This window comes from Choloepus didactylus, chromosome 7, assembly GCF_015220235.1.
Source record: "Choloepus didactylus isolate mChoDid1 chromosome 7, mChoDid1.pri, whole genome shotgun sequence".
NCBI lineage: Eukaryota > Metazoa > Chordata > Mammalia > Pilosa > Megalonychidae > Choloepus > Choloepus didactylus.
Genome location: NC_051313.1, coordinates 119,504,225 through 119,648,403, shown reverse-complemented (window position 1 = coordinate 119,648,403; position 144,179 = coordinate 119,504,225). Strand labels below are relative to the sequence as shown.

General features: G+C 37.7%; 1 protein-coding gene across 1 annotated transcript; it reads right to left on the bottom strand.

Annotated features, from left to right (window-relative positions):
- Positions 1 to 45,344: 45,344 nt before the first annotated feature.
- On the bottom strand, positions 45,345 to 104,292 carry LOC119539878 (spore wall protein 2-like). Its single transcript, XM_037843724.1, has 20 exons — positions 104,278 to 104,292; positions 92,617 to 92,637; positions 91,518 to 91,538; positions 88,708 to 88,728; positions 88,060 to 88,080; positions 85,154 to 85,174; positions 81,121 to 81,138; positions 80,335 to 80,355; positions 78,966 to 78,986; positions 78,320 to 78,337; positions 76,811 to 76,831; positions 76,209 to 76,226; positions 75,570 to 75,587; positions 74,530 to 74,547; positions 73,735 to 73,755; positions 69,669 to 69,689; positions 54,959 to 54,979; positions 48,575 to 48,592; positions 47,582 to 47,602; positions 45,345 to 46,988 (listed from the first exon to the last, which is right to left on the bottom strand). The coding sequence occupies exons 3-20, from the start codon at positions 91,534 to 91,536 to the stop codon at positions 45,571 to 45,573; spliced, it is 1,755 nt and encodes a 584-aa protein (XP_037699652.1). The 5' UTR covers positions 91,537 to 91,538; positions 92,617 to 92,637; positions 104,278 to 104,292; the 3' UTR covers positions 45,345 to 45,570.
- Positions 104,293 to 144,179: the final 39,887 nt, after the last annotated feature.

Here is a 144,179-nt window from a genome sequence, read left to right as displayed (position 1 = left end):
TAAATTAGAAATCAGCAACACAAGGAAATTTGGGAAATTCACAAATATGTGAAAATTAAACAACATACTTCTGAATAACCAATGCGTCAAAGAAGAAATCACAAGGAAAATTAGAAAATTAGAGGGAAATTTACTGCTGTTAATGCCTATATTAGAAAATAAGAATGATCTCAAATCAATAACCCAAACTTCCATCTTAGGAGACTAGAAAAAGAAGACCAAATTAAATCTAAAGCAAGCAGAAGGAAGAAAAAAGATTGGAGTGTGTGCCGGTTTGAATGTATTATGTCCCCCAGAAAAAGCCATATTCTTTGATGCAGTCTTGTGGGGCAGACATAATAGTGGGGATTAAGTTGGAATGTTTGGATTAGGTTGTTTGCATGGAGATGCGCCCCACCCAACTGTAGATGATAACTGATGGGATATTGCCATGGAGGCGTGGCCCCACCCATTCAGGGTGGGCCTTGATCAGTGGAGCCATATAAACTTGCTGACTCAAAGAGATGGGACTGAGTGCAGCTGTGAGTGACGTTTTGAAGAGGAGCAAGCTTGCTAGAGAGGAACGTCCTGGGAGAAAGCCATTTTGAAACCAGAACTTTGGAGCAGACGCCAGCCACGTGCCTTCCCAGCTAACAGAGGTTTTCCGGACACCATCAGCCATCCTCCAGTGAAGGTACCCGATTACTGATGTGTTACCTTGGACACTTTATGGCCTTAAGACTGTAACTGTGTAGCCAAATAAAATCCCTTTTTATAAAAGCCAATCCATCTCTGGTGTTTTGCATTCTGCAGCATTAGTAAACTAGAACAGATTTTGGTACCAGAGAAGTGGGGTGCTTTTGCTGCTGAGTTTGCAAATACCAAACATGTTGGAACGGCTTTTTAAATGGATAAGGGGAAGATTCTGGAATAATTGTGAGGAGTTTGATAGAAAAGGCCTAAACTGCTTTGAAGAGACTGTTTGTGGAAATATGGACTCTAAAGATACTTCTGATGAGGCCTTGAACAGAAATGGTGAATGTGTTGTAAACTGAAAGAAAGGCGATCCTTGTTTTAAAGTGGCAGAGAATTTGGCAAAATTGAGTCCTGGTGTCAGATGGAAGGAAGAATTTGAAAGTGACAACCTGGAATACTTAGCTGAGGAGATCTCCAGACTACATGTGGAGGAGGTACCCTGGCTTCTTCTTGCAGCTTATAGTAAAATGCGAGTGGAGAGAGATAAACTTAGAACTGAACTCTTGGGTTCAAAGAAACCAGAAGCTGATGGCTTGGAAAATTACAAGCTTCCAGGGGGTGGAATCCCAGAAGCTACAGCCCAACGTGAGGATGTTACCAAACATGGAGCCCGGCTGCCATTTCAGTAGAAGCCAAGATTGGAGATGGAATTATCCAGAAAGGATTTGTGGAAAGTCCTATTGTCTGACGGCTTTGACCCCTGTGTGCTTCATGCGAAGCCAACAGAATTTTTGCGAGATCTTTACAGACAGAGCCATTGCTGGTCTGGACTGAGGGAGACAGACAAGGAACAAACTGAAGGAAAAATTTCTTCAAAGACAGAGCCATGGAGGTTGAAGTCTGGAGTTAAGAGGTCTTGGGCTGGGAGAGTGGAGTGGCCCACATGCATGGCAAGGGTGAGTTTGCCCTGGAGGTCGAGGGTGAGCCTTCTGCCTCAATGTTCCAGAAGAGTTTTGCCACCCCAGGACCCAAAGAGGGTGGAGCACATTCCCAGGGAATTGGGGAGAGCCTGGCTGCCACCACACTGTTCTGAAGGGATTGAGCATGTGCCCCGGAGATGGAAGGGAATCCGGGTGCTGCCCCGATGTTTGAGGAGGGTGGGGCCAAGAAGGTGGTCTCCCCAATGTGTGGATATGTTGGAGCACTCACCCAAGTGTTTGGAGAGGAAAGGGCTGCCAGAAAGGCCCTTAGGAAGGGTTAGATTCCCGCTGTCTCAAGCCCCAAGGATGCAACGTTGTTCTGTTAATGACTCTCAGACTTTGGAATCTAATGGAGTTTGTCCTGCAGGTTTTAGGAACTGTTTTGGTCCTGTTAACCCTGTTTTCCTTACTCTTTCTCTTTATGGCAATGGGAATGTTTATCCTATAAATGTCTCTCCTTTGTATACTGGAAGCATATAACTTGTTCTAAGTCCACAGATCCAAAGCTAAAGGAAAAGTATGCCTTAGGACTGACCACGCCTATATTTGATTTTGATGGGATCTTGTACTTAACTATTGTTACTGAAATGATTTAAGTTTCTGTGGTATTGTGGGATGAATGCTTTTTGTATTTGGAAAGAATACGTTTTTCTGGGGTCCAGGGAGTGGAATGTGCCGGTTTGAATGTATTATGTCCCCCAGAAAAAGCCATATTCTTTGATGCGGTCTTGTGGGGCAGACATAATAGTGGGGATTAAGTTGGAACGTTTGGATTAGGTTGTTTGCATGGAGATGTGTCCCACCCAACTGTAGATGATAACTGATGGGATATTTCCATGGAGGTGTGGCTCCACCCATTCAGGGTGGGCCTTGATCAGTGGAGCCATATAAACTTGCTGACTCAAAGAGGTGAGACTGAGTGCAGCTGTGAGTGACGTTTTGAAGAGGAGCAAGCTTGCTAGAGAGGAACGTCCTGGGAGAAAGCCATTTTGAAACCAGAACTTTGGAGCAGACACCAGCCATGTGCCTTCCCAGCTAACAGAAGTTTTCCGGACGCCATCAGCCATCCTCCAGTGAAGGTATCCAATTACTGATGTGTTACCGTGGACACTTTATGGCCTTAAGACTGTAACTGTGTAGCCAAATAAAACCCCTTTTTATAAAAGCCAATCCATCTCTGATGTTTTGCATTCTGCAGCATTAGCAAACTAGAACAGAGTGGAAATTAATAAAATAGAAATAAGGAAATGAAAGATAAAATTAATGAAACAAAAAGTTGGTTCTTTGAATACATCAACACATTTGATAAACCTTAGCTAGACTACCCAAGAAAAGAGAAGACTTAAATTACCAATATCAGGAATGAGAGTTCATTATTACTGATGGGATATAAGGAATACTATCAGTTACTATATGCCAACAAATTAGACAACTTAGATGAAATGGATAAATTCCTAGAATGACATAGCTACTGAAACTGACTCAAGAAAAAATAGAAAGTCTGAATGGAATACAAGATATAAAAAGATCCAGTTAGTAATTAACATGTAAAAATCAATTAATGTAATACACAGCATTAGTAGAATAAAGGACAAAAATAATATGATAATCTTTATAGACACAGACAAAGCATTTGACAAAATCCAATATCCATTCATGATAAAAACTCTCAACAAACTAGAAATAGAAGGGAATTTCTTCAACCTGGGAAAGAGCATTTATGAAAAATCTACAACTAACACCATACTTAATGGTGAAGGACTTAATACTTTACCCTAAAATCATGCATAAAACCCTTACCACTTTCATTCCACATTGTATTGATGATTCTAGCCAGAGCAATTAGCAAGAAAAAGAAATCAAAGGCATCCAGATTGGAAAGGAAGAAGTAAAACTGTATTTATTGGCAGATGACATGATTTCATATGCAGAAAATTCTAAGGAATCCCCGCAAATACTACTAGAACTAATAAGTGATGTTAGCAAGGTCCTAGGATACAAGGTAAATGTACAAAAATCAAGTGTATTTCTACGTTCCAGCAGTGAACAATTCAAAAATAAAATTAAGAAAACAATTCCATTCTCATATTAAAAAAATAAAAATTTCAAGAATGAATTTAATAAAAGATATGCAAAGCATATACACTGAAACTTACAGAACACTGCTGAAAGAAATTTAAAAAGCATCTAAATAAATAAGAGAACTCTCATGTTCCTGGATCAGAAGACACAATATTGTTAAGATGGCAATACACCCCAAATTGATCTATAGATTCAATACATTCTCTATCAGAATCCTAGTTAGCTTGTTTTCCCCAGAAATTGTTAAGCAGAACTTAGAATTCATATGAAACTGCTTAGGACCTAGAATAGCCAAAACAATTTTGAAAAAGAAAAACAAAACGGACGCTTTAGACTTCCCAATTTCAAAATTTACTACAAAGCTACAGTGATCAATGTTGGACATATAGAACAATAAAATATTATGTTTATCAATTGATAAAAATCAAATCAATTGATTTTCAACAAAGGTGATAAAGCAATTCAAGGGAGAAAGAATAGTCTTTTCAACAAATACTACTGGGATAATTGGTTCTCCACATGCAAATGACTGAATTTCAATCTTTACCTCACACCATACACAAAAATTAACTTAAAACTGATCATAGATCTATATGTAAATATAAAACTAAAAATATAAAACTATTAGAAGAAAACCAAGAAGTGAATCTTAATAAGGTTGCATTAGGCAATGATTTCTTAGATATGACATCAAATGCACAAGCAGTACAAGAAAATATTGATAAATTGGACTTCATCGAAATAAAAAAAATATGTTGCACCTCGAAAGGCACTGTGGTAGTTTGAAGCTGTTTGTACCCCAGAAAAGAGCATGTGCTTTTAACCCATTCCTGTGGGTGTAGGCCTACTGTAGGTGGGACCTTTTGATCAGGTTATTTCAATCCAGATGTGACCCACCTCATTCAAGATGGGTTTTACTCCTGTTGCTGGATAAAAGACAGAAAAAAGCTTCAGGGAATTTTAGAGAAAAGTACACGAGAAGCTGAGAGAGGACCCACAGAAAACATAGAGGAAGCCACTGAAGACTGAAGCCAAAGGCAATGAAACCTGGGAGAGATGGATTAGCAGACATTGACCAGTGTCTTCCCAAGTGACAGAGGTGTCCTGGATGCCAGCAGCCTGTCCAGGTATCATCCTGTTGATGCCTTGAGTTGGACATATTCATGGCCTAAGTACTGTAAATCTGTAAGCTAAATCCCCATTATAAAAGCCAATCCATTTCTGGTATATTACGTTTCATTAGCTTTAGCAAACCAAAAACAGGCACTATCAAGAAAGGAAAAATAGAAGCAAAAGGCTGGGAGCAAATATTTGAAAATCATATACCATTTAAGGGACTTGTATCCAGAATATATAGCAAACTCTTAGCTCAGTAATGATAATTAAAAATTGCACGAGATTTAAATAGACATTTCACCAAAGAAGATACACAAATGACCAATAAATGCATGAAAATATGCTCAACATCATCAGTCATTAGGAAAATCAAATCAAAACTGAAATGAGATACTGCTTCACACCCACTAGAATGGTTGTGATAAAAAAAAGACAGACAACAAATGTTGGAGAGGATATGGACAAAGTGGAAACTAAGACATTGCTGGTGGGGATGTAGAATGGTGCAGCTACTTTGGAAGACAATTTGGCAACTTTTTGAACACTTTTTACAGTACAATTTTGGTTTATCTAAGAGGTTTTAGTGTATCTCTTTGTATATATTTTTTAGTGATTGCCTAGGTATTACATATACATAACTAATCACAATCTACTGATAGTGGCATTTTACCAGTTTGAGTGAAATGCATGAACCTTACCTTACTTTAAGTGTCTTTACTCTTCCTCATTTACAATATAATTTTCTTAAATATTTCCTCTACATACATTGAGAACCACATCAGATAAGATATAATGTTTGCCTCAACCTTCAATCATAATTTTGAACACAAGAGGAGAAGGAAGGTCTATTGTATTCAACTATATTTTTACTCTTTTCATTGTTCTTTCTTCCTTCCTGATGTTCCAAGGTTTCTTATTTTATAATTTCCTTTCTGTTTCAAGGATTTCTTTTAGCCATTCTTTTAGGGCAGATCTGTTAATAACAAATTCTCTTAGTTTTCCTTTATCTGAGAATGTCTTGGTTTCCCCTTCATTCTTGAAGGGTATTTTTGCTTGATATAGGATTCTGGGTTGACAGTCATTTTCTTTCAGCCACTTTCTTCTGGACTTAATGTTTTTTTATGAAATCAGCTCTCATTTGAATTGTTTTTCTTTATAAGTAAGGTCTGATTTATCTCTCACTGTTTTCAAGACTTTTTTTTGTCTTTAGTTTTCGAAAGTTTGATTATGATGTGTCCTGGCATGGATTTCTTTTGTTTTTTTTCTGTTTGAGGTTCACTCAACTTCTTGAATTTGTAGGTATATATTCTTTGCCAAATTTGCTAACTTTTCTGTCATTATTTTTTTCAAATATTTTTTTCAGCCCTGCCCTCTTTCTCTTCTCCTTCTGGGATTCTGAAGAAGTGAAGACATAGATCTGTTGTAATAGTTCCGTAGATCTCTGGACCTCTGATCATTTTTTTTCCCAGCCTATTTTCTCTGTTCAGATTGCATGCTTTTCTATCTTTGAGTTCACTGAATTTCCTCTTCCTCTCCATTCAGCTGTTAAACCCATCCATAAAATTTTAAATTTTGATTATTGCATTTTTTCAGTTCTAAAATGTCCATTTGGTTCTTCTTTATATCTTCTATTCCTTTGCTAAGACTATTTATTTTTTCATTCGTTTCAAGAGAGTTTGTAATTGCTTATTGAAGCATTTTTATCATGACAGCTTTAAAATACTTGTCAAATAATTCAATATGTGCGTAATCTCAATTTTTGATTTTCCTGGTTCTTGGTATGGTAAATGATTTTTGATTGTATCTTGGACATTTTGAGTGTTATGTTGTGAGACTCTGGATCTTATTTAAATCTGTTTAAGCAGGTATCCTCTGTGCTCTACTAGTGGGGAAAGAGGGTGCCTCCTCATTGCTGTCGGGTGGAGGTAGAAATCCAGTTCCTCTCAGGGATCTGTTGATCCCTGAGGGGTGGAACCTCATTACTGCTGATTGGGAGTTCAGGCTCCCCTGATGACACATACTGGCTGATAGGGTAAAGGTCACCTCTTTACTGCTCTCCGTTTGGTCTCCAATGACACTGTGACAAGGAAAACTCATTATCACCAGGCAGGGCTGAAAGTCCTGGCTTCCCACTTGACAATCTCTGACGCCAGGAGTTGGGAGGGGCACGTTACAGCTGGTGAGGATGGACATCTAGTCTCCCCACTTGGCCTTGGCTGGTGGGTGGTAGGGGTGGGGACACTATGTTGTTGTTTGGCTAGAGTAGCTCAGTATTTGTCTAAAAGTTTTCTGTCTTGCCAGGCTGTTTCTTTCCTGGTCCTTTGAGTAGAGAGACTTTTTTTTAGGGCCTTTCTTTCCCTGTGCTTACTGGAGTTTCCAGGTTGCTAGCTTCTCAAGCACCAGTCCAGTGCATATGAGGCCAAAAGAGAACCCCAGAGAACAACCCCCCATGCTATTCTTTGAGTCTTGAGATTCCTAGCCAGTCTGCCTTCTTCTCTCCAACTTTCAGAGCCTTCTTATGTTTGTTTTATTTATAATGTCTGGAGTTTTAGCTGTATTTAGCAGGATGAATCAAGAGAAATGCATTTACTTCATCTTGTCCTGGAACTGGAAGCCAATTTGCCAATTTCTTAAAATGTTGAACATAGATTAGCTTTATGACATAACAATTCCATTCCTATGCGTCTATCTAAGAGATGAAAGCATATAAATACTCAAAAACTTGTATGAGAATCTTCAAAGCAGTATTATTCATGTTAGAAAAAGAATGGAAACAATTCAAATGTCCATCAACTGGTGAATGGATAAATAAAATGTGGTTTTTATTCAGCAAAAAAAGGAATGGCATACTGATACATACTACAACATGAATGAATCTCAAAAACATCATTCTAGGTGAAAGCAGCCAGACTCAAAAGGCCACATATTGCATGCTTTGATGCTTATGAAATGTCCAGAAGAGGCAAATCTGTAGAGAAATGAAAATTAGTGGTTGCTTTTTACTGAAAGTCAGAATGGGGAATAAATGCAAATTAACATGAAATTTATTTTTGGAACGATGGAAATTTTCTAAAATTAGATTGTGGTGGTGGTTGCACAACTCTGTAAATATTCTAAAATCATTGAATTTTTTTCTTAAAATGGGTGAGTTTTATGACTTGTAAATTATATACCTTAACAGATATGTTTAAAAGAGAGAGCGAGAGAAGAGGAGGCAGAAACATTTTGTGTTGTAAACTTTTTCAAAGAATTTTGCTGTAAAGAGTTGCAGGGAAAAGAGTTATGGCAGGAGGGCATGTGAGATTAGGAAAAAAAAATTAGCTTATTATTATAGAAAATTTCAAACAAACACATAAGTAGAGGTAAAGGAACAAAGAACACCCGTGTACCCAGCACCCAGATGCAACAAACCTCTACTCAAATTATTTTAGAACAAATTGTAGATATCATATCATTTGTTATAAATATTTCAGTACCTCTGAAAGATAAGGGCTCAAAAAACTTAACCATGATATCAGCACACCCCAAATTTGCAATAATTCCAGTATGAAGTCAATGTTTAAATTTCCCAAATTGTCTAATAAATATATATACAGTTTGTCTGAATGAGGATAAAAACAAGATCATTACATTCAGTTGATGTCTCTTAAGACTTCTTTCTCTCTCTGCCTTTAAATAGACTTTACTTTTTAGAACAGTTTTAGATTTATAGAGAAATTGAGATGATAGTACAGAGCTTTCCCATATACCCTGTGCTCCAGGTCCTACATCCTACGTAAACATCTGGCATGAGTATGGGACATTTGTTACAATTAACGAATCACAATTGATAAATCATCATTAAAACCCATATTTTATTCAGATTGTCTTAATGTCCTTTTCCTGTTCCAGGATCCCATCCAGGACAGCACGTTACATGCAGCCATCATGTCTCCTCCATCTCCTTTTGGCTGTGAGAGCTTCTCAGACTCTCCTTGTTTTTGGATGACTTGATAATTTTAGGAAGAACTGGTCAGGTACTTTGTAAGAATGACCCTCTTTTGGGATTTATCTGGTGTTTTTTCTCATAGTTAGACTGGGGGCTTACATTTCTTTTAATCTTTCTTTTTCCCTTTTGACACCATTTGTTGAAGAAATGGTTTGTTTCCTATAGAAGTTTCCACATTCAGAATTTTGCTAATTGCATCCCTTTGCTGTTTAACATGTTCCTCTGCCTTTCCCTCCTCCTTTTTCTGTAAACTGGTAGTTAGATTTAAAGGCTTGATGATTCAGGTTCTATTTTTTGTCAAGGATCTGTCATAGGTGGTGTTGTGCTATGTTCTTTCATCGGGAGAAATATAATTCCAGTTGAAAACCATTGATGAGCATCTCCTAGATCTATTATTTAATAGAGGTTGTAAAAGGGTGACATCCTAATTCTATCATTTTTTCTTCATTTATTTCATTATTACAGAGAAACCTTGCCTTATCTACTATTTTGGTATTTTTTAATTTAGGAAGGGCACATTGATGCCTTTCTTTTCCCTCTAATTACCAGTTTTCAGGATAATGAGTTGGCTCTCTAGCATTCTCCAAAGGTAACCAATGAGTTTTTATCTAGTATCACTATGACTCAATAAATTTTTAATGCATTTTAATATCTTTAGTTATTATTTTTATTGATGCTCAAGTTGTCCTATATTTAGCCAGTATGAACCTCAAGTTGGCATGATTCTAATATGTTTGGTGGCTTCCTTGCTTTCTGATATGATAAAATGTGCAGGCTCTTCTTGTCCATTTACTGCTACATCCCTTACTCCTTTTAGTGGAAATGGTACTTAGGGACTTCATTTTTGGTGCTAGGGAAGGTTTTTACTTATTTATTCTTTATTTTATACAAACATGTTTGTTTGCTTACTGATGGAGTGATCCATTGCAGAGGGAAAAGTGGTATTGCGGAAGAGAGAAGGGGAGATTGCTGGAAGGATGTTCAGGAGGAGGTGAGAGGGGATGGGGTACAGTGCCGAAGTGGAGGGTTTGGTCATCAGTTTAACTGAAGAGGAGGGAGGGTCTGTAATAATGGAGAAGAAAGTGTGAAACAGCTGCCTTGAGAGTGTGTGAGTGAATAGCCAAGAACTGCTGGGTACTTCTAAGGTCCAACTTGAGTTTTCTGATCATACATTTTTATCCAACCACTCTAGCTCCTTGGTATAGGCATATAGTAGGTGGGAAGTTGAATTTATCCAGGGCTGGGCTTTTGCCAGGCTGGGATGATGGAAGGAATGAAGGAAATGGGAAATGAGCATGCAAGGGAGCTATTATCACAATGGGTCATGAAATCTAAGTGTGGTAAGGTTGAAAGGGAGCAAGATCTCATACCAGAAGGGTCAAATGGGTTGAAGATTTTAGAGAATGGGAAATTTGTTGGGGAGTGTTCTAGTTAGCTATTGCTGCCAGACTGCAAAACACCAGAAATGGGTTGGCTTTTATAAAAGGAGGTTTATTTGGTTACATAGTTACCATCTTAAGGCCATAAAATGTCAATCAACAAAGGGTACCTTCACTGGAGAAAGGCCATTGGCATCCGGAAAACCTCTGTTAGCTGGGAAGGCACGTGGCTGGCATCTGCTTGTTCCCAGGTTGTGTTTCAAAATGGCGTTCTCCAAAATGTCTGCATCACCTTCCAACAGCCATCTTCAAAATGTCTGTTTTAGCTCCAGCACACTATGCGTTTCTTCTGTCTGAGCTTATATAGTGCTCCAGTAAACTAAACGAGGCCCACACTGAATGGGTGGGGCCACACCTCCATGGAAATTATCCAGAGTTATCACCTACAGTTGGGTGGGTCACATCTCCATGGACACTGAATCAATAGGTTCCAACCCAATCCACATGTAATACGTCTGCCCCCACAAGAATGCATTAAAGAATATGCCTTTTTCTGGGGGACATAAATATACAAACCAGCACAGGGAGGAAAGTACAAGAAGGAGTGTCCTGCAAAACAGGAGGTGGTGAGCAATGCATGGGTTACTTAACATTGAGATTACGGAGAGGTTGAAGGTATAGATAGCTAATGACAAGTCAAGGTATGATTGTAGAGTGGGTGGCTGCAGTAGAGGGAGCACAAGACCATTTGTGGTGAGGAGGTCAAAGAACTGAGAGACCAGGGTGTTGGGTGGATTGTCTATGTCTGTAAAGAAGCCACCAAGAGTGGCAGTAGGAGTGGGACAAAGAGAAAGACAGTGAGTGACCCAGGGGCTGAACTCATCAAAGAATGGTGGGGGGCAGGGGTGACTGAAAGTCTGATAAATTCTGGCAACAAAGCAGCTGATGGTGATGGATGGCTGCATGTGGTTCAAAGCAGCCAAGGCCCTGCAGCACCCTTGATCCCCAGAGAAAAACCCCATGTTTTCATTCATTCATTTGGTCAACAAAAATTGGCTGTCTACACTGTATTAAGCAAAAACCCTCTGCCCTAGTGGAACTTACAGGTATTCATCACGAAGCTGTCCTTATAAGGTCAGGACATCCTCAGGACCCCTTCAGTCAGTCACATACTCAAAATCTGTGGAGTCATAGAGCTTCTGAGCTTTTCAAATATAGATGAGCCTCAGTCCTTGGGCCCTCACTGAAAGGCTTGGGCCTCTTTCATTAATATTTCTAACTCTGGGAACAAAACTTTTTTGCAACAAAGGGCCTGATGGGGAATTTTTAGGGGGTTGGGGGGAGTGTACTGTAGTGGAAGAAACATGGCTTTGGAGTTAGGCACACTTGGATTTAAATCTGACCTTCACCACCACTAAACAGCTGTGTGACTTTGGTCAGACTAGCTAACCTCTCTGAGCCTTTCTCAGTTCCCCCATCTGTAAAGAAAAGATAATCTAATGCAGAAGAATTTTATGAAAATTATATGAGATAATGTTTATATAGTGTCTGGGCCACAATAAGAATCAAGAAATGGCAGTCTTTTTAAATATTATTGGAATTTGTCCTTTTTATTAGTAGAAAATGACTGTATTCCCTTTAGTATTTCTAAATGACCTTCGTCTGGCTTCAGAAAAGCTTTTCTATTTCCTGTGTCCTGGGGTTTGGTAAGTCAGGCTTTTTCCCTGCCCCATCCCCATCAGAGAGCGACTTAAGTCAGTGAGCTGTGCTCTGCTTTAACCATCATATACCCGGCCCTGGCTCCCAGGCCTCAGATGCAGACTTAGCCTGGGAGGGCGGGGGCTGGCGTGGGTCAGTGAGTGGGTGCTGGATGGGGAGGGTAGGAGATGGACAAGGGATGCTGAGGGACTTGTCGAGGGTCAGGTATCGTCCCAGGAGACCCTAGGCTGGAGCTGCTGGGCTGAACAGCATTACGGGCTATTCCTTTCCCAGAAAGACAGACAACTCTGAAAATAGACTTTTAAACTTTTACTGGACATACATGGTCATTGGTTGAATCAGACAAACCTCCATTTTAAATTTAGAGACTAATAATTGCAAAATGAGGCAAAAGTTAAAAATATCACAAATGAGGGTTTTTCCTCTTCCTAGAGGAGAGAATGATCATGGGCTGGGTCTAGTATGAGGAAGGAATCCATTAAAAGATAATTAAAAAAAAATCCATAAGTACAAGAATGAGTCATTTGCCTTTTAGTAAATGTCCCAAAGACCCATGTCCCAGGGATCCAGAGGGCTTGTGCCTCTGATGTTCTCTGTTTTTCTGTCTCTCTTGTCACACTTTCACCTAATTCTTGCTGAGGACAGAGGAGAGTTGGGTACGTTTTCAGTGGGATCCTAGTATTTTCTCAGAATTTAGGAGGAAGCTCTGAGCAGCCGAGGGTGGTTCTGACTGGGAAGGGAAGTGGCTGCTGGAGCAGAAGTTGGGGCTCCAAGGGCCTGGGAGGGGTGGCGATGGGAAGGTAATGGAGGTGGGGTTGTGACATTGGGCTGGGGATAGCAGGGATCTGGTCAGAGGCTACAGGACCTGTCTGGGGGCTGCCCTCAGTGGGTGGGTGATGAGGCAGCCTCCGGGAGGATCAGAGATGTGGGTGTGGGGTGGGTAGGTGGGAGAACGGGGCAGGCTGCAGGGCGGGGTAAAGGCATGCACTGAGCATCCACCTGGGCTGTCCTGATCTATTCACAACCCACCCTCCCCTGGATGCTTGGTATAAGAGGCGAGGCAGGGACTGACCCCTCTGGTTACTGTCAGCTTGGTCTCTCCTCCCAGGGCAAGTGCTGTAAGGGAGAGGGGAGGGTGAGGAGATGAGATACGAGAGATGAAGCTGAGGAGGCTGACAGACCCCCAGGGTAAATCAAGGGCAGTGTAAGGAGCCAAAGATTGACTCCTTGAGGGCTTGGCTTTGCCTGGGGTTGTTTGGGCTCCCTGTTACTTCCTCTTTAGAGCAAACATCTCCAAATCTGTCCCTCAGGGTTGGCTCCTGGAGCTGGTTGTATGTGACGGTGTCCCAGGGATCCCGGTCTATTAGCCTTTGTTGGGTTTGCAGGTGGCCAGTCCTTTGTTCTGACCAGAGAAATGAGTGAACCAGCAGATATGAGCTCTGGCTGCTCTCCAGGGAAGGATACAGCAAGGCCTGAGAGCCCAAGAGTCAGACTAGAGGCAGCTGATGAAGATGGTCTTGAAGGACAAGCAGGTGAGAGTAAGTCCAGGTGTCAGAGCCAGAGTCAGGGAGAGGGTCTAGGGTTGAACCGTCTGCTCTCACCACTGTGGGTCCTGAACCTGGGGACTGTGGGGCTGGCTGGCCGTCCCCATCTTCAGGGGAGGAGGTAGGATGTGAACAGGACTGTGGTGAGTTTAGGGATCTCCACTCCCGATCTGCCAGGAAGGAGAAGAGCTCCTCCCCCCGCCAAGTGAAGGTTTATAGGGTACAAGTGAGAAATCTCAGGGCGCTGGCACTTGTTCCAATTTCCTTAGTTACTGGTTTAAACCTAAGCCCCTGACTCCATGTCCAGGGCTCATTCCCTCTGCATATACTTCTTATCTACTGGATTCAATTATTTGCTATCCTCCATATCCTAGTTCTAGTTTCAAGGGTTGCAGGATGAGGGTTCATATGCCTGGGGATCTTAGGGTTTTTTTTTTTTTTTTCCATTTAATTTATTTTATTTTATTATTTTAGATTATAATATTAGGTGATATATAATTCTCAGTAAGTAAAATCTTTATCTTCATCTCTGAACTGGTCTATTCTCTTGTTTTATTAGAATATTTTTGTATATTTCAATGGATACTGTGATGGTTAGTTTCATGCGTCAACTTGGCCAGGTGATGGCGCACAGGTGTCTGGTCAAGCAAGCACTGGCCTAACCATTACTGCAAGGACATTTCATGGCTGGTTAATAGACAGAGTTTCTAAAATCAGCAGTCAATAGATTGCACCTGTGGCTGATTACATCTACAATCAGCTAAGGGAGCGTCTTCTACAATGAGAGAATCCAGTCAGTTGGATTTAACCAATCAGTTGAAGACACTTTCACTTCTTCTTCAGCCAGCCAGCATCTCCTGGGGCATTCATCAAAGACCTTCATTGGATTGCCAGCTTGCAGCCTGTCCTATGGAATTCCGACTCGTGCATCCTGCCCTATGGAATTTGGACTTGTGCATCTCCATAGTTGCATGAGACAGTTTTATAAATCTCACATTTACACTTGTCTCCTGTTGATTCTGTTTCCCTACAGCAATACAGCTACATGCTTAGGTAAAAAACACTTTTACTTATGACTGTTGGGGATACATTCTGGCAAATGAATATGGCTGTTGACTTTTAAAAGTCAATTGTTGGTAAACTGAATATACTTTCAAATTACAATAATATATATAATATATAAAGAACAATAAAAGAGAAAAAATTCATTTATAAGATTAACATATAAATAACAAACATCTTGAGAAACATAGTTTGATCATGTAGTCTTTTGAGTGGCAGCAGTTTTTCATGCTGAGTGATATTTCAAAGTTTCTGTGAAGAGACAGTTCCACATTGCTAGGTGTGTTTCCTGAAGTCCACAGTCTGTTGGACTGAAGAGGAATTGGCCGTGGCGGTCACTTCTGTGTCATGGGTGTGAAAGTGCAAGAACTCCTGCCCCTGCAGGGTCCCCTTGGATCCACTGGCTGCGGTGACACCTCTCTCTGTTGGTAGGTGAAGGCAGCCTGGCAGCTCGGGAGGGGTGGGAACAGCTCTGCTTCAAGACCCAGGCTTAGGTTTTATTTTTAAACAAGTCTGGTTCTTTCTGTCCACCTTTCCTATCATAGTTCTTTCCAGGACCTTTCCACAGACAAGGTTGGCCTCTTTCAGGAGGGCGACATGCCTGAGGAAGGGGCTTTTCCTGGGTTTGGGTACATGGGTCTCCCAGGTCCTGGCCTTCCTCAGCTCACCCGCCCGTCCATGGTGGGGTTTAGGGCCTCCCGCTCTGTGCGGTGGTTGATTAACTGGGAGGAGTGGCACTAAGGCGTTCCCACAGGGAGCTTCCATCACAGGTGTAATGGGCAGACCTTCCTCACCCGGTTCCTAGATCCGGCTGGCTGGTGGAGAGCTGGATGGGGCATGGGCCAAGCTCTTCCTGGAAAAGGAGCATCCTGAGGGGCTTTGGAGAACCAGGATGCTGGCTGGACAAGGACTGCTCTGGGTCCTCTCTACTCTCCATCCCACCTGTCAGGAACTGAGTCATTTTTCTTCTTTCCTCTTGCTTCCCTCTTTCCACTCTCCTTTCCCTAAAGTTTTCCCTGTTGTTTTCTCCTAGGCTCTGCCCCCACCTCCCTTTTCCATTTCTCCATTTTAGATGACTTTTTGTTATGGACACCTCTCTCTGGGGTACTGACCCCCCCCTTAGAGGAGATGGGGGTGAAGACTCCCCTCCTCCCGGTGAAGGGAATTCTCTGGGCTGGATGGGCAGAGGCTCTCACGTGCCTGCCCCTCTGGGCACAGGGGCCTCTTGGGTGCCACAGAGGCCTGAGGACTCTTCCTTTCTGTGACCTGGGAGATTGGAGAGATGGGGAGACACTTAGGAAGGTTCTGGAATAGAAGAAAGAGGACTCTTGCCACCACTACCTCCCCTTCTCGAAGCATCTCCTTTGGTGAATGTGACCTGTCACCCACTTCCTGGAAAAAAGGCCTCCTTGACTTGATGGACACTTGACTTCTACCCACATCTCTTGGCTGTAGAAAGGGGAGAAGCATGTCAGCCCCTATTTTCCAGGAGGTGGAGATGAGGCTTGAATGAGCAGGGCCTTTCAAAAGCCACTGGCCAGGGTGGTTCAACACACAAGAATCAGTCAATACAATAAAGCACATTAATAGAATGAATGGAGAAAACCCATGATCATCTCAACTGATGCAGAAAATAACATTTGTCAGATACTCTTTCATGATAAAAACACTCAAAAACTAGGAATAGAAGGAAATTACTCGACACGATAAAAGACATTTATACAAAACCCACAGCTAACATCATGCTACCCAATGGTGAAAGACTGAATGCCTTCCACTAAGATTAGGAACAGGACAAGATTGCTATCACTTTTGCCACTTCTATATAACATTGCATTGGAGGTTCTAGCCAGAACAATTAGGCAAGAAAAAGAAATAAAAGACATCCAAACAGGAAAGGAAGAAATAAAGCTATCTATATTCACAGATGACATGATCTTGTATATTGAAAATCTTCAAGAACCCACACAAAAAATTATTTGAGCTAATAAATGAATTCAGCAAGGTTGCAGGGTACAAGATCAATGCACAAAAATCAGTTGTATTTCTACACACTAGCAATGAACAATGTGAAAAGGAATTATGAAATGAATTCCATTTATAATAACATCAGAAATAATGAAACACTTAGGATAGATTTAACTTAAGGAGGTGCAAGACTTTTACACTGAAAACCACAAAACACTGCTGAAAGAAATTAAAGAAGTCCTAAATAGATGGAAAGACATCCTGTGTTCATAGAATGGAAGATTTAAAGTTGGTGTGATGACAATACTCCCCAAAGTGATCTACAGATTCAGTGCAACCCTTAGTAAAATCCCAATGGCCCTTTATTCAGAAATGGGAAAGCTGAAATTAAAATTCATGTGGAATTGCAAGAGACCCTGAAAAGCCAAAACAATCTTGAAGAAAGGACTCACACTTTCTGATTTCAAAACTTACTAAAAAGCTATAGTAATAAAAACATTGGGGTCAAGTATAAGGGTAGACAAATAGACAATTGGGATAGAACTGAAAGCTCAGAAAAAAACCCGTACATCTAGGACAATTCATTTTCACCCACAATGCCAAGTCCATTCAATGGGAGAAAGAACAGTCTCTTCAACACATGGAGCTGGGACAGCTGGATAGTGACATGCAGAAGAATGAAAGTGGACCTTTTCCTCACACCATAGGCCAAAATGAAATTGAAATGGATTAAAGATCTAAATATAAGAACCAAAGCTGAAATGGATCAAAGATCTAAATATAAGAACCAAAGCTATAAAACTCTTAGAAGAAATCATGGAGGCAAATTTTCATGTCTGTGGATTTGGCCACGGTTTCTTATATATGACATAAAAGACACAAGACACAAAAGGGAAAATAAATAAATTGGACTTGGTCAATAAAAGATATGTGTGCATCAAAGGACACTATCAAGAGAGTGAAAAGGCAATACAGAATGAGAGAAAACATTTGAAAATCAAATATCTGACAAGGGTCTAGATATTTACATTTTCTGGAAATGTAAAGAACTCGAAACTCAATAACAAAAAGATTAATAACCCAAATAAAAAATGAGTGAAGATTTTGAATAGACAGTTATCCAAAAAAGATATAAAATGGCAAGAAGCATCTGAAAAGATTCTTGACAGCATTAGGGAAATGCAAATCAAAACCACAATGAGATGCCACTTCATACTCACTAGGATGGCTGTAGTAGAACACCGATGACAAAAAAGGTAAATAGCAAGTATTGGCAAGGATGTGGTGAAATTGGGACTCTTGTACATTGCTGGTGGGAACGTAAAATGGTGGGAAACAGTTTGGTGGTTCCTCAAAAAGTTAAACAGAGTTACCATATGAACTGACAACTCTACTGCTAATTATATACTCCAAAGAATGGGACGTAGGGACCCAAACAAAAACTTGTACATGACCATTCATAGCAGAACTATTCAAAATAGCCAAAGATAGAAACAACCCAGATGCCCATCAACTTATGAATAAACAAATATGGTAGAGTTACACAATGGACAAGTATTCAGCCATAAAGAGAAAGCAGAACTGAAACATGCTACAACTCGGATGAACCTTGAAAACTTATGCTAACCGAAAGAAGCCAGACACAGAAAGGCCACATATTGTATGATTTCATTTATATGAAATATCCAGAATAGGCAAATCTATAGAGACAGAGAACAGATTAGTGGTTGTCAGCGACTGGGGGCTGGAGGGGGAGGAGGGGACAGGGAGAAACTTCTGAATTTCTGAATAGGTTTCCTTTTGAGGTTGATGAAAATGTTCTAGCACTAGATAGAGGTGATGGCCAAATAACATTGTTAATGTACTAAATGTCACTGAATTGTACACTTAACATGTTTAACATGATAATATTTGTTATATATTTTATCACAATTAAAAAAATCCATAGGTGGCATGCTTGTCCCCGGGGAGAGGAGCTGTGACACATGTGCTGGGCAGGCCCTCACCGTGCAACTGGCTAAGCAATGGTCTAGCCTGGGTGCAGGAGGGCCAGGTTGCCCTGGGGAGGAGCAGCCTGTCTTAAGTCATGGTATACCACTCCCTCTGACCCCTTGCATTTTTAACCAAGGGAGAAGGTATCACTTAGAGGAAGCGGATGGTGTGGGGTGTGATGAGTAGGGTCAGCTGACAACCTGAACCTGTGGGTGTGAATTACAAGTCTCCGGTGCCCCTTTGGGGCAAGGGTGGTGCAAAGAAGGATTGAGCAGAAATCATCAGCACGAAAAAGATTTGGAAAGGCTGGTCAAAGGGAAACTGAGAATGCTTCTTGCACACAGGAAGTAGTTTTCTGTGGGTGGTGGGGAGGTCAGGAGCAATGCATGAGAACCGTACAGGCAGGGGCAGGTGGGGGCAGGTGGAGAGAGAGCTGGGAACCAGGGAAAGCACTGGGTTTTCTCTGAGAAGGCAGGGTCAGGGCAGGAGAAGTTCAGAGCGGGCAGAGGGACATTTGCAGAGTAAAGGGCTACATGGCTTGATCCAGGGGGATGGGGGAAAGAGCCTGGGAGCTCCCCAGGATGAGAGGTTTGGGCAAAGGAGTGCAGGTCCTGGAGTGGCCTGAGGTGGAGCCCACCCAGCCACGGTGCTTGGGCAGTCAGACTAATTACCACTGGTTTTCAGAATGCCACTGGCTAAAGAGCTCACAGCATTTTCCTCTGAAAAAACCCTTTCTTACCACCTGTGTTCCCTTTTACATTTCTTAGGAAACATTCTTACAAACAATCTCTTTTGAGTCTGTGCTTAAGAGGGCCATTTCTCCTGTGCTGAAGAGGTGGCGGTGGTGGCAGAGGTGGATGGGGGATGCCCCTGGGGCTGCCGGGAGGGCAGCAAGGGTTTAGCTCCAGAGCTGGAGGGGAAGCTCCTAGGGGTAAACAGGTATAGGATCCGTAGCTGCAGCTCTGTTTTCGCACCTGCAGGACAGCCACACCTCTCCCAGTCAAGGAGCTTTTTCTGTTTCCTGGCGGCTCAGGCAGTAGCAAGATGTGGAGCACAGAGAAAGGGGCTCTGTGGCCTCGCAGGGTGGGTTGGGCTGTGGCTTTGGGCCTGGAGGTATCAGGGGTTCTGCTCTGGGGACAGAGCCCAGCCTTCTCCTGTCCCACTCCAGAGCTGCCCCTGGACTGCTGGTCGACCTCTCCCACCCCCATGTCCACTGGGATTTCCCACTCACTGGGCTTGCCGCCAGGTAGGTCATTGGTGTCATCAACTTTGTGACCTGGGGATGGGGAGGAGAAGCGATCACCTGGGAGAAGCAATAGTTGGGCCAGGTGGGAGGTGTCAGCCCAGGCCCTGACTTTGTCCTTTTTTGTGTTGACTAATCTTTGCACCCCCAACCCCCCTCCATTCCCCACTCTGCTCTGTGACCTGGGAGGCGGACTTCCAGGGACTGACCACCAGGCCCCTTTGGTAGGCTCCTCATTGGTCTGGCCAACAGGAGGCACTAGCAGGAGCCCTGAGGTGAAGGAGAGGGGATGGGGTGGGTGCTTCTCCCACGCTCCCTCCCTGTGTTGCCCGAGGCTCCTCCTCCCTTCCTTTCTAGGCCCAAGGGAGGTCACGTCTCCCTGCTGCCTCGAGTTTCTTGCTGTTCCTGTCACTCTTCCTTCTGCTTTGGAACTCTGTAGGGAATCACCTCTGTGGAATTCTGCTTCTAGCTGGGACCCTCCCGTCTCTTACTCTTCTCTTTTCACCCAGGTGCTCACGACGGGTAAACAAGGGCTCAATTTCTGTGGGCTGGGGACCGTTCTCCCCTCACTCAGGATGGTGCTGTTTCTCAGCAGACACTACAGGGCAGAGTCCTTAGCTCTGGTTTCATCTCCCACCCTCCAGGGATTTAGGATTTAGCCTTTAACCCCCATCCTCGCCATCTTGGGAGTCTTTGAGCCTCTGGTTCCAGCTCTTTGTCTGAGCAAACGAGTGCAGGAATTGTGTCCTATACTCTGTCATCACAGATACAGTTGGGGTGTAAGGGGAGATGGCTGGGAGGAGAAGAGCTTTGGTTGTTGGGAGGGGATGGAGCAGCCAAGTTCTGGCCCCTGCCTTCTGTGGGTGGCGGGGTGAAGAAGAGAGGAGCAGGGGAGTGGTTCTCACCCTCTCGGTCCTCAGGGGAGTGGTGAGGTTGGGAAGCAATGTGAGTCAGCTTTGTGGGGAGGCTCGTTTTGGGCAAGATGCTGACATTGTCCCATCACTTCCCTCTGTGAAGAGTCAGTTCTCTTGTTGTTTAATGAACAGAAATAGCAACTTCAATAAATGAATAATTAAGTCATTTAAGTGCACAACAGCTGTATGACTTCAACTCACAGTGGGGAACAAGGCACAGAGCACGTAAGGAATGCGCCCAGGTCACATGATAAGAAGCAGGGTTTGGACCCGGAACTCCCAGCCCAGGGTCTGACCACTGTGACTTCCTTTAATGGTTTCTCTTTTGTGGTATAACTTATATACAATAAAGTGCATTAACCTTCAGGGTCCAGCCTGCTGCATTTTTGCATCTGCATACACCCGTGAAACCAAGTCCCAGATCAAGACAGAGCAATTCCAGGGCCTCCCTTGTGTCCCTTCCAGTCCTAACCATGCCCTTCAGCCTGCCAAATAATTGCTGTTTTGATCCCCGTCACCACAGATTCATTTTGCCTGTTCTTTAGCTTCATATATCTGGAATCCTATGGCATGCGATCTTTTGTGTCTGGTTTCCCTGGCTGGGTTTCACCTTCCCCTTCCTCTCTCCCTCCTCTCCCTCTTGCGCTGCTGAGTCATGGCCACAAGAGAGCAGCAGAGGCCGAGGGAAGTCTGGTGAGCCGGCAGGCGGTCTTTCCACTAGCCCTTGGGTTACACCCTTTCCCTCCCCCAGCGTGGATGTGCGCGCCTCCCAGGCGGCTTGTGGATCTGCTTAGCTACCTGTGACCCACTACTTTAGAGAGGATTTCTGGAACGGAGGTTTGGAGCAAGGTTTCCAAACTCATGATCATGCACTCCTTTCGGTAGAATATTTTGAGCATGCAGCTTCCAGTATGTACCAACATTATATAGATTTTAAAAGTGAACACAAATGACAAAAGGGGGTAAGATTAAATCTTACATAAATAGAAATTCCAATGTTTTCTGTAACCAACCCTGCTCGCTCCCCCTGGAACCCCTGGAGCACGCATGGAGCAGATCGGGCTCGGCTGGGCAGGTTCCCTCATACCGTTGAGCCTCTACTTCTCAGCTGTGAAATGAGGTAAGGAAGCCCTCACAGGTCTATACTAAAACATTTCTTGAGATAAAGTATGTCATGTTCAGAGTAAAATGCTACTTGGTAAACAGCGGTCTGATTATTTGGTAGTGGTCACTGGGGGTGGGGGGTGGAGGCAGGGTCTCTGGTCTCAGGGCTTCAGCTTGCAGCTCTGCCCGTGGAGGTTGAGCTCCTTGAGGGGACAGGAAAAGGGTAGCTGGCATCCCAGGACGGTTAGACTCTGCCTCTCAGCGCTGGACAGAAGTCTCCCACCTCTAGTGGCCCAGGCCTCTCTCCCTCTGATCCCCTCAGGGACAGATGGCTAAAGTGTGAGGCCTCTAGGCCTTTCCCCATAATGGGGTTCTCAACCGGGCCTTCCTGTCCCACCCTCGACCATAGCTGGGACTGACCTAATGGGATTTGGAGGGTCAGTAAGTTCTTCCCGGGTCACTGACTGGATCACACGCCCCCGATCTCTGACATCCGGTGACTGGGGAACATGCTTGGGACCCCTGGCCAGACAGAAATCCATACAGCCCCCCATCCCCGGCATATCGGGGCTTAAAGCCGGGAGGAACCCGACCCCCTTCCTTATTTTCCTCTTCCTCTCGTCTTCTTTCCTTCCATCCATCTTCCTCTCTTTCCTCTCTTACACCATCTTCTGTCCTCTTTTTTTTTTGCTTATGTGTTAGTCTAAGCAAATTTATTAATTTTCTATAGGAAGGATCCTTTTCCCTCCAGCTTCACTCCTTACCTCCACATATCTCAGGGGTTGGGTGTAAGTGATGCCTTCTCACCTCCCCTGGAGCCTCAGACTTTAGAACCAGGGTTGATTGGCTGTTTGGAGGGGGCGGAGCAGGTGCCACGGGCCAGGTGGGCGCTGCAGCTGGGCTCTGGTGGAGCTGGGGCAGGCCCTGGCCCAGGGAGTGAGTGAGGAGCAAAGGGAAGTCACGGAGCCACCTTTGGATGGATATTTCCATTACGGAGGTGACAGCCTCCACGGGGAGGGGCTCCATCACCGGAGAGGTGAAAGGGTTGCCCCAGGGAAGGTGACAGTCCTGTGGGTCCGCTGGGGCTCGCTCCACAGGCTGCCAGGTGAAAGCAAAGCCCTCTAGCCAGGGCCATGCCGGTCAGAAAGAGGAAGGAGAAAATTTAAAGTAGAAACAAAAGCCATCACATTGTGGGTGTTTCTTTTTCTTTTTCTTTTCTTTTCTTCTCTTTTTTCCCAGAGAATAAGCTGTCAGAAAATAGTTCTTCAAAATTTTACCTTCAGTAGACTATTACCCAGTGAATTCTTCATCTTAACGATGTCAAGATAAATGAAGTTTTTCAGGTTTTGACTAAAATGAAATGTTAAGAAAAGGCGTTGAATCCTTTCTATCAACTGTCTCATTTTAAAATCACAGTACATTTTATATTTACTATTGTTTCATGGCTTCAGTATTTATTTAAAACTATTTTCAAAGCACTTGAAATAACTAAAATATAAGACATCTCACAAGTCTGTTAAAAAGAAAGCAAAATGTTAACCTCATTAGCATTAGGATAGATTGTATTTTCAGTGAGAAATTCATGTGTGGTTTCGTGAACAGTGGTTATTGTTAAATAAGTTAAGAACGTGACCCCGATGGGCTGTGTTAGGGCAGTGAAGTTTGCTCTTTGATGTCGTTTCTACTAGTCCCAAGTGCTTTTAAGGAAAACCTCATGTATGCTCTGCTCTTGGTTCCTACTGCCTTCTTCCCCGCCTCCTGATTTTGGCACGCAATGGGCTAGGATTCAGTGTGAGAGAAGCTCTCTGTCCATATCAGAATCAGGACATTTCAGAGCCCAAGGTCTCCTTGGGAGCTAAGTAGTTAAAGTGGTGGACTGTGCCTATTACAGATTTATTGCCTGTCATTTCCAAATCCACTCCATCTTTGCCCTGCTTTGAATACTGGGGTCGGACTCTAAATATTTCTTCTCTGCCAGTTGGCACAAATGTTTGACTGTCAGAAGGCTACCCTGAAGTGACATTGCAAGACATAGCAGAGGATAGGACTTCTCTTAGTTCTGGTGCTTTCTTCTTCTTCTTTTTTTTATAGAGAAGTTGTAGGTTTACAGATAAATCTTGCAGAAAATACAGAGTTCCATATACTCCCCCAATTATTAACACCTTGCATTAGTGTGGTATATTTGTTACAAATGATGAAAGAATGTTATTATAATTGTACTATTAACCATTGTTTACATTAAGTTTCCCTGTTTGTGTTGTGCAGTCCCGTTATAATTTCACACCATGAAATGGGTCAACTTAAACAATGAGAATTTATTAGCCTACAGTTTGGAGGCTAAAAGAAAGTCCAAATCCAAGGTGATGCTTTCTCCCCAAAGACTGGTTTTCTAGGGCTGGCTGCTGGTGATCCTTGGCTCCTCTGTCCCCATGGCAAGACACATGGCAGCATCTCCTGGTCTCTCCCTTCTCTTCTGTGTTCCACTGAATTTCAGCTTCTTGCTTCTGTGGCTTTCTCTCTCTCTGTCTGAATTTCATTTCGCTTATAAAGGACTCCAGTAATAAGATTAGGACCCATCCTGATTGAGGTGGGTCACATCTTAACTCCTTAACTGAAGTAGCCTTATTAAAAGGTCTTATTTAAAATGGGTTCAGACCTACAAGAATGGATTAACTTCAAGAACATGTTTTCCTGGGGAACATACAGTTTCAAAGCACCACATGTCCTATGTTTGGTTTTTCGTTTTAAATTTTTATTCTAGTAATATATATACAACCTAAAATTTCCCCTTTTAATTGCATTCAACCATATAATCCAGGGCTGTTAATTACATTCACAATGTTGTGCTACCATCATCATCATCATCCATTACCAAATTGTTTCCATCACCCCAAATAGAAACTGTACAATTTATGGTTCTTTCTTCTTGATTTTATGGTGTGAACAGCCCATGACATGCAGAAGGTCCAGTTTCATTCATCTTTTGGTGAATTTGGCTGGCATCATAGCAAGTTGCTTTCCAGGGAGTCTTACCAGCACCCAAAGGGTGTTTGCCAGTACCCAAGTGGGAGGTGTCCTGCCCATTGGACCTGGCCTGTGGCATGTCAGTGAACTTCTTCTCTATCCAGTGGCCCCACAGTTCCACCTCATCAATGAGCTCTGAATCTCAGTCTTGTTGGGGGCACTCTCCCAAATTTCTTCCTTCATTGGTGTTCCAGTTTGTTAATGCTGCCGTTATGCAAAATACCTGAGATGGATTGGCTTTTATAAAAGGGGTTTATTTGGTTGCAGAGTTACAGTCTTAAGGCCATAAAGTGTCCCAGGTAAGGCATCAATAATAGGATACCTTCACTGGAGAAAGGCCATTGGTATCCGGAAAACCTCTATTAGCTGGGAAGGCACTTGGCTGGTGTCTGCTGATCCCGGGGTTATGTTCCATGTCCTCTCTAAGCTTCTCTGGAGCAAACTCTAGGTTAGCATAAGTCTGCTTTCAATGGCAGTCTCCAAAATGTCTCTCTCAGTTGCTCTCCAAAATGTCACTCACAGCTGCTCTGAGTTCCTTCTGTTCGTCAGCTCATTTATATGGCTCTAGTGATTTAATTCAGACCCACCCTAAATGGGTGGGGTAACACCTCCATGGAAATTATCCAATCAAAGGTCTAGCCCACAGTTGATTGAATCACATCTTCATGGAAACAATCAAAGGAGTCCAACCTAATCAACACTAATACGTCTGCCCTCACAAGATTGCATCAAAGAACATGGCTTTTTGGGGGACATAATACATCCAAACTGGCACAATTGGGTACCCTGTCTCAGCCCTAGAGATAGTGGCTGCTTGCTTTATCTGCTGCTTCCATCTTCTTTATACTTCTCTTTTATGTTTTAGTCGCTAACCCTCTTTTACTAGTTTATAATTCTTTAAATTTTCTGTAATCACATGACTGAATGACTGCATGGTATGTGAATATATAGCAATAAAATTGAATTAAAAAAAATGACTGATGCATTTTCTGTCTCCTGACTGGACTCTGAGGAGAGCACTGAACTCACATTTTGTGGGAAAGGGAACTTGAGGCATTTACAAATTTATTAAATGGTATAACCCTGCAATAGCATCACAGGCCATATACTCCTCAGTCTTTGTGAGATTTTAATTACTCTTTATGTGTTAACATTTTGCCTGTCTTATTTATCCCCCCTACAATTTAGCTTGTACTTTTGTGACTTTAGCTGCAGTCATATTTTCTTTCCACTAGAGAGAAGGGGAAGGTATGCATGATCTAATTTTACTGACACAAAATAGGAATGATCTTCTTTGACAAGTGAACCAGATGCCTAATTAGCTGTAGAAAGATTGATAAGAGTCATCACTATTGGTAGAGCTTTGTCAGAAATAACCAACTTATATATTACCTTGGTGTACATTTTGCAATGAGTTTATCTTGGAAATTATACAGTTCTAGGTTGCAAAGTGCTTTTGTGAACTTTTTATTATTGCTGTTGTTTACACATAAAGTAAACTTTTTTTCCAGGCATCTTTCCTTGTATCTACTCTCTGAGGTGGAGACCCTCGGAGCCTTAATCTCCTGTTGATCTCTGTGTTAGGGCAGAGCTCACGTTAACTTCCTCAAGACCTCCTTGGCTTCTCTCTTCAGGTGCAGAGTCTGTGAACCCCTGGAATTTCATGAGAGGGGGAAACTATCCCCACAGCTTGTGGACCCAGCTCACTTCCTCACAGAATGGCTGCTGTCTAGATCCTTGTGAGAGCAGTATTTCCCTCTCAGTGGTCATTTTCATGTTATTATTAATTTTTACCATATTTTAGTACCGCCTCACCTATCATCCATTAAATCTTTTCTTAATTTTATGAGAATCTATTTAAAACCTGGAAATTGGCAAAAGTTGGATGTTGCATCTGTCAGTGTCCTAATTGCATGTTAGTAGACTCATACAAAGATCATGTAAATTTGGGGGAATGCACCTGCTTATGACTCTGCTATTTAATATTAAATAAAGGCTTGTTTCCTGTGAAGTTACATGTTATCTGTTTAATAAAAAAGATAACTCCAGAGGTTACGGTTGTATTGCCCTCTTCCACATTAACCACTTTTGTCTCTAACTCAGCATACTTACCTCAAACTACTTTTCCTGGTGGACAATAAATACCATGTTCCTCAAAATGCTCTTTGAACCAGCTTTAGAAGTGTAGCAGTTCCCTCATTGATTAGCTGACTATATTCTTTGATTTCTATATGTGTTGTGTTTTAAAATTAATGAAAATTATACTTTCACAAAATTTACTTTTTAAAAAAACATATTTTATAAAAAATACCTTGTTTTCTCTGTAAGTGGGAAAGATTTTATATTGGTTATATTAATTTTAAATATAAACACATTGGAAAGATCCCATTTTATTAACAAAAAATAGGAAACAATGAAATAAAAGTAATAAGATCCCTGAGTATTCTCCACTTCCCCCCATCCCCTTGGATCTGAAAAGAAACCTAAAGTGAGGAAAAGACTCTAGATCACCCAGATAAGGCTGAAGTTTAGATCCTTTTATTCTCAATTAAGGGTGTCCTAATTTATATCCATGGATCCCTGACTTATTTCATTAGCATACTAGTCTGCATAGCTGAGTACCCTCCAGCTTCCGTTTTATCTAAAAGTCCTTGACTGGCATCTCCACCGCCTCACAGTCTCTGTGAACCTTTGAATGTTGTTCATCACTTTCCACTCATCTTTTCTTTCTCTTTCTGGTTTCAGTGGGGGAGTACATAAGAAGGAGCCTAGAGTTCTTTAGCTGGAAGGAGAGGGGCCCCCAAAGGGAAGTTCAGGGGAGTGTATTGTGTTTCCCCAGGAGTCTTCCTCCTCAAATGGTGTTTGCTTTCCCCTCCCAGCACACAGGGCTCCCTGAAGAAGAAACCATGTCTCTCGGGTCAAGCTCAGGCTAGGCATCTTTTAGAGCCCCGGGAGAGTTCCCTAGCTTATCTTTCACTTCTGCAGGTCCCATTGTCTTATTTCCCCTATTTCCACCCCCCCTCCTAATTTTCCCACCTCTGATGAGCTACATGGCCTTCCCAGTAGAGGTGGAAGGATTCTGTAAGAATCTTGTGTGATTAACCTGATTATCCATGTTCCACCAGAGACAGGAATTCCACGTTTAGGAAACACTGGACATATTGCCATTCGAAACTTAAAAAAAGCTCCTTTGCAAGGAACACTTTGACTGCAGGGCATACAGCCCATCTATTTCTCTATAACCTTATGCTTGATTAAGTCAGGTTGGTGGAAAGCTGGGTCCCTGGACCATTGCCTTTTATTCCCTCTGGAGCTTGCTCCTGTATCCTGGGCTTTAACATTTTGACTTGGCTCACACTAGGAAATGTGATGAAGAATGATCTGATTGGACTTACTACTGGACTTATTGTTGGGAGTTCTGCTCACTTTATTAACTGGTATATCCTCTTTCTGAAGAGCTACTAGGGATGGGGTCTCTCTAGCCTCAATACTAGGAAGTAAAATGACAGTATCAGAAGAATGTAAGGGCATTTGTACTAGTCAGTGTTCTCCAGAGAAACAACCAAAAGGATAGTACAATTCCGATATTATCGGAATTGGCTTATATGACCATAGGGGCTGGCAAGTATGAATTCTGTAGAGCAAGCTGAAAACTCCAATAAAGGTGATTCTGAAGTCTGGCATGGCTGAACTCTGTAGGGCAGGCCACAAGCTGGAAACTCTGAAAAAGGTGAAGTTGAATTCTGCAGTAGAAGCTGGCTGGCTGAAGTAGAAGCAGAAATTCTTCTTTCTGACTCAGTTCTGGCTTTTAAGACCTCCAACTGATTGGATGAGGAGACTTCTCACATTGCTGAGGGCAATCTCCTTTATTGATTGTAGATGCAATAGTATGTAGATACAATCAACAGGTTATAGCTACAAATCCATCTATGAAATACCCTCAAAGTAACAGGTAGCACTTGCTTGACTAAACAACTGGACATCCTAACCTAGCCAAGTTGGTACATGAAAGTAACCATCACAATGTTCAACCCTGAATTTTGTGAGAAAATAAAACAACAAAGCAAAACAACACAGCAATGTGATGGAAAACTATTTCACACAACTCAGTGTAAGTCAGCCTTGGTTTGTTGGTGAAAAGAGAGATATCAGTCTTTTGTATCCTCATGAGGTATCTGTTCCCCAAGGTTTTTCAGTGTTTGAACCTGTTCAAGCACTGAGAGGGTTATTTTAGTTTAAAGATGCATTTTTGATTTTTCATAGCCCTGTTCATAATATTATGTCCATTACTGTACATTTCATAGATTCTTTTTTTTTTGTTATCTATAATCCTCCCCTCCTCCCTGTTGATTATAATCATTCCCTTCCTACATTGCACAACCCCACTCCCTGCCTTATGCTCTCATACCCATTGGAATGTTGAGCCCTTATAACTAGCTTATTCAGCTTCCCAAAGTGCAGACTATTTCCACTTTGTGCTCTGAACACACCACCATTCAGTCAGAGCAGCTCCTGAATCCATTCAGAGAAGCTCCTGAGTTCAGGGCAATGTGACCGACTTCCCAACCCTGTAGGTAAGCCCCATGATGAAGGCTCATGTCTCAGAATGTGTCTGGTGCTTTCTTTAGTCATTTGGCTACAAAAGCCCTCTTGGGCCATGACATTTCTTATATATTATCTGGAATACTTCTATAACATTTCATACATTCACATGCTAACCTTATGCACAGGGGTGTCCATACCCAGGCATGATTTCACTCTATTGGCATTGCTACACAGAAAAGGTTTTTCTATTTGTTTTTTAAATTGTACTCTCTTCCCTGAACTTTTTCTCTAATCGTTACACCTTAAGTAAAAGCTCAGGCTCTCTCTTAATGGGATATCCTCATTATTTGGCTTCATAGACTCTTATTCCTTAACTTTGGGCATTACCTTAGTTTATAGTTAGTCCTGATTAATGGTGATTACTTGAATTTTCAAGCTCCTCCAGAATGTGAGTCCCATGAAGGGAACTATATCCCCAAAGCCTGTGTTTACTATACCTGTTCTATCTTGGCTGCTTAATAAATACCTGTTGAGCAAATATAACTGATCACATTTCTCTCCTTGTATTGACTGCTGGAAATTCAGGCAATTTTGAAATGCATTTGATGGAAAATAAAGGAGGAGTAACTGTGTCTTGTTAATCCTATATCTGTCTCAATGGTTGGATATCAACAAAATAATAATAACAGTAATAATAATAATAACAATAATAGACTTTCCCCCTTAATTTGCTTCTTAATTTTGGCAGTCCCTAAGACACATAGTGTCTCCTGGAACTAGGGAAAGCATTAAGGCTGACAGTTAAGAAAGATAAGCACCGTGTCCACTGGGTTTAGCAGCTGAGTTGTTTTGATGCTCTAGTGGGGAAAGAAATCAAATTGCAAAGTGCAAATTGTGGGGAATAGGCAGGGGAGACAGTAGAGACACTGAAGATAAAGCAAGAGTTCCTAGGAGACACTGTGATGGGATCTAGAGCAGGACACCCAAAGGATAGACCACAAATGGGCATCATCGGCATCAGCTCGGAACTTGTTAGCAATGCAATTTGCTGGACTTCACACCTGATATAGTGAATCAGAATCTCTGGGAGTAGGACCTCCTCCCCTCCCAACACAAAACAAAACTGTGCTTTAACAAGCCCTCCATGTGATTCTGGTGTGAGTTTAAGCACCACCAGACTAGAGCAAAGGTGGCAGGAGAAGAGAAAATTTGGATGGAAGCAGGAATGCCACTTCCATTGGGATACACGAGGAGGATGTAAGTTCAGATCTCTGAGGTAGTTAACAGAGTTGTGACTTGATACATTTAATTTTCTCTCTGTGTGTGAAACAGCAGGTACAATCCTCTGCTGAGAATGAAGGCTAGAAAGTGGTGTAAGAGGAGGTCTGAAGGTCTGAAAGAGCTGGAAGAGGGACAGCCTGACGTGAGCATGTTGGAGACTCAGATGAGTGCAGAGATGGAGATTTGGGAGTGATATCAATTCACAGATCTTTTTCTCTTCTGACAACAGGCAAGGCAGAAAGTTGATCTGATTTAGTATTGGGGTGTTTGCACTGTGGGTACAGTTGAATTGGTGGATCATACATTAGAACAGAGGGTTTCAGGAAATGAAATCAGTAAGGGAAGAACATAGACTGGATGGAAACAAAGGAGTTATGTGCCTGGAGATGCTAGTAATGTCAAAGAAGAAGGGCAGTGGGAACGAGGGTGTGAGAGCTAAAAGGAGAGTGAGATGCTGATGTGTAAAGTTTCAGAAGGGACCACCAAGAAGGACTAAAAAGCAAAGAAAACATCCAATAACAGAGGCAGAATGCAAAAGGAATCAAAAGAAAGAACTTGGGAGAAACAGAGAAGAAACCTTTAAAAAACTATAATCAGTATCTTCAAAGAGATAAAAGCAGGCATTGTACTTGTGAAAGAACAAGATGCTTAAACAAGGGAATCATCAGAAACTAGGCAAAGCGCTCCTGGAAATTTAAAATATGAGGGCTTAAAATAAGTATTTAATAAAGGTGTTGGAATGTAAAGGAGAGGAAATAACCCAACAACTATAAAAAATGAAAATATGAACAATAGCAAAAGAAAAGATGTGAAAACAGAAGACTGAGTTGTATCAGCTACTTTGTCTTCAGATTCTATGTAGCAATCATATCTTCTGTAATGACAGTTTTACTTCTTCCTTTCCAATTTTTTTTTTTTTTTTTGGTTTCTTTTTCTTATGCTATACTGACAGAGTTCAGTAGTTTTGACAGAGACCATATGGCCCACAAAATCTAAAATAGTAGACAGCTGTCTCCTGCTTTAAGTTCAGAATGGTTTCAAGGGAAATGTGGGTTTTGTGGATGTGCAGAGCAAGAGTGAGGGAAAGATCTAGGTTCCTAATTCTGCCTTATGCAGATTTTCAACCATATTCTTTGGCATTTCCCTTGGTGCACACTTAGGTTCCAACTTCGACTTTGTTTTTCCACCATTTTTTCCAGAAAATTGTTACAGTCTGTTGCTGTTACCTCTTTTCTGGTTCACTTTGTCCCTGCCTGATTATTCCTTTTCAGAGTCATTTTAGCAGTGCTTGGGGAGGGAGTGGAGAGAAATGCTTGCAATCCACAGATATAAACCCTTGCAACTTCTCTTTCCACCATCAAGCCTAGGGTGGCCAGAGGGAGGAAAGGGGATAGAGGAGTGAGGGGAAGGAGGAGGGAGAGAGGGAGGGGTATGAGAGTGTAGGAAAGTGAGGAGGGAGGTGGGGTACGCGGGAGGGGATGTGATGGAGAGGGCCGGGCAGAGGAAGGCTTGGGGGGTAAGGGGGTGGGGCGGGGGCTGGGACGGAGTGGGCGGGGCTGGGTGAGCGTGAGGTTGGGGTGTGTGCAGACAGAGGACCGAGGAGGGAGGAGGGAGAAGAGGTAGACAGTGCGGGGCAGGTGTGAGGGAGTCGGGGGAGGAGGGATGGGTGCGTTGAGGGGAGTGAGGAGCAGCCGGGGGTGAGAGAGCGGCCAGCCTGAGCGGGGAGGCGGGGAAGGAGGGGAGGACATGAGAGAAATCTGGGGGAGAGAAGGAACGTGGCGGAGACATGAGGGGAGAAGGCGCGTGAGGGAGAAACTGTGAGGGAAGTAGAGGTGCTGGAGAGACGCGAGGGGAGGACGCGCGGCGGGCGAGGGGGTAGATCCGGCTGCGTCGGGAGCCGGGAGCCCCCTGGTGGTCTGCGTCGGCGTCCCGGCCGCGCTGCGCTCGATGTCTCCACCTGGCGGTGACGCCGCCGCCTCCTGGATCCCGGCCGTCCTACCTAGGACCGAGAGGGTCCTTGGCGGCACAGAGGGGCTCCCGAAGTTGAAGCTTGGTGGCAAGAGAGCGAATTCGCCGGTCACCCAAAGCGGTAGGTTTTGTTTTTGTCCCCTTTAAATAGCTTTGCGGCAATCTGAACAAATGCTTTGCTTTTTGACTGGTACTTACATTCTCCAGGAAGTGTAATGTGATGCATTTTGGGGCTCCAGAGGGTGGGTTTAGGATCAGCCTCCTCTGCCCAGCACCTTCATCAAGTGCCCTTTTTACACTCTTAGCTGAAGCTGCTCCCTTTGGGCAGATTAGGGTTCGCCAATCAACTTTTTAAACAGTTATCTAGCTGTGGCTTCTCTTTTCCATTTCCCAGTCTCTCCCTAACAGGCTACATCTGGCTCCGCATTCCTCACTGCTTAAGCCCGTTATCAGCCACTGTCGTGTTGCCCCAAACCATCTTCCGGACCAAGTTGTAGAGCATTTCTAGCCTATCTTGCAGTCTTCCCAGTCAGTACCCTCCCAAAGGTAATAATTGTTAACTTGTATGAACTTTATATAAATGTAATCACATGATTTGTATCTGTGTTTGGGTCTGGCCTCATTCACATCGTTTGTGAGATTTAACCATGTTGCTTATAGCGATGGTTTGTTCTTTTTCTTTTCTAAAAAGTATTCCAATGTGTATTACTATACTATACTGTAATTTATTTATCTAGTCTGTTGTTGATAGACATTTCTTTCCAGTTTTTGGCTAATAATGTTGCTATGAGTATTCTTGTACATATGGTTTGGTCTATATATATGTGTGTGTGTGCATTTTTGTTGGGCCTAGAAGTGGAATTGCTGGGTTATGGGTACAGCCTTAGTAGTTTTCCAAAATGGTGGTACCATTTTGCATTCCAACCAGTGTTTTATGAGTGTTCCAGTTGTTCCTCATCTTTGTTAACATTTGGTATTGTCATTTAAAAAAATTAGACATTCTGATAGTGGAATCCCCTTGTGGTTTTAATTTGCATTTGACATGTGTCTAATGATGTTTAACAACTTTCCTCCATATACCCATTTTCCACTTGGTTATCCTTAATTGTGAAGGGCCTGTTCAGGATTTTTGTCCTCTGTCTTTTGTTAATGATTTGTAGGTATTTCTCATAAACCAGATTTAGTTAATTTTTATATTTGGGTTGCAAATCTGTTTTCCTATTTTATAGCTTGATTTTTTAACTTTATCAAAAAATTAAAAAACAATAAAAAACATTTCAAACAAAACCAAAACAAAGGAATAAGAAAAAAACAAATAACCTAAAATAACTCAAAATGTTCCTACCATACCCCAAGAAAATTAACAAACCATAACAAAACAAAGGAATAATAAAAATAACCTAAAATAATTACATTGCCGCCAACTTGTTCCTATCATACCCCCCCAAAATTAACAAACCATGTTTTTCCTGAGCATTCCCATAACATTAAGTTTACCCTCCATAACTTACTTGTTCTTATTAGATTATCATTCCCCCTTCACTATTTGTTGTCTATTGCTAGGTCCCCTACATTCTACAATATTAACTATTTATTTTACATTTTTCACAGAGTTCACATTAGTAGTAACATGCAATATCTCTCTTTTTGTGCCTGGCTTACTTCACTCAGCATTATGTATTCAGTGTTCATCCATGTTTTCATATGTTTCACAACCTTGTTCCTTGTTACTGCTGCGTAGTATTCCTTCGTGTGTATATACCACATTTTATTTATCACTCATCTGTTGAAGGACATTTGGATTGTTTCCATCTCTTGGCAATTGTGAATAATGCTGCTATGAACAACGGTTATAACCTGATTTTTAAAAAAATTAAATTCAGTTTTATTGAAATATATTCACATACCATACAGTCATCCATGGTGTACAGTCAGCTGTTCACAGTACCATCATATAGTTATGCATTCATCACCCCAATCTATTTTTGAACATTTTCCTTACATCAGAATCAGAATAAGAATAAAAAATAAAAGTAAAAAAGAACACCCAAATCATTGCCCCATCCCACCCTATTTTTCATTTAGTTTTTGTCCCCATTTTTCTACTTATCCATCCATACATAAAGGGAATGTGAGCCATAAGGTTTTCACAAGCACACTGTCACCCCTTGTAATCTACATTGTTATATAATTGTCTTCAGGAGTCCAGACTACTGGGTTAGAGTTTGATAGTTTCAGGTATTTACTTCTATCTATTCCAATACATTAATACTTGAGAGGTGTTACCTATATAGTGCATAAGAACATCCACCAGAGTGACCTCTTGACTCCATTTGAAATCTCTCAGCCACTGAAACTTTATTTGGTTTCATTTTTTATTCCCCTTTTGGTCAAGAAGATATTCTCAATCCCACGATGCCGGGTCCAGATTCATCCCTGCGAGTCATATCCTGCATTGCCAGGGAGATTTACACCCCTGGGATTCAGGTCCCATGTAGTGTGGAGGGCAGTGAGTTCACCTGCCGAGGTGGCTTAGTTAGAGAGAGAGAGAGGGCCACAGCTAAGCAACAAAGAGGTACTCAGGTGGAGACTCTTAGGCACAATTATTTGCAAGTTTAGCCTCTCCTTTGTATTAACGAGCTTCATAAGGGCAAGTCCTGTGATAGAGGGCTCAGCACATCAAACCACCAGTCCTAATGTTTATGACAACATCAGTATCAGTCCAGGTGAGGAAGTCCAACACTTCCGCATTTTTCCCCAGCTCCTCAGGGGGCCCTGTAAATATATTTTAATTCTCTGCCCAAATTACTTTGGAATGTGTCACTATTTCACTCTAACCTATTCTAACCTACAATATCTCACTTCCTATTCAAAGTTCCATGTAATTGTGGTGTTTGAACAAACTGACTGTAGAGTTATACTGTTTAGAAAATATAGATCCTGCACCAAATAGTCATCTCTTCCCTTGGTCTCACATGGAAGTTGAAGTTTTAAAACACATGTGGTTTTGACCTTTACCCTTTGGCCCAGTTTGCCCTAGTCTTAACCAGAGCTGCTTCATTCATATCACTAATTGAAGTCTGGGCTCTTTTTTAGCTTTTATTTATTTATTTTTTTAACAGTTGCTGTATGTGCTAATACTGACATTCATATCTGCCAAGCTCTAGCTCTGAGTTTCAGGTGTCACAGAGATACCAGTGTTCCAGAGACCAATCAGGTTATACACTAAGGGATCAGCATCTGAAAGTTCGGAGATAGCCATTAAATTCAGGAATATATGTGACTGCTGTAAGAGCTTACAATCTAGGGACCATTACAATAATCGTTCCCCTTTTAGACTGTGTTCTAAAATTCAATACTGAGTTTACACATTGTAATTAGTCCATATTGGTGAGGCATTATAGTGTTTGCCTTTATTTCTGATGTACTTCATTCAGAATGCTGTGTAACAGGATCCATTCACCTCGTGCGTGTTTCGCAGCTTCATTCCTTCTTGCAGTTGCTCAGTATTCCATTGTATGCATCCACCACAGTTCACCATTCTGTTCCTCAGTCTATGTACCCTTAGGCCACCTCCACCCATTGCAAATCATGAAGACTGCCTCCATGAACACCAGTGTGCAAATGTCCATTCATGTCTCTGCTCTCAGATTATAACCTGATTTTGATGAACAGAAATGTATTTTGATAAATAGAAATTCTTAATTTTAATGAAGTCTGATTTATTGGTCATTTCCTGTATGCATTTTTGGGTCATGTTTAAAAAATATGTGCCCACTTTAAGGTAATAAAGATATTCTATGTAGTCTTCTAGAAGCTTTGATGGCTTACATTTCATATTTAGGTCTGCAGTCCATCTGGAATTGATTTTTATATATGATATGATGTAGGAGTTGAAGTTCATTTTATTTCCATAAAGATATCCAATCTTTCTAGCACCATTTGTTGAAAAAAAAAAAAAAAACTACTCACAACTTTCCCCCAATATACTGCAGTGATATCTTTATTGTAAAGCAAGTGGCTGTATCACTGTGGGTCTGTTTCTGGAGTCTCTCTTGTTAGCTGCATAATAAGTCTTGGCAGTTGATTGGTATAAGTCCTCCAGTGTTGTTCTTTCCACTTTCATATAATGGATCATTTTACTTCAGCCATAAAGATTCCCTTTAGGAATTTTTTTAGAGTACGTTAACTGGTCACGAGTTTTTTCAACTTTTGTCTGAAAATGTCTTTATTTTGCCTGCATTTTTGAAGGCTATTTTCATTATCATAAAGCTTTTTTCTTACATTTTGTTCTTAAAATTTTATAGTTTTACATTTTACATTTAGGTCCTTGATCCATTTTGAGTTCATTTTTGTAGAGGTGAGACTAACGTTGAGGTTAATTTTTTTGCTTATTGATTTCCAACAGATCCAGCACCATTTGTTGAAAGGTTATCTTTCTTCCATTGAATTGCTTTTGCCTCTTTGTCAAAAATTTGTTGGGCATATTTGTGTGGGTCTATTTCTGGGTTTTGCATTCTGTCTATTGATCCTTGGGTCTATCCTCTGCCAAAGGCATGCAGTTTTGAATACTGTGACTACATAGTAAGTCTTGATATTGGGTAGACTGAGTCCTCCAACATGTTCTTCTTTTCAAACCTGTTCTCAGTATTCCAGTTCCTTTGCCTTTCCATATAAATTTTAGAATAATATTGCTTGTATCTCCCAAAAATCTTGCTGGGAATTTGATAGTAATTGCATTAAACCTGTATATCAGTTTGGGGAGAAGTGATATCTTTATTATGTCGAGTCTTCCAAACCATGAACACCATATGTCTTTCTATTTATTTGGATCTTCTTTGATTTCTTTAATCAGTATTTTGTAGATTTTGGCATTCAAGTTCTGTACATGTTTTGTTAGATTTATACCTAAGTGTTTTCATTTTTTTGGCCTGATTGCAAATGAAATTGTATTTTAATTTTCATATCCACATGTTCATAGCTAATATTTAAAAATAAAATCGATTTTAACATTATTTTGTATTCTGTGGCCTGTCAAATTAGTTTTAGGACTTTTTTTTTTATTAGAAAAGTTGTGGGTTAACAGAACAATCATGCATAAAAGACAGGATTCCCTTATACCACCCCATCACCAACATCCTGCATTGCTATGGAACATTTGTTACAATTGAGGATAGCACAATTTTATAATTGTACCAAAGTCCATGGTTTAACTTAGGGCTCATTGTTGTGTACAGTTCCATGGATTAAAAAAAATTTTTTTTATTCTGTTACCATATATAAAATCTAACATTTCCCCTTTTAATCATATTCAGATATGTACTTCAGTGCTGTTGTGTTCACAATGTTGTGCTTCCATCACAACCATCCATTAGCAAAATATTTCCATCATTCCAAAGAAGACCCCTGTACATTTAAAACCTTAACTTCCCATTCCCTGTCCATACCCAGTTCCCTGGTAACCTGTATTCTAAATTCTGACTCTATGAGTTTGCTTATTCTCATTGTTGCAAATTGTGGCTGGCTTATTTCACTCAACACGTCTTCAGGATTCATCTGTGTTGTTGCATGTATCAGAACTTTATTCCTTTTTATGGCTAAATAATATTCCATTGTGTGTATATACCACATTTTATTTATCCATTAATCGGTTGACGGACAGTTGAGTTTTTTCCATCTTTTGGCAATTGTGAATAATGTTGCTATGAACATTGGTGTGCAAATATCTGTTTTGGTCCCTGCTTTGAATTGTTTTGGGTATATACCTAGTAATGGGATTACTAGGTAATATGGTAGTTCTATACTTAGCTTTCTGAGGAACTGCCAAACTGTCTTCCATAGTGGCTGCAACATTTATATTGACACCATCAATGGATGAGTGTTCCTATTTCTCCAAATCCTCTTCAACACTGGTTATTTCCTGTTTTTAAAATAGTAGCCATTCTAATGAGTATGAAATGGTATCTCATGGTTTTGATTTGTATTTCCCTAATGGCTAATGATGTTGAGCATCTTTTCATGTACTTTCTGGCCATTTGTATATCTTCTTTGGAGAGATGTCTGCTCAGGTCTTTTGCTCATTTTTAAAATTGGGTTTTTGTCATTTTGTGGTTAAGTTGAAGGATTTCTGTATATATATTCTGTATATTAATGCTTTATTGGAAATGTGGTTTCCAAATATTTTTTCCCTTGTGTGGGTTGTCATTTTACTTTCCTGATAATGTCCTTTGGGGAACAAAAGCAGTCCTAGAGCCCTGAAGAAGAGCTGTGTCTTTAAATTGCTACTGCCTCCACTCCTGTCCCAGCAGGGTTCTAACAATGGCTGCCACTGCCTTTGTCTGGGGAACATTGAAACAACAGCTGCCCTCAGAGCTGGGACCCAGTGATCCCAATTTGCTAATCTAAAGCCATAATCAGTGATCATCCATGCCCTCCTTTGTTCTTGGGGAAGAGGATTTTTATGTCCCTTTCTGTCTTTAGCAGCTGGCCTGGGACTGAATCCCGTGGGGCCTGTTGTGAGTGTGGAGGATGGTTGCTGGTAGCTGCTGCGTGGAGACAGCAATTTACACTTCTTTACAGTAATTTATCAGCCTCTTCCACCTCTTCTTCCCTGGATGCTGTACAGTGTTCTTCTGGTCTCTGCAGTTTCAAAATGGTTGTTTCAAACAGTTCCTGTCTGTTTAATAGTTGTTTTAATGGAAGAATTGAATCCTGGAGCTCCCAACTCCTCCATCTTCCCTGGAACTCTCTAGGACTATTTTTTAAAAAGATATTTTGGGATTTACTATGTAGATAATCAGATCATTTACAAATAACAACAGTTTTCTTTCTTCTTTTACAATCTGTTTGTCTTTTGCTTCCTTTTCTTATTTCACTGATTAGAACTTCTAGCACTATGTTGAATAAGAATGGTGAGAGCAGACATCCCTTGCTGTTCTTGATCTTAGGGGGAAATCATTCAGTTATTCACTCTTAAGTATAATTTTAGGTCTAGATGTTTGTAGATGTTGTTTTTGAAGCTGAGGAAATTCCCCTCTATTCTCATTTTTTGTAGAGGTGTTTTTTAAAAAAGGTTATGAATGAGTGTTGCATTTTGTCAAATACTTTTCTTTGTTGCTTGATGTGGTCATGTGATATTTCTTTTGTAGTCTGAATGGTGGATTATGTTGGTTTTCAACCTGACTTGCATTCCTGGAATTAACTCCACTTGGTCATCATCTATAATTCTTTTTATATATTGCTAAATTCTATTTGCTAGTTTTTGTTAAGGATTTTCTTTTGTGTATACTCCTGAATTATACTGATCTGTAGTTTTGTTTTGTTTTGTTTGTTTGTTTGTTTGTTTTTTTGGTAGATTCTGTTTGGTTTTGGTATCAGGCTAATACTAGCTTCATAAAATAAATTGGGAAGTGCTTTCTCCTCATATTTTATGGAAGAGATTATATAGAATAGGGGTTAATTGTTCTTTCAACATTTGGCAGAATTCTCTATTGAAACTACTGGAGCTTGGAGATTTATTTTTTGGGAGTTTTTAAATTACCAATTCATTATCTTAATAGTTAGAGTGCTATTCAAATTATGTGTTTAAATTTGGTAATTGTGGTAGTTTGTTTTTTTAAAGGAATTGGTCCATTTTGTCTCTGTTGTCAAATTTATGTGTGTGAAGTTCATAGTATTCTCTTATTATCCAGTTGATATCTCCAGAGTCTTTAGTAATACCCTGTTTTATTCCTAATATTGGTAATTTGTATCTTCTTTTTTTTTTTTTTTCATTTTTGGTCTTCTAGAGGGTTGTCCATTTAATTGATGTTTTCACAGAACTCTTTGTTTCATTGATTTTCTTTATTCCTTTTCTGTTTTCAATTTCATTCATTTTTGCTCTTGTTTCTTCTGTTTGCTTTGGGTTGATTTGCTCATCTTTTTCTAAGTTCTTGAAGTAGACCTCAGATGATTGATTTGAGCCTTTTCTTCTTTACAAACTACACATTTAGTGGTATAACTTTCTTTGTCAGCACTGCTTTAGCTGTGTCCCAATTTTTGATTGTTTCATTTTCAGTCAGTAAAATATTTTTATTTTCAGGTTTAATTGAGACTTCCTATTTGATTCAGGGATTATTTAGAATTGTTTTGATTATTTTCCAAGTGGTTGAAAATTTTCCTGTTATCTTTTTGTTATTCATTTCTAGTTTGATTTCACAATGGTCAGATAACATGATTTCAGTATTTTTAAATTTGTTGAGATTTGTGTTATGCCCAGGATATGGTCCATCTTGATATAGTTCTTTGGACACTTGAAAAGAATTTGTATTCTGCTATTGTTGGGTGGAATGGTCTATCAATCTTGATTAACTCCTGCTGGTTAATGTTGTTGTTGAGATTTTCTATATCTTTGATAATTATCTGTCAAGTAGTATCAGTTTTTGAGAGAGAGGTGTTGAAGTCTCCAACTATGATTTGTGGATTTATCTATTTTTCCTTTCTGTTCTGTTAGTTCTTGCTGACATATTTTGCAGCCCTGTTGTTTAGTGCATACATATTTAGGGTATGTCTTCTTGGTGGGTTGGCCCTTTTATCATTGTGTAATGTTCTTTTTTGTCTCTGGTAATTTTCTTTGTGCTGAAGTCTACTTTATCTGATATTAATACAGCCTCTCCTGCTTTCCTTTGACTAACGTTCATATGATATATCTTTTTTTTACTTTTGCTTTCAGCTTGCCTATACTGTTATATTTTAAGTGAATTTCTTGTAGATGGAGTATAGTTGGATCATGTCTTTTCATCCATTCTGCCAGTCTCTGTCCTTAAAATGGTGTATTTAGACCATTTACATTTAAGGTAATCATTGGTATTTTAGCAGTTATGCCTACCATTTTACTATTTGTTTTCTCTTTGTTCTTTCTGTTTTTTGTTTTCATTTTTTTCCTGCCTTCCTGTGGGGTAATTGAACATTTTTTAGAATTTTGATTTATCTACAATGTTTTGGAGTATATATCTTTTGTGGATTTTTAATAGTTGCTCTAGTTTTTAGTTTTGTGAACATAACTTACCAAAGTCTATTGGTGTCATCAATTTACCAGTTTGAGAGAAGTGTAGAAACCTTACTTCTCTTTTTGCCCTTTTACCTTCCCTAATCTATAATATAATTGTCTTAGCTATTTCCTTTACACACATTTAAATCACATCAGACAGTGATTTTTTTTTGCTTCAACTTTGAAACATAATGTAGAAAAGTCAAGAAGAGAAGGAAAGACTATTATATTCATCCATATTTTTGCTTAATGTGTTCCTTATTCCTCCTTGATGTTCCAGTATTCCTTCTTTTTTTATGTTTAGAGAACTTCCTTTAGCCATTATTTTGTGGGTAGATCTGCTGGTGAGATATTCTCTTAGTTTTCCTTTATCTGAGAATATCTTGATTTTTTCTTTATTCCTGATGGATATTTTCATTGGGTATAGAATTCTTTCAGCACTTGAAAAGTATTGTGCCACTTCCTCCTGGCTGCCATAGTTTCCCATGAGAAATCTGCTGTCATTTGAATTGTTTTTCCTATTTGTAAGGAGTCATTTTTTTCTATGGCTGTTATCAAGTTTTAAAATTTGTCTTTAGTTTACAGGTTAGCTATGATGTGTCTTGATGTGGATTGTAAAAATTTATCATGCTTGGGATGTGCTCAGCCTCTTGAATCTGTAGGTTTATGTCTTTTGCCAAATTTGGGAAGTTTTCAGTCATTAGTTCTTCAAGTACTTTCCCGCCAACCCTGTTTCTCCTCTCCCTCCACTCCAATGACATAAATGTTGAATCTTTTGTTACAGCCCACAGGTCTCTGAGGCTTTGTTCATTTTGTTTTTCCAGTCTGTTTTCTCTCTGTTGTACAGACTGAGTAATTTCTATTTTCTGTTTTCCAGTTCATTGCTTCTTTCCTTTCTTCCCTGTGTTATACTCGGGTCCATTCATTGAACTTTTTGTTTCAGTTGTTATATTTTGAAGTTCTAAAATCTCCATTTAGTTTTTCTTTATATCTTTTATTTCTTTGCTTAGACTGTTTTTTCCTTTGTTTTCAGTATGTTCATAATTGCCTGTTGAAGAATTTTTATCCTCACTACTTTAAAATCTTTTTCATGTAATTTTAACATCTGCGTAATCTTGGTGTTGACATCTATTGATTGTATTTTATTCATTCAGTTTGAGATCTTCCTGGTTCTTGATATGACAAGTGATTTTCAAACAAAACCTGGACTTTTTTTTTTTTTTGATTATATTATGAGTTGTGGGATCATATTTGAGCCTTCTGTTTTTAGCTGGCTTTTTGACATGGGAATAGGGAGTAGGGGAAGGGATAGTGCTGCCTTATCACTGCAGCACTGCTTCCAGGTAGAGGTAGAAGTCCATTTCCCCAGTTGCCCTTTGCAATGGGAAAGGGGAGTGCTCCTAATTACTGCTAGGCAGGGGTGGGAGTTCTAGCTCCCCATGTGGTCTCCATTAACACTGCAGTGGAGGTGGCCTCATTACCACGGGACAAAGGTGAAAGTCCTGACTCTCCACTAGGCCTCCTCTGAGGAGCAGGGAAGAGGAAGGATGTCTCATTACTGCTGGGTGGGGGTAGAATTCTAGGCTTCCCACTGGACCTTTGCTGGCATGCATGGGGATGGGACCACAGTTTTTCTGTGTTATTTGGCTGGAGTAGAGCAATTATTTTCTAAAAGCTCTCTGTTTTGCTAGGATGCCTTTTTTTTCCTGGACTTTTGGCTAAAGAGTGCAGATTTTTGTTGGGGCTTTTTTTTTTTGTCTGTGCCAGTTGATGTTCCTGGGTATCCAGAAGTCTGGGATATATGAGGCAAAAATAAAACCCAAGGAACTTACCACTGTGTCCTTCTTCTCTGCACTTTTTGGATTATGGAAAAGTACATCTACTCCATCATCCCCAAAGTGGAAGTACAACCTTCAAAACGATGTTCACTTCTGATGGAGTCACCTCCTTATCTCAGTTATTCTCCTCTGAAGGCCCTTTCATCTAAATATGGTGTCAGTATCTCTTAGAGGTAGTTTGGACACTGAAGACTAGAGAAGGCCTGCCTTCTCTTTCCTTCTATTTTACTCCAAAAATTACAGGCTAAGATTTAATTATGTTTTTAGGTATCCACTACAATTTAATTTGCTGCCTCTTTCTGTTTGTTATCATCCATCATGTTTATAAAATGTCTCCATAGACTTAATTGTAGTTGTTTTAGGTCTCCTTGGGTGCTTGTTCTTTTTACTTACCTGCTGTATACTTTTCAGTTTCTTCGCTGGTTCTACCTCCTCTTTATGTTTACTGATTTCAGCCAAACACAAGGCTAGTCTTATAATGTCTCCTGTGGCAATATGATCTAATCTTCATTGTTTAAATATTCCTTATATGGAAATGAATCTTTAATCCATACCCTTAAGCAAATCTCCTTTCCCTTCTGAGTTTTATTTCATACTTATAATTACATCTCTCTTCATACTGAACAAGCAGCTCATCATCTTTCTCCTAAGTAGTTCTCCCTCTGAACTTCCCTTCTGCTATGATTAGTGCTTTCATCTTACCAGTTTCCAAGTATTAAAACCTTGGAGTTATCTTTGTCTTTCTCTTTGCCATACACATTCCATTAGTTGTGAAAGTCTGTTCATTTTTTCTTTCAAAATAATTCTCACATCTGTTCCTTTCATTACAGAAGTCTTCTAACTGGTCTCCCAGCCTTCTTCCTCTAGTCTAAACCACCAGTTTAGTCTTTCCGAAAGACAACCCAGATTATGCCTTTGTTGCCTGTCAATTAAATGAAACCACAGCTCAAGTCCTTCTAGAACCTGGCTCTGGTTTCTTATTGCAATGTTTTTTTCATCTCATGCTTCCAGTATTTGCCAAATTTCAGTCATTCAGGTGCCATGATTTGTCATAATTTTTGCTATATTGGAATAAAACCTATATTATTTTTTACTTAATGTTTCTCTTTAAATTGAGTCACCCTTTTACTTAGCCTCATCCTAATCTATAATGTCTGCAGAATCATGAGCTTGATGGACTGTATATACTATTTTCTAATTCATATAAAAGTAAACATTAAATGTTTGCCATTAAAATGTTTACATGAGTACTATCTGAAATCATCTTGAATACCATTGATGGTCTGGGGACTAAACTTTGGTGAATACTGACATTCACAAATTCTTTGCTCTTCTCCCTGCATACTCTAACTTGGTTTTCCTGGAATTCTCTCACTTCCTTTCTCAGCCAATTAAATTCAGTAAACATTGTGGTAGGTACTAAGGATGGAAATAATGATAAAATATAGTTCTCCCTTTAAGGATCTTATGTTCTGATAGAGGAATTGCTAAATCCAGGGCCCTAATGGAATATCAGAATCCCATCTGTTCTTTTTGATGCCTAGCTCAAATCCTAGTTATGAAAGTTCTTCATGTATTACCCCTATCCAAAGAGATTTTCCTCTTTTTATTTTTCCTATTGTAGTTACTGCACTGAATCATTTATTTGACACTACTTTTATTTTTTTTTACATTGTTTCAATGTTTTTTTATGCTTATCTTCTTGATAAAGATATTTTTGTATTCCCCTTAAGATGTTGCACTTAGTAGGGGCTCAGTTGGGTGAGACAGGGAAATACCATAGTTTCTAAAGAAAGTAACTCTACATTTCTTTAATCAGAGTTTTATTTCAGAAAATTTGTATTTTCTTGTCAATGATAAATCATGAATATAAACTTTGAAAAAAATCACTTTTGTCAGCTGAAGTTTGAGACTGAGAGACCTAAAAAGATGAAACTGATAAAGTCTTTCCCCACATTACAAGCAAAGGAACAGAAACTTTGTGACTAAAAAGAATATAGGGAGGTTATGATTTTAATCTGTACCACAGATGACTGGGAACTAGTTTTGAAGTTGATGTGTTGGAGTGAAATCATTCAATTCTCATTTGTTCTTTTATCAACTCAGGTGCTGTTTGTCCTTCACTTTGACTTGTTACTTGCTTTGCTCTCCCCAGCATCTTCTTTCTGGTCTTTGTCCTTCTTTTCCACTTTACTCCCCTTTACTTCACTTTTCAAAGTACCTCTTTTCACAATACTTCTCTTCTTTTCCTTGCCCTCCTTCTTTTCCACATTCTCCTTGTCTTTGTCCTCTTTTTTGTCCTTGTTCTCCTTCTCACCCGTGTCCTCCTTTTTGCCCTTGTCCTTGTTCTCATCTCCCATCTTGTCTTTGTCCTTCTTTTGTTCGCCTCCCTTCACGTCCTTGTCTTCCTTCTTGGGTTCGCCTCCCTTCATGGCCTTGTCGTCCTTCTTGGGTTCGCCTCCCTTCAAGTCCTTGTCTTCCTTCTTGGGTTCGCCTCCCTTCACGTCCTTGTCTTCCTTCTTGGGTTCGCCTCCCTTCACGTCCTTGTCTTCCTTCTTGGGTTCGCCTCCCTTCATGTCCTTGTCGTCCTTCTTGGGTTCGCCTCCCTTCACGTCCTTGTCTTCCTTCTTGGGTTCGCCTCCCTTCACGTCCTTGTCTTCCTTCTTGGGTTTGCCTCCGTTCACGTCCTTGTCGTCCTTCTTGGGTTCGCCTCCCTTCACGTCCTTGCCTTCCTTCTTGGGTTCGCCTCCCTTCGTGTCCTTGCCTTCCTCCTTGGGTTCGCCTCCCTTCGTGTCCTTGTCGTCCTTCTTGGGTTCGCCTCCCTTCGTGTCCTTGTCGTCCTTCTTGGGTTCGCCTCCCTTCGTGTCCTTGATCTCCTTCTTTTGTTCACCTCCCTTCATGTTCTCGACTTCCTTCTTTTGTTCACCTCCTTTTGTGTCTTTGTCCTCCTTCTTGTGTTCATCTCCCTTTATATCCATATCTCCCTTCTTGTCTTCACCTCCTTTTGTGTCCTTGTCCTCCTTCTTGTGTTCACCTCCCTTCATGTCTTTGTATTCTTTCTTATCTTCAGTTTCCTTCTTCTTCTTAGTTTCTTTATCCTTATCTTCTTTCATAGCCCTATCCTCATCTTCCCATTTGTCTTTATCTCCCTGCTTATCTTTTTTATCCTCTTGTTCCTTTTTTGCACGATTATCTTTTTCACCATCTCCTTCCTTTGGTTGGTCCTTATCCATTTCCTTTTTCTTGTCTGTGCCCTTCTCATTATCTTTCTTTTTGTCTTCCTTTTCTTTTTTCTCTTCTTTTTTTTGGGTTTGCCCAGGAAGATCTTCAACTTTCTCTCCAGTTTTCTGTTTTTGTCCCATTATAATGATCTCCTTAGGGCCACTCACTTCTCCTTTATGCTGGTATTTAAGACTACCTTGACTAGTTTGTGATGGGACTGCCTGAACTTTCAAAATAATTTCCTGTTTGGGGGTGGTTTTCCTTGGTTCTCTAGTGCCACTTTTTACTTCTGTTTTTGAATATTTTCTCAAATGACCTGAAATATAATAAAGCATATAATAAAAGTGCATAATTCATATCTGAATTAATTTCTCCCTATTGTCCTTTTTTTGTTTCAGACGCTTTTACTTTTGTATAGTTTGAGGCAATACATTCGTTTTCCTAATAGTATAAAATGTAAGAAGCTTTACACATATACAGGATTAGATGAGAGCATTGGGAGGGAGGTAAACCAATTCATTTACTCTTTCCTCTCAACCTCCAAAAGGAATTAAAATCTTTCAAGACCTTTTAAAATCTATTATAGTTTAAATTTGCTTCCTTGACTTTAATTCATCCTCACTTTGTCTTTTCTTGCTCTTTTTCTGTCCCTCACCCCAGAGTCATTGTTAGTAAATTTAGTACTTTTTGCTGACTACTCAGGATTAGAATTGAATATTACTTCTCTAATATTCTGTTTCAGTCAACAGACCTTGCTCAATTTAGAAATTATCAGTGAGCTATAGGGGTATGTAATAAGTACATCAACCAAAGGCAGTGCTTAGGTACAGCTGAAAATGGTGCAAAAAACATTCCCCAGTCACTTAGGACATCGTGCATACCAGAATTGAGAAACAGAGAAGAACTTACCACTGGGCTTGGAAGATACTGCTAGAAAACAAGCAAGCCGATACAACACATTAGATTACTGTTTGGTTTAAGTAAGTAGATAATATTCATGGTATTTGCAGAGGTGCATCAGAAATGAGACCTTTGGGGACAACTAAACCCTCCATGTTTTTCCAGGAGCAGTAAAATATGATATTAGGACTGATTTTCTGTTGTTGACAAGCACTTAAACATTTAGCAGTAGAGTTTTTCTCTCTTTGTTGTTTTAGTTAGTCAAGAGAATTTGTTCTTTTTATAACACCATTAATAACTAGACAGAATGCTGAGTAATGAGCAAAGGATGGAAAATATAGGTATCGAGTTTCATTAATGTTAGCAATGATGTTTCCCTCTAAGAACTATGGAAGAAAAACAACAAAATTATAGTTAAGGGGAAAAATAATGTGTCTATGAATATGATTTTACTAAATATTTTTGTAAAATATAAACACCAATATGACTTGGTCACTGGCTCTTAAATATGGTTATAAAGACGTTCTTCTTAGGAAGGAATCTCAAGAACTTCATGTCTGTATCTGTGGAGCTATAGCCCTGTTCATGGTAGAGTTTTAGAAGGAGGCAGAAGACATAGGTAGATTTTCATCATCTTTTTTTCTCTCAGCCCCTATAAGAAATGGACACCTATCAGAAATTATTAAAAATCTCTCCTTTCAGAAAATCTGCTGTGCTGAATTTCATGCATGCTCTTTACTTTCCTAATTCCTGTAATTTCCTCTGTTCCCCAATAAATTGAGGTGGTAAATTTTTTAGTTTCTCTATAACTCACTAGAAGCAGTTCTAGACGATTACTTCCTTATATTTTGCTTTTAGGTAGGTGAGTTCTCTGTTTTCAGAATTAATCAAGAAATTAAAGGCTACTGGATAAATAGCTAGAAGTGAAAATAGTGAGTGATTCCCAGGTCTGTTGGGAGACATGGGTTTGTGGACGTTGGAACAGAGAATTAAAGAACTTACCACTGGCTTCTGAAGGTCCTAAGGGAGGAAAACCCAAAATAATAGATTATTTTTTGTTTCAACAATCCAGTTCATTCAAAGCATTTGCAGGAAGCTTATGAATTTTAGGGAGAACCAACCCCTTCAAGTCACCAAGGTGTAGTGAACTATGATGAGGAATGTGGAAGGGCTCTGGATGGTTTGTTTCCATAACCTCATGAGGTAAGCTAACCAACATAATGTGGGGAGAGGCCCTTCCATTGTGCTCCTTCTTCCCACAGTCTAGAGTTGAAACTCTTTGGGGGAATTGCTGTGGGACCATCCCAGTAAGGGTGTTCTTCCCCTGGTTTCCTTTATCTGCATTTCCTCTTTCCTCGTCTCCATTTATTCTTCCTGACAATCATGAGCTATTAAATCAATATCAGTAGCTTAACTGGATGGTGAGTAACAAGGAGAGAAAGGGATAAATATGACCATTAGTCTTTATCAGTATTAGAAATGATGTTTCCTTCAGGAACTGGAAAGTGCAAATAATTGTGTGTGTGTAGTTACTACTAGATCTTGCTAAAACAGAAATATAAATAAATATCTTAGTATGCCATGGTAAGAAATATCAAATAAGGTTTTAATAACGTTCTTATCAAGAGAGAAGCTCCAACCCCTCCATTTCTGTATCTGCAGTGCCACAGTCGCATTCCGAATAACACTTAGAAAGAGGAAATGGAGGGTAATCTGTTCCATTTTCTCCTCTCTGTTACTCTCTTTAGGAATTGGAAACCTATAAAAAATTATTAAAAGCTCTCTTTAAACTTGCTGCCTTGAATTTATGAATCATTTTTAATTTTTAACTTCTTTGCTCTCCCTACCTCCCATCTTCTTCTGTTGCTGTAAACATTGGTGATAAACTTTAGTTTTTGCTAACAACTCATTTTAACAAGTCAAAGGATAACACTACTGTTTAGGCAATGCCCCTCCTTTCAGAATTAATCAATAAACTAACGAAGGTCTGGGTGGAGAATACAATAAACCTCAAGATCAGCAGAGCTAGAAGTGAAACCAGCGAGTACAGTCACTGGAAGATGGGATGTGAGATCAGAATGCCTCTTTGTGTCCAGGTCCCCTGCAATGTGGTGGAGAGAAGGAGGCCCGTCCTTAGTCTTCTACTCCTTCACTCAATTCACAGGGCTGAAACCCTTCAGTGACATTTACCATGCCCTTTCTTTGCTTTCTCTCATTTGTCTTTCTTCTTGTCCCCTTTCTCCTATTTCCTTATTGCTATTTCTGTCTCTACGTTTCTTTTTCTTGTTAGTAAAATAAATTACGACAAAAACAATTTTTTTTTGTTGTTGGTAAGCCATTTAAACAATGGCAATGACTGTCTCAGATGCAGATGTTTATTCTTTTTTTTTTTTTATCATCATTTTATTGAGATATATTCACATACCACGCAGTCATACAAAACAAATTGTACTTTCGATTGTTTACAGTACCATTACATAGTTGTACATTCATCACCTAAATCAATCCCTGACACCTTCATTAGCACACACACAAAAATAACAAGAATAATAATTAGAGTGAAAAAGAGCAATTGAAGTAAAAAAGAACACTAGGTACCTTTGTCTGTTTGTTTGCTTCCCCTACTTTTCTACACATCGATCCATAAACTAGACAAAGTGGAGTTTGGTCCTTATGGCATTCCCAATCCCACTGTCACCCCTCATAAGCTACATTTTTATACAACTGTCTTCGAGATTCATGGGTTCTGGGTTGTAGTTTAATAGTTTCAGGTATCCACCACCAGCTACCCCAATTCTTTAGAACCTAAAAAAGGTTGTCTAAAGTGTGCGTAAGAGTGCCCACCAGAGTGATCTCTCGGCTCGTTTTGGAATCTCTCTGCCACTGAAGCTTATTTCATTTCCTTTCACATCCCCCTTTTGGTCAAGAAGATGTTCTCCATCCCACGATGCCGGGTCTACATTCCTCCCCGGGAGTCATATTCCACGTTGCCAGGGAGATTCACTTCCCTGGGTGTCTGATCCCACGTAGGGGGGAGGGCAGTGATTTCACTTTTCAAGTTGGCTTAGCCAGAGAGAGAGGGCCACATCTGAGCAACAAAGAGGCATTCAGGAGGAGACTCTTAGGCACAAATACAGGGAGGCCTAGCCTCTCCTTTGCAGCAACCGTCTTCCCAAGGGTAAAACTTATGGTAGAGGGCTCAACCCATCAAACCACCAGTCCCCTATGTCTGTGGTCATGTTAGCAACCATGGAGGTGGGGTAGGCGAATACCCCTGCATTCTCCACAGGCTCCTCAAGGGGGCACTACATCGTTTTTTTTTTTTTTTTTTTTTTTTTTTCCTTGTTTGTCTTTTTTCTTTTTTTTTTTTTTTTTAACTTTCCCTTCTTTTTTCAAATCAACTGTATGAAAAAAAAAGTTAAAAAGAAAACAAACATACAATAAAAGAACATTTCAAAGAGACCATAGCAAGGGAGTAAGAAAAAGACAACTAACCTAAGATAACTGCTTAACTTCCAACATGTTCCTACTTTACCCCAAGAAAGTTACATACTATAGCAGCAGATGTTTATTCTTGCTGTTAATCAGGGAGGGTTGCCATTTCTATAATAGAATTAAATAACTTAACCATATACTGACAATAAGGAGATAAAAGGAGAAATAGGAGATAAAGATGGCTTAGTGTTAGAAATGCTGGTGCCATCGGGAGCTTTTAAGAACAACAGTAATATAGTTAAGGAGAAAGAGAAATTTGGTGTATTTTATTACAGAGTTTTCTAAAGGCAAAACCAAAATAAACCTTTCAGGGTGCCTTGGATAGTGTTTTTGAATAGTTTCTAATGATATATCCCTCTGGATTCTACTGCAAGCTTTTGGCTGGGCTGCTACTCATCCCATTCAGAGCAAATCTTGAAGAAGAAAGGAGAGGAAAGCCTGTTTTCTCTCTGCTGCTATAGAAAATTGAAACCATTTGGACTAACTTGTCTTTCATGCATCTTTCATATTTTTTTGTTTTTCTAATTCCTTCAATTTCCCCTTTCCCTAGTCTGAGTTTCTTGCTTCCCTTATAAATTCTGGTACAAAATTTGTTGGTTTCTCCTGACAATTCCTTATAATCAGTCCAAGGAAATTATTTGACTATTATTTACTCTTTTGAATAAGTGATGTCTCCCTTTTCAGAGAATATCTGAAAGGGAATGTTGGGTAAATATACCATTTTAAAGGTTTTCTCAGGTAAAAGTGAAAATAATCAGTATAGGGACCCTTTCCCAGAACCCTCAGAATATCTGGGGTTGCTGGAATTGACAAACAGAAAGAGAACATACCAGTGGGTATTGAAGGTACTGCCAAAAAGAAGTCAGGATAATATATTAGATTTCTTCCCTCCCTGAAGAATATAATTCTTTCTCCATAGTCTTGGAAGGGGGACATCAGGAGTGAGATTTTAGAGAGTACTAAAACTTTCTATTTTTTTGTTCAAAGATGTGATACAATGAGAGATTAGCATCCCCTTTTTAAGAATCATGTTCTGTCATTGTAGCGGTGGGGGTTGGGGAAGCCTCCTCAGGACGGAGCATCGGTATCCTGCAGTGGATTGGATGGATGCGATGACATGTTACATAAATTTTTTTTCTCTCTGTTTCTCTTCTTCCTATATATCCAGCTCTCTTATTTTTTAATTTCTCTTTTTTTGTTTGTTTGGTATGTTTTAAGAACTTTTTAAACAACTCATTAGGAGTTTTAAATGTTTACCTAAAATAAACCAAATAAATAATTTAGGTTACATTTTCTGGATCAGTTACTGATCATCATTTATACCTCATGTTATCTTCTTTGGGAATTACGAACCCTTTAAGTTATAGCAAAAGGTGCTGTGGGTTCAGTATTCCCACATTAAGAATGTCTTTTGTTTTTTGGGTTTTAGGAACCCTCAGTTTGGTAGGTCTTCAGGGACAGTTGAGTAGATCAGCCCATTTTTGTTTTTCACTTCTTCCCTCCATTCAGAATTGAAAGCTTTCAATGGACTGTACTTTGCGCATTTAACAGACCTCTCCCATCCTGTCTTTGATCTGCCTCATCTGCCTCTTTTATTTTATTCTCTGCTACCTCCCCATTTTAAGTTGAATCACTTGTTTTCAAGATGAATGCCAATGTTGTAAACAAATAATTGTAGTAAACAAATTATTTTATCAGTACATTTCTCCCTTAATATTTATTTTTCTGTTAATCAGAAGAGTTTATTCTTTCTAAAATAACATTAATACATCTTGTATGTAAGTGATGATACTGGTGTTTTACATTGTCCAAGACCAAGATATTTTTACAAGGCAATGGAAAGGGAAATTATTAGGTGTTACTACAAACTTTCTAAGATTAAAAATTTCATTTTAAAGTACATTTTTTTTTTTTTGTTTAAGGTATATGTTTAGTGTTGATAATCTTCTTAAGAACATCAATTCTGAGTCCCAGGCCCACCAAATCCTCCATGACATGTACTGTGGAGGTTTAGCTTGGTCCAGATAGAACTTATGACCCAAAAGAAAACACAACCATTTGAGGTTGCTTTGTCTGAAACATGTTGTATATAATTTATATCGATGCTCTTCTTTTCCTTCCTTCCTTTATTAATTTCTTTATTCCTTCACTGATTCATTAAACAGATGTTAACCATACACTGTGTTACAAGCACTGTGCCCAGTGCAAGAGATGACGTTGAGAGCAAATTCAAGGATATTCAGTTTATAAAATCTTAACGAATGTTTCTCTCCCTGAGATAGACTTGGAGCGAGATATCACCTGATTTCCACAAGGTATATAATGCCTCTCTCACTAAAATCACTGATGCTTCTCTCCAAATGGCCTTTATTTCCTCCGGTATTATTTTAAGTTGTTTCATTACCCCAAGACCAGAGCTTCTCAGAGTTGTAACAGAGTTCTCTGTATCTATGATCTGATGTATTGAAGTCTGCTTTCAGATTTAGCTTATTTGGTAAATACCATTATTATCTGCATTTCACCAATGAAATAAATTGCCCAAGGTCACCCAACTCTTAATTGGAATTGAACCTTAATAGCTTGGCTTCAAAACCCTTGCTCTAAACACTGTTGTACCCCCCTGCCCCAAACAACAACAACAACTCCGTTTTGGCTCCTTTAACTCTGTAATCCCAAGCCTTCAGGTCACTTTGTTTAAACTTTACTTCCTTGGCTCCCCCCTCCCCACTCCAGATGATTTTTTTTCTCTCTCTCCCTTTCTCTGTTCAGTTCCATTGTCTTGTCATTCTTTCAAATAAGAAAGGATTATTAACCATCTTTAGTCACAGACCAAGTAGCTGGCACCTCTAGTATGGGAATCCAGTTTATTTGACTCTACATCATTCTACTTCTTTCCAAGATTCATAGATGAAAGAAAAGAATATCATTTTCTTCCTTTTAAAAAACAAATATATATATTTTTATTTTACTGAGGGTAGAGGACTGGGCAGAGGAATGTTGTCCCTGTATTTGCAGACCTAACAGCTGAGTAAAGTTCAGCCGTGTTAACAAAGGCTGCATCTTTGGATATTTGAACTAAAGGAGCACTCAGTCTCTCTAAGGTATCAAAACCCAGATCTCCTTTTATGGAAGACAGGTTGGTGTGCTGGGGAGACGTGGCTTTAGTGGCCAGAACTGTGCAGAGGAAAAAGCATTAACAGGTGGATTAAAATTATGAATGTGAAAGGTAAAATTGTGGCTCTAATAAGAGAAAATATAAGAGAACATCTCCAATGGCTTTGGGTGTAGGGAAGGATTTCTTAGATTCCACAAAGCACAAACGATAATGTGAAAAACAAATGTATTTGATGACATCAAAATTAAGTGTCTCTGTTTAACCAAGGGCACCATAGACAAAGTTCAGAGATATACAACAAATTAAGAGAAGATATTTTGAAAGTGTAGGAATCATGAAGGATTAATGTCTATAATACACAAGAGATGCTTGTCAAGTAACAAGAAAGATGGGGAATCAAATGGAAAAAAAATGGGCAAAGGATAATGAGTTGGTGACTTACAAAAGGGAAGCTTGAATGACTAATGAATATATACATAGATATGTGAATTCACCAGTAGGCATTGAAAATTCATTTAACTTAACTTTAGTATGTATTTTTTTTCTTGAGTAAGATATTATTATGTGTTAAAGCTAAGTCAGTGGACTTGCAACAATGATAATAGCCTTTCCAGGTTATTCTTTCTACAGTTTGGTGGAATTTAATTTCTAGAAATTGGATTAAATTCTTAACTTGTCCCTCACTGAAAATGACAACCAGAAAAATTAATAATAATCCCATGTACATTGTAAAAATCCATTATATAAAATAATTACAAATAAGATAATGTACTTACTATGATGAAGTTTAGCTTTTGCTGAAACACAAATAGAAATAAATAATTTTGTTAATCAATTATGGACACAACATGCTTTACCCCATCAGTCTTCCACTGGAGAGTCTTAGAAAAAGACAACCAAGAAGCACAAGCATGTTTGCATCAGTTATTTTGAAGATGATGATCATTTATGAAATGTGTAAGATGTTCAGTTATGCTATTGGAGAGAAATCTTAGCAGGACCTTGGTCTAATTACCCAGTTGCTGTGGTTTCTCTGTAACGATCCCTTCAAGTGAGAAACTATTTCTTTGCAGAATTTTTGAGAAATCTCCATCCAGTTCATATTTTTATATGGTTTGGATATGTATTTACTGAGTATATCTGTTTAATATTTACATTTGCACAGACACAAACATATGATATGGGCTTGCTTTCTTTCTTCCTGGTCTCTCATGTGCTTTGCGAGCTTTCAGAGGCTAGCAAATGCCTGCTGCTTTCTTTTTCTTCCTTTTATAGTTTCCTCAGTTCTTCCTCTCTAACTTCCCTTACCTATGGTCTTGTTTCTCAGCTGCCATTCACTTATTTGAAAAAGAATATGTGACTTAAATCATGATTTTTTTTCTGCTTTTTATTCTTTTTGTTAATCAGTGAAGCTTTTGGTCTGCAAATTCATTGGAGAATGCCTTTTAATTGGCAAGAAAAAGATTAGGAACTTCATGAAACAGTGAAAAAATTACCACTATAGGAATGAATTACAGAATTTTATTTGGTCTAATGAATTCAATAATGTAAAAATGGAAAATCAACTTATTAGTTAATTTAGCAAATATTAATTTAGAGAAAAATTTGTTGGAAATGATTTTAATGTATTATATTAATATATTAACAAACTGTTCTTTCACATTTAGGCCTCTAGACTCTTAGATTTTAACTATAAAATGGAATTTTGTTGTAAATATATTACTGTCTCCTTTGCATCATTTTCTTGGCTAACAGAAAAATTTAGACTTATGAGTTCAAGCATATAGTTTATTAATTTGGAGTCCGTCATTTTCCACTAGGAACACACATGTGCACCTGTGTTGTTACTCTCATCATTAGTTTTTATTTATGCTCATGTAGTTTTGCTAAGTAATAAATCTGAGTAGTTGTATTTTGCATTTTAAAAATGTGTAACAATGCTTAATATTTCCCCAATAGTTATTCCTTGTACTTTCTGTTATGGGAATTAATTGTACATGTCCTTTGACTATTTGTTAATAAAAACCTGAATATGTACCTTATTGACCTATAATAAGTACACAGATACACTGGTAGTTCAGACTTGCTCTATCATCCTCAACACAGTTTTTCTAATGTGTTGCTTTGAGGAAGTCTGATTCTAATTATTTCTTTGGTTGGTATTCCTGTTGTGTTCTAAGAGAAAAATCTGTGCAGTTTGTTTTAGGGGAGAGTGAGTTGCCTTCCTGGATACCTTTCAGCTTTTATTTTCTTAACTGTTGTAGTGAATTTATATCATTTGGGGCCTTTGCCTGAAATTATACCATTTCATTTCCCTTCTCCTTATTATGCCTTACTAACTGGATTGCTATGCTTATGTTATGAATATCTTACTGGATTCAAGGTTATTCTGGTTTGATATAGCTCAAATTTTCAGTGAAAGCTAGAAAATATTATATATATATATATACAGCTGTTTTCCTTTTTATTTTCCTAACATCATTACAGTGAAGAAATATTGAGAAATATAATTATTGAGGTTTTTTACAGTTGAAACTAATAATGGCGATAATAATTAAAAGTAACTTACATCTTATTGAATTCAGAATTTGAAAAAGAACCTGATGAATAGTGCAGGTCCTTTAAAATAGAGAGACAAGTAAGGAAATAAGTAGCTGAATTTCATCTTGCTTATAAAAAAGATATCACATGAAGAATTTAGTATAGTTTTGTGAATTGGTACAAAATTGTTATTCTTGCCATTTTCAGAAAAGAGAAATGAAGAGATTTTCACAACAGATGAACTCCATGGAGTCAAGTTAATTCCCCTTGTGGGCTGTACCTTTTTTTTTATTCAAGTCAAAGGGAAAATAGAATTATTTTTGGTATGATGTTGTTTATTTAAACTTTGGATCTTGTTCATCACCTTTCACCTTTTTGCAAAACCTGGCCTTTCCTCCTCCATGCTATTTTATTGTAAAAAGGAGTTTTGTGGTATTTGTTATTTTAATTAGTGTGTTTATGCTTTCTGGAAAACTCTTAGTAATCTCCAAAATTGCCTACTAAAGGCAGGTAAGCAGAGAAGAAAACATATATTGAGATTTGTAGGATTTTATAGGATGAAGTTTGGCCTCCTCTGTCATTCTTAGATATGGTATCAGGTTGTAGTACATCACCACAGTGATCACAGTATTGATGCTATATTTATTGTATTGTCTATTTGTTCACTGTCTCTCCCATGAGGAAAGGAATCATGTCTGTTTCATTTAGTACTATTGCTGTGGGGGGCATATAATGGGTCCTCGGAAGATACTTGCTGAATGAAGGCTACAGTGTGGCCTGGAGCCCTGGAGGGAGAGCTGCACTGGAACTGTAGGTAAGGCAGTTGACAGCTGGCAACTGAACTATGGATGAGGAAGAGATTGTTTAGGAGTCTCGGGAGAGAGGAAAAGGGCTTATGAGAGATCATTTAAGGACAGGTGGAGGAAGAGGAGGGTAACAATGAGATTGACACATGACAAGAAAGGTGGGAGGAAAACACAGTGAGTGGAGTGTGGTGTCAGGGGAAGGAGGTGTTTCAAGAAGGGAGTGGACAATAGTGCCAGGCTCCAAAGAGGTCAAGTGAAGATTGAAAAATAGGGACTAGATTTAATAAAAAATTGATCAGTTGGTTTTGTGCAGTAGGTGGGGATGGAAGCCAGGTTGTGCTGGACTGAGAAGTGAATGAATGTTGAAGAAGTAGAGGCAGGAAGTAAGGACAACTCTTTGATGTGATTTGGTCATGTTGGAGAGGAGAGAGGGTATGGTTGGAGGAGCTGGTTGGGTCACAAAAGGATTTTTTAAAAATGTTTAACTATTAATGGGTAGGATCTAACAGAGAGAGAAGTTGAAAAAAAGGAGAAAAGGAGATTTGATGTGAGCGAGCCCTCTAAGGAGGTGAAGTGGAATGAAATTTAGAACCTAGTGAAGGCATTGATTTTTGATAGGCAGGGCAGGAGGATACTGCTATCATTCTAAGAGGAGGGAAAAGAAGTGAATGTATTTCACTGAAGATTATTTAGTGGAGAAATAGAGGTAAGATCTGATGTGAAATATGGGGCCCAGCATTTATTGAGATGTTTGGTAGGTTTTGTATATTTTTTTCCATCATGAGTTTTCAAAAACTTCTGTGAATAATGGAAGAGTAAGCTGACTAGGGAAATGTAGAAAGATGGTGATATGCCTTGCATTATCCATTTGAGATTAGAGTCCATGAATCAATAGTGTCACTGCTCTGTACAGTTGTGGTATATTTTCTAGCAGAAATTAGCAACTCATTTCTAAGTATGCAGTAGGTTGATGGTTGAATTGATCCTTGGGGTAGTTCTGTGAAGCTGTTGTGATGGAGGAACAGTGGGGCAGGGGATGTGAGGATTTTGTCCTGTAAATTGTAAAATTGATTGACCATGGAATGTAATTCTAATGGGAAGGAACTGAAGCCCTGAGAATGCTAAATAACAACAGAGAAATTAGAGGAGTCATGAGACCACAGACATCAACAAGGCCACACTGCTGGTACCATGGGCCCAACCCAGTGACAGAGCTGGAAATTTATTGTCTGAGAAGTGTGATGCTCAGAGATGAGAATATCTAATGTACGGCTGTGTCAGACTGTGCAAAGTGGGGGTTAAAGTTCCCTGGTAACGTGAGGGTAAGGAAGTGAGAGTTGGGAGTATTGGCTGAGTCATCCACTTGCATCTTGAAGTCACTCAGTATGTTGATGGGACTTCTGAGAGAAAATAAGGCAGTAAATGGGGTCCTCAAGTACTCAGGTCATGAAGCAAGAGGACCATGGAGTTGATAGATAATATCAAAGAAGAGGGGTAGAGAGTTGCATTGATGGATTACAGGGGCCTCAAGGAAGCAGATATCATGTACAAGGCAAGGAATTTTTATTTTAACAATGGCACTGAAATTTTAGAGTCATGATGTCAAATTTGAAGAGTGCCTGGGAAAATGAGTGATTCAGTCTTTCTAGGGCAGCTGAGAGCTGCTCCATCCTGTATTACAAGCCAGATGCCAGTCAGTCAGTATAGACATATTCCTGTACTGAAGTCCTTCAGTTCCAATAATTGTCCAAATCTATTTAGTCTACCAAGTGTTGGTCTTCATGTTTGGACAGGGTATTCCTAGCTTTAATCCCCATGCTACCTGGGTTTTAGTTTATGCTTATTTACCATCAGGATTTTTTCCTGACTCTTGGCCTCCTTGGATATGATATTGTACCTTAATTTTGTCCTTTGTGTACTAAATAAACATTGGTTTTGTCCTGATTTGCTGGCATCATGACAAAGCCCATCTGCTTTTCTTTGAGGTCTGGTTCCTTCACAAGTTGGTCACCTAATCGCGTATGTTCCTTCTCTCCAAGCTTCCGTAATGATTTTTCTAAAATGAAACTGATCATGTGCTTTTTTTTTTTTTTTTTTTTTTTTTGTTTTTTTTTAATCATCATTTTATTGAGATACATTCACATACCACGCAGTCATACAAAACAAATTGTACTTTCGATTGTTTACAGTACCATTACATAGTTGTACATTCATCACCTAAATCAATCCCTGACACCTTCATTAGCACACACACAAAAATAACAAGAATAATAATTAGAGTGAAAAAGAGCAATTGAAGTAAAAAAGAACACTAGGTACCTTTGTCTGTTTGTTTGCTTCCCCTACTTTTCTACACATCGATCCATAAACTAGACAAAGTGGAGTTTGGTCCTTATGGCATTCCCAATCCCACTGTCACCCCTCATAAGCTACATTTTTATACAACTGTCTTCGAGATTCATGGGTTCTGGGTTGTAGTTTAATAGTTTCAGGTATCCACCACCAGCTACCCCAATTCTTTAGAACCTAAAAAAGGTTGTCTAAAGTGTGCGTAAGAGTGCCCACCAGAGTGATCTCTCGGCTCGTTTTGGAATCTCTCTGCCACTGAAGCTTATTTCATTTCCTTTCACATCCCCCTTTTGGTCAAGAAGATGTTCTCCATCCCACGATGCCGGGTCTACATTCCTCCCCGGGAGTCATATTCCACGTTGCCAGGGAGATTCTCTTCCCTGGGTGTCTGATCCCACGTAGGGGGGAGGGCAGTGATTTCACCTTTCAAGTTGGCTTAGCCAGAGAGAGAGGGCCACATCTGAGCAACAAAGAGGCATTCAGGAGGAGACTCTTAGGCACAAATACAGGGAGGCCTAGCCTCTCCTTTGCAGCAACCGTCTTCCCAAGGGTAAAACTTATGGTAGAGGGCTCAACCCATCAAACCACCAGTCCCCTATGTCTGTGGTCATGTTAGCAACCATGGAGGTGGGGTAGGCGAATACCCCTGCATTCTCCACAGGCTCCTCAAGGGGGCACTACATCGTTTTTTTTTTTGTTTTTTTTTTTTCCTTGTTTGTCTTTTTTCTTTTTTTTTTTTTAACTTTCCCTTCTTTTTTCAAATCAACTGTATGAAAAAAAAAGTTAAAAAGAAAACAAACATACAATAAAAGAACATTTCAAAGAGACCATAGCAAGGGAGTAAGAAAAAGACAACTAACCTAAGATAACTGCTTAACTTCCAACATGTTCCTACTTTACCCCAAGAAAGTTACATACTATAGCAACATTTCAGTGAACTTGTTCCTACTACATCCATCAGAAATTAACAGACCATAGTCATTTCTGGGCATCCCCAGAACGTTAAATAGCTTATCTGTTCTTCTTGGATTATTGTTCCCCATTCCTTAATTGCTCTCTACTGCTAGTTCCCCTACATTCTACATTATAAACCATTTGTTTTACATTTTTCAAAGTTCACATTAGTGGTAGCATATAATATTTCTCTTTTTGTGCCTGGCTTATTTCGCTCAGCATTATGTCTTCAAGGTTCATCCATGTTGTCATATGTTTCACCAGATCGTTCCTTCTTACTGCCGCGTAGTATTCCATCGTGTGTATATACCACATTTTATTTGTCCACTCATCTGTTGATGGACATTTGGGTTGTTTCCATCTCTTGGCAATTGTGAATAATGCTGCTATGAACATTGGCGTGCAGATATCTGTTCGTGTCACTGCTTTCCGATCTTCCGGGTATATCCCGAGAAGTGCAATCGCTGGATCGAATGGTAGCTCTATCTCTAGTTTTCTAAGGAACTGCCAGACTGACTTCCAGAGTGGCTGAACCATTATACAGTCCCACCAACAATGAATAAGAGTTCCAATTTCTCCACATCCCCTCCAGCATTTGTAGTTTCCTGTTTGTTTAATGGCAGCCATTCTAACCGGTGTTAGATGGTATCTCATTGTGGTCTTAATTTGCATCTCTCTAATAGCTAGTGAAGCTGAACATTTTTTCATGTGTTTCTTGGCCATTTGTATTTCCTCTTCAGAGAACTGTCTTTTCATATCTTTTGCCCATTTTATAATTGGGCTGTCTGTACTATTGTCATTGAGTTGTAGGATTTCTTTGTATATGCAAGATATCAGTCTTTTGTCAGATACATGGTTTCCAAAAATTTTTTCCCATTGAGTTGGCTGCCTCTTTACCTTTTTGAGAAATTCCTTTGAGGTGCAGAAACTTCTAAGCTTGAGGAGTTCCCATTTATCTATTTTCTCTTTTGTTGCTTGTGCTTTGGGTGTAAAGTCTAGGAAGTGGCCTCCTAATACAAGGTCTTGAAGATGTTTTCCTACATTATCTTCTAGGAGTTTAATGGTACTTTCTTTTATATTGAGATCTTTGGTCCATTTTGAGTTAATTTTTGTGTAGGGGGTGAGGTAGGGGTCCTCTTTCATTCTTTTGGATATGGATATCCAACTCTCCCAGCCCCATTTGTTGAAAAGACCATTATGGCTCAGTTCGGTGACTTTGGGGGCCTTATCAAAGATCAGTCGGCCATAGATCTGAGGGTCTATCTCTGAATTCTCAATTCGATTCCATTGATCTATATGTCTATCTTTGTGCCAGTACCATGCTGTTTTGGCAACTGTGGCTTTATAATAAGCTTCAAAGTCAGGGAGTGTAAGTCCTCCCACTTCGTTTTTCTTTTTTAAAGTGTCTTTAGCAATTCGAGGCATCTTCCCTTTCCAAATAATTTGATAACTAGCTTTTCCAAGTCTGCAAAGTAGGTTGTTGGAATTTTGATTGGGATTGCATTGAATCTGTAGATGAGTTTGGGTAGAATTGACATCTTAATGACATTTAGCCTTCCTATCCATGAACATGGAATATTTTTCCATCTTTTAAGGTCCCCTTCTATTTCTTTTAGTAGAGTTATGTAGTTTTCTTTGTATAGGTCTTTTACATCTTTGGTTAAGTTTATTCCTAGGTACTTGATTTTTTTAGTTGCTATTGAAAATGGTATCTTTTTCTTGAGTGTCTCTTCAGTTTGTTCATTTCTAGCATATAGAAACATTACTGACTTATGTGCATTAATCTTGTATCCCGCTACTTTGCTAAATTTGTTTATTAGCTCTAGTAGGTGTATCGTTGATTTCTCAGGGTTTTCTAGATATAAGATCATATCATCTGCAAACAATGACAGTTTTACTTCTTCTTTTCCAATTTGGATGCCTTTTATTTCTTTGTCTTGCCGGATTGCCCTGGCTAGCACTTCCAGCACAATGTTGAATAACAGTGGTGACAGCGGGCATCCTTGTCTTGTTCCTGATCTTAGAGGGAAGGCTTTCAGTCTCTCACCATTGAGTACTATGCTGGCTGTGGGTTTTTCATATATGCTCTTTATCATGTTGAGGAAGTTTCCTTCAATTCCTACCTTTTGAAGTGTTTTTATCAAAACGGATGTTGGATTTTGTCAAATGCTTTTTCAGCATCTATTGAGATGATCAATTGATTTTTCCCTTTCGAGTTTTTAATGTGTTGTAATACATTGATTGTTTTTCTTATGTTGAACCATCCTTGCATGCCTGGAATGAACCCCACTTGGTCATGGTGTATGATTTTTTTAATGTGTCTTTGGATTCGATTTGCAAGTATTTTGTTGAGGATTTTTGCATCTATATTCATTAGGGAGATTGGCCGGTAGTTTTCCTTTTTTGTAGCATCTTTGCCTGGTTTTGGTATTAGATTGATGTTAGCTTCATAAAATGAATTAGGTAGTGTTCCATTTTTTTCAATGTTTTGAAAGAGTTTGAGTAAGATTGGTGTCAGTTCTTTCTGGAAAGTTTGGTAGAATTCCCCTGTGAAGCCATCTGGCCCTGGGCATTTATTTGTGGGAAGATTTTTGATGACTGATTGGATCTCTTTGCTTGTGATGGGTTGGTTGAGGTCTTCTATTTCTTCTCTGGTCAGTCTAGGTTGTTCATATGTTTCCAGGAAATTGTCCATTTCTTCTACATTATCCAGTTTGTTGCCATACAGTTGTTCATAATATCCTCTTATAATTTTTTTAATTTCTTCAGGATCTGCAGTTATGTCACCTTTTTCATTCATTATTTTGTTTATATGGGTCTTCTCTCTTTTTGATTTTGTCAGTCTAGCTAGGGGCTTGTCAATCTTGTTGATCTTCTCAAAGAACCAACTTTTGGTGATATTTATCCTTTCTATTGTTTTTTTGTTCTCTATGTCATTTATTTCTGCTTTAATCCTTGTTATTTCTTTTCTTGTACTTGGTTTAGGATTGGTTTGCTGTTCATTTTCTAGCTTCTTCAGTTGATCCATTAGTTCTTTGATTTTGGCTCTTTCTTCCTTTTTAATATATGCGTTTAGTGCTATAAATTTCCCCCTTAGCACTGCTTTTGCTGCATCCCATAGGTTTTGGTATGTTGTGTTCTCATTTTCATTCGTCTCTATATATTTAGCAATTTCTCTTGCTATTTCTTCTTTAACCCACTGATTGTTTAGGAGTGTGTTGTTTAACCTCCAGGTATTTGTGAATTTTCTAAGTCTCTGATGGTTATTGACTTCTAATTGTATTCCATTGTGGTCAGAGAATGTGCTTTGAATAATTTCAATCTTTTTAAATTTATTGAGGCTTGTTTTATGTCCCAGCATATGATCTATTCTGGAGAAAGTTCCGTGAGCACTAGAAAAGTATGTGTATCCTGTTGATTTGGGATGTAATGTCCTGTATATGTCTGTTAAATCTAATTCATTTATCAGATTGTTTAGGTTTTCAATTTCCTTATTGGTCTTCTGTCTGGTTGATCTATCTATAGGAGAGAGTGATGTGTTGAAGTCTCCCACAATTATTGTGGAAACATCAATTGCTTCCTTTAGTTTTGCCAATGTTTCTCTCATGTATTTTGTGGCACCTTGATTGGGTGCATAGACATTTACGATTGTTATTTCTTCTTGCTGAATTGCCCCTTTTATTAGTATGTAGTGGCCTTCTTTGTCTCTCAAAACATCCCTGCATTTGAAGTCTATTTTATCTGAGATTAATATTGCTACACCTGCTTTCTTTTGGCTGTAGCTTGCATGAAATATTTTTTTCCATCCTTTCACTTTCAGTTTCTTTGTGTCCCTGTGTCTAAGATGAGTCTCTTGTATGCAACATATTGATGGTTCATTTTTTTTGATCCATTCTGCGAATCTATATCTTTTAATTGGGGAGTTTAATCCATTTACATTCAACGTTAAAACCGTGAAGGCATTTCTTGAATCGGCCATCTTATCCTTTGGATTATGTTTGCCATATTTTTCCCTCTCTCTATTAATATCCTTTATTGTACCCATACCGAATCTCTTTAGTACTGAACCTTTCTCCAAGTCTCTCTGTCCTGTCTTTGTTTCTCTGTCTGTAGGGCTCCCTTTAGTATCTCCAGTAGGGCAGGTCTCTTGTTAGCAAATTCTCTCAGCATTTCTTTGTCTGTGAAAAATTTAAGCTCTCCCTCAAATTTGAAGGAGAGCTTTGCTGGATAAAGTATTCTTGGCTGGAAATTCCTCTCACTCAGAATTTTAAATATATCGTGCCACTGCCTTCTCGCCTCCATGGTGGCTGCTGAGTAGTCACTACTTAGTCTTATGCTGTTTCCTTTGTATGTGGTGAATTGCTTTTCTCTTGCTGCTTTCAGAACTTGCTCCTTCTCTTCTATGTTTGACAGTGTGATCAGTATATGTCTCGGAGTGGGTTTTTTTGGATTTATTCTATTTGGAGTTCGCTGAGCATTTATGATTTGTGTATTTATGTTGTTTAGAAGATTTGGGAAGTTTTCCCCAACAATTTCTTTGAATACTCTTCCTAGACCTTTACCCTTTTCTTCCCCTTCTGGGACACCAATGAGTCTTATATTCGGACGTTTCATATTATCTATCATATCCCTGAGGTCCATTTCGAGTTTTTCAATTTTTTTCCCCATTCTTTCTTTTATGTTTTCATTTTCCATTCTGTCATCTTCCAGGTCACTGATTCGTTGTTCAACTTCCTCTAGTCTTGTACTATGAGTGTCCAGAATCTTTTTAATTTGGTCAACAGTTTCTTTAATTTCCATAAGATCATCCATTTTTTTATTTAGTCTTGCAATGTCTTCTTTATGCTCTTCTAGGGTCTTCTTGATTTCCTTCATATCCCGTACTAGGGTCTCATTGTTCATCTTTAGTTCTTTGAGTAGCTGCTCTAGGTGTGTCTCTTCTGGTCTTTTGATTTGGGTGCTTGGGCTTGGGTTATCCATATCGTCTGGTTTTTTCATATGCTTTATAATTTTCTGTTGTTTTTGGCCTCGTGGCATTTGCTGACCTTGATAGGGTTCTTTTAGGGTTTGTAGACCAGTTGAAGTCCTTATCTCTAATTTATCAGATCTACAGCTTCGTGGAGTACACTTTCTCTAACTAACCAGCAGGTGGCATCCACGAGACACCTGTTCTCCACAAGCCAGATCTCCCCTGCTCAGCCTTTTTGGTGAGTGGGGGAGTGAGTCTTGTGGGGCCCAATTGGTGTCCCAAGCTTGCGTGTGTAGTTGGTGTTGCCTGCCCTGTATGTGGGGCGTGTTTCTGGGCAGTCGGGGAGGGGGGGTGGCCCTAACAATCAAATCTCCCTGATGATCCTAGAGTTTTAAAGCTACTGCAATAGTCTAATCCTTCAGTTCAGACCTGCCACAGTTTGTCTCTGCCACTGACCCACAAGTCTTTGGTATTGGCGTATGGCTCCTGAGACTTGCAAGTGGGCCCCTCTTCCAGGCTGTGCACCCCGGGTCCTCTGTTGAGGGATGACTGTGCTATGTCGCAGGTGAGTGCCGTCCCCCCAGGGCAGTTCTGGGCTGCTGGGCTGTGTTGGGAGGCTCCCAGTCTGCTCAAATGATGGCTGAATGGGGCTCTGTTAATTCACACTGCTCCCCCTTCCCAGCTCTGGGACATTCAGCTGAGGTTGCAGGGAAGGCTAATGTCCACGCCCAGTTTTGTGGTGTGTGCCTGTTATTTGAAGCACTTCCGTCACACTGGGTTGTCTGGGGCAGCTCTGGGCTATGGGGCTGGCGATGGGCAGGAGTGTTTCCTGTCCACCAGGATGGTGGCTGTGAGCGGACACCCCCCTTTTCTTGGGAAGTTGTGTTGTTTAGTGAATTTTCTCAGCCACTGGATTATTGCCTTTTGTCTCAGAGCTCTCTTAGTTCTGCTCTTGACTTGACGTGCCCAAATTTCAATTCTTTGAAGCTTTCTGTATTGAGCTTCTTAGAGTAATTGTTTTAGAAAAAGCAAAAAGGATTTAAAAAAAAAAAAAAAAAAAAAAAACGGCCCTCCTCAGAGATCTAATGGGTTATTGAAATGCTAATAGACAAAGCAACCAGGGCCATTAAGGAAAAGTGCCCAGGGCAGAGAGATCAGCCTTGCTTCGGGATTTGCATATGCGCCTCAAGGCCTGATCTCCGCCCTTCCCCTTTCTGTGTTCACCAGAACTCCAAAAATCCTCTGCTTTTATTTTGGAGTTTTTCGTGTTGTTTTTTTTCTATGCCTGTCTCCTCACTGCTGGGCTGGCTGCTCTCAGAGTCTCTGGTGTCTGGCCTCAGTCTATCTATGGTTGGAGTTTGAATCAGTAGAATGAGTTTCCGGTAAGAGCAGCCACTGCAATTCTCCCTTCTCCTTCCTGGAGCTGACAGCCCCTCCTCCCCCGGGACTGAGCCTGGCAGGGAGGGGCGCGGGTCCCCTGGCCGCAAAAACTTACAGATTTCGCTGATCTCAGCAGTTCCACGTTTTCATGAGTGTTGTATGAAGTATGCCCAAAGACAGATTGCTCTGTGGTGTCCAGTCCACGCAGTTCCTGGCTTTTTACCTACTTTCCTGGAGGAGTAACTAAAACATACAGCTCACCAGTCTGCCATCTTGCCCCGCCTCCTCGATCATGTGCTTTTAATAGTTTTTTTTGTAAGGCTCAAATTTACACCATAATGTATCATGTCCTTCATAAATAGGCCCTGTACACTTCTTTGTTCTGTCACCTTCTAGCCCCACAAGGGGCATAAGAGGGAGATTAAATTCTAAGGGTATTGGAGGTTGTTTTGTTGCTTTTCTGAATATTTTTATTTCTGAGTCAGAGTAGGAGCTAGGTATTGACTGACTTCTAGGTCGTAGAAAATATCATTGTCTACAAAATCTGATGTTTCTAGCCAAAAGGTTGTTTCCTCATCCTGTAGTCTTTTAAGTTGCTATACTCCAGGGCTTATGGCTTCTCAAGGCATTTGCAAATATATCTATGTTGATGTGAAATTTTGAATTTTGCATGTATGATAATTTTTAGTCTTTTCATCCTCATTTATCACAATATCTAAATGAGATTTTAATTACTTTTTCTTATTTACAGGTCATTTCATTTGTATGAATTAGGTTGAGGGTACTATTCCCCTATTTGCTTTTATATCCAAAATGAAATGATTAAAGTCAGTTTGATTTTGTTAAACTATGTTGTTTCCGTCTTCTTACCCTGTGCACTTTTATTTTTCATTTAAAATGTTGTTCCTTTTCAATTATCTCCTATCAATTTTGTTAGTCTAGGAGAAACACAGGTGTAGCTAGTTTTTGTTTTTTTTTTTAATTCATTTCATCTGTTGTCTAGGCTTCTGACTTACTTTGGGGGGCTAGGTATAAAATTTATTAATTTTCTTTATTATTTTTCTTCCTTTCCCAACTTCAACTCATTTCATTTAATTCAGTTCATTTAAACTCAATTCATTTAAACTCAATTCATTTAAATTCTTTGAATATTCCCCCTTCTCCCTCCTGAAGAATATTCTTTTGTGTTTTGGCACGTCAGCTGACTTGATACAATGACCAGGTTTTCAGCTTATTCTTTGTACGAATCAGTGAAATTTAGTTTCAAGATAATTATCAATAACTCAGCAAAATTATTAACTTTCACCCACCTGACAATGACAGCCTTCAAATTTAGAAGTCCCACACACTATAGGAGTCATTGAGCAGTAAAGTTATAAATAAAATAATGTACTTATCAGTAGGTTTGCAACTGTTGTTGAAATACAAACACAAACAAATGATGATTTTTTAACTTATTATTAAACCACATACTTTCCTCCTTTTACCCTTCCAATGTGGAATCTATAAAATAATACCCAAGAAGCATAACCACCTCAGCACTGGTTATTTTAGTGCTGTAGTTCTGGCAAGATAGTTCTTTATGGGGTGTGCAAGATTGGAGAGAACTGTGGTGGACTCTTTAGTCTTGTACCACTTGCTGTGGGAGCCCCTCTGTGACATCCCTGCTAAGTGAGAAACTTATATCTGGGACTTTTCATTGAAGGGGAACTTCTATGTATATACCCCCCAAAATAGAAAGCAGGGACTTGAACAAATATTTGCATACTGATGTTTAAAGCCAAATGGTCAAAGAGACCCAAGTGTCCATCAACCAATGAATGGATAAACAAAATGTGGCATTTACACACAAATGGGGTATTATTCAGCACCAAAAAGGAATGAAGTTCTGATAACATACGACAATATGGATAAGACTTGAAGAAATAAAGTTGAGTGAAATAAGCCAGACACAAAAGGAAAATTATTACATGATCGCACTGATATAAAATAATTAGAAGAAGCAAACACATGGAGTCAGAGTCTAGGGGTGGAATAGGGAATAGGAAGTTAAGGCTTAAAATGTGCAGAGTTACTGTTTAGGATGGGTGGAAAATTTTGGTAATGGATGGTGGTGATGGTTGCACAGTATTGTGAATAAAATTAATAGCACTGAATTACATATTTGAATGTGGTTAAAAGTGGAAATTTTAGATTATATAAATGTCACTAGAATAAAAATACTCAAAAATCCATGGAACTGCATAATACAAACAGTGACCCCTAAGTTAAACCATGGACTATATAGTTAATAGTACAATTATAAAATGTGCTTTCATCAATTGTAACACATTACCATACCAATGCAAAGTGTTAATAATAGGGTAGTGTATGGAGACCCTGTATTTTATGCATGATTTTTCTATAAACTTACAAATTCCTGAATAAAAAAAAATGTAAAAAATAAGTGAAATGATTCTGTAGTGGAGACAAGGGAAAGGAACTTACGTTTGCCTCTCTTGTCTCTTTCTATAATAAAAAAGAAATAAATGAAGATTAAAGTTTTAAAAATATTTTTGTGAATACAAATAATTGCAACAGCTTGCTATAACTAATTGATTATCACTTGCCCAGGAATTGTTCCAGTGATTTAACTATTTTAATCCCATAGAAGTCCTTTTGAGGTGGATATTATTATCTCCTTTTCATCCATGAAAGAAGTGGGCATAGGCTATCCAAGATCAGAAATGTATTAAATGATGGAGTCTGGATTTGTACCTGAAGCACCAAATCCCAAGAGACCATACTTCAATGGTTATCTATGCAGTATGTTTTTCTGTGTCTTTAAATTTCCATTTAAGTTCATTTAAGACAGTGAACACTCTTTAGACATCAGGCTTTCCTTGACTTTCTCATACCAAGTCGAGTGAAATAAGCATCCTTTATCTCTTTGTCTTCTGTTAAGCTGTCTTAATATTCTGTGAGGCAGAGAATATTATTAATTTATTTGCAGTCACTGATCAAATAAAGGTAATCTGGTATTGGAATCCATGTTTGTTTAACTTTGCATCTTTATACCTTCATAAGCTTTGCAGAAGTGAAAGGAGTTATTTTTCTTCCAGTTATAAAACATTTATTCAGCAAATGTCTACTATGTTCTAGACATAACACATGATGTCTCCTCCAAAGACTGAACAGTCTAGTAAAGCAATCAGTCATGTTAAGCAGTAATTGCATTGATTTAACTTAAGCAATGCTTGCTCTCTCTTTTTTTTTTTTTTTTGGTGGCAAAATAAATAATACTAAAATTTGGCAATGTAATCATTTTTAAGTTACAATTTGGTGGCATTAATTAAATTCACAGTGTTGTGCAACCATTACCACTATGTCCAAAAGTTTTTCATCAACCCAAAGAGAAACTGTACCTGCTAAGCAATAACTCCCCACTCTCCCTGTCCCCCATTTCCTAGTAAACTCTAGTCTACTTGTTTGTATTTGCTTCATTTATTTTGGGGCTCTGCTGTTAGGTGCATATATATTTATAACTGTTACATTTTCTGTTGAATTGTCCCCTTTATAATGACCATCCTTGTCCCTCATAACTGTTTTTGACTTAAAGTCTATTTTGTTTGATATTGGCATAACCAACCCAGCTCTCTTTTGGTTTCTACTCAATACAGAACTAAATTCGTAGTATCTAGGCAGTTAAAAACTGGCCTCAGATATAGAACTTAAGATCCATTCATTTAATCTTCTATACTTTGATTTGCCACCAAAATAACTGGCAGGTATATAAAAAATGAACAAACCAATACCAAATTTATTTGGTATTAAATATCAAACATGTTCTATTAATTCCATTTCCAGCCCCCACATCCCAGTGAAGGGTCAAAGGCACAATTTGACTCACAGGTATATTAGTAAAGAAAGAGAAAGCAAACTTCAAAATTACTGTTATCTCAATTTCCTCTTGATTAGTAGATATCTTTTTTTTATAAATATTTCAATCTTATCAAAATTAGGGTGATTTAAACTCTGGTAGAAGAAATGACAGCTGTGCACTACAGAAAAGGGTTAGCCATTGAGAATACATACTTAATGAAAAAAGTATGGAACTTTAAAATAAAAATGGTAGATTGGACACATGCACCTGTTATCTGAAACTCCACTAAAACAACAGTAAAGGGAATTTTATGATTTTTTTTTAAAGCATAAGGTTACAAGTAAAAAGAGAACAGGATAGAAGATATAGCCACAAAACTTTGGAAGAGTGGCTATTTAGCAGAAGAAGACTGAATCCTAAGGCAGTAGTGGAAAAAGCCAAAGAGCAACCTGAGTTTCACTGCAGAACTACCATCACCCCTCAAAAAAGACTCAGGATTTGGCAGCAGCATAAGGTACCATTTCATAGGATCTATACCTGGTAGTGGAATTGCCAGATCAAGTATATGCATATTTCCAGTGTAACAATAATGCCAAAATGATTTCCAATGTAGTATTATTGGTAACTTGGTTATATTTGGCAATATCTTTGATTTTTTTTTTTAGATTGGTTCTTTTCTTTTGAAATTCTTTATCTCAAAGCCTGATGTTATATGGTGTTCTAAAACAGAGTCAGCCAATTTTAGAACCTTACTCTCCTTTTCTACACTTTTCTATGTCATCTTCCGCAGGGTAAGTTAAGAATTAAAAACTATATCTTTGTAAAATGTTTTCTTTTTTTTTTCTTTCTGTTTCTCCAGGTAAAGGTTTGGAGCCCTTTTCTCTTCAGCCTTCTTGTGGTGTGTGAGCAAGGGCACTGAATGGAGAAGTGAAAAATGTATGAGAAATAAAACCTTGTAATTCAGAATTTTCAGTGTAGGGCAAGGGGTGCGTGTAGTGTGGCCGTGGTCTGGTATGAGGTATGGCCTTGGATAGGATATAATTAGTATTCTCACTCTCCCCCATAATGCTGAATGGAGGCAGACAGCACTTGGAGAAAATGGGAAGACATTTAGTTTACATGACTTTGTGAATGTTTCTCTGCTCCTGTCAGGCTTGGAACCAACATTGCCCGATTTCTTCATGTCTATGATATCCACCAACAGTAAATCTTAGATACTTTTGGTCCTCTCCCCAATGTTCTTTTTTTTTAATCATCATTTTATTGAGATATATTCACATACCACGCAGTCATACAAAACAAATTGTACTTTCGATTGTTTACAGTACCATTACATAGTTGTACATTCATCACCTAAATCAATCCCTGACACCTTCATTAGCACACACACAAAAATAACAAGAATAATAATTAGAGTGAAAAAGAGCAATTGAAGTAAAAAAGAACACTGGGTACCTTTGTCTGTTTGTTTCCTTCCCCTACTTTTCTACACATCCATCCATAAACTAGACAAAGTGGAGTTTGGTCCTTATGGCTTTCCCAATCCCATTGTCACCCCTCATAAGCTACATTTTTATACAACTGTCTTCGAGATTCATGGGTTCTGGGTTGTAGTTTGATAGTTTCAGGTATCCACCACCAGCTACCCCAATTCTTTAGAACCTAAAAAAGGGTTGTCTAAAGTGTGCGTAAGAGTGCCCACCAGAGTGATCTCTCGGCTCGTTTTAGAATCTCTCTGCCACTGAAGCTTATTTCATTTCCTTTCACATCCCCCTTTTGGTCAAGAAGATGTTCTCCGTCCCACGATGCCGGGTCTACATTCCTCCCCCGGAGTCATCTCCCCAATGTTCTTAAATGTTTCTTTCTTTTTTTTTTTTTTTTTACTGAGGGGATCATGACTTCTCATAGATATAGCAATCTTCTAGGTTTATAATTGGAAATTTAGAAGTCTGCTTTCATAAAGTTTAGTCTAGAATATCCAACAATTTGTAGCCATTGGTCCTCAGTTATCAAACAATCTAAGCTAATGTGATCTGTTACTTTAAAAAATGCTTTTTCTTAGTAGAATTCCTTTTGTTAATATGAATTGGACTGATGGTAGTTCTACTTGCTTCTTCTATCCATTAGGATAGAATACGGAGAGTTTGATTCTTTTGCACTTTGCTGTTTTGTTTTCCCACCTCATCTATCTTTTATCTTTTAGGATTTCTCTTTCTATAATATTTGTAATCTCATTCTTATCTGATTATATTCTATACACTTTTATATTCTAGAAGAAACAAAGGTATACTCCGTTTCATTCTTTTATTCACTTTAATTGTTGTCCAGGTTCCCAGGTCAATTTTTGGTTCCTGTGTATATGATTTAAAGGACTCTATAAGGTATTTAAAAACAATTATTGCCCCCTTCCTTGAATTTTTAATTTTTTCTTTCTCAGCTTCAACTTATATCCCCAGTAAAGACTTTTTTGTTGTTGTTGTTGTTATTCGCAGGTCAGTTGACCTGATTGGTATTCAATGTACTTCTGTTTTGTGTAAATCATTTGGGTTTCATTTCAAGATGATTTTCAACAACAGTAGAATTCTTGGCTTTTCCTCCACTGAAAAAGTAACAACTATAAAACTTAATAATAATCCTGTGTGTATAGCAATAGACTTAACAGTAGAATTGTAAATAAGATAATGTACTTACTAGGAATTTGTGAGGGTTTTCCTAAAATAAAAACACAAACATTTTTTGTCTCAGCTATTACATGTACAACTTATTTCCTTGGGGAGTCTTGTAAAGTGACACTCAAGAAGCACAAACATTTCTGCATCAGTTAATTTGTTACTGTGAATTCTAGCAACATAGTCCATTATTAGGCATGTCAGATACAAGTTTCAGGACTGGAAAGAATCCTGTTAGTTCTTGGGTTCTTAGACTAGGTAGACCATAGTCTACTCATCCACTTGCTATTGGTTCTCTCTATAAAATCCCTGCCAGCTAAGAAACTTTGGTTTGAGTCTCTTCATTAAAGATGAGTTCATTACTTTGTACATCCCTTATTTTTTACAATATTTGAATAGTTCAGATTTACATAGTTTTTATACATGCATATTATAAGTGAGTTCATTCTTTTCCACAAGCCTCCCTTGTGCTTTGAGAGCTTGCAGAAACTGTCAAAAACTCAGTTTATTTCCTTTTACTTCCTTTTCAAACTTTGTCATTTCCAACTCTCTCCCTAGTCTTTTTCAGTTACCCTCCATTTATTTGATTAAGAATTTAGGACTAATCCTAGAGTCTTTTTGTACTTTTTTTTTTTAATTATTTTTGTTTGTCACTGATTTTTCTGTTAAAAAATTCATCAGGGGCTGCTTTTTAATTGGCTTGGGGAGCAATTAAAAATATCAGGGTCTACAGAAATGATTAAAAAACTGAAGGAATTAATTTAGACTGCTATTTAAGCTAAAAGATCCAATAATTGAGAGAAAGAAAAAAACTTACCAGCTGGTTCAACAAATCCTAATTTAGAGAAAAAACAATTGTTACTTCTAATTGCATAGTGCAATATATTATTGTTTAGCAAGCAATTCTTCCAGTTAGGCATCTGCACTCTTTTATATTAGGCATCTGAACTCTTTTCTAGTTATTAGCCATGATATTTACTTAGTTGTTAATATAGTCCTAGAAATTATTTTTGTTTTCCTTTGTTTTATGTTGTCAACAATGCCCAATTTGGTGATATGGATTAAAGTACATAAAAAATTAATTATTGTCACTTACCTGAAAATCTAGAACCATATATAGAAATCTTTTTTTTTAAACTACATCATTGATTTTATTTATGCTTGTGTAATATATATTTAGACATATATCATAGTAGTTAAAATTTGAATTTATTTAATGGTTATTGAGGCTACACATGTCATCAAATGTTTGCTGTTTGGGTTTTCTGTGGTGTGCATTAACTGTACTTGTTATTCAACCATTTGTTAATAAGAAACTTGTTGACCTGTAAAACTGACACAAACATTTTTGGTAGGCCAAAATTGCACTAGCATCTATCACATCATTTCTTCTCTGTTGTATTCTAAGAGAAGATCTGAATGGTTGGGATTAGAGCTCTCTGACTCTTGTAGAAGAGCAAACCACATTTTTTTTCTGGATCCTATTTAAGCTTTTACTCTCTCACCCTTTGCAGTAAGTTTATACCATTTTGGGGCCTAGCAAGAGGTCATACCATTTAATCTCCCTTCTCTTTGTTACATTCTTATTAACTTCACTCTTTTCTTATGCTTATGAATGTCACCTTGGGCTTCAGTATCAAGTACTGGTTTGATAATGATAGTATTTCTCATGAAGTGTATAAATCTATTAATTATTGTTTCTTAATCTTTCACAGTATCATCAATTATCTGTCTGTATCTCACAGATAAAGGGTAGAGAAATGTTAGCATTGACATTTTACGCTGTTGACACTAATAGCAGTAGGGCGCTAAATTAGCTTACATTCTATGGAATTTAGTATTTGAAATGGAACTTACTGATGGATGATGCACGTCCTTTAAAACAGAAAGAAAAATAAAGACTTGAGTAATGTTTGGTACATGAAAATATATCATATAAAGATATTTCTCTAGGTTTGTGAGTTAAAACAAAATTGCCACTCATGCAATATGCAGAGGGTGCCTCCAAAAAGAAATGTCAAGGGAATTTCAAAATAGTTGAGACCATTTTTGTTTAACAAAAGATCATTTTAAGAGTTGATTAATCCTGGACATTTTAATGTTCTATTTGAAGGACCTCTGTTGAGAAAGACTATTCTGTACACTTTACTTTTCATACCCTGGGCAAAGAGAAAATTAAAATCTTTTAGGAAGGTGTTATGATCTTGCCGTATTTAAAACTTTACCCATGACTCTTATCTCTATAGAGATTCCTTCTACATTTTGGTTTAAAAAGACTTTTGTTTTGTTTTGTTTTGTGGTATTTAGTTTTATAATAGGTGCATTTAAGCTTTTCTGAAAATTGTCAGTAATCTCTAAAAAGACTCACTAACATGAGGGTAACACAGGAAGTGAAAGAATAACATTGAGATTTGCAAAGTTGATTATGTCCGTATCCAGACTTATCTACCAAAAGATCTTCATTTTCCACTCACTACTCACAGAAAAGTAACTTACTGGACATTTTCCCAGTTCCTGAAAAACAAACAAAAATAAATAAGGAAGAGTAGTTTGATCTATTACCTTAGGTCTACCTCAAAATACTTTTTGTGTTGTTTCAATTTCTAGTTTTCCTAGAACATGAAGCTTCTAGATTACTACTGTGATCTTTTAATTTGGAAGTCTTAGCAGTAACATAGGTTTATTAAGCATTCTTGTATTCCCTTCTTTTCTATTTTCTATCCTTTTAATGACTCTTACTGTACTGTGTATGAAGTTGCTTTTATTATTTCCTTCTCTCTGTCACCTCCTGTAATTCTGTGACTAATTTTCTTTCCCTGCTTCCAACTGATTTCATTTAAAACATTGGTATTTTTTTCTGTCCTGATATGAGCATTCTAATTTTTTTCAGTAGACAAACCAGTTCTCCTATGCAACAATGACATTTCTTAGTTTATTTTTAGTACAAATCGATGGGATTCAATTACAAGAAAATCACCAATAACTGTAAAATTATTGGCTTTTTGATCTTCTGAAAATGAACAATCTGTTAATAAAATCTTACACAAACTATATTAGTCCAGTGTATTCTAGTGTTTTACATAAAATAATAAACTTACTGGTAGCTGATACGGCGTTTTCTGAAATAGAAAACAAGTAAACATTAGCTCATTTAATTAGCCCATTATTGGACTTAAACACTGTTAGTTTTCCCTTTGGGCCAACTTTTGGAATGACATGCAAGAAACACCAGTTTCTTTGCTATTGTAAATTCAGACAATGAAGCCCTTTATTAAGAGTATAAAATATGCAGCCCTAGGATGAGAAAGAATCTTTGAGTGTCTAGCCACCCAAGATATATTTAACTACTCCTACACACACAAACATACAGAGTCATTCTCTTTTTCTTCCCAGCCTGTGAGACCTTTCAGAAACTGGAAAATTTCTGCTTATTTAACCTTGGTTTGTTGTTTAATATTACTGTATTTATTTTCTCTTTTCTCTCTCTCTCATTTTTCTTCTTTCTCTTCCTTTATCCCAGGTATTCTACACTATTTTGAATAAGAAAATTGGTACAGCTCCCAAATTCTTTGGCCTGTGTTTCATCTTCCCCTTTTAAAATTAATAGACTTTTCATTGTCACCAAAATTGAGTGGAGGATGCTTGGAAGTTAGAATGAAAGTTAATGAAAGTAAGATCAGGTTTTGCATAACTGAATTTAAAAACCTGACACCTAAGGAACCAGTTCTAGACTCTTCAGATTAAAGGACCCAGTAACTGAGAAAAAAAAACACAAAAAAACGCAAGTGATTTACTGGTTGATTCAGCAAAACCTAATTTAGGGAAAAACAGTTGCCATCTATTATTAAATATAGGATTTTATTATATTATTAGCCAAGCTGTTCCTCTATAGTTAGCTACTTAGGAACTTTCCTAAATTTTGATCAGAACATTTATCTCAGTTACAAATAGCTTGCCACAATTTTTTTCTTTTGTAATATTTTCTTCAGTTATGTCCAATATGTAGCTACTGGTTAATCATTTTTAAGTCTTGTAACTTACCTGAAGAAAAACATATTTGTTTCTTTACTACCCCAACAATACTGAGTTTAATCTGCTCATCTAATAAGCACTGAATTATAAATTACTGAGGTTATAATTTGCATTTATTTAATGATTAATGTTTATTTTTGCAGTTTTCCTTTGTGTTCATGTTCTTTAACTATGAAAATCTATAAATGTCCCATGGTGATCTAGATATTTGGGATTTCAATTTGGTTAAATTCTAATTATCCTAATCACATTTTTTCAACCAAATTCAATGACTTCATACTTTCTTACTTTTGTGGAAAAAAGAAGTAAATGTTCCCTCTGGGGCTCATTTAACTTATATTCTTCACTTTTTGTCATGAGTTAAAGCCATTTAAGAACTTAGCAAAATTATTTTCCTTTAAATTCCCTTCTCATTTCACTTTTATTTATGTTACTTGCCTATTTGTATGATTATCACTTTGAGTTCAAGATTAAATTGTTTGATATTAAGAAATGTAAATGATTAGGACAGAATTTCTCAACTCATATCATCCAGTAATCACCGTGCTTTAATTCAGAAGATGAACAGAACTTACCGACAGATGTTTCAGAACCTTTCGAGATACAAAGACAAAACCAGAAAAATAAATAAATACAATTTGTCTTGGACATGGATGATATCAGAGATATTACAGTAGGCTTCCTGGATTAAAACAAAAATTTTCATTTATGCACTTTCTGGGGGATGCCTCAGAATAAAGAAATTGAATAGAGTGAAAGCTTATTTTAAGAGCTGACCCAGTTTTGCAGATTTTAGTATCCTTTATTGGAGGACATCTGCTGAGACTTCTGCAGAAGCAGGTACATTTCTTTAGCTGCGTTATATTCTTGTCTATTGTGGGCAGAAGGTGGAAAATCTTTTAAGAAAGTTGTAAGTTGTTTAAGCATTTCAACTTAATTTTTTATAACCCTTTTCTTATCTCTCAAACTGGACTCTCCATCGTTATATAGATTCCATTCTATAGTTATGGAAATTTTTATTTCTATTGTGTGTGTGTTTCTTTTAGTTAGTCAGAGCATGAAACTCTTCTGCAAACTGTCATGGTCTGAAAAAGTTCTGATTAATGGATAAGGAACCTAGATTGGGAAATATGAATATTATGATTTGCAAAATGATATTATAATGGTCTTCATGCACTGTCTTCTAAAATATATAAATTGAGATATAGGAAAATAACTTACTGGTAGGTTTCTTGGAGATTCCTAAAATACAAAAACAAATGAGTGTGATTGAATGCTAGGAGACTAAGGATCTCCCTATTTTATTTTTCAAGCTGTGCTTTAATATCTAATTCCTTAGTGCCCCACAGCTTCCACTCCTGCCAGTATGGCCAAGTAGGGAACAAAAAATATTGTTTTACGGTTTGGTTGTATCTATTATTTTTATTTTAATCATTGTTAAAATTTATTACAAATTAACAAAAATCTCAGTATGGTAGGGAAAAGAAAGAAGGAAAAAATAAAAACATGGATAGATGCAAGGGAGGTGTCTATATCCTTCCCCTGTGGCACCAACTGTTAGCTGAGATTGAAGAGGCAGCCTTTCTCCTTTCCCTTGAGGTCTAGTGGGAGAAGCAATGGTGCAGGACCTTGCAGAGCTCACTTAGTTCTTTTCATCTTGCTACTAACTTTGCCCCTTATATTTTACTCTCTATGCATTTTTTTTAGCAGAGGGATAATTTCAGCAAAACATTTCTCAGTAGTTCATCAGGACTAGCACATAAGCTGACCTCTCCCTGGAATTTGAGAGACAACTTGCATGCGTGCTTGATCACTTTTAAAATAATTTATTCAACAGTTATTGCTTGAGCACCAATATGGGTTAAGACCTGGTCTAGATATTGCAAATAGAGTGGAAGGAAAGATAGATATGGACCCTGCCCTTACATGGCTAAATGATCATACTGGGGGTGGGGGGTGGGGGATGGGAGTGTGGCATGGGGTTAGGTCAAGCTGGATCTATACCCATCCACCACCCACCATCATCATTACACTTTTTAAAACCCTATTTTAAAAATTTTATTTACAAACACTGAATATCCACATACCTTCCCCTTTCTCCCTTCCCCCTTCCCCTGGTAACCTCTAATCTGTTTTCCAGCTCTGGGAAATTCCCTATTCCTTTCTAATGCTATTCGACTAATTTGGAAATCCTGAGTCTCTTTTTAAAATATCACTTCCTCATCTACTGTCTAGCCTCTATAATACAGTAGGGTGCTGCATTAGAGGTTGCTTTTACATTTTACTTTTCATGATTTTGTTTCATGATTCTTTTCTTTGCCTCTTTATTTTTCTGACTAGCATCCTTTACCTGCTTCCAGTTCATCTCACAAAAAATTTCTTGGTATGTACTTTTTCCCTGTGTGAACCATCTTTTTTGATATTGGAACATGAGTTGTATATTCAGTGGGGTTAAACTTCAATTATTAATAATTCAGTAAAATGTTAGGTTTTTCACTATTGAAAAAGAAAACCGTCAGTTTAATAAAAGTCCTATACATTGTTAATTCGTCCAGTGTATATGAAAATTACAAAAAAAAAATGAACTTACTTGAAGGTGAAGCTGCTTTTACTGAAACACAAAGGCAAGTAAATTTTGTTAATTTGTTGCATGTACTACACATCTACCCATCATTAATCATTCCCCAGGGGTCTTTTAAAATGACATCTAATAAACACCTAGACTTCTGCATTGGTTACTTTGATGTTTTAACCCCAGAAAAAGGAGTCTTATATAAAGAGTATATTACAGTCAGGAACTGGAAGGATTCTTAAGAGTTGTGATCTAGCCACTCCCTCTGGAGTTTCTCCACTGAGTGAGAAGCCTTGCTTGTGTCTCTTTTCCAAAGGGAAACTCGTTTTATTCTATGCTCACCCTTATCTTCTTGGGCCCAGAAAGTTGTCATTAACTTTGTAAGTACACATTGGAGTTTCTTCCTAGTCTCACTAGGACTTTGAGAATGTTCATAATTTGTCAGAATACTGCTCATTTAAATCTGATGGCTTTTCTTTCCCACCCTTTACAGTGTTCTTGTTTTCTGCTCCCCCACTTTGCTTCTCTGTCTTCTTTTATTACATTAACCCTCTAATAATTCAAATAATAAAAGTATGCACAATCTCAGGATTCTTTCTTCCTGATCTTCTCCTTTTTAAAACCAGTGTTTTTCCCCTCTATCCTAAAGTTTATTAATTGATATTTGTTATGTGGAATGAAAGGCAATTGAAAAGAAAATCAGTTTTTGCACAGAGAATTTTAAGAAATTCCACAGAAATAATCAGTTCCACCATCATGTGAGCTAACCAACCTAAAGAAGTGTGAAATATACAAGTAACTTACTGGCTGGTCCCACAGCTTCTAATATAGAGAGAGGGAAAAAAATTGATATTACTCATTATATGACCTTATTCTCTTAATCACCCCATTATGTCTCCACAATTGGGAAATTGGTTTCTTTTCTATATTTTAAGCTATATTTTAGTTCATTACTAAAAATTATTTTTGTTTCCTCTCATGTTTTCTTGGGTAATACCTAATGTGTGGTTATTCAGCCAAGATATTTGAGACTTGCTACTTATTTCTAGAAACTTATATTATCTGTTTTTATGAACTGGCCAATCTTGAGTTTTATCTTTGCCCATCTAATTAGTATTTGTTGTTATATTACACAAGTTTTGCTTAGAATTTAGTGATTAATGTGGTCTGATATATCTTCCAAATTTTTACTGTTAGATTTTTGATTGTATAACTTAACTGTATATGTTCTTTGGTTATTTGTCTACATGATGCAGAATATGGATAGTGTTGGCCTTTGTGAACTGTGCAAACATTTGGGAGTGCAAATGTGCTAAGTAATAGTCATGGTAATTTATTATTCTTTAAAGTATGGAATTCTAACCGTGTTATTTTTTGAGAATCAAAATACTCTGATACATGAAAATATTTTGTTTGTTTTGATCTAAGAGCAGAGTGCTTCCTTAATAACAAAGTGATTATTCTGTTTGGGATTTATTTAAGCTTTTATCTCTTCAAATATTACAGTGGGTTAAAACATTGCCCCAGGTTGCCCTGCATTACAATGGAGTTCTGTGAAGAAGTCAAAACATTTAAATTCCTCTTCCCTATGATAGTCTCATTAATTTGACCATCGTCTTGGCTTAAAGCTTATGGAAAACAGTTGGTTTTCACTACTGTATTCTTGTTTGCTCTTGACAAGGAATTTCAACTAAATTTAGGACAGTATTTCTGTTAAATTATACAATCCATTAATTGGTATGGTTTGTTGGGCTCTTGTCCATTACTTTTATCTAATCTCTCCTCTTCTCTACCAAGTTGTCTTTTTTTTTTTTGGTGGGGGTGGAGGTGGAGTTTAAAGGATTAGCAGGTCATTTACGCCTTCCCATAAACTGTCAGTAATATCTAAAAATGCCGATTCATTGGAGGAAAACGCAGAATATTAAAAGAGTATTAAAATAATTAAAAGAATATTTGCGAAGTTGGACTTGATAACGGTGATTAAGCAAAAGATCTTCATGCACTTGGGTTTTCAAAAATTACTTTGAGAAATGAGAAAGATTCTGGAGGTTCCCTTGGTAGTTCCTAAAGTATAAGCACAAAAAATAGGTTTGTCTTGCATGCATCTAAAGGTCTCCCTAATGTGCCTCTTAAAGTTTAGTTTCAATCTTATTTCCTTATAATATGGAACCTTCCACATCTGCTACTATGGTGTAACAGGAAAAGATATGTAAGTTTGTGGTTTAATTATATTTATTCTTTATTGTTAACTTTGTAGTTTACTTTTGTTTATTTTTTGGCTACTTAAAAGATTCTTAGTTTGGGAGGGAAAAAGTAGAAGAAAGTAGAAAGAAGAATAAGAAATTATATTCCCAGTATTGGGCATGGAAGCGATCAGGGTTAACGAAAGCACCTTTTTCTGCTGAGGGTTATCAGATAGAGAGTTAAAAAAAAAAAAAAAACAGCAAAACAGCGTACTCTTTCTTTTCTCAGCACTATCTAAAATAAACCAGAAACAAGTGACTGTCATAGGTTGCCTGGAGGAGACAAAGTATTTTTAATACATTTGTGTGGACTTTTAATTACTTTACAAAATGAATAATAGTAATTATTGACCACTTTCTAGACCCCAGGCATTGTTCTAAGAGATTTAACTAATTTAATTCACATAGTAACTCTACTTGGATCTACTAACATCATAACATTTTATCATGAAGTAAAATGTCCAAAATCACATAGCCAGATCCCTCCAGAAGTTGACTCTTAAGCAACTAGGCTCCAGTACCAACCCATCTTTGTAGTAAGTTATGCAGACTCTCAGAGTTTCATGCTGGCTGCTTTGGCAAAGTCCTTCTTTACGTTACTTCCTTGAATTTTTTCACTCATGGTATTACTCCCATTTCCTTTATTTTTGGCTGTACTGGCTTTGGCAGTTTGTTAGGCTAGAGATTATTAACCTGGCTCAGCCACAGACCAAATAAGTGACGGATCAGGTACTAAAGTCTAGGTTGGCTTGACTGCACATCATTGTAGCTTGCTCTAGGCCTTATGGAGATAATTGAAAGGATGATCCTTTTTATTTTGTAAACCAAGTATCTAATTGCATGTCTGCCATGTTCCAGCCATCCCAGGTGCTGTGGCTGTGAGGTGAGTAGAGCAAGGCTGTGCTGCTGTTAAGAACTCCGGCCGTCTTGATGAGTCATGGTAACACCCAGCAGCATCAGTGAGAACACAGACACAGGCAGGAGGGTGCCACGCCTACTCTCCTTGATCTCAGTCTTTCCCAGGAACTATTGATATCTTCATTTATAGAAGACTGCCTGGCAATGACTTAATATGTCTTAATGGAACCAGCATGGTGAGGTTGAAAGAAAACAGACAAGAGGATTCAAATCCTAAATATGAAAGATGAGACTGAAATGCTAATGGAAGAAATTGTGGGAGAAAACTTCATGACACTGAAGGCAGGGAAGGACTTTTTAATACCTTCAAAGCATAAAATCAATGTGAGCAACTGAATAAGTCAAAATAATTTATATTCAAAAAGGACCATAGATAAATTTCAGAGACACGTGACCAACTGGGAAAGAGTTATTGCAATGTCTAAAAAGCACAAAGGATCATCAACTAGAGTATATAAGGAATGCCTGCAAACTAACATGACCATAGAAACTCAAAATGACATGAGTACACAATTCACAAAAGGAAAACAAGTATATATAGACATATTTAATATCCCTAGTAAAATGGAAATGATGTTGAAACCACAATAAAGTTCTTTTTTTACACTGAACAGAGTATTATGCAAGTATTGATGTTGGGGGTGAAGGGTACTTTCCCTTTAGGTGGTGTGGGTATAAATTGGAACAATTTGGAAAGTAATGTGGAAGTGAAATTAAGTATGTGCATGTTCTGTGAGTCAGTGATCCGACTACTTTGTTTATATTTTAGAGAACTTTCTCACAGACACGTAACAGGACATTTCCAAATTGTTGGTCACTATGTGGTATATAAGCTTTACTCTCTATATTTTTCTGTATTTCTATATTCTCTTTATATTTTTCAGTCCATCAGAGTAGTTTATACTTTCTAGAATGTTATCAGCAACCCAGCAGGAGAGAGGGAGAAATCTGACCTCTACTCTTTTGCAAAGTGACAGTGGTAGCCTCTCATACAGTGTGCAAGACTAAAACATTTTACAGTAAGTCAACAGAAAATTATTGGGAGTGACTGCAAACTTTTAAAAAAATAAAAACATACTCTTTAATCTGTTTTCTTTCCTTGAACATGTGAAAATATTTAGTGTTGATAATCTTCCTTTCTTTAGAGCATGGGTGGTCTGGGTCCAGGCCCACTAAATCCTCCATGATACATGCTATACTATTTTAGCCCCAGTCCAGGTGGACCTTTGGATGGCTGGGAGGAGCTCACTATTCCTCATCTACCATCTTCTTTTCTCTCAGCTTCCTTGTGGAGATTGAAAACCTTCATGAATTAAGGGTTGCTTCACTTTAAAATTTAGGGCCCTAAGTTTCTTATTTCTATCTTTCCAAGTCCTTCATTTTACCCCCATCTTACTCATTATTTTGGAACATTTAATTGACATCTTGGTTAATAAACTATTAAATACAACCGCAATTGGCTTTTTTGCTCTTTTGACTAATGATTAAACATTTTTCTTTCCACAGATTCTTCATTTAACTCAGGCAATTTGGGGTAATATGAAAGCAGAGGAGATAGAAAGATAGCTTTCTCGGGGCCTATTGAGCCAGAATTGAACTTAGGTATTTTGTGGAACGTACCCTAGACTCTATAGGAGACTGAAAGTCACCAGAATTGAGAAAAATTAGGAACTTACCTATGGGCTGTACAGGCACTTCTAAAAAAACAAACACAGAAAAGAGAATAGTATAGAAAAATCCCCAAAGAGTTTTATTCGTTTTCTAAGGTAAATTTCCCCTGCTTGTGCTATGTATCTGTCATCAGATTGGTACTCACCTGGTGCCATTTTGTTGGGAAAAAAATGGGACGGGGTGAGGGAGGGATCTGGCACTTGTCATCTTCTTTATCTCTTGCCTACATAAAGTCTTGATGGTCACTTTCAGGATGGCTTGTTCTAACTGACCTGGCACCTTGACCTGGCAGCTCAACCTGTTTCTGCTCTTGCCCCTCTACAGCATATTACCCACAGAGTGACCTTCTCAAAACATAAACCAGAACTCATCACCCCTAAGTATCATCATTAGAAGTTTGATACTTTCTAATGGATTCTGTTTCACTTAGCCTAAAATACCAATTTATTTTCATGGCTTCTCCACATTTCTCTCAGCTCACTAGGCTCTGGCCATACCGGCTTTTTTTTTTCCCTTTTTCTCAAGCAGTGCAGGCTCATTGCCATTCTGAGCGCTGTAACCTTTCTGTTCTCTCTCCCTGGAATACTTTTCCCACTAGATATTTGCATAATGGGCTCCATTTTGTTTAGATCTCAGATCAGATGTCACCTCCTCACATCTCTGATCAGTCGAGGTAAATTTACTCTTCTCAGTCACTATGATTATATCACCCCCTTTTATTTTCTCCATATCAGTGATCATTATTTGAAATTATCTTGTGCATTTGTTTGTTTACTTGTTAATTTTCTGTCTCCCTGCAGTTGAATGTAAATTTAATGTGAACAAGAACCTTGTCTGACTACTTTACCATTGAGTTCTCGGCACCTGGTACCAGACATACTCGGATAATATTTATTTATTCATTGCCTCTCTTGCCTGTTAGACTATGAGACGCTTGAGGATAGTTTAATGTATTTTTGTAACCTTGTAACTCAGCACAATGTGTGGTAGGGGGAAGGTATTCTAAGAACTATTTGTTGGATGAGTTGAAGGAGTGAATGAACACAGTTTCTACTCAGAGTCTTTTTTTGGGGACAACCAAGTGCAGTTAGTCAAGGGAAGTGAAATGTGCAGGAAGAACAGTTTCCTTAGTTATGTTCCAGGAGCAGATGGAGCCTGGGCTTTTGGTGCCCATCTTCTGAATGTGCAAGGGGTTTTATAATGTGACGCCCCCTGTTTTATTTCACTTTCTTAAACCTTGCACAGAGTGGGAGAAACTGACTTGAAATTTAAAATTGACTTTCTGTATTAGTCATTTCTTTTCTTCTTCCCTACAACTTAATTCACCTACGGCCCTCTTCAAAATGTTTATGCTGTCCCTGAAAATCATGAGCTTCATCCTTGTTATTATTGAACAAGATAACAGTCTTCTCTATTTACAATATAGGTTAGACTTTCCTCAAAATTATTAATGACAAGTGCTAACATAAAGAAGGAGTAGTTTGTATTAATTTGAATATAGCTAGGAATGAAAATGCAGAATAAGGAACAACCTTCCAGCCCCTGTGGAAACCTAAAGAATATGGAACTTGAAAATAACTTTTGGGTGCTTCAGTTGCTTCTAAAATATAATGAAAAATAAATCGTTTCCTCCCCTGGGATTCCAGGAAGGATACCTTTCAATGCAAGATATTGTATCCTTTTTTTGTGGCATTAAGTACTCTATTATTTGGGAAAAACTGATCTCCTTTTCCTTCCCTTTTCTGAGTTGCTGGAGCCTCTCTAGAGTTCCCTTAGTTTCAGCATTTCAACTAACACTGCCTGTTCTTTCTTTCTATATTCTTATACTTTCATTCTCCTCAGTACCACCAGTGAGTCTGAAACTTCAAATTTTCTTTAAGTGACTATACTAATATCAGGAGTTACTAACTTTGAACTTTCTCTTTGTCATAACCCATGGCTTTTAGATTTTTTCCATATATTAATCAGGAGTCAAGGGAATGATGCATAATAGGGAAGTAGAGGAGCTCAAGAGCTTACAATACATAGATTCTCAAGATCCTGCATCTTCAGCAGTAAAAAAGAAATGTTTTTAAGATTTTAAAGGACTCTTTATATTCTACAGGAAATCAATGGCTACTTGCAATTGACGAATGAACAAGGAGATTTCTATATAGTATTGGAGATACTGCTAATACTAAAATTATTTACTAGATCAAGAACACCTTAGTCATAACTCTTATAATCAATGTAGTCATTGTCTTTTCTGGGTCTGAGCCTTGATTATAAAATTGTAGTTGCCATAATGATTTGCACTGTTCTTTCCTTCCCACCTCTAAATATTCTTTTGTTCTGTGTCATTTTCTGGGAGCGAGTTGATACCTTTGGTAGCCTTCCCTGTGCAGAATGAAGTTCACAGATTTCAGATGCTGAATAAGAACCACTTGATGGTCTATTTCTAAAACAAACTCACAAATGAAGATAAATCTGCAGATTTCACTGTTCTGTGTGGAGGATCTCACTGGAGGCTGGTAAATTCCTTTGTGCATTTTTACTTTCTTATCCAGGGCAGAGAGAAGGGCACACAGAAAAGGTAAGCTATTGCAGCATTTAAATTTAGTGGGGAGGGGGCAGTTCTTGCCTGTCACCCTTCTGTTTTCTCTCAAAGTGGATCTTTCTTCTCTAGATTTACTCCAGTCTTTTTTTTTTTAATAAAGAATTTTATTTGTTTTATGATATTTATTCTTTTAGTTAATCAGTGTCTCCAGCTTCCCTGCGAATTGCCAGTGCCTTCCGAAATTCTGATTAATGGGAGAATAACTCCCATTAATTCTTATTCTCCATAAGAATATTGAGATTTGCAAAGCTGTATATTTTTATGCACTTAGGTTTCCAAAAACCACTCAAACTGAGAAACAAAAATTCAACTTACTGGTGGGTGTTGTGCTAGATCCTAAAACACAGAAATAAACAGGTGAGTGTGATTTGACTGTTAAGAAACGGAGGGTTTCAAATTACAATTCTATGAGTTGTTTCAATATCTAATTTTCTAGGACTCCCAAAGTTTCCATACCTACTATTGTGGATAAGATACAGGGGTTCAAAGTTTGACTATATTTATTCTTTTTGGTTTATGTGATTTAAAAAATATCCTGTTAATTAATAGGATTATGAATATGGGAGAGAGAAGGCATGAGTGAAGAGCCGGTCACTGCTTCTCCTTGGCTCTGCCTCTCTTCTACAATGGACAGCAGTTGACACAGTTTATCACTCCCTCCTTCTTAATGTTTCCTTCCTTGGCTTTTGAGACACCACTCCCTCTAGAGTTAATATGTTCTCCTTATTGACTGGCTGCTGCTTCTAGTTTGCCTTGCTGTTTCTTTGTTGGGTTGTCAGTTTCTTAATGTTGGAGGACCTCAAGGCTCCATCCTTGGACCTCTTCTGCCTGTACCTACACTAACCTAGATGTTCTCATTTTTATCTCGTGGGTTTAAATACCATTTGTATGTCGACAGATTCCACATTTATATCTTCAGCCCAGATCTCTTCCTTGGATTAAAGAATAGGAAAATGAACTTACCCTTGGATTTTGTAACTCTCCCTAAAATAAAACAAAAGGAAGTGAGTGTGGTAGGGTTTGCCTCAGGGGAGAACTAAAGTTCTTGATAGTGTCTTTGCCTGGACTGTAACACCCTTAGAGCACCCAAGCATCCAGTACTAATGGGCAACTTTTGGAATTCTTAAGTAATTATATGTCAGATTCTGTTCCAAACATTTCTTCTGATTTAAATGATTTAATCCTATGAGTCTGGAACTATTATTTTGCCAGTTTTATAAAGGAAGAAACCAGTCACAGAGAGATTAAGTAGCTTAATCAGTAACACAATCTCTCTTATTCTCTACCAGGTCATAGAGCTGATGATTAGCAGAGCTGTGATGTGTACTAGGCAGGTGTCAACGTAATGTCTCACAGAACTATGTTGGCTGTTTGGTTCAGTGTTCCAGTCATTAACCTTAATTTCTTTCTTTAAACTTAATTCCCTTGACTGATTTTCATATACTTTTTGACTCTCATTTCCTTTATTTTCTTTTTCATTTTTTCAACTCTTCTCTGAGACAGAGAAATGTTTTAATTTAGTCACCACTCCAGAGCTTGTAAGTGGCAGATCTGGGAAGTAGGTGAGAAATTTATTTAAGAAATGTTTCTTAATATAAGTTGTGGGGATAGAAGGATGAGAAGAAAACACTGTGCCTGACCCTGAAAGATTTACTCATCTAGGAAAGGAATTGGTCATATAAGCCATAATTGCTTGGAGGGTACATTAACAGAGATAGTAGATGTTCAAAGTGCAAATAAATGAGCACTTAGTGGAAATTGCTCCTGTATCTCTTTATAGGAGACTGTATTGAATAGTCGAAAAAGCCTGAGTTTTGGGATTAAATACCTAAATGGTAAAGGTAAAATTATAATCCTAATGGAAGGAAAGGAGAAGCAAACCAGGATGTTCACTGAAGTACTGTTTGTGGCTCTAGGGAGATGGAGGTAGCTAGGGGTCTGTCACAAGAAGAATGGATGTGTATAGCCCAAACTCTGAAATACTTGGCAGCTCTTGGAAGCAACATGCTAGATATATACACAAGAAAATGGGTATCTCTTAAAAACATATTGTCAAATGAAGAAATAAGAAAAGAAACATGGCCCAAACCACAAAATAATCATGTAAATTTAAGACACAAATTACAAATGTTGGAGAGGATGTAGAGAAATAGGGATACTCATTCACTGCTGGGGGAAACGGAAAATGGTGCAGCTGCTGTGGAAGACGGTTTGGCAGTTCTTCAGAAAGTGAAGTATAGAATTACTGTATGACCCAGCAATCCCACTTCTAAGTATATACCTACAAGAATTGAAAGCAGGAATAGAACAGATATTTGCACACTGATGTTCACAGCTGCATTATGTACAATTTCCAAAAGGTGGAAGCAGCCCAAGTGTCCATCAGTTGATGAATGGATAAACAAAATGTGGTATATATACACAATGGAGTATTATTTGGCCATAAAAAGGAAAGAAATCCTGATACATGTGACAACATGGATGAAGTTTGAAGACATCATGTTGAGTGAAATAAGCCAGATACAAAAGGACAAATATCATATGATCTCACTGATATAAAATAATTAGAATAAGCAGACTCATAGAGCCAGAATCTAGAATGTAAATTACCAGGGGCTGATTGGGGGGTAGGTAGGGAATAGGAAGTTAAGGCTTAAAATGTACAGAGTTTCTAGTTGGGACGATGGAAAACTTTTGGTAGTGGATGGTGGTGATGGTACCACAACATTGTGAATGTAAAAACACTGAGTTACATACTTGAATGTGGTTAATAGGAGAAATTTTAGGTTGTATATAGGTTACAAGAATAAAAATTAAAAAAAATCTGTGGAACTGCACAGTACAATGAATCCTAAGTTAAATCATGAACTGTGGTTAACAGTACAGTTATAAAAATGGGCTTTTATCTGTTGTAACAAATGTACCACACCATTGCAAGGTGTTAATAATAGGGTGGTATGTGGGAACCCTGTATTTTATGCCTGATTTTTCTGTAAAACCCAAACTTCTCTAATAAAAAAATATATTTACACAAAACAAAACTAGGTATTTTTTATAAGACATATGCTTATTCAAGAACATATTTCACATATTTTAGGGTGTGTGCCCATGGTGAAGAGAGGAATGAAAGTGGGGGATGGGATAAAGGGAAAAAAAAACATTAAAAAAAGAGAGATTAGAACAGCTACTTTAGATTTATTTTGTCTTTATTTTCAAGCCTGGACTTGCTTACATTTTGTAAATTCTTTTTCTCTACTATGTCTCAGTTCCTTCAATTATAAAATGTTTCTAAGTAATACCTGGTTCATAGAGTTATTGTGAGATTTAGTGAAAAATATTTATGTGAAATGTTTGGCACTTAGAGATGCTTAATTAAATGTGCGTTTCCTTTTTGCCCTCCTTCTTCCTTTTCTGACTCACATCACTTCTGTTGTTCAGCTTTTACATTATTTAAACACTGCTATGTGACGTTTTCACTGAGCCTCATTTCTTTTATCATTTCTTTCCCACTCTCACCTTTAATGCTAATCATAAAATATACTGTTTTTGCCTCATGGACTAGAAGCAATTCCAGGAGACTGCTAAAATAAACTCTTTATTCCTCCCTGTCACTCCTTGTCCCCCAACTGGACTTTTCATATTCTGAAAATTCAGATTGAAATATATGAGTTTCAAAGTTAGATAACAAGAAATAAAAATAGCAAGTTCAAGAAACTTTCCTAGACACATGTGAAGACACTAGAATTGAAATAATAATAAAATAAAATACTTACCAGGTTGGGGAGAAGACATGCCTAAAAATAACACAGTGAAACAATTTAGATAATAATCATCCAGATTAATAACCTAATTCCTTTAAGTTTTTTTTCCCTAGAGAAACATCATAAATGATTTCTTAAGGTAGAGCCCAAATTCCCAAGTTACAGATTTTGGGCAAGTGTGTTGGGATTTCAGCATTCTGTGTTTTAATATAGGAACAGCTCTAGTACTGTGGTTTCTGTGAACACTCAATAACAAAGTCTTTCAGGGGTGTTGGGATAGGATAGTCCATTCCAGTTTTTTACTTTATCTCTGAGCTCTGATCTCCCTTCAGTGGACTCACTTAAAAACATTTAGTATGTCCATCCTTCTTAATATTTACTCTGGTCATCTTTTTTTTGTCTTTGTCTCACCTACATCCTTGTTCTAATTACTGTCACTGAATAATCTTAGTATATGATTGAAATTTTTGTTATTTACTACATTTCCAGGACACTCTCCCCTTTATGTTAATTATTTCTGGCCATTGAAGTGGTATAATTTTTAAAAACTGGCATCATTAATCCAGTAAGGGGTAAGGAATGTGGCTCTAATCGTTTGCACAAGTGACAATGTTGGCTTCTAATACAATGTTCAAGACCAAAGCATTTTACAGTAAGTCAGTTGAAAAAGGAATAATCTCAGCTATTTTTAGAATAAAAATGCATATGTTTTAATCTTTTGTGTCTCATATATAGTGATTATAGTTCCTGTTGGTGATCTTTTTCTTAGACATCAAGGCCCTAGAACCACCAAATCTTCCATGACAAATCAATCCCATGGCACTGCAGCCCTTGTCAAGACAGACTTTTGGAAGTCTGAGAAAGAAGTCACCCCATCCCTTTTCCTTTCATTTTACTTAAGGGAGTTGAAGCGCCTATTAATGTTAACCTATGGAGACATATATCTGTTGCTTTTTCTGTTAAATCATTGGAAATTTTGCTTTCTGTAATTCATTAATGAACTAAGAGATTTCTATGTAACATGAAATCTGTGGTTCTAGTCATGTAGAGCCAAAGCCCAGACTTTATGAGATTGAAGTATATCAGAAATAAGAAATAGGAAATAACTTACTTTGAAAATCTGAAACTCTTGCTGAAAACGAAAATACACATTCACATATGCACACGTGTACACACACATCACACACACACACAACAGATTATTATTTGGTAAACTGAATTAAGAATAACTTCTCCTAATATTGTTCTAGGGGGAACATACTAGGGAACATTCACAATGCACCAGTTTCTTCTAATCATCTTTAGTGACATTTGGTAGTCACTGAGGATCAAACATGATTCTCAGCAAACTCATTCTGATGGCTCCTCAACTTGATGGACCTTTAGGAGGGGTAAATAGGAGGAGCTTATTCTGTCCTTTAATTTGTTCTCCATCTGCTAATAGAGAAAACATTTCTAGGGCATGTGGAGTTCTCAATGTATAAAGTTCCCTTCCTTTATCTTCATTCCATAGATGTTTCCTTTTCTTCCCCCACATCCTTTTTATTTCTACAGTGTCATTTTTTTTCCATGCTAATTTCCAACTCTGAATACACTTTTCAGGATGATCATCTTGTTTGCTATTGATATATAAAAGTTTTAAATGTTTTTGCCCAGGGCAGTGTTACTCCATAATATTCTATCTCTTAAAAATTATCATTGGCATGGGACAATTCTAAGTAATGATGGGAAAAAGAAAAATGAGTATCAAGATTTTCAAAGGCTGGAAATGACAGCCCTCAGATATTAGGAAGATTGGGGAATATCATAGATCTGAAGTAGACAAGAAACCAATGAATTGTAATACCATTGCTATAAAATAGAAACAAAAGCATTTCAGTGTGATTTGTTTATAAAATGCTAAACAGTTTGTATTGAAGATTTTCCTATTTGTTCATCTATTTATTTGTATAGTGAATATTTGTTCAGGATCTCCTAAGTACCATACTAGGTACTAGGGGGTACAACAATAAACAAAACTGACACTGCCTGTGTTCTCACAGAGTTTACAGATTGGGGGCAAGAGTGAGAGAAATAGACTTCTTTGGAAAGTATGGCAGTGTTTCCTTCCTTTTACTGTAGATTTTAAACAATGACAGAAAGACACAATCTCCCTCATTTCCTTTTCCTCTCAGCTACTACAGCAAGGTGAGTAACTTTTTTCATGAAGGCAGTTCACAGGAAAGTAGTTTTTCCTTTAACATTTTAAATTGGAAAATAAAATATACATCCCAGAAAGATGATAGAATATAAATGGATAGGTTAACAAATAAATACAAAATGAACATTCATATGATATCATCCAAGTTCAGAAATATTATTTTGCCAGCAATCTTTTGTTACCATCTATCATCTTCTTGATCACACTCCCTTCCTCTATCCAAAAGTAACTTTTTCTGTTTTTTTTTCCCTACTTTACTTTAAAGTGCTTTCATCTAAGTCCCTGAGCAATGTAGTTGAGCTTAGTTTTTTTTTTAATTAGAGAAATTATACATTTACAGAACAATCATGTAGAAAGTACAGAATTCCTGTATCTACCCATCCCACTCAGTTTTCCCTATTATTAATCCTTTGCGCTAATGTGATACTTTTGCTACAACTAATGAAACAATATTATTTCAATTATCCTAGTAACTGTAGTCCATAGTTTCTATTTGTGCTAGCTGTATTGCACAGTTCTACGGCTTTTAAAAAATTTTATTCTGATAACATATATACAACTTAAAATTTCCCATTTTAACCACTTTCAAATATACAATTCAGGGGTTGTTCATTACATTCACAATGTTGTGCTACCATCCCCACCATCATTAGCAAAACTTTTCCATTGTCCCAAATAAAACTTTGTACCAATTAAGTATTAACTCCTCACTCCCTACCCCCACTGTGGATCCTGGTAAATTGTACTCTATGACTCTATGGATTTGAATATTCTAATTATTTCATATTAGTGAGATCATATGATACTTGTCCTTTTGTATCTGGCTTATTTCACTCAGCATAATGTCTTCACAGTTCATCCATGTTGTCGAATGTATCAGAACTCATTCCTTTTTAGGACTGAATAATATTCTATTGTGTGTATATATCACATTTTGTTTATCCATTCATCTGTTGACAGACACTTGGGTTATTTCCATCTTTTGGCAATTGTGAATAATGTTGCTATAAACATCAGTGTGCAAATATCTGTTCTAGTCCCTGCTTTCAATTCTTGTGGGTATATACGTAGAAGTGTGATTGCTGTGTCATATGGTAATTCTATACTTCAGTTTCTGGGGAACTGCCAAACTATCTTTTACAGCAACTGCACCGTTTTCCATTCCTACCAACAATGAACGAGTATTCCTATCTCCCTACATCTCTCCAACACTTGTTATTTTCCGTTTTTAAAATGGTAGCTGTTCTAATGGATGTGGAATAGTTCTGATTTGCATTTCCTAGTGGGTAATGATGTTGAACATTTTTTCATATGCTTATTGGTCATTTGCATATCTTCTTTGGCAAATCATCTATTTTAACCTTTTGCCCATTTAAAAATTGGATTGGTTATCTTTTTGTGGTGGTGTAGGATTTCTTTATATAGTCTATATATATCCCAAATATTTTCTCCCATTCTGTAGGTTGTCTTCTTACTTTTATAATAAAGTCCTTTGATGCACAAAAGATTTTACTTTGATTAGGTCTTTTCATTTTTTCTTTTGTTGCTTGTGCTTTTGGTAGTAAAATCTAAGGGCCTAACACAAGGCCCTGAAGACTATTTGCCTAAGTTTTCCTCTAACAGTTTTGTAATTTTGTTTCTTATTTTTAAGTCTTTGATCCATTTTGAGTTAATTTTTGTATATTGTGTGAAGTAGGGATCCACCTTCCTTCTCTGGCAAATGGATTGCGGTCGCAGTTGATTTGTCTGGGGGGGGGCGGCCGGTTGCTGAACCCTCGGCTCTCGGCGTTGCTCGGAGGGTACCGGCGGCGGGGGCTCTTTCCCGGAGGCGAGGGCGAGGCGGGGGACTGGGCCCGGTCCCCGGCGGAGGCGTGCAAGGTGTGGAGGGCGGCGAGAAGGGAAAGACAAGACACTCTTCCTCCAGTAGGGGTAGAACAAAAGGGGGCTTTATTCAGGGGGGTAAAGCCAAGAGCGTTTATTAGGGGTGAGCACAGGTTATATAGGCTGGCATAGAGGGCGGGGGTTGTTACAAGCCAATGCTGAGGGGATAAAGGCTAGGATTGGTTCTGAGAGGGTGCGGAGGTTAGGATTGGTTCTAAGAGGGCACGGAGGTTGTTTGAAAAGGGGCGGGAGTTGCTTTGGCAACGGTGTCTGGCAACAATGTATGCGCACTGGTGGTGATGGGAGTTGCACTGGCAACGGGGAGTGTCCGGGCAAGATAAGGGGGTGGGGAAAAGGCGGTTCCCTCCGGCAAGCCTCCCCTAACGGTGGTATTTTGGGTGAGGAAATGGGGCCTGCCTCCGGCCTCACTTTCTCAGGCCTGGGGGGCAGTGGAGGGCGCTGTCGCCCGTGCCCACCACCCTCCCCAGGGGCTGATCAGGTCCCCCAGCCCAGGCCCGCCAAGTCGAAGCACGTAATCAGTGTCCCGCAATGGATATCCAGTTTTCCCAGCACTATTTGTTGAAGAGGCTGTTCTTTCCTCATTGAGTGGACTTGGCACCCTGATCAAAAAATAATTTGCCATAGATGTGAGGGTTTTATTTTGAACCCTCAATTCAATTCCATTTTTCTATATGTCTGTCTTTATGCTAGTATCACACTTTGGTTATTGTAGCTTTGTATAAGTTTTAAAATCAGGAATTTTGAGTCCTTCAAATTCATTTTTCTTTTTCAGTATTGTTTTGGCTATTCTGGGTCCCTCACCATTTCATATACATTTGATGATTGACTTTTCCATTTCTGCAAAGAGGGCTGTTGGGATTTTGATTGGGATTACATTGAATCTATAAATTGCTTCTGGTAGAATTGATATCTTAACAATATTTAGTCTTCTGATTCATGAACATGGAATGCCCACTTATTTAGTTCCACTTTGATTTCTGTCAGCAGTGTTTAAAAGTTTTGTATGTACTTTATGTCCTTGATTAAATTTATTCCTAAATATTTAATTCTTTTAGTTGCTAACTTAGAAAGGTTTTTTGCTCTTGATTTCATCTTCAGATTATTTATTACTGATGTGTAGAAACACTACTGATTTTTTGCATGGTGATCTTGTACTCCACCATTTGGCTGAATTTGTTTATTAGCTCTAGTAGCTTTCTTGTGGATTCTTTGGGATTTTCTATATATAGGAGCATGTTGTCTGTAAATATAACTTTACTTTTCCTATATAGTTTCAATGCTTTTTTTCTTTCTTGCCCAGTTGTTCTGGCTGTAATGTCTAGTATAGTTTGACTAAAAGTGGTGACACTGGGCATCCTTCTCTTCATCCTGATCCTAGGGGGAAAACTTTCAGTCTTTACCAGTGAGTATGATGTTGGTAGTGGGTTTTTCTTATATGCCTTTTATCATTCTGAGGAAGTTTCCTTTTGTGATGGTGAGGAGGCTTTATGGACCCCAGAAAATTATGCTTAAAATTAATCCATTCCTGTGGGTATGAACACATTGTAAATAGGATCTTTTGGTAAGTAGGATCTGAACTTAAGTTGAGATGTGACCCACCTCATTCAGGGTGGGTCTTAATCCTCTTACTGGAGTTCTTTATAAAAGGATGAAATTCAGACACAGAGAGAAAGACCCAGAAGACAGAGAAAGACACACAAGCTGAGAGAGAAAGCCACAGAAACAGAAAGGAATCCCCTGAAGCCAGAAGCTGGAAGCAATGAAATTGTAAGAGAAGGGAAAGACCAGCAGACACCGCCCTGTGCCTTGCCTTGTGACAGAGGCATCCTGGATCACTGGTAGCCTGTCTTCTAGAAGATGGTATCATCTTGATGATGCCTAGATTTGGACATTTTCATGGCCTCAGAACTGTAAGCTTGTAAGCTAATAAATCTCCATTGTTAAAAGCCAGCCCATTTCTGGTATATTGCATTTCAGCAGCATTAGCAAATGAAAACACCTTATACTCATAGTTTTCTGAGTATTTTTATCAAGAAGTGTTGTTGGATTTTGTCAAATGCCTTTTCTGCATCAGTTGAGATCTTGTGGTTTCTTTCCTTTTGTTCTATTAATATGGTATATTATGTTAATTGATTTTCTCACTTGATCATGGTATATACTTTGTTTAATGTGCTGTTTGATTTGGTTTGCAAATGTTTTATTGAAGATTTTGCATCTATATTCACAAGGGATATTAATCTGTAATTTTCTTTTTTTGTAGTATCTTTATCTGGTTTTGGTATGAGGGTGATGTTGGCTTCATAGGATGAGTTAGGCCAATGTTCCCACCTTTTCATTTTTTTGGAAGAGTCTGAGCAGGACTGGTATTAATTCTTGGAATGATTGGTAGAATTCACCTGTGAAGCCATCTGGTCCTGGGCTTTTCTTTATTGGGAGGTTTTTGGTGACTGATTCAGTCTTGTAGTTGGTCTGTTGAGGTCTTCTATTTTTTCTAGAGTCAGTGTAGGTGGTTCATGTATTTCTAGAAATTTTTCCATTTCATCCAGGTTGTCTAATTTGTTGGCATACAGTTGTTAATAGTGTCCTCTTATTATCCTTTTTATTTCTTTGGGATCAATTGTAATGTCCCCCCTCTCATTTCTGATTTTGTTTAATTGCATCTTCTCTCTTTTTTTCTTTGTCAGTCTAGCTAAGGTTTGTTGATATTATTAACATTTTTTGATAATTCTCTCTATTTTTTATTCTCATATTCATTTATTTCTGCTCTAATATTTGTTATTTCTTTCCTTTTGCCTGCTTTGGGAGTAGTTTGCTATTCCTTTTCTAGTTCTTCAAGTTATGCAGTTAGGTCTTTGATTTTAGCTCTTCTTTTTTAATATAAGTATTTAGGGCTATAAATTTCCCTCTCAGCACTGCCTTTGCTGCATCCCATAAGTTTTGATATGTTGTGTTCTCATTTTCATCTGCCTCAAGATATTTACTGATTTCCCTTGTAATTTCTTGTTTGACCAACTGATTGTTTATGAGTGGACTATTTAAATTCCATATATTTGTGGACTTTCCAGTTGTCTGCCTGTTATTGATTTTCAGTTCCATTCCATTACAGTCAGAGAAGATGCTTTGTAAATTTCAATCTTTTAAAATTTATTGAGATTTGTTTTGTGACCCAACATGTGCTCTATCCTGAAGAATGATTCATGTTCACTTGAGAAGAATGTGTATCCTGCTGTTTTGGGGTGCAGTGTTCTGTATGTGTCTGTTAGGTCTAGTTCATTAATCATATTATTCAAGTTCTCTGTTTCCTTATTGATTTTCTGTCTAGATGTTCTATCTGTTAATAAGAGTGATGTAGTTTATTGAAGTCTCCAATAATTATTGTAGAGGTGTGTATTTCTCCCTTCAGTTTTGCCAGTATTTACCTCATGTATTTTGGGGCATGGTGGTTAGGTGCAAATGTTTATGACTGTTATTTCTTCTTGGTGGATTGCCCCTTTTATTGATATGTAATATCCTTCTTTGTCTCTTGTAACAACGTTTACTTAAAAGTCTATTTTTTTCGAATATTAGTGTAGCTACTCAAACTCTTTTTGGTTACTATTTCCTTGGGATATCTTTTTCCAACCTTTCACTTTCACACCATTGGTGTCTTTGTGTCTAAGATGAGTCACTTATAAACAACATATAGTTGGATCATGCTTTTTTATCCATTCTGCCAATCTGTATCTTTTGATTGGGGAGTTTAATCCATTCACATTCAGTGTTACCAGAAAGGGAGTACTTACTTCAACCATTTTGTCCTTTGGTTTTTATGTGTTATATCTTTTTTTTTTCTCTCTCTTTTCCTTTATTGCAACCTCCTTTTCTGTATAGTTGATCTTTTGTGATGTATCTGACTGATCCCTTTCTCATTTCTGTTTTTGTATATTTTTAAATACTTTGTTTGTGGTTACCCTGCAGTTAATAGTACACAACCTACATCTATAACCTACTAATTTGAAAAGATACCACCTTAGCTTCATAGCATACACAGTCTTTGCTCCCATATCCTTCTGTTTCTCTTCTTTTTATTGTTTTTGTTCCACTTTACCACTTTATATTTTGTGTGCCCATTATCAGGAAATATGCCTTTTTCTTGTTCAATTGTTTCCTGACTCTTATAGGAATTAAAGAGTAGAGTTGTATATTGAGGATACAATACTATTGTGTTTTGCATTTTCCCTTTTAGTTACCTTTACTGAAAATCATCATTTCTTCACACTACTCCAAGCCACTCTCTCCTGTCTTTTCCTTTCAACCCGCAGGAATCCCTTTAGTAATACTAGTAGGGCAGGTCTTTTGTTGAACTCCCTCAGTTTCTGTTTATCTGTGATTATTTTAAACTCTCCCTCATTTTTGAAGGACAGTTTTCGCAAATAGAGAATTCATGGCTGGCAGTTTTCTCTTTCAGTACCTTAAATATATCATACCACTGTCTTTGCCTCCATAGTTTCTGATGAGATATTGGAACTAAGTATTATCAAGGATCCCTTGTATGTGACCAATTGCTTTTCTCTTGCTGCTTTCAAAATTCTGTCTTTATCTTTGGCATCTAACATTCTGATTAGTATGTGTCTCAGAGTAGGTCTATAAGGATTTTTTTCTGTTTAGGGTATATTGCACTTCTTGGATATGTGTATTTATGTCTTTATAAGAGTTAGGAAATTTTAGGCCATTATTCTCTCAAATATTCTTTCTGCTCCTTTTCCCTTCTCTTCTTCTTGGACACCCACAATGTGTTATATTTGTTTGTTCCATGCTATCACTCAAATCCCTGAGACACTGCTCAATTTTAAAAACTATTTTCTCTATCTGTTCTTCTGACTTTGTGATTTTGATTGTTTTGTCTTCTAGATCACTGGTTCTTTCTTCAGCCTGTTTCAAATCTGCTGTTGTATGCTTCTAGTGTGTTTTTTTAAAATGCAGTTTTATTGAGATATATTCACACATCATACAAGCCATCTGAAGTATACAATCACTGGCTCACAGTATCATCACATAGTTGTGCATAGAACCCAATGATCTATTTTAGAACATTTTCATTACTCCAGAAAAGAAATAAAAAGAAAAAGAAAAAATCTAGTGTATTTTTAATCTCTATACATAACAGAGATATACATAACATTTATACATAACACTGATAACATTCAAAGTATGATTTAACAAGTAGTTAGAGAGAAAATTTCAAAGAATGTCATGGGTCACAGATCCACAACTTCAGCTATTTCCATTATTGTAAAATATAACATACATACAGGTGTTAACTTTCAATGTACAGCTCAACAAGCAGTTATATAGGTAATTTCAAAAATTGTTATGAATTAACAGTTACACAGTTTCAGTTCTTTCCTTATCATGCAATACAGGGAACAGACAGAGAGGTGAAGACTTTCAAAGCACAATTCAATAAGTAACTATAGAGCAAATTTCAAAGGAAATTTATAGGTTACAGTTCCTTTTTATGTTCACATTGTCTTCTTAATATCCTTTATCTCTTTGTGCATGTTTTCCTTCATCTCCTTGAATTGATTTTGGAGGTTTGTTTAAACTTCTTTGATTAGTTGTTCCTAATTCTGTGTCTCCTTGTAAGTTTTAATTTGTTCCCTAACTGAACCATATCTTCCTGTTTCTTAGTATGGCTTGTAATTTTTTGCTTATATCTAGGCATCTCATTATCTTGATAAGTTATCTCTAAAGGTCAGTTTCTTCCTCTTGTCTAGGATTCTATTGTTGATTGGCTTTAAGTTAAGGCTCTTGTTTGATGCTTGGTCCAACTTATCCTAGGCCTTTAGAATAGCCCAAGTTTAACTGATCAGATTTTCTCAGTTCTTCTTCATCTGATTCTTGCCCTGGATATGTGGTACAGTTTTTAAGGTTGCATTTTTTGTGCAGTTGTTTCACTTCCAGAAGAAAGCTTCTTTTCCTCTGTTCCTTTTCTGGGGATCTTAATCTGTTCTGTTTGTTTCTGTGCAAAATTTTCTTCCTAGATTCTATGATTTGTTTAAATTCTTCCCTTCGCTCAGTGCCTTGTTTTCTTTACACTTTTCAGTTCTGAGACCCTCCTGTCTTTTCTCTCTGTGAGGCTTATCTGCCTCTGGTTTCTTCCCTGTTAGGGTATCCCACCCCAGGGAGCCAGATGGGGTCAATTCAGAAAGGTAGGTCACTCCAGAAAAGTCTGTTTTGTGTTTTGGTGGTTCAGCTGACAGTTGCTGGATTGAGTGTGCCTCTTGCAGCTGCATTTCTAGCATGGTCTCTCTCTCTCTCTCCCTCTCCCCCTCCCCCCACCCCCAGGGGCCTTTTGTATGCAGCGCTCCCCAGTGGCTTCTGTTCTGCCCTGGGTCTCTGTGGACTTGGATCCCTGCACCTTGATATGCGTGGGGTTCTAACTCATTGCTGTGAAAGCCTCTATAGTCTGTGCCCCTGGTGGGAAATGGGGAGAATCTGGGCTGCTGCCTCTGGGCAACTCCTAACCTGTACAGGACCGACAGATGGGGAGGGAAGGGGACCCGTGGATATGGGATGGAAGTTTCCTATCTGATTTTTTTCTTTGATTCAGCCTTTGTAGAGTCCTTCTCCAGTCTCTACCATCCTCCAGAGTTCTAAGCAAGTGGGATTTGTCTTTATTCACTGAATGTCTGGGGAGGATTTTCCCAGGGGATGTCTTATATCACCATGTTGTTGATGTCATTTTCATCCTTTAGTTCTTTCTCTGTGTTTTCCTTTATCTCCTTGTGCACATTGAGGATCATTTTTTAAAAAGTCTTTGTCTAGTATGTTCAAAGTCTTGTGCTCTTAGTTGATAGTTTATTATGATTTTTAATTGGCATTTTCTTGATTATTAATGAGGCTGAGCACATTTTTACATATATAATGACCATTTTAAAACTTTAATAAAAAGTATTGCATATTTTATTATTATTTGTAAAATGTGTGCTACACATCCTTTATATCAATACAATTTATTAAAAATACATACACACATACACTTTCTTTTCTGGAGGGCCAGTTGTTACCCATTTACTAGCATACCATTGGTCGACCCCAATTATGATTCCTATCAGAAGTGCATAAGTATTTCAATTTTCCATAACCTTGTCAATACTTGGCTCTATCCAGTTTTTTTCAGTTTTTGCCAAAAGCTCTAAAGTGATATCTCAATGTGTTTTTATTCCTTGCTGGCTGATTTTTTTCTTACACTTAATATTTTGAAATAATTTTTGATATACATAGGGTTGCAAAGAAAGTACAGAGAATTCTTGTATACACTTTACCTGGCTTCCTCTCATGTTAACATCTTATATAAATTGGCCTTCCTTCTGAAGTGCCTGTTAAGCATTTTGTACATTTATTTCCTATTGGGTTGTCTGTCTTTCTCTAATTGACTTGTAGGCACTCCTTATATATATTCTGATCTCATTTTTTTTTTGTTTTTGTTTTTTTTTTTTTTTAATCTGTCTTTTATATATACTTTTCTACTGGGTGCTTGCCTTTTCAATCTCTTAATGTTGACTTTTGATGAAGAAAAGTTTTTAATTATGAACTTTTTCACATTTATCCCATCATTTTTTTATACTAAATGAATTTTGGGTCTTTTAAAAGAAATTTCTGTACCCTAAATCTGTGATCATATATTTCTATATTATTTTCTCAAAACTCTATTCTTTTGCCTTTCACATCTAAGTGTAAAATTCACTGGAATTGAAACTTGAGTATAGTATGAAGTAGGTGTACATTCTTTCATTTTTTCTTCTGTATGGATATCCATTTATCTCATGACTATTTCTACTATTTATGGTAGTTATAATACTTTATTATCTGAACTTTTTGAAGTCTGTCTTCCTAAATGGTAGATATGTCTAATGATAGTCTTTCTCTTTCCTCTTATTTAAAAAATCTAAGGTCATATGATCTCTTTTTCACATGCTCATCATTTCACTTACTAGTACACGTCCTCCTAGTTTCTCTGGAAACTAGTTGGAATGAAGTCCAGAGAAGCATTTATTTAACTTCTTCTCCCACTTGGAAATTATATCGTCAGTTTATTTTCTTTAAACTTTGCTTTTTAGATTTTATTCCCCGCCACTTCTCTGCTACCGCCACTACTATTTCTACTGCTGGTGCTGCCACTCATGTCACTACTACCACCACCTTTTATTGATACTCATTTCCTTCTCTCTTTTCTGTTTTTGTCATTATTATGTGTCAATATGGAGGATCTTACATACAGCCATTCTTTTATTCCCTATTTGTTGTTCAATCTTCCAACAACATATAGGATACTAGGCATTAGATGTGTTTATTGTTCTCATAATTTCCTTTTGTTTAAAAAAAGAGTTATTTACCTTAACCTCTGCCTGGATCCTGATTCTGCTTTATTTCCTTAAATACTTTGGTGCATGTTTCTTCTCAGTACAAACACTAATTTATTATTGTCAAGGCAGTTGATATTGTTATTCTTAATACATTGTTCCTGTAAATCAGTGTAATTAAACTTCAAGGACATTTTCAATACATCAATAAAATGTTTAATTTTTGTGTAGTTGTAAATGAAAATATCCAGAGTGAGTAAAATCCTTTATCACACATATAATACATCAGTATACTTTATAGCTACCACACAGAAAAGTAACTTACCGGTAGGTGGTACAGTACCATCTGAAATAAAAACATAAAAACATACTTTCAGTTGATCTTTATGCATACATCATAATCTCTTTCAATAATCTTTTCCATGATGGCACAGGAAAATGATACTGACAAACCGCTAAAATATTTATATCATTCACTTAGAAACTATTGCCCTAGGTTAAGGGAGTGCTTGATGCTGGGTACCTGACCTGCAGTCCAAGGACTGGAAGGGATCTTCTGTATGTCCTCTGTAACATCTGTACCAAGTGAGAAGTCTATGCTGGTGACTGAAGTGAAAGCTTATTATTTGCCCCTAGCAATGACTGTTATTCTTAAATAGAACTGAGAGGTACATAAGTCATTCATATACATTAAAAATTTTTTCTTTACAGAAAATTTAACATAGTACAGTGGCAAAAACTTATTTAAGCTTGGTTGCTTTTATTTATTTATTTATTTATTTTCACTTTACTGTCTCTTTTCCTATTCTTTTCTCTGCCTTCTCTTCCAACTGTACTTTGTTGGTTTGGAAATTCCTTCTCCTTTTTTTTGTTGATAGGTTTTTTTTTTTTGTTAAGCTTATAATTCTTTTTGTTAATCAGTGTTTTTTTTTTTTTTTTAAACCCATCTAAAATTCATTAGTTACTTAAGAGAAGGGCTATTATTTAGAATGGAAGTCATGAAATGGAATATGAAAAACATATTATTCTACAGATATAGAATTGAAAACAATCAATGAGGGACTTTTTTGGACCCAATACTTGATAAATAGGTAAAAAACCTTTTAATAGATACTGCAGATTCTGATTCCAAAAAGTTAACCAAAAAATAATGTCAGTTTCTCAACCCAAAACAAGATTATCATTTGTTGTAACAAGGATATACCAGAACATGGAAATCTAAGGAGTAATTCTAATTAGTTAAATAGCTGCTGTAGGAATTTATAATTCCTGTAATTGTAATTACTGTACTTCCATAAAAATTTCAAATTGTATATTTAATTGGTTGAGTAATCAAAGATTAGAGGAAGGGCTTAAATATCAGTTGACAGTCAATAATTTAAAAAATTGCCTTGCTTTTTTACCTTACAAAACACTATAAGCTTTTCAGAGTTTACAAAGACATGATTTTTCCCTATTTTGATCATGACGTACATATAAGTTTAATTTTTTTCACTTTTCATTACATTGTGGAGTCTAGATTTAACTAGTTAACTAAATTTACCTATCCTCACAGTTGTCACTGCTAATTACGATATAATATTTTGTATTAATCAACCGCACTCTGCCTAGCTATTCTTTCAGAGTTGTGTGTTTGGGCTTTTTTCTACATTTTATTACAGTATGTAGCATTTTCTCCTAGAAACATGTGATTGTAACTATTTTTTTAAAACTCCACAAACATTGACAATGCTTTTTTAATTTTTTATGATAGTTCTTAAGATGTATTTTTAATTTTTATTTCCTTAATAATAATTTAGCTTGATATTTTTATCTCTGTTGGCATTTCCTGTTGTATGAATTAATTATATATATATTTGACAGTTTTTCTATAGAAAGCTAAGTATGGATTTACATCAATTATACAAGCATGTTATGGCTCAAATATGTTACACCATATCAATCACATTTTAAAAATTGGATTAGTTTTTTTTTTAAGAAGTAGAAATAATGATATCCAATAATTGTTGAGTGCTACTATGTAATATCCATTATCTCATTTATTTTTCTAAATATTCATTTTCTTCTGTTAATTTCTTTTTTTAAATTCATTTTATTGAGATATATTCACATACCATGCAGTCATACAAAACAAAGCGTATATTCGATTGTTCACAGTACCATTACATAGTTGTGCACTCATCACCAAAATCAGTCCCTGACACCTTCGTTACCACACACACAAAAATAACAAGAATAATAATTAAAGTGAAAAAGAGCGATTAAAGTAAAAAAGAACACTGGGTGCCTTTGTTTGTTTGTTTGTTTTTTTCCTTCCCCCATTTTTCTACTCATCCATCCATAAACTAGACAAAGGGGAGTGTCGTCCATATGGCTTTCCCAATCCCATTGTCACCCCTCATAAGCTACATTTTTATACAATCGTCTTCAGGATTCATGGGTTCTGGGGTGTAGTTTGATAGTTTCAGGTATTTACTGCTAGCTACTCCAATTCACTAGAACCTAAAAAGGGTTGTCCATATTGTGCGTAAAAGTGCCCACCAGAGTGACCTCTTGGTTCTTTTGGAATCTCTCTGCCACTGTAGCTTATTTCATTTCCTTTCACGTCCCCCTTTTGGTCAAGAAGATGTTCTCCATCCCATGATGGTGGGTCTACATGCCTCCCCAGGAGTCATATTCCATGTTGCCAGGGAGATTCACTCCCCTGGGTGTCTGATTCTACGTAGGGGGGAGGTCAGTGATTTCACCTGCCAAGTTGGCTTAGCTAGAGAGAGAGGGCCACATCTGAGCAACAAAGCGGTATTCAGGAGGAGGCTCTTAGGCACAATTATAGGGAGGCCTAGCCTCTCCTTTGCAGCAACGGTCTTCCCAAGGGCAAGTCCTGTGGTAGGGGGCTCAACCCATCAAACCACTAGTCCCCTATGTCTGTGAGCACATCAGCAACCATTGAGGTGGGGAAGCCCAACACCTCTGCATTCTCCACCAGCTGCTGAAGGGGGCTCTGTATATATATTTTTTAAATCAACTATATAAAAAAATACAATAAAAAAACATTTCAAACAAACCATAAGAAGGGTGTAAGAAAAAGACAACTAACCTAAGATAACTACTTTACTTCCAACATGTTTCTACTTTACCCCAAGAAAGTAACCTAATATAGCAACATTTCTATGAACTTGTTCCTACTATACCCATCAGAAATTAATAGACCATAGTCTTTCCTGGGCATTCCCAGAACATTAAATTTACCCATGACAGCTTATCTGTTCTTATTGGGTTATCATTCCCCCTTCCTCAATTGCTCTCTATCACTAGTTCCCCTATATTCTACATTATAAACCATTTGTTTTACATTTTTCAATGTTCACATTAGTGGTAGCATATAATATTTCTCTTTTTCCTTGTTTTTCTTTTTTTTTTTTTAACTTTCCCTTCTTTTTTAAATCAACTGTATGAAAAAAAAGTTAAAAAGAAAACAAACATACAATAAAAGAACATTTCAAAGAGACCATAACAAGGGAGTAAGAAAAAGACAACTAACCTAAGATAACTGCTTAACTTCCAACATGTTCCTACTTTACCCCAAGAAAGTTACCTAATATAGCAACATTTCTGTGAACTTGTTCCTACTATATCCATCAGAAATTAATAGACCATAGTCTTTCCTGGGCATTCCCAGAACATTAAATTTACCCATGATAGCTTATCTGTTCTTATTGGGTTATCATTCCCCCTTCCTCAATTGCTCTCTATCACTAGTTCCCCTATATTCTACATTATAAACCATTTGTTTTACATTTTTCAATGTTCACATTAGTGGTAGCATATAATATTTCTCTTTTTGTGCCTGGCTTATTTCGCTTAGCATTATGTCTTCAAGGTTCATCCATGTTGTCATATGTTTCACGAGATCGTTCTTCTTACTGCCGTGTAGTATTCCATCGTGTGTATATACCACATTTTATTTATCCACTCATCTGTTGAAGGACATTTGGGTTGTTTCCATCTCTTGGCAATTGTGAATAATGCTGCTATGAACATTGGCGTGCAGATATCTGTTCGTGTCACTGCTTTCCGATCTTCTGGGTATATACCGAGAAGTGCAATCGCTGGATCGAATGGTAACTCTATATCTAGTTTTCTAAGGAACTGCCAGACTGACTTCCAGAGTGGCTGAACCATTATACAGTCCCACCAACAATGAATAAGAGTTCCAATTTCTCCACATCCCCTCCAGCATTTGTAGTTTCCTGTTTGTTTAATGGCAGCCATTCTAATCGGTGTTAGATGGTATCTCATTGTGGTCTTAATTTGCATCTCTCTAATAGCTAGTGAAGCTGAACATTTTTTCATGTGTTTCTTGGCCATTTGTATTTCCTCTTCAGAGAACTGTCTTTTCATATCTTTTGCCCATTTTATAATTGGGCCGTCTGTACTATTATCATTGAGTTGTAGGATTTCTTTATATATGCAGGATATCAGTCTTTTGTCAGATACATGGTTTCCAAAAATTTTTTCCCATTGAGTTGGCTGCCTTTTTACCTTTTTGAGAAATTCCTTTGAGGTGCAGAAACTTCTAAGCTTGAGGAGTTCCCATTTATCTATTTTTTCTTTTGTTGCTTGTGCTTTGGGTGTAAAGTCTAGGAAGTGGCCGCCTAATACAAGGTCTTGAAGATGTTTTCCTACATTATCTTCTAGTTTTATGGTACTTTCTTTTATATTGAGATCTTTGGTCCATTTTGAGTTAATTTTTGTGTAGGGTGTGAGGTAGGGGTCCTCTTCATTCTTTTGGATATGGATATCCAACTCTCCCAGCCCCATTTGTTGAAAAGACCATTATGACTCAGTTCAGTGACTTTGGGGGCCTTATCAAAGATCAGTCGGCCATAGATCTGAGGGTCTATCTGAATTCTCAATTCGATTCCATTGATCTATATGTCTATCTTTGTGCCAGTACCATGCTGTTTTGGCAAGTGTGGCTTTATAATCAGCTTCAAAGTCAGGGAGTGTAAGTCCTCCCACTTCGTTTTTCTTTTTTAGAGTGTCTTTAGCAATTCGAGGCATCTTCCCTTTCCAAATAAATTTGATAACTAGCTTTTCCAAGTCTGCAAAGTAGGTTGTTGGAATTTTGATTGGGATTGCATTGAATCTGTAGGTGAGTTTGGGTAGAATTGACATCTTAATGACATTTAGCCTTCCTATCCATGAACATGGAATATTTTTCCATCTTTTAAGGTCCCCTTCTATTTCTTTTAGTAGAGTTATGTAGTTTTCTTTGTATAGGTCTTTTACATCTTTGGTTAAGTTTATTCCTAGGTACTTGATTTTTTTAGTTGCTATTGAAAATGGTATCTTTTTCTTGAGTGTCTCTTCAGTTTGTTCATTTCTAGCATATAGAAACATTACTGAGTTATGTGCATTAACCTTGTATCCCGCTACTTTGCTAAATTTGTTTATTAGCTCTAGTAGCTGTATCGTCGATTTCTCAGGGTTTTCTAGATATAAGATCATATCGTCTGCAAACAATGACAGTTTTACTTCTTCTTTTCCAATTTGGATGCCTTTTATTTCTTTGTCTTGCCGGATTGCCCTGGCTAGCACTTCCAGCACAATGTTGAATAACAGTGGTGACAGCGGGCACCCTTGTCTTGTTCCTGATCTTAGAGGGAAGGCTTTCAGTCTCTCACCATTGAGTACTATGCTGGCTGTGGGTTTTTCATATATGCTCTTTATCATGTTGAGGAAGTTTCCTTCAATTCCTACCGTTTGAAGTGTTTTTATCAAAAAAGGATGTTGGATTTTGTCAAATGCTTTTTCAGCATCTATTGAGATGATCAATTGATTTTTCCCTTTCGAGTTTTTAATGTGTTGTAATACATTGATTGATTTTCTTATGTTGAACCATCCTTGCATGCCTGGAATGAACCCCACTTGGTCATGGTGTATGATTTTTTTTTAATGTGTCTTTGGATTCGACTTGCAAGTATTTTGTTGAGGATTTTTGCATCTATATTCATTAGGGAGATTGGCCGGTAGTTTTCCTTTTTTGTAGCATCTTTGCCTGGTTTGGGTATTAGATTGATGTTAGCTTCATAAAATGAGTTAGGTAGTGTTCCATTTTTTTCAATGTTTTGAAAGAGTTTGAGTAAGATTGGTGTCAGTTCTTTCTGGAAAGTTTGGTAGAATTCCCCTGTGAAGCCATCTGACCCTGGGCATTTATTTGTGGGAAGATTTTTGATGACTGATTGGATCTCTTTGCTTGTGATGGGTTGGTTGAGGTCTTCTATGTCTTCTCTGGCCAGTCTAGGTTGTTCATATGTTTCCAGGAAATTGTCCATTTCCTTTACCTTATCCAGTTTGTTGGCATACAGTTGTTCATAGTATCCTCTTATAATTTTTTTAATTTCTTCAGGATCTGCAGTTATGTCACCTTTTTCATTCATTATTTTGTTTATATGGGTCTTCTCTCTTTTTGATTTTGTCAGTCTAGCTAGGGGCTTGTCAATCTTGTTGATCTTCTCAAAGAACCAACTTTTGGTGATATTTATCCTCTCTATTGTTTTTTTGTTCTCTATGTCATTTATTTCTGCTTTAATCCTTGTTATTTCTTTTCTTCTACTTGGTTTAGGATTGGTTTGCTGTTCATTTTCTAGCTTCTTCAGTTGATCCATTAGTTCTTTGATTTTGGCTCTTTCTTCCTTTTTAATATATGCGTTTAGTGCTATAAATTTCCCCCTTAGCACTGCTTTTGCTGCATCCCATCGGTTTTGGTATGTTGTGTTCTCATTTTCATTCGTCTCTATATATTTAGCAATTTCTCTTGCTATTTCTTCTTTAACCCACTGATTGTTTAGGAGTGTGTTGTTTAACCTCCAGGTATTTGTGAATTTTCTAAGTCTCTGATGGTTATTGACTTCTAATTGTATTCCATTGTGGTCAGAGAATGTGCTTTGAATAATTTCAATCTTTTTAAATTTATTGAGGCTTGTTTTATGTCCCAGCATATGATCTATTCTGGAGAAAGTTCCATGAGCACTAGGAAAGTATGTGTATCCTGGTGATTTGGGGTGTAATGTCCTGTATATGTCTGTTAAATCTAATTCATTTATCAGATTGTTTAGGTTTTCAATTTCCTTATTGGTCTTCTGTCTGGTTGATCTATCTATAGGAGAGAGTGATGTGTTGAAGTCTCCCACAATTATTGTGGAAACATCAGTTGCTTCCTTTAGTTTTGCCAGTGTTTCTCTCATGTATTTTGTGGCACCTTGATTGGGTGCATAGACATTTACGATTGTTATTTCTTCTTGTTGAATTGCCCCTTTTATTAGTATGTAGTGGCCTTCTTTGTCTCTCAAAACATCCCTGCATTTAAAGTCTATTTTATCTGAGATTAATATTGCTACACCTGCTTTCTTTTGGCTGTAGCTTGCATGAAATATTTTTTTCCATCCTTTCACTTTCAGTTTCTTTGGGTCCCTGTTTCTAAGATGAGTCTGTTGTACGCAACATATTGATGGTTCATTTTTTTTGATCCATTTTGTGAATTTATATCTTTTAATTGGGGAGTTTAATCCATTTACATTCAACGTTATAACCGTGAAGGCATTTCTTGAATCAGCCATCTTATCCTTTGGTTTATGTTTGTCATATTTTTCCCCTCTCTCTATTAATATCCTTTATTGTACCCATACCGAATCTCTTTAGTACTGAACCTTTCTCCAAGTCTCTCTGTCCTTTCTTTGTTTCTCTGTCTGTAGGGCTGTTTTTAGTATCTCCAGTAGGGCAGGTCTCTTGTTAGCAAATTCTCTCAGCATTTGTTTGTCTGTGAAAAATTTAAGCTCTACCTCAAATTTGAAGGAGAGCTTTGCTGGATAAAGTATTCTTGGCTGGAAATTTTTCTCACTCAGAATTTTAAATATATCGTGCCACTGCCTTCTTGCCTCCATGGTGGCTGCTGAGTAGTCACTACTTAGTCTTATGCTGTTTCCTTTGTATGTGGTGAATTGCTTTTCTCTTGCTGCTTTCAGAACTTGCTCCTTCTCTTCTGTGTTTGACAGTGTGATCAGTATATGTCTCGGAGTGGGTTTATTTGGATTTATTCTATTTGGAGTTCGCTGAGCATTTATGATTTGTGTATTTATGTTGTTTAGAAGATTTGGGAAGTTTTCCCCAACAATTTCTTTGAATACTCTTCCTAGACCTTTACCCTTTTCTTCCCCTTCTGGAACACCAATGAGTCTTATATTCGGACGTTTCATATTATCTATCATATCCCTGAGGTCTGTTTTGATTTTTTCAATTTTTTTCCCCATTCTTTCTTTTATGCTTTCATTTTCCATTCTGTCATCTTCCAGGTCACTGATTCGTTGTTCAACTTCCCCTAGTCTTGTATTATGAGTGTCCAGAATCTTTTTAATTTGGTCAACAGTTTCTTTAATTTCCATAAGATCATCCATTTTTTTATTTAGTGTTGCAATGTCTTCTTTATGCTCTTCTAGGGTCTTCTTGATCTCCTTTGTATCCCATACTATGGTCTCATTGTTCATCTTTAGTTCTTTGAGTAGCTGCTCTAGGTGCTGTGTCTCTTCTGATCTTTTGATTTGGGTGCTTGGGCTTGGGTTATCCATATCGTCTGGTTTTTTCATATGCTTTAGAATTTTCTGTTGTTTTTGGCCTCTTGGCATTTGCTGAACTTGATAGGGTTCTTTTAGGATTTGTAGACCAATTGAAGTCCTTGTCTCTAATTTATCAGATCTACAGCTTCGTGGAGTACACTTTCTCTAACCAGCAGGTGGCGTCCACGAGCCACCTGTTCTCCACAATCCAGTTCTCCCCTGCTTAGCCTTTTTGGTTAGTGGTGGAGTGAGTCTTGTGGGGTCCAATTGGTGTACCAAGCTTGCGGGTGTAGTTGGTGTTGCCTGTCCTGTATATGGGGCGTGTTTCTGGGCAGTCAGGGAGGGGGCGTGTCTCTAACAATCAAATCTCCCTGGTGATCCTAGAGTTTTAAAGCTGCTGCAATAGTCTAATCCTTCAGTTCAGTCCTGCCACAGTTTGTCTCTGCCAGTGACTCACAAGTACTTGGTATTGGTGTATGGCTCCTGAGACTTGCAAGTGGGCCCCTCTTCCAGGCTGTGCACCCCGGGTCCTCTGTTGAGTGATGACTGTGCTATGTCACAGGTGAGTGCCATCCCCCCAGGGCAGTTCTGGGCTGCTGGGCTGTGTAGGGAGGCTCCCAGTTGAAAATAGCTTTTTGAAAAAGAGATTTCTTGTATACCCCATTATATAAAGTTTCTACTGACTTCCAGTTATTGAGGATGAGGTCTTCTTATTCCTTCTTATTCCTCATCAACACCTGACTGATCTCTACCTTCGCCAGGTAGACAGAATCAGAGATGATCCTCAATGAGTAATACCTTACTGCAATGGCCTCTTCTTGAATGAGAGCAGAACCTGTGAGTTGTGTCTAGCCAATAGAATATGGCCTAGGTGATGAGATAGTCACTCCCACGATAACTTGGCATGATTTAGGAGTCCGTGTTAGCAGCCTGACAGGAGAGATTCTGCTGCTGGCTCTGATGAGGTAAGCTGCTAAGTTCTGAGAGGGCTACTCACCTGACTCAGAAAAGAGTGTAGAAGGCATATGACGTATGATGTAAGTGTCTATCAAACCTGAAGTTTTAGGCCCAGAAGAAGTGGACAGAAACAATGGGGTAGAAACTAAAGGAAATGTTAAAAGGAATAAAAGGAAAAAAGTAGGACTTGAAAAAAATATTAGAGAAAAAGGGAAAAGTAAAAGGATATAGAACAGGTGAGACACAAAGAAAAGTAGACTTGTTATTTTAAAGCTCAAATATTTAGATAACTACATTGAACCTAAGGGAGAAAATACTCCAATTAAAAAACAATACAGATATTTGCACACCGATGTTCATAGCGGCATTATTCACAATTGCCAAGAGATGGAAACAATCCAAATGTCCTTCAAAAGATGAGTGGAGAAACAAAATGTGGTATATACACATGATGGAATACTACATGGCAGTAAGAAGGAATGAGGTCATGAAACATATGACAGCATGGGTGAACTCTGAAGACATAATGCTGAATGAAATAAGCCAGACACAAAGAGAAATACTGTATGTTACCACTAATGTGAATTCTGTGAAAAATGTAAAATAAATGTTTTATATTGTAGAATGTAGGGGACCTAGAGACAGACAGCAACTAATGAAGAGGGAGTGATAACTAATAAGAAAGATAAGTTATGGAGGGTAACCTTAGTGTTATGGGAATGCTCAGGAATGTCTATGGTTTGTTAATTTTCTTGGGGTATGGTAGGAACATGTTGAAAGCAATGTAGTTAATTTAGGTTATTTGTTTTTCTTATTCCTTTGTTTTGTTTTGTTTGAAATGTTGTTTTTAAATTTTTTTGGTAAATAAAGTTTAAAAACAAAACAAAACAAGATTGTCAGATTGGATTAAAAAGCAACTAAATTTGAGACTTCCATGGGATATGGCAGAGTAGGCAGCACCAGGACAGGATGGAACTGTCCTAAACAAGTATTTTGAACCTTTGGAGGCCAGAAGGGTGCACAGCATTTATGGAAGAGCTGAAGGAAGAGGCTGATAATCTATAGTAAGAACAGTAAATTGCGCTCTCTACATGGCAGCTACGTGCACCTCCCCCTCCACCCCCCACCACCATGGCAGGCTGCCTTGGGGTCCAGTTCCCGATGTCCTTGCTGGTGACAGAAAAGTTCATAAAAATCCTTTTCCCAAGAACAAGGGTGGGTACAGCTGATCAGTGATCATGGCTTCTGATTAGTGAATTTGTATCTTTGCAGCTATTGTTTCATCCCACCCTGGATATCGGTGGCAGAAGCCATTGTTTCAGCCATCCCTAGATGGGAGTGGAGCCTGTGGAGATTTAAAGACACAGAGTTTCCTCAGGACTCTGGTACAGTTTGTTGATGGGATGCATTTGCTGGGCAGGCCAGGAAAGCTTAGCTTTAGAGAGCCATCAAAGAAGCTTTTGGTGTCCTTCCTGAACCCCTCCCCAGGGCACTTTGGAGCATCTGTGCCCCACTGTGGGTCCCTGGCCTTTATTTGTTGGGGAAACCTGACTTGGAAAAGTCCTCTCTGGGGTGACTCTCTCCCAGAATTTGCTCTCCAGGCAAAAGCAGCTAGAGACAACAAAAGGAATGTAAAAATTTATAATGGCAGGCAGTCTGGACAAGGATCTGCCAGCTTCAAATACCTGGGAGAAGGAGGTGTATCTCTGAGAAACAGAGTACAGCCAAACTCCTGTAAACAGGAGAAGTCCAAAACAACTAACAAGCAAAAGCTGAGGACAAGGCAGAGGCCCAAAAAGACAAGTAAAACTTTGCACACTGCCTCCACCTTGGGCAGACCTTCCTGATAGGAGGACTAAAGCTCAAGAAAATCCTGTCTTATTTCCAAATGGTCACAAAATCAAAAAAAATATATCCAGGGAATAAATTGCAGAGTTAACATGTTAAAATATGAAAATGTACAGCATGCAATAAAAGAATATAAAACAGAGAAATAAGAAATGATGGCCCATGGAAGAAGAGGATAAAAATACAGAAAACACCAGTGAAAAAGACCAGAATGTGGACATACCAAACAAAGCCTTTTAAAAAATGATCTTAAAAATGCTCAAGGAGGGTACAGAGAAAGAACTAATGGATATTAGGAAAACAATGAATGAGCAATATGAGAGTATAAGTAAAGAGATAGAAATTTTAAAGAAAAACCATCAGAACTCTGGAGTTGAAGACCACAATAACTGAAATGAAAAATGCTCAGGAGGGTTTCAAGAGCAGATTAAAGCTGGCAGAAGAAAGAATCAGTGAACTTGAAGACATGGCATTTGAGTCAGGCTGAGGAGCAGAAAGAAAAAAGAAATACTAAAAGCAAAAATAGCCTAAGACAGTTGTGAGACACCATCAAGCACACCAATGTATGCATTGTCAGAGTCCAAAGAAGAAACATATTAAGAAAGAGGCAGAAGGAATAGTCAAAGAAATAATGACAGTGAACTTCCCAAACTTAGCAAAAGATGTGAATAGGCATGGCCAGAAGCTCAGAGAACACCTAATAGGATAAACATGAAGAAAAATATACCTAGTCATATATTGATTACACTATTGAATGCAAAGGAGGAGAGAGTTCCAAAAGCTGCAAGAGAAAAGCTACTTGTCACCTACAAGGGAGTTCCAATTATATTGAGTTCCAGTTTCTCAGCAGAAACCATGGAGGCAAGAAGGCAGTGAGTTGAATGGCTTAAAGTGCTGAAAGAAAACAACTACTAGTCCAAGAATTTTATATGTGGTGAGACTCTCTTTCAGAAAATAAGGGAGAGGATGATATCATCAACATGGTGATGTAAACAGCTACTGAAAACTTCTCTCCAGAGATTCAATGAAAAAAAAGGACAATTCTGGATTGTTAGGAACTCTGGAGGAGGATATAGACTGGAGAAAGACCCTGCAAATGCTGAACTGAAGAAAGAAAAGAAATATCAGGTAGGAATTTTCCGTCCCAGACCAGCCAGTCATCTCCCCTCCCCCTCACTCGGTCTCTGTGTGGGAAAGGCACAGAAACAGTGGACGGGACCCTCCCATCAGGGACACAGATTTTAAAATCTCACAGCAGTGAAAAATACCGTCACTGTTTGGGGACCTGATGGACAGGGGAGGACATTTCAAGGCCCAGATCAGTGAGGGACAAAGAGACTGAGAAAATGTGGACAGACATGCATTTCCATCCCTGGGTCTGAAAGCCCTTCCCCCAACCTTGAGGGAAGCAGTAATCGGTGGCCACTGTTTCCTTGCCTTGGAGACAGCTGGAGTGCTAGGTCAGCTGAGGGATCCCCACATTGAGCCAGATTTTGACCAGCAAAGTGAGGGCATAGGAATCCTGCAGTTCACCCAGCTGGGTCATACAAAGCCTGTGTTCGGAGGTGAAACAGCCTCTGAGGACAATGAAGTTACCAAAGAGCACCATCTGCTGGACAGTCTTCACATCCTGAATGGAAACCAGTCCTGTTTTGGCTGAGAAATAGGGAAGACCCAACTATTAAAGCAGGGCCCCCAAACAAACCTGGGTCTTGCTGGCCAGTGGAAAAAGGAGCACCACTGGAAGCCAGCAGATTTATCTACATCTCATCTCTGTGGCAGGCCATGGTAGACACCTGATTTTGGGGGGAAGACTGGAGGGCAGAGCCAATCTGACAACTAGCCAGGGAGAGAAAAAAGAAAAGACAGAGATCAAAGTCAAGCAACAAGAAAACCTTAGGCAAAAGAGAGAAAACCTCCAGAATAAACCAATCAGTAAAATCAGATGCCTAGACATCAGCAAAAAATCATGAGCTGCACTAGGAAATGGGAAGATATGGCCCAGTCAAAAGAAGAAACTGACATTTCAACTGAGATTTAGGAGTTAAAACAAATTATAGATGTTCAAACAAATCTTTTAAATCAAATCAGTGAGTTGAGAGAGAATGTGACAAAGAGATGAATGATATAAAGAAGACACTGGGTGATCATAAGGAAGAATTTGTAAGCTTGAAAAAACAAATGGCAGAACTTATGGGAATGAAAGGGACAATAGAATACATGAAAAACACAATGGAGACATAAAACAGCAGACTTAGAGAGGCAGAAGAAAAGATCAATGAGATGGAGGGCAAGACATCTGAAATCCTACACACAATGGAACAGACAGGGAAAAGAATGGAAAAATATGAGGAGGGTCTCAGGGAACTGAATGACAACATGAAGCACACAAGTAAATGTGTTTTGGTGTCCCAGAAGGAGAAGGCAAGGGAAAATGAATAATATGGAGGTGGGGGGTATGGGACATTTTGGGTGTTCTTTTTACTTTAATTTTTATTCTCATTTTTATTTTTTGGAGTAATGAAAATGTTCAAAAATTGATTGTGGTGATGGATGCACTGCTATATGATGCCACTGTGAACACCTACTTTACACTTTGGATGAGTGTATGGTATGTGAATATATTTCAATTAAAAAACTTAAAAAAAGCAAATGAGGGGGCACGAGGGGTATAGGAGGTTTTGAGCATTCTCTTTTACTTTTATTTTTATTCTTCTTTTCATTTTTATTTTTTGGAGTAATGAATACATTCAAAAATTGATTGCAGTGTTGAATGCACAACTATATGATGAAACCTTGAACAATTATTTTACACATTGGATGACTGTATGGTGTGTGAATATATTTCAATAAAAAAAATGAGGGAGAGATTAAGACATTTTCCAGTAAACAAAAGCGGAGGTTGTTCATCACCATCAGACCTGTCCTACAAGCAATGCTAAGGGAGTTCTTCAGCCTGAAAGGAAAGGACAGTAAACAGTGGCTCAAAGCAGCATAAAGAAATAAAGACCTGCCATAAATGTAACCATTTGGGTAACTATAATTGTCAGTATTATTTGTATCTTATTGTTTGGAATGTAACTCCACTTCTAACTTCCAGAATGAAAATGCATAAAAAGTAATGATAAATCTAGGTGTTTGCATATGCATTGTATAAAGATATAGTTGGTTACAAGCACACACACAAAAAAATGATTGGGGGACGGAGGGGTATAGTAAAAGTATATGTGCCTGCTATTGAAGTTAAGTTGGTATCAGACCAAATATGATTGTTATATTCAGGATGTTAAATTTTATTTCTATTGTATCCACAAGGAAAATAGATGAAAAATATATCCAGATAGAAATGGGAAGGCAATCAATATGGTACAACACACTATATTTATATAATATATATATATACACACACACACACACACACACATATATATTATGTATCTTTTTAAGGGGAAAGACTTTAATTTGTACCACCCATCTTAGTAGATTATCAACTAGTGATTTATTGCTTTTAATAGGATGAAACACCAGATTTGACAGGTAAATTAGCAGTAGGATACAAGTACATTTTTATCTTTAATTGTTTTTATAGAGTCGGACATGTACATATACATATAAAAAGATACTATAGAAGATGCTCCTAGAATCAACCAGTTCTTTTTTTTTTTTTTTTTTTAAGTATAAAACATTGTACATTTTTCACAGAATTCACATTAGTGGTAACATACAATATCTCTCTTTTTGTGCCTGGCTTATTTTGCTCAGCATTATGTTTTTTTTTTTTTAATCTTCATTTCATTGAGATATATTCATATACCACGCAGTCATACAAAACAAATCGTACTTTCGATTGTTCACAGTACCATTACATAGTTGTACATTCATCACCCAAATCAATCCCTGACACCTTCATTAGCACACACACAAGAATAACAAGAATAATAATTAGAGTGAAAAAGAGCAATTGAAGTAAAAAAGAACACTGGGTACCTTTGTCTGTTTGTTTCCTTCCCCTATTTTTCTACTCATCCATCCATAAACTAGACAAAGTGGAGTGTGGTCCTTATGGCTTTCCCAATCCCCTTGTCACCCCTCATAAGCTACATTTTTATACAACTGTCTTCGAGATTCATGGGTTCTGGGTTGTAGTTTGATAGTTTCAGGTATCCACCACCAGCTACCCCAATTCTTTAGAACCTAAAAAGGGTTGTCTAAAGTGTGCGTAAGAGTGCCCACCAGAGTGACCTCTCGGCTCCTTTTGGATTCTCTCTGCCACTGAAGCTTATTTCATTTCCTTTCACATCCCCCTTTTGGTCAAGAAGATGTTCTCCGTCCCACGATGCCAGGTCTACATTCCTCCCCGGGAGTCATATTCCACGTTGCCAGGGAGATTCACTCCCCTGGGTGTCTGATCCCACGTAGGGGGGAGGGCAGTGATTTCACCTTTCAAGTTGGCTTAGCTAGAGAGACAGGGCCACATCTGAGCAACAAAGAGGCATTCGGGAGGAGGCTCTTAGGCACAACCATAGGGAGGCCTAGCCTCTCCTTTGCAGCAACCGTCTTCCCAAGGGTAAAACCTGTGGTAGAGGGCTCAACCCATCAAACCACCAGTCCCCTATGTCTGTGGTCATGTTAGCAACCATGGATCAACCAGTTCTTATAAACACTGTATTTGTGCATTAACTGAAATGAGGGACAGAAAAGGTTTAAGATATACAAAGGCTAAATAACAAAATGGCAGTAGAAAGTTCCATATGATTAGCAGTGACTTTAAATGTAAATGAATTAAACTCTCCTGTCAAAAGCCAGTGATTGGCAAAATGGATAAAAAAGGGTGATCCAAATATGTGCTGTCTTCATGAGACTCACCTTGTTTTGGTTTGCTAAGCTGCTGGAATGTAATATACCAGAAATGAGTTGGCATTTTCAATGGGAATTTATTAGGTTGCAAATTTACAGTTCTAAGGCCATGAAAAATGTCCAAATTAAGGCATCAAGAGGTAGATACTTTCTCTTAGGAGAGACCAATGGCATCTGGGGTTACTCTGTCACATGGGAAGGCACATGACAATGTCTGCTGGTCCTTCTTCTCTTGGGTTTTGGTTTCAAAATATCTTTCTCTAAAATGTCTCTGAGTTTCTTTCTTAGCTTCTCTGAGCTCTCTCCAAAATGCTCTGCCTTTTATCCTGTCATAGAGGACTCTAGCAAGGGGATTAAGACCACCTTTAATTGGCAGGGTCACATCTCCATGGAAACAACCTAATCAAAAGGTCCCACTCACAATAGGCGTGCCCCAGAAGATTGGATTAAAAGGACATGGCTTTTCTGGGGTACATAACAGATCGAAACCAGCACACTTCTTAAAGCCAAAGATACAAGTTGAAGGTGACAGGATGGAAAAAAATATACCATGCAAGTAGTAACAAAAAGAGAGCTGTGGTGACTATACTAACATCAGATAAAATATTATCATTATATACTGATAAAGGGGACAATTCAACAGGAAGATATACCCAATATAATATGTATGCACCTAACATTAGAACCCAAAATTATATGATGCAAATTCTAACAGATTTGAAGGGAGGAATTGGTGATTCTACGTTAAAAGTGGGAGACTTTAACACACCACTCTCAATAATGGATAGAACGTCTAGTAAGATCAATAAGGAAGTACAAGGCTTGAGTGATCCACTAAACCAACTAGACATAACAGACATATATAGAACATTGCACCCAACAAAACAGAATAAGCATTCTTTTCGAGTGCACATGGATCATTCTCAGGATAGAGCAAATGTTGGGTCCCAAAGCTAACCTCAATAAATGCAAAAATATTTCAAGCATGCAGTGTATATTTTCTGACCACAATGGAGTGAAGCTAGAAGTCAATAACAGAGGAAGAAATGTAAAATTCACAAATAATGTAGAAATTAAACAAAATACTCTTAAACAACCAGAGGTAAAAGAAGAAATCAGAAGTGAAAATCAGAAATATCTTCAGGTGATCGAAAATGAAAATATACTAAACTTAATGGGATGCAGTGAAGGCAGTGCTGATAGGAAAGTTTATAGATCTAAATGCTTACATTTAAAAAGAAGAAAGACTTCAAACCAGAGACTTAACCTCAAAACTGGAAGAACTAGGAGAAAAACAGTGAACTATACTAAAAGGGAGCAGAACATCATCCTGGTGGACAGGAAACACTCCTGCCCATCGCCAGCCCCATAGCCCAGAACTGCCCCAGACAACCCAGTGTGACGGAAGTGCTTCACCACAAAACTGGGCGTGGACATTAGCCTTCACCACGGAAGGCACACACCACAAAACTGGGCGTGGACATTAGCCTTCCCTGCAACCTTAGCTGATTGTCCCAGAGTTGGGAAGGTAGAGCAGTGTGAATTAACAAAGCCCCATTCAGTCATCATTTCAGCAGACTGGGAGCCTCCCTACACAGCCCAGCAGCCCAGAACTGCCCTGGGGGGACGGCACTCACCTGTGACATAGCACAGTCATCCCTCAACAGAGGACCCGGGGTGCACGGCCTGGAAGAGGGGCCCACTTGCAAGTCTCAGGAGCCATATGCCAATACCAAGGACTTGTGGGTCAGTGGCAGAGACAAACTGTGGCAGGACTGAACTGAAGGATTAGACTATTGCAGCAGCTTTAAAACTCTAGGATCACCAGGGAGATTTGATTGTTAGAGCCACCCCCCCCCTCCCTGACTGCCCACAAACACACCCCATATACAGGGCAGGCAACACCAACTACACACGCAAGCTTGGTACACCAATTGGACCCCACAAGACTCACTCCCCCACTCACCAAAAAGGCTAAGCAGGGGAGAACTGGCTTGTGGAGAACAGGTGGCTCGTGGACGCCACCTGCTGGTTAGTTAGAGAAAGTGTACTCCACGAAGCTGTAGATCTGATAAATTAGAGATAAGGACTTCAATTGGTCTACAAACCCTAAAAGAACCCTATCAAGTTCAGCAAATGCCACGAGGCCAAAAACAACAGAAAATTCTAAAGCATATGAAAAAACCAGACGATATGGATAACCCAAGCCCAAGCACCCAAATCAAAAGATCAGAAGAGACACAGCACCTAGAGCAGCTACTCAAAGAACTAAAGATGAACAATGAGACCATAGTACGGGAGATAAAGGAAATCAAGAAGACCCTAGAAGAGAATAAAGAAGACATTGCAAGACTAAATAAAAAAATGGATGATCTTATGGAAATTAAAGAACCTGTTGACCAAATTAAAAAGATTCTGAACACTCATAGTACAAGACTAGAGGAAGTTGAACAACGAATCAGTGACCTCGAAGATGACAGAATGGAAAATGAAAGCATAAAAAAGAATGGGGAAAAAAATTGAAAAAATCGAAATGGACCTCAGGGATATGATAGATAATATGAAACGTCCAAATATAAGACTCATTGGTGTCCCAGAAGGGGAAGAAAAGGGTAAAGGTCTAGGAAGAGTATTCAAAGAAATTGTTGGGGAAAACTTCCCAAATCTTCTAAACAACATAAATACACAAATCATAAATGCTCAGCGAACTCCAAATAGAATAAATCCAAATAAACCCACTCCGAGACATATACTGATCACACTATCAAACACAGAAGAGAAGGAGCAAGTTCTGAAAGCAGCAAGAGAAAAGCAATTCACCACATACAAAGGAAACAGCATAAGACTAAGTAGTGACTACTCAGCAGCCACCATGGGGGCAAGAAGGCAGTGGCACGATATATTTAAAATTCTGAGTGAGAAAAATTTCCAGCCAAGAATACTTTATCCAGCAAAGCTCTCCTTCAAATTTGAGGGAGAGCTTAAATTTTTCACAGACAAACAAATGCTGAGAGAATTTGCTAACAAGAGACCTGCCCTACTGGAGATACTCAAGGGAGCCCTACAGACAGAGAAACAAAGAAAGGACAGAGAGACTTGGAGAAAGGTTCAGTACTAAAGAGATTCGGTATGGGTACAATAAAGGATATTAATAGAGGGGAAAAATATGACAAACATAAACCAAAGGATAAGATGGCTGATTCAAGAAATGCCTTCACGGTTATAACGTTGAATGTAAATGGATTAAACTCCCCAATTAAAAGATATAGATTCGCAGAATGGATCAAAAAAAATGAACCATCAATATGTTGCATACAAGAGACTCATCTTAGACACAGGGACACAAAGAAACTGAAAGTGAAAGGATGGAAAAAAATATTTCATGCAAGCTATAGCCAAAAGAAAGCAGGTGTAGCAATATTAATCTCAGATAAAATAGACTTTAAATGCAGGGATGTTTTGAGAGACAAAGAAGGCCACTACATACTAATAAAAGGGGCAATTCAACAAGAAGAAATAACAATTGTAAATGTCTATGCACCCAATCAAGGTGCCACAAAATACATGAGAGAAACACTGGCAAAACTAAAGGAAGCAACTGATGTTTCCACAATAATTGTGGGAGACTTCAACACATCACTCTCTCCTATAGATAGATCAACCAGACAGAAGACCAATAAGGAAATTGAAAACCTAAACAATCTGATAAATGAATTAGATTTAACAGACATATACAGGACATTACACCCCAAATCACCAGGATACACATACTTTCCTAGTGCTCATGGAACTTTCTCCAGAATAGATCATATGCTGGGACATAAAACAAGCCTCAATAAATTTAAAAAGATTGAAATTATTCAAAGCACATTCTCTGACCACAATGGAATACAATTAGAAGTCAATAACCATCAGAGACTTAGAAAATTCACAAATACCTGGAGGTTAAACAACACACTCCTAAACAATCAGTGGGTTAAAGAAGAAATAGCAAGAGAAATTGCTAAATATATAGAGACGAATGAAAATGAGAACACAACATACCAAAACCTATGGGATGCAGTAAAAGCAGTGCTAAGGGGGAAATTTATAGCACTAAACGCATATATTAAAAAGGAAGAAAGAGCCAAAATCAAAGAACTAATGGATCAACTGAAGAAGCTAGAAAATGAACAGCAAACCAATCCTAAACCAAGTAGAAGAAAAGAAATAACAAGGATTAAAGCAGAAATAAATGACATAGAGAACAAAAAAACAATAGAGAGGATAAATATCACAAAAAGTTGGTTCTTTGAGAAGATCAACAAGATTGACAAGCCCCTAGCTAGACTGACAAAATCAAAAAGAGAGAAGACCCATATAAACAAAATAATGAATGAAAAAGGTGACATAACTGCAGATCCTGAAGAAATTAAAAAAATTATAAGAGGATACTATGAACAACTCTATGGCAACAAACTGGATAATGTAGAGGAAATGGACAATTTCCTGGAAACATATGAACAACCTAGACTGACCAGAGAAGAAATAGAAGACCTCAACCAACCCATCACAAGCAAAGAGATCCAATCAGTCATCAAAAATCTTCCCACAAATAAATGCCCAGGGCCAGATGGCTTCACAGGGGAATTCTACCAAACTTTCCAGAAAGAACTGACACCAATCTTACTCAAACTCTTTCAAAACATTGAAGAAAATGGAACACTACCTAACTCATTTTATGAAGCTAACATCAATCTAATACCAAAACCAGGCAAAGATGTTACAAAAAAGGAAAACTACCGGCCAATCTCCCTAATGAATATAGATGCAAAATCAACAAAATACTTGCAAATCGAATCCAAAGACACATTAAAAAAATCATACACCATGACCAAGTGGGGTTTATTCCAGGCATGCAAGGATGGTTCAACATAAGAAAATCAATCAATGTATTACAACACATTAACAAGTCAAAAGGGAAAAATCAATTGATCATCTCAATAGATGCTGAAAAAGCATTTGACAAAATCCAACATCCCTTTTTGATCAAAACACTTCAAAAGGTAGGAATTGAAGGAAACTTCCTCAACTTGATAAAGAGCATATATGAAAAACCCACAGCCAGCATAGTACTCAATGGTGAGAGACTGAAAGCCTTCCCTCTAAGATCAGGAACAAGACAAGGATGCGCGCTATCACCACTGTTATTCAACATTGTGCTGGAAGTGCGAGCCAGGGCAATCCGGCAAGGCAAAGAAATAAAAGGCATCCAAATTGGAAAAGAAGAAGTAAAACTGTCATTGTTTGCAGATGATATGATCTTATATCTAGAAAACCCTGAGAAATCGACGATACAGCTACTAGAGCTAATAAACAAATTTAGCAAAGTAGCGGGATACAAGGTTAATGCACATAAGTCAGTAATGTTTCTATATGCTAGAAATGAACAAACTGAAGAGACACTCAAGAAAAAGATACCATTTTCAATAGCAACTAAAAAAATCAAGTACCTAGGAATAAACTTAACCAAAGATGTAAAAGACCTATACAAAGAAAACTACATAAGTCTACTAAAAGAAATAGAAGGGGACCTTAAAAGATGGAAAAATATTCCATGTTCATGGATAGGAAGACTAAATGTCATTAAGATGTCAATTCTACCCAAACTCATCTACAGATTCAATGCAATCCCAATCAAAATTCCAACAACCTACTTTGCAGACTTGGAAAAGCTAGTTATCAAATTTATTTGGAAAGGGAAGATGCCTCGAATTGCTAAAGACACTCGAAAAAAGAAAAACGAAGTGGGAGGACTTACACTCCCTGACTTTGAAGCTTATTATAAAGCCACAGTTGTCAAAACAGCATGGTACTGGCACAAAGATAGACATATAGATCAATGGAATCGAATTGAGAATTCGGAGATAGACCCTCAGATCTATGGCCGACTGATCTTTGATAAGGCCCCCAAAGTCACTGAACTGAGTCATAATGGTCTTTTCAACAAATGGGGCTGGGAGAGTTGGTTATCCATATCCAAAAGAATGAAAGAGGACCCCTACCTCACCCCCTACACAAAAATTAACTCAAAATGGACCAAAGATCTCAATATAAAAGAAAGTACCATAAAACTCCTAGAAGATAATGTAGGAAAACATCTTCAAGACCTTGTATTAGGCGGCCACTTCCTAGACTTTACACCCAAAGCACAAGCAACAAAAGAGAAAATAGATAAATGGGAACTCCTCAAGCTTAGAAGTTTCTGCACCTCAAAGGAATTTCTCAAAAAGGTAAAGAGGCAGCCAACTCAATGGGAAAAAATTTTTGGAAACCATGTACCTGACAAAAGACTGATATCTTGCATATATAAAGAAATCCTACAACTCAATGACAATAGTACAGTCGGCCCAATTATAAAATGGGCAAAAGATATGAAAAGACAGTTCTCCGAAGAGGAAATACAAATGGCCAAGAAACACATGAAAAAATGTTCAGCTTCACTAGCTATTAGAGAGATGCAAATTAAGACCACAATGAGATACCATCTAACACCAGTTAGAATGGCTGCCATTAAACAAGCAGGAAACTACAAATGCTGGAGGGGATGTGGAGAAATTGGAACTCTTATTCATTGTTGGTGGGACTGTATAATGGTTCAGCCACTCTGGAAGTCAGTCTGGCAGTTCCTTAGAAAAGTAGATATAGAGTTACCATTCGACCCAGCGATTGCACTTCTCGGTATATACCCGGAAGATCGGAAAGCAGTGAGACGAACAGATATCTGCACGCCAATGTTCATAGCAGCATTATTCACAATTGCCAAGAGATGGAAACAACCCAAATGTCCTTCAACAGATGAGTGGATAAATAAAATGTGGTATATACACACAATGGAATACTACGCGGCAGTAAGAAGGAACGATCTCGTGAAACATATGACAACATGGATGAACCTTGAAGACATAATGCTAAGCGAAATAAGCCAGGCACAAAAAGAGAAATATTATATGCTACCACTAATGTGAACTTTGAAAAATATAAAACAAATGACTTATAATGTAGAATGTAGGGGAACTAGCAATAGAGAGCAATTAAGGAAGGGGGAACAATAATCCAAGAAGAACAGATAAGCTATTTAACGTTCTGGGGATGCCCAGGAATGACTATGGTCTGTTAATTTCTGATGGATATAGTAGGAGCAAGTTCACAGAAATGTTGCTATATTATGTAACTTTCTTGGGGTAAAGTAGGAACATGTTGGAAGTTAAGCAGTTATCTTAGGTTAGTTGTCTTTTTTTTACTCCCTTGTTATGGCCTCTTTAAAATGTTCTTTTATTGTATGTTTGTTTTCTTTTTAACTTTTTTTTTCATACAGTTGATTTAAAAAAGAAGGGAAAGTTAAAAAAAAAGAAAAAAACAAGGAAAAAAAAAGATGCAGTGCCCCCTTGAGGAGCCTGTTGAGAATGCAGGGGTATTCGCCTACCCCACCTCCATGGTTGCTAACATGACCACAGACATAGGGGACTGGTGGTTTGAGGGGTTGAGCCCTCTACCACAGGTTTTATCCTTGGGAAGACGGTTGCTGCAAAGGAGAGGCTAGGCCTCCCTATGGTTGTGCCTAAGAGCCTCCTCCCGAATGCCTCTTTGTTGCTCAGATGTGGCCCTGTCTCTCTAGCTAAGCCAACTTGAAAGGTGAAATCACTGCCCTCCCCCCTACGTGGGATCAGACACCCAGGGGAGTGAATCTCCCTGGCAACGTGGAATATGACTCCCGGGGAGGAATGTAGACCTGGCATCGTGGGACGGAGAACATCTTCTTGACCAAAAGTGGGATGTGAAAGGAAATGAAATAAGCTTCAGTGGCAGAGAGAATCCAAAAGGAGCCGAGAGGTCACTCTGGTGGGCACTCTTACGCACAGTTTAGACAACCCTTTTTAGGTTCTAAAGAATTGGGGTAGCTGGTGGTGGATACCTGAAACTATCAAACTACAACCCAGAACCCATGAATCTCGAAGACAGTTGTATAAAAATGTAGCTTATGAGGGGTGACAATGGGATTGGGAAAGCCATAAGGACCACACTCCACTTTGTCTAGTTTATGGATGGATGAGTAGAAAAATAGGGGAAGGAAACAAACAGACAAAGGTACCCAGTGTTCTTTTTTACTTCAATTGCTCTTTTTCACTCTAATTATTATTCTTGTTATTCTTGTGTGTGTGCTAATGAAGGTGTCAGGGATTGATTTGGGTGATGAATGTACAACTATGTAATGGTACTGTGAACAATCGAAAGTACGATTTGTTTTGTATGACTGCGTGGTATATGAATATATCTCAATAAAATGAAGATTAAAAAAAAAAAAAAGACATAATGCTGAGCAAAATAAGCCAGGCACAAAAAGAGAGATATTGTATGTCACCACTAATGTGAATTGTGTGAAATATGTACAATGTTTTATACTGTAGAATGTAGGGGACCTAGAGATACCAATTAGTGGAGGGGGAATGATAATCTAATAAGAACAGATAAACTATGGAGGGTAATCTCAATGTTATGGGAATGCTCAGGAATGATTATGGTTTGTAAACTTTCTTGGATATAGTAAGATCATGTTGGAAGCAATAGAGTTATTTTAGGTTTTTTTTTTTTCTCTTATTCCTTTGTTTTCTCAGGGGTTGTTAATTTTCTTGGGGTATGGTAGGAACATGTTGGAAGCAATGTAGTTATTTTAGATTATTTGTTTTTCTTACTTCTCTGTTTGGACATGGTTTATTAATTTTCTTGGGGTATGGTAGGAACATATTGGAAGCAAAGTAATTATTTTAGGTAATTTGTTTTCCTTAATCCATTGCTTTGTTTGAAATGTTGTGGGGTTTTTTTGGTTGTTGTTTGCCTGTTTGTTTTTAATTTTTTGATAAACAAAGTTAAAAAATTGAAAAAAAATCAGTAGAAAAATGGGAGTAAAAACTAAATGACAAATAGGGTGGGATGGGGGGATGGTTTGGGTATTCTCTTTTCACTTTTATTTTTTATTCTTATTCTGATTCTTTCTGATGTAAGGAAAATGTTCAGAAATAGATTGTGGTGATGAACGCATAACTATATGATCATACTGTGAACAGTTGATTGTATACCATGGATGACTGTATGGTTTGTGAATATATTTCAATAAAACTGAATTAAAAAAAAAAAGGGAGCAGAAGGAAGGAAATTACAACAATTAGAGTGGAGATAAATGAAATAGCAAACAAAACAAACAAACAAAAAAACAACAGAAAACAATAGAGAGAATCAACAAAACCAAAGGTTGATTCTTTGAGAAGATCAATAAAATTGAAGAAGTGTTAGCTCAACTGACAAAGAAAAAGGAGAGGACACAAATTATGAAAATCAGAAATGGAGAGTGGGATATTACCAGCAACCTTTCTGAACAAAAAGGAGTATAAGGGGATATTGTGAACAACTATATACCAATAAATTAGGTAACCTAGATGAAATGGACAAATTCCTAGAAACCCATAAACTACCAAGATTAACTCAAGAAGAAATAGAAGATCTCAACAAACCAATTTACTAGTAAAGAGATTGAATTAGTAATCAGAAACCTCCCAACAAGAACAACAACAAAAATCCCAGGACCAGGTGATTTCACAGTAGAATTCTATCAATTCTTCCAGGAAGACTTAAGACCAATTGTGCTAAAACTCCTCCAAAGAACTGAAGACAACGGAAAACTCTCTAACTTATTCTACGAGTCCAACAGCACCCTTACACCAAAGCTAAATAAATATACCACAAGAAAAGTACAGACCAATATCTCTTATGAATATAGGTGCAAAAAATTCTCAACGAAATATTAACAAACTGAATTCAACAGCATAATTAAAGGAATTATATGCCATGATCAAGTGAGACTTATACCTGGTATGCAAGGTTGGTTCAACATAAGAAAATCAATTAATTTTGTACACCACATTAACAGAATGAAGGGGAAAAAAACCACATGATCATCTTAATTGATGAAGAAAATCATTTGACAAAATACAGCATCCTTTCTTGATAAAAGCACTTAGAACACTAGGAATAGAAGGAAACTTTCTCATCATGATAAAAGGCATATATGAAAAGCCCACAGCTAACATCCAACTTAATGTTGAAAGACTGAAAGCCTTCCCTCTAAGGTCAGGAACAATATAAGGATACCTGCTGCCACCAGTTGTGTCAGTTTGGATGTATTATTGCCCCCAAATGCCATTATCTTTGATGCAGTCTTATGGGGCAGATGTATTTGTGTTGATTTGATTGGAATCCTTTGATTGTTTCCAAGGAGATGTGACTCAATCAACTGTGAGTGAAACATTTGATTGGATAATTTCCATGGAGGTGTTACTCCACCCATTCAGGGTGGGTGTTAATTGGATCACTGGAGTCATATAAAGGATTCACAGACAGAAGGCCCTCAGAGCAACTGAGAGTGACATTTTGGAGAGAGCTGCAGCTAAGAGAGACATTTTGAAGAATGCACAAGAGTAGAGAGCTGCAGCTGAGAGACACATTTTAAGATGGCCTTTGGAAGCTGACACTGACATTTTGGAGAGACCCATTTTGAAACCAGAGCTCTGGAGCAGATGCCAGCCATGTGCCTTCCCAGCTAACAGAGGTTTTCCAGATGCCATTGCCCATCCTCCAGTGAAGGTACTCGATTGTTGATGCCATACCTTGGATACTTTATGGCCTTAAGACTGTAACTGTGTAACCAAATAAACCCCCTTTATAAAAGCCAATTAATTTCTGGTATTTTACATAATGGCAGCACTAGCAAACTGGAACACCAGTGTTATTCAACATTGTATTGGAAGTTCTAGCCAGAGCAATTAGGCAAGAGAAAGAAAAGGCATCAAAATTGGAAAGGCAGTAAAACTTTCCCTATTTGCAGATATGATCCTATATATAGAAAATCCAGGAAAATCCACAACAAAGCTCCTAGAACTAAAAAGTAAATTCAGTAATGTTTCTACACAAGGAATGAAGAATTAGAAGAAGAAATCAAGGAAAGAATTATATTCACAATTACAAGTAAAAGAATCAAATATCTAGGAATAAATCTAAGGATGTAAAGGGCTTGTACACAGAAAACTACAAAACATTGCTAAAAGAAATCAAAGAAGATCTAAATAAATGGAATGACATTCTGTGTTCATGGATTTGAAGAGTAAATATCCTTAAGATGTCAATACTACCCAAAGCAATTTAGAGATTCAATGCAATCCCAATCAAAATCCCAACAACCTTCTATGCAGAAATGGAAATGCTAATCATCAAATATATTTGAAAGCAAGGGGCCCTGAATAGCTACAGCCATCTTGAAAAAGAAGAATGAAATTGGAGGACTAACACTTGCCAATCTCAAAGAGTCAGTAATCAAAACAACATGGTACTGGCACAAGGACAGGCCTATAGACCAATGGGATACAATTTAGTGCTCGGAAATAAACCCTCACGTTTATGGCAAACTGATTTTTGACAAGGTAGGAAAGACCACCCAATTGGAAAGAGTAGTCTCTTCAACAAATGGTGTTGGAAAAACTGGATCATCGTTTGCACAAAAAAGGAGGACCTCTACTTCACATCATATACAAAAATCAACTCAAAATGGATCAAAGCTGTTAATGTAACAGTTAAAATGATCAAACTCCTAGAAGAAAATGTAGGGAAGCATTTTTAGGACCTTCTGTTAGGCAGTGGTCTCTTAGACTTTACACCAAAGTATATGCAAAAAAAGGAAAAAAAAAAAGATAAATGGGTCCTCATCAAAATTAAAAACTTTGTTCCTCATGGGACTTATTCAGGAATGTAAAATGACAACCTACACAATGGGAGAAAACATTTGGAAGCCACTTATCCAATAAAGGATTAGTATGCAAAATATATAATGAAATCCTTCAACTTAACAACAAAAAGAAAACAACCCAGTTACAAAATGGAAAAGACTTGAACAGAAATCCCTCCAAAGAACATACCAATGGCTAGAAAGTGCACGAAAAGACGCTTAATGTCATTAGCCATCAAGAAAATGGAAATTGAAACCACAATGAGATACCATTTCACACCCATTAGAATGGATTCTATTAAAAAAAATGGAAAATTACAAGTGTTGGAGAGGATGTGGAGAAATAGAAACACTCATTCATTGCTGGTAGCAATGTAAAATAGTGCAGCCACAATGTAAAATAGTACAGCCACTGGGGAAGACAGCTTGGTGGTCCCTCAGAATGCTAAGTATAGAACTTTGACCTGGCAATCCCACTTCTACATAAGGTATATACCCCAAAGAATTGCAAGTGGGGATTTGAACAAATATTTTCACACTGATTTTTCTGGCAGCATTATTCACGATTGTCAAAGGATGGAAGCAATCCAAGTGTCCATTAACTGATGAATGGATAAATAAAATGTGGTGTATGCATTCAATGGAATATTATTCAGCTGTGAAAAGGAACGAAGTCCTGATACATGTGATAACATGGATGAATGCTGAAGATATCATTTTGAGTGAAATAAGCCAGACACCAAAGGACAAATATTATATGACCTCACTGATTTGTAACAATTAGAATAAGCCAACTCATAGAGTTAGCATCTAGAATATAGGTAACCAGAGGATGGGGTGGAGATGGGGAATGGGAAGTTAAGTCTTAAACATGTACTGAATTCCTATTTGGAATGATGCACATGTTTTGGTAATGGATGGTAGTGATGGTAGCACAACACTCTGGATGTAATTAACAGCATTGAAATATATATCTGAATATGATTAAAAGGGGGAAATGTTAAATTGTACATATTGTAACAATAAAAATTAAAAAAAAAATCCATGGAACTGCATAACACAGTGAAGATGAAGTAAACCATGGACTTCAATTACTAGTACAATTATAAAACTGTGCTATCAGTTGTAACAAATGATCCACATCAGTGCAAGTTGTTGGTGGTGTGGTGGTCTAGGAGAATCCTGTTTTTCATGCATGATTTTTCTGTAAACCCAAAAGTTCTCTAATAAATTAAAAAAAATCTACTTGAACTAAAAAAATCCCTGTGTAAATCTCTTAATTTATTGAAGGACATATGAGTATCTATAAGATTCCTTGTCTCTTTTCAGAGAACTTTTGAGGGGCCCTCAATCTTCCAGCTATTCTAGTTGATCTCCTGCATCAGAAGAGTTATTTGGAGATTTTTTTTTCCCCTTCAAAGTGGTGTCTGAGTCAAAGTTCAAACAGAATCAGTAGAAGATTTATATTAGAGGTTCATTACAAGTAATTGGCTCATGTGATTTTGCAGACTTGGCTAACCAAGTCTGTAATCTGTAGGGTAGGCCATCAGGAAATGCAGGATGGAAATTTGGGACTTCAGTTAAGGCTTTTGTTCACAGAGGTAATTTCTTCCTCATCAGGGAAGCCTCAATTGTGCTCTCAGTTAAGGACTTTCAATTCACTGAGTCAAGCCCATCCAGATTATCTAGGATTATATACCTTGGTTAAAATTAACCGATTATGGGCTTTAATGACACTTACAAAATACCTTCACAGCAACATTTAGATTAGTGTTTGAATAATGGGGGAATGTAGTTCTAGCCTAGGTGACACATCAAAACAGTATCACAGTCTACCCCTTGTCAATTCAGTACCCATACACATTTCCTTAAACCAACTTAATCTCCAAGTAAAGAGGATGATAAAGTTATTCTTCTGCCTCAGATGCTGTAACTGCCCTGTGTACAACTGATGACATGGTGTTTTTAACCAGGAAAAGGATGCAAAGTCCTCAGGTGATCTTACTCTTTTCCTTTGATATCCTGCAATTTGAATAATGTGATATAATGATAACTATTATCAATCCACTTAAAAATATTATTAATCCATTTTGTGCTAGATAATAAGGTGATAAAAGAGAGAAGAAAACAAAATATTTGGTTAAGAAATACAAACATTCACTTTAAATGAAGTAATACTCTTAAGTATTACAATCCTTGTTTATGCACTTGGTCATGTGGTTGTAGCTGGTGTTGCTAACTACCTTCTCCACTATCCATTCCATATTTCCTTTGCCTTCATCAAGTGCCTCAGCTGGTCCAGGTTTTTTTTGCCTGATGGAGTGAAGCACCATTAGCAGTCCTGCCTTAACTGTTTGTTGTAGGTTTGCACTGACTTTAATCATAGGACATGATAATGTTAAGAGATGCCCTAGGGATTTCCTGTATTCCAGATATACTCTTCATTACCTCCATTGTGTGGTAACAACCCAGTTTCCTCTTGGTAACCCCCTTATTTTCCTATTGGTTCAAAGGCACAGGAGCTCAAAGTGCTCAGGTGGCAGTCTTAACTTCCAATTCAGTGGAGTTCTTGTGTCCTTTTGGAGGCCTTCCTCCCTTGGGATCCAAAATCTCTAGACCAACAAAACCTAAGTTCCTGGGGATGAGAGGCAAACATTTTGCTAGCAGATCTCTAAGAGTAATAGTGAATGATGCCACTTGCACTTCCTCCTATTGATTCCTGGACCTATAAATCTTGGTGTGGCCACCAAGGGCCTGGGCCCCATCCTAAGTGACCCATAACAAATCTGCTTTAGCCAAGGACAAAGGTCAAGAAAATAATCTCCCCAGAAGGGGAAGAACATAACCATGGATGTAAAATGGCATTGATTATGTCTTAGTCTTAAACACTATTTTTAGTCAAACAACAGGTTTTAGGCCCCTTTAATGATTTTGCTAGAGACCCAATGTCCTCATACTATATGAAAGCCTTTTTCAAAAATCATATATTACTCCTTGTACTCCCCCATCCCTTGCAGAGCATTAAACATCTGGACGGCCAATACTGGAGAACTTCTTGTTTTCGTTAGTCCCAATAAATCTATGTCTGCTTCTGTGCCTGGTGAGTTTTTGGGTCTTGCAGCAACCCCAGCTCATGCTCTGCATGATTCAGTCTGGATCAGAACACTTGCGTATGGTGGAAACAACACCATATACACAGATTCAGAGCATATACAATATCCTGGAGGGCACTGCCTAAACCTACAAGGTACTGCTGTGTAGCTGGTGTTCTAAGTCATCAAAAGGCCATTACACTGTTCTATCAAACTAACTGTAATAGGATAAATAAGGAACATGTTAACACCAGTGAATTCCATGAACATTATGTGCAGGGAAGGTAAATTCATATTCAGTGTAATGGTCCTTTCCAGTGAGAATAAAGTGTTGCCCTTCCCAGGATGGAAACAACACTGTGTGTTCAACATGCCACCAGACAACTAGCTGATCACATTGAGTGGTGCAATACTGCATACTCATGGTTGTTTTCTGCCACTCCAGAAGTGGCTGAGTTTTGTATAGTATCAACTTTCCTGTGCAAACTTATCTTTGCTGTGTAGTTCATTTTGAATTCTCTCTGTTTTGTTAGATTAGTTTTTGCAGGTTTATGTCTTTTGTTATTTTTCTCCGTCATTTGTGTGAGCTACAGAAGGGAAGAGAAGAAAGTTGCTCTTTTAATTGCCTAATATGTATTTAAATACTCCATTCATGGTTGTTTTACTACCAGATATGGCAGTATCCATCAAACTCATTAGCTTCACAATTAGCAAACCAAATCTTCCCCTGATGAGAAACAGAAAGGGGGGTGGTTACTGATGGGTTCTAGGGTCTCTCAGAATACGAGTGTATTAACACAAGTGTGAGTTGCCTGAGAAAAGGAGATTAATATTTTCTTTCTCATTTCTGGTCTTGAGTGATTAAGAGATTTGAAATTATAAGAGCATGCAGAATGCAGAAGACTTGTTTTTATCTAGGAGACTAAAAGATATGTGAGATATTGAAAATGAACTCATGTATGGATTCTGGAGTCTCAGCTGAAACAAAGAAAACAAAAACAAAATTTTTATTTGAATAGAAAAGGGAGATGTTTTCTCTACTAGCCTTTTTCTTTAACAACACAATAAAATCTGACATATTCTGATATATTATTACAATTCATTTTCATCAAAGGAATATGTATATTCCAATTTTCAAGACATCTACTGTTAATAGGTTTATAGCAAAAATGACTTTTCCTTATCACTATGATTCACAGTCATATTTGCTTTTCCAAATTACAACCACCCAAGATATAAATGTAGGCTCCTTCTTCTGGAATTTATCTAAATATTTGAAAAGAGCTTTCTAAAAATAGGAGTTCTTATATTTTCAGTTTTGTATAATATTCACTAAATTCCTATATCAAAGATGACTCTTCTTATACCTCTACTCAACACCTCACCACCTTTACCTTCCTGTGGGAGATAAAATTCTAACATGATCCCCGAAAGTCACATCCTTGAAAAATAAATGTAGATTCAAAATACTGTAGAACAAGAGCACAAAATTCAGGTGTTCTAAAACTCTTAAGTTGTCTAGGAAATGTTAAAATTTGTAATTTGTAGTATATTTTAAATATAATATATTCATAATTAATATATTAATAGAATTTATTGGTTTTTGGATAACCAATAAAGGAATACTAATAGAATTTCTAAAAATGTGCTTGGAAAGGAGGAAAGGGAATTTAAAAAATGAATTATTCTGAAAGAAAGTCAAAAGGAAAACAGAAAAAAACAGAATAGGTGGGACAATGTTTTTTTTTTTAAACTCAAAATAACAATGTTATTTTTAAATAACAGGATATATAATTATATTGAATGTAAGTGGGCTATATTCTGCAATTACAATACAGGGATTCCCATGTGGTATTAAAAAATAAAATCCAAATATGTATTGCTTGCAAGACACACTTTAAATATACAGGTATAAAAAATTGAAGCTCAAATGAAAATTAAAGTAAAATATCATCATGTTAGAATGCAAAACTGAACCAAGTTAGGCTTTAAGGCAAGAAGCAATTCAATAGCTGAAGAGTGACATTTAATTAGTATATAAGGGTCAATCAAAAGGAAGATATAAAATTCTGAAGTTAAATATATGCCTCTATCAGCACCCCCCCTCCCTGCCACAGATATAATGAGTAAGAGAAATAGGAAAATTCATAAGTATAGTGGGGTAGTTTAATATTTTTTGAGTAACTTTCTGGTGAAGCAGACAAAGATCAACAAGATATAAAGGATTTGACAATAAAGCAAACACAGTTGAACACACTTGACCTAATTTTTAAAGAAAACTACATTCCAATACTATGGATACATATTCTTCTCAGATATTTAAGGAATATTTACAAAATTGTCCATATGCTAAGCCACTAGTTAGTCTTGACAAATTTCAAATGACTGAGGTAATTTGGAATATATATATAAACACAGTAGACTTGAGGTAGAAATGGTGTAAAAAGATTACTAAAATATCTCAGAATGTTTTGAAATTATTCACTCCATCTCTGAATTGTCATTCATCAAAAAGAGGTGATAATCCTATTAGAAAATATTTTGAAAGAATGATAATAGAAATCCACACGCAAGAGCTTTTGAGATGGAACTAAATCCATGCTTAAGGGTAATTTTACAGCTTCAAGTGCATAATTTAGAAAATAGTAGCTCAAAAACCAGTAATCAATGTATTTATCTGAACATGTTATATGAAAGAATAGGAAGTCAGAGAAAATGCTGAGTAAGCACTACTGAAAATTCTATCCTACATAAAAGGAGCTAGCAAAAATTATCAGAATCAGTTTTTCCAGAGCCATGTAAATTAGCCAAATCTTTCTGCAATCTCTGAAACATTTTTTCAAGAAAAAAATGCCTCATATTTTTAAGAACAGGAGCTTTGTGGCATTTTAATTTGCTCTTTTCCTATCTGCCGCATTCATATTGAAGGCCATAAGAATGTGAAGGTCTACGTCCATGTCCAGAGATGATAGCATGCTCAGGAAACACTTGAGAGAGCCCTAAGTGATTATCTCTGCCTGACCTCAAGCTACTATGCCACAGGAAGTGAAGGCTAAGGCAGAGTTGCCAATTGCATAGCTGAATGTTGAAGGTATGCAACAAAATACACACATAGCCCCTCAGCAAAGACAGGAAGACTTATTGTTTCCAGGTGGTTAAAATATTATCTGTCAAACTATTGGTTGACCTCCAAGCTAATGGAGAAGAGACTTTACTGACTGTGCATGACAAAGACAGACTACACAGAAGGAATTCAGAGAAGTCACTAAGCAAACACACAAAAACTACAACAAAGAAGAAAAACAACAAAACCTGGAGAGGGGAGAATATGATTTCCAGAGATAAATTATATTATTTAAATGATTGGTATTCAACAACAAAATTATGAGACATGCAAGAAAAAATAAGGAAGTACAGCTCATACTCAAGTAAAAAGTCAACTAATAGAAACTGCCCCTATGTAAGGCCAGACATTGGGCTTAGTAGACAAAGATATTAAACCAGGTCTTTTAAATATATTCAAAGTACTAAAGGAATCCATATTCAAATAGCCAACAGTGAGTATGGTGTCTCACCAAATAAAAATATCAATAAAAACATACGAACTATATAGAAAAAGAACCAAATATAGAAATTCTGTTGAATAGTACAGTAACTGAAATAAAATTATCAACAGCATATTTGAGCATTCTAAAGAAGTAACCAGCATACTTGAATATATGTTAATTGTGATTATTCACTTTGAGGAACTAAAAGAAAAAGAATGAAATAAAATTAACATATTCTGAGAATCCTGTGGAACACCACCAAGCATACTAACATATGTATAGTGAGAATTCCAGAAGAAGATGAATAATGAAGGGGTTGGAAAGAATATTGAACAAATAATTGGCAGAATATATCAAATATGATTAATCTCCATTTTCAAGAAGCTCAATGAACTACAGGAAGGATAATCTCAAAGAAATCCATACCAAGACACAATCGTAAACTGTCAAAAGCCAAAGATGAAGAGAGAATCTTGAAAGCACCAAGAAAGATAACTTATGTACAAGTAATCCTCAAAAAGATTAACAGCTGATTTCCCATCAGAAATTATGGAGGCCAGTAGGTTGTGGGACACCATATTTAAAGTGCTAAGCAGAGACTTGTCAACTAAGAAGTATGTATCGGGAGAACCATCCTTCATAAATGAAGGAAAAATTAAGGCATTTGCATATAAACAAAAAGTGAGATAATCTGCTGCTAGTAAACCTGCTCTATAAAAATACTTTAAAGGGAATTTTCAGGCTGAAATGAAAGATACTAGAAAGGAAAATTGAATGTGCTTGAAGACATAATAAAGTAACAGCAAAGATAACTACATGGTAAATATATGAGAAACTATAAATGTATTTTTTGTTTGTAACTTTTTTCTCCTACATGATTTAAAAGACAACTGCATAAAGAAGTAATTATATTCTGTGGTGGTTTGACAATACATATGAAGATAATAACACAAGGGAGGGTTAGGGGATGGAGCTAGATAGGAGCAAGGTTTTTGTATAATAATGGAATTAAGCTGGTATTCACCTGAACAAGATTGTCCAAAATAAAGATAATAATTGCCTCCCCCCCTTCCAGGCAACCACACAGAAAATAAGTCAAAATTATACAGTAATATAAATGACAAAAGAATTCAAATGGTATTCTAGAAAATGCCTATTGAACATAAAAGAATGAGCAATGTAAGAATAGGAAAATAAAAATAGACATGACATATAGAAAAAAGCAGGAAAATGGCACATGTAAATACTAACTTGTCTTTAATTACAGTAAATGCAAAGGAATTAAATATGCCTATAAAATGGCAGAGATTGGGAGAATGGATAATAAAACATGATCCAACTGTATGCTCTCTACAAGAGATACATTTTTGATTCAAAGTCACAAATTATTAGGAAAAGGAAGGAAAAAGATAATGTAAAAGCAGTAAGCAAAAGACAGATGGAGTGGCTATACTAAAGTCAGACAAAATACACTTTAAGATAAATTTTTACTAGAGTCAAAGGATATAATGTAAAAGTGTCAATCATCCAGAAGATATAACAATTATAAACATATATACACTTTACAGAGCTATAATATAAACAAAGCAGATGACATATGTGAAGGGAGAAAGACATTAAAAACCAATAGTAAAAGACACCAATACCTCACATACAACAACGGATAGAAGAACTTGACAGGTAATCAAAGGGAAATGGAATACTTCAACAAAACCAACTACATTTAACATTTCTATATAATATCTATCTAATAACTGCAGGATACACATTCTTCTTCAATTCACATGGAACATTATCCATCATAGACCATATGTTAGGTCTTAAAACAAGTGGGAATACACTTAAAAGAATTGAATTCATATAGAATATGTTTTAAAATCACAGTAAAATAAAATTAGAAATCAATGGTGGAAGGAAATTATGGAAATTCATAAATATGTGGAAATTAAATAACACACCCCTAAGTAAACACTTGGCCAAAGAAGAAATCACAAGGGAAATTAGAAAATACATTGAGATTAACGAAAATAAAAACAACATACCAAAACTTATGGGATGCAGTGAAAACAGTGTTTTGGTGGAAACTTACAGCTGTGAATGCTTATTGCAGAAGAAGAAGAATCTCAAGACATAACCTAAACTTTACAGGTTATGAAAATTGTAAAAGAAGAGCAAATTAAGAAGGCAAACTCAAAGCAAAGGAAAAGAATACCAAATAGCATGGAAATAAACAACAGGAAAACAATAGAGAAAGTCAAAGAAAACAAAAGTTCATTCTTTGAAAAGGCCAATAAAATGGCTAAATCTTTGGCTAGTTGACCAAGAAAAACTGAGAAAATTCAGGCAATAAAAATCAACAAGAGAGGGAACATTACCAACAACATTACAAAATAAAAATGATTTTAAAAGAGTACTTTGAACAATTGCATGCCAGCAAATTAAATAACCTAATTGAAATGAAAACATTGCTAAAAAGACACAAACTACTGATACTACATCAAGAAGAAATAGATCTGAGAGTACTCATAACAAGTAAGAGACTGAATTAGTAATAAAAAATACTTCCACAAATAAAAGCCCAAGAGCAGATAGCTTCACTGGTGTATTCTACTGAACATGAAAGGAGAATTAACAGCAATCCATCAGAAATTCTTCCAAAAAATAGAAGACAAGGGAACACTTTCCAACTCATTCTACAAGGCCAATATTACCCTGATACCGAAACTGGGAAAAGACATCACAAGGAAAGAAAACTACAGAAATATATATCAACAAAAATCCTCAACAAAATACTAGCAAACCAAATTCAGCAACACATGAGAAGAGTATACACCACGGCAAAGTGGGAATTATCCCAGGAATTCAAGGTTTGTTTAACATATGAAAATCACTGCAATATACCATATTGATAGAATAAAGGACCAAACACATGATAATTTCAATATATATGGAAAAATGTGACAAAATCCTGCACTCTTTCAAGACAAAAACACTGAGAACACTAGAAATGCAAAGGAACTTTCTGAACCTGATAAAGGACACCTGAAAAAACAAACAGCTAACATCATACTTAATGGTGAAAGACTAAAAGCAATTCCCCTCAGATCCAGATCCAGAGAGGGATTTGTACTCTCACTCCTCTTCAGCATTTTACTGGAAGTTCTAGCCAGGACTGTAAAAAGAAATAGAAGGCATTGAGATTAGAAAGGAAGAAGTAAAATTGTCTCTGTTTTCAGGTGACATGATCTGAATGATGGAGAAAATTCTAAGGAATCCACAAAAATACCATTAGAGTTAGTAAATGAGTTCAGCAGGAATGCAGGATGCAAGATAAATCAATTAAATTCAGTTGTATTTCTTTGCATTAGCAATGAATAATTCAGAAATGAAAGTAAGAAGACAGTCCCACTTATTATAGCATCACAATGAATAAACTAATTAGGAATAAGTGTAAGAAAAGCAGTGGAAGATATTTACATGGAAAAGTACAAAACACCATTGCAAGAAATGAAATAAGACCAAAATAATGGAAAGATATTCCCTGTTCATGGATTGGAAGACAGAATATTTTTAAGATGGCCATAGTCCCCAATTGATTTATTCAATCAATACAATCCCAACCAAAATGTCAGCTGTCCCTTTTGCAGAAATTGACAAGCGCATCCTGAAATTTTTAATTTAAGTGCATTGGATCTAGAAGAGCCAAACCAGTCATAGAAAAGAAAAATAAGTTTGGAGGGCTCAGACTTCTCTCTATCAAAACTTACTGCAAACTTACAGAAATCAAGACTTGTGGTACGGGCTTGAGCGTAGATATATATATAACAATTGAATGGAATTGAGAGGCCAGATATAAACCCATACATTTATGGTCAACTGATTTTCAATACTGCTTCCGATACCATGTGTCATCTTCTCTTCATTACTAGTGTTTTGAAAACATGATGCTATGGATAGTATGTGTTTTTTTCTCCACTTATTGTACAGGGCACTTTTTGTACGCCTTCAGTTTTAATTTTCATGGTATTAATATCTGAGTGACTTTTACTCTGTCTCCTTCCATTCCTCTCTCTCTCCCCTCTCTCCTCTCACTTTCTTTTCCTCCCCCAATTTAGATTTGATCTTATGTTTAATACCCTTGTTAAAGAGGAAAACATCCTCTGGAATTTTTTTTTTTTTTTAAACATTTTCTGAATTTTTTTTTTCCCTTAAGCTCATTTGACTTTCTGGCAGTTTTTATGATTTATTTTTCCAATTCATTTTACAGAATACTAATACATCACTTTTTCATAGGTTTAAAAGGCTACATTTCTCTCCCTCAGTGTTAGTTTTTATATCACCCTGGTCTTGATCCATGAGTGAAATATCTTGTTGCATATATCTTCATCATATTGTTTGAAGTTCCCGTTGTTTCCAAATTTTTTTGGTTTCCTCCAATTTTCTTATTTCTCCATGACACTTTGGTTCTATGTCTTTTGGTTTAGACTCTTTGTTGAAGAGTCTTGTGACCTTTGGAAGTTTATTTATAGTGAAATTGAAGCTCTGAATAGCTGATCTTATGTGCATTGAGTAGTGATTGTCACCTGGGCCAGCTGACTTTTTCTGGATGACCCTCAACATCAGAATGTGTAGTTCTTTTCCCATAAGGTAATTCATTTTGTCCTAAGAAAGGTCCTATATTCTCCTTGTGCGTAAGATATAAGCGTGACTGTCAAAATTCTCTTGAATACATTGGGGAAAGAATGTAGGATGTAGACTCTTATATTTTCCCTTAATTATCAGTATGTCACACCAACTTCAAACCATACATGGAGAGCCTATCTCCAAAGTTCCTTTTATTCAGTCTTTCCTGAGCAGTAATCCCTTTTCTTCTATGCTAGCAGGGTATGGTGTGGGTACCAGGGTGGAAACCTGATGGAGAGGAGTGGGGAATTGATTTATATGATACTATTTTCCCAGATTTACAGCTAATCATCCTGTCCTCAGCTCCACCTTCATTCCCTTATCTGAACTGTTACCTGGTCCCTGCTATTATGAGTCTTCTGGTGCCTGCTTTTTAGGATTCTGTGTTTAGGATCAGCACTCTTGAATAGGTTTAGGATCGTGTTTTGTGAATAAACAAAGTTAGTTATTACTCTTTTGTTTGCGTTTCAGCATTATTAGTTTTGTTTCAGATTTTCATGTGCTTATGGCTTCTCCCTAGTTTCATAAGCATTTTAGTTTTGCCTTTTAGAAATATCTTTTCTCTAAATTAATGTAATTTCAAGAGCAGCTGAAGGAAAATGAAGTACTTCAAGTTTTCACTTTCAACCTCATTACCCTGGATATATTCTTTTAATGATGCCATTTCTAAAACAGCTACTGGAAATTTGCTGTAGGAAAAACGAATCCTTTTCTACTCCTAAGAGTACTAGAGATGAGGGAGCGTAACACAACTTACTGGGACCAGAGGTAATTCCTACAAAAACAAACAAAAGTAAATATATAAGCTAATGTAA

Excerpts from the sequence above, each read along its gene's own strand:
- LOC119539878 (XM_037843724.1), bottom strand. Across the intron at positions 88,081-88,707 it reads GAGAGTTACAAAATCCAAGG|GATCTAGCACAACACCCACC; the intron begins GTAAGTTCATTT and ends TCTGTGTTTTAG. Across the intron at positions 46,989-47,581 it reads AGTATCTTCCAAGCCCAGTG|GTCATTTGAGAAAATATTCA; the intron begins GTAAGTTCTTCT and ends ATTATATTTCAG.